The sequence below is a fragment of the Panthera uncia genome, assembly GCF_023721935.1.
Source record: "Panthera uncia isolate 11264 chromosome A3 unlocalized genomic scaffold, Puncia_PCG_1.0 HiC_scaffold_11, whole genome shotgun sequence".
Classification (NCBI taxonomy): domain Eukaryota; kingdom Metazoa; phylum Chordata; class Mammalia; order Carnivora; family Felidae; genus Panthera; species Panthera uncia.
The window spans coordinates 79,881,303-80,025,481 of record NW_026057578.1 but is presented as its reverse complement, the minus strand read 5'-3'; the positions used below and the strand labels follow the sequence as shown (position 1 = coordinate 80,025,481).

The 144,179-nt window shown below is 41.6% G+C and overlaps 2 protein-coding genes and 1 long non-coding RNA gene across 9 annotated transcripts in view; 1 reads left to right on the top strand and 2 right to left on the bottom strand.

Moving 5' to 3' along the window:
• Positions 1-27,668: 27,668 nt before the first annotated feature.
• Positions 27,669-94,848, bottom strand: AFTPH (aftiphilin). 7 transcript variants are annotated; one of them, XM_049650312.1, is made up of 11 exons: positions 94,399-94,484; positions 86,234-86,336; positions 66,093-68,050; positions 54,292-54,443; positions 51,835-51,961; positions 51,374-51,430; positions 47,554-47,676; positions 41,214-41,274; positions 39,598-39,681; positions 35,584-35,707; positions 27,669-28,816 (listed from the first exon to the last, which is right to left on the bottom strand). In XM_049650312.1, the coding sequence occupies exons 3-11, from the start codon at positions 68,016-68,018 to the stop codon at positions 28,672-28,674; spliced, it is 2,799 nt and encodes a 932-aa protein (XP_049506269.1). In that variant the 5' UTR covers positions 68,019-68,050; positions 86,234-86,336; positions 94,399-94,484; the 3' UTR covers positions 27,669-28,671. The 7 variants fall into 7 exon arrangements, with proteins under 7 accessions (XP_049506269.1, XP_049506271.1, XP_049506268.1 ...); XM_049650314.1 differs by lacking the exons at positions 86,234-86,336; positions 94,399-94,484 and adding an exon at positions 94,826-94,848; XM_049650311.1 differs by lacking the exon at positions 86,234-86,336 and having other exon boundaries at positions 94,399-94,475.
• Positions 94,849-96,107, top strand: LOC125936280 (uncharacterized). Its single transcript, XR_007461983.1, has 2 exons — positions 94,849-95,026; positions 95,522-96,107. It is a non-coding gene; the product is annotated as an uncharacterized LOC125936280 (long non-coding RNA).
• Positions 96,108-141,100: 44,993 nt separating this feature from the next.
• LGALSL (galectin like) overlaps positions 141,101-144,179 on the bottom strand; it is a 7,492-nt gene continuing 4,413 nt past the window's right edge. Inside the window, exon 5 of the mRNA XM_049650333.1 lies at positions 141,101-144,179. This exon is cut by the window's right edge and continues 73 nt beyond it. Within this exon, the coding sequence (XP_049506290.1) occupies positions 144,109-144,179 (71 nt within the window). The 3' untranslated portion in view covers positions 141,101-144,108.

Here is a 144,179-nt window from a genome sequence, read left to right as displayed (position 1 = left end):
GCTCTGACTGGGCTGGGCACAGCCGGCCTGCAGGCAGGGAGGGAGATTCTAAGCAGGGGGAAGGCTGGCTGAGCTGGTGGGGAGTCAGTGCCGGGCGAGGTGGACTCTGCGCAGAGGCGAGGCGTCTGCCTGAGGGAGACAGAAGCCAGCGGTGCCGGCGGGGAATGGACATTGGAAGACTCCTGGGTCATTCTGTTCTAAGTGGTCTGCAAACAGACTGTACAGTGTGGGCCGAGGCTGCGCGGGACCCCAAGGGAGGCCTGATGGGTCGGGCTGAGGGCCTGTGCCCTTAGGGAGATAAGGAAGGCGAGACCACCTTCTTTAAAGCAATTTCATTCTGCTGGACACTGGCGTGGGCCTCTCTCTGGCCACCCTTTCACGGATCCATTCAGGGAAACCGGGGCCCAGAAAAGTTAGGCAAGTTGTCCAAGGTGGCACAGCTGGTAACTGGGGTCTTGGGGCGGGGGGGGGGGTGGTCAGTGGGAGAAGAGCTCCCACCCAGTGAGACTGATCCCTGTGGGTCATAACAACCGGGGGACAGACCCCTTTTCAGCTGGAAACAACCCGGGAGCTTATGTGATGGCCGGTAGCAGCAGGAAGACCGACGGGGGCAGACCAGGTCAGGGAGCCCTCGTGGCGTCTCATTTGTTCTTTCATTCAATTAGCCTTTGTTGGCTCACCCCCCGCCCCCCCCCCCCATCCCCAGGACGGCAGATGGCACCACCACTCACCTAACCGATGAGGCCAAAATCCCTGGGGTCCTTCCTGACCTTCCCCCTTTCCCCCCCACACCCCCACCATGAGCAGACCCTGTAAACTCTGCCTTCCAGATAGAGGCGGGCCCTACTGGCTCCGTCACCTTTCACCAGGATTATCACACAGCCTCCCAGCTTGTCTCCCCGCTCCCAGCCTTGTCTGCATCGTCTGTCTTCAACAGAACAGCAGAATGATCCTTCAGACATATGAATCATTGCTGTGCTCCCCAAAACATACACGTGAATCACCTGGGGATCCTGTGGAAATGCAGATCCTCACTCGGCAGGTCTGGGATGGGGCTGAGCACCTGCATTGCCAACAGGCTTCCCGGAGACTCTGGCCCACGGACCACACATCAAGTAGCCAAGTGTTGGATTATGTCACTCCCGGGCTCCAAGTGTTCCACTGGCTTTCCCAGAATGGAATCCAAAGTTCTCCTCATGGCCTTTGTGGCCCCCCGCTACTTCCCTGACCCCGCGTCTCCCCTCTCCCCACTCACTTGGACCTAGTCCCACCCGCCTTCTTATCCTTCCAGCACGCTCTGCTTCCTAATGGCATACCTTGCCGTGTTTATGTGATGACGGTGTCTCCCTCACCGAACTGTACAGCCCACGGGGGCTGGCATTGTGTTGCTGTGGCTGCATCACCGGTGCCTAGCAGAGGGAAGTGACACTCAGTAGCTACCTGCTGCTGATGGAATGGATGGACTAGATCCCGTTAGGCACCGTGGCTCCAGGACTGAGCAAAACAGATGGCACCCGTCCTTGTGCCATCAGCAGCCTTGTTCCCCGGCAGGAGGACCGGCATGGGGTTGAGTAACCCAACGGTTGTGGTCAATGAATACTTCCCGGTCTCTTCCTGTGCCTGCCCTGGGCTAAATGTTTTTCATGAAGTATCTCTTTTAACCCCACTACAGCCCAGTAAGGTAGGCTCTGTCATTGCCAACTACTTCCCATTTCAGGGCAGCCTTCTGCTTGCCCTTTAGGGATCCACTTTCTCTCCCCTGGGCCAGTGACCTGACTTCCTCACCCTATCCTCCCTCAAGGGCAAAGCTGGGGGCAACCTGCTGAGAGGAGAAGAGGCCTCCCCTGCACCCCCTCCACTCCCTTGTGCTCTTGGGCGGGGGGGGGGGGGGAGGAGGGGGACTGCACATTGGTCCCAGGCTTGTGTACAGTCTCCCCCCACCCCCCAGCATGCATTGGTGAGGGATGGGATGGTGGGGTCGCACTGGCTCCAGCCTGGAGGGAATCGCTGTGCTCAAGGGACATCATCCTAGGCCAGATAACTGATTGGGAGAAATAGTGTATGTGCTCCTCTTGCTGCCAGGTGAGAGATATTTCCCTTTCCCAACTGAGAAAGTTCTGTGCATTTAGCCATTCCCTCCCCAACCCTCCCAGGGCATTGGCTGGGGAGGGGACAGCATCTGCCGGTGGCTGCTGCTAAGGGAGAGAGAGGGCTTGCCCAGCCCTGCCCTGAAGGAGAGAGGAGTGGGTAGCAGAAATCTTTTTGAAATCACTTTTGAAGATTTTTTTTTATGAATAGACTTTTTACAGCATTTTTAGGTTTATAGAAAAAAAGTGAAAAAATACAGAGTTCCCACATATCCCTTCTCCCTGCCCCCCTAAAGTTTCCTCCATTATAACATTTTGTATTAGAGTGTTACATTTGTTACAGTTGATGAGCCAGGATCCGATGCATTATTACTACCTAAAGTCCACAGTTTACATTAGGGCTCACTTCTCCTCTTGTACATTCTATAGATTTTGACACGTATATCTATATATATGTGTCAAATCTATATTTGACACATATCTATATATTTTGACATTGCATAATGTCATGTGTCCACAATCACGGTATCATACAGAATAGCTTCTCTACCTCAAAATCCCCCGTTCATCCCTCCCCTCTCCCCCTGGGCCCCAGGCAACTCCTAATCTTTTTTCTGTCTCCAGAGTTTTGCCTCTTCCAGAATGTCATATAATTGGAATGTTAGAATATGTAGCCTTCTCAGACTGGACTCTTTCACTCAGCAATACACATTTAAGCTTCCTCCATGTCCTTTCATGGCTTGACAGCTCAATTCTTTTTATTGTTGAATAAGATTCTACTGTCTGAATGTACCACAATTTGTTTATCCATTCACCTATGAATGGTTGCTTCCAAGTTTTGGCAGTTGTGAATAAAGCTGCTATAAACATTTGTGTGCAGGCTTTTGTGCGGGCATATGATTTCGATTCCTTTGGATAAATAGCTATGCGCATGATTGCTGGATCATATGGTAAGAGTATTCCTTGTAAGAAACTGTCAAACTTGTCTTTCAAAGTGGCTGCAGTGCCAACAATGAACAAGAGTCCCTGTTGTTCCACGTCCCCATCAGCGTTTGGTGTTGTCAATGCTTTGGACTTTAGCCATTCTAATAGGTGTGTAGTGTTACCTCACTGTCGTTTTAATTTGCAATTCCCTAATGACATATGATGTTGATGATCTTTTCATATGCTTATCTGTCATCTGTATATCTTCTTTGATGTAGTTCACGTCTGTTCAGACCTTTTGCCCATTTTTAATTGGTTTGGCTCTTTTCTTATCGTTAAAAAGTTCTTTGTGTATTTGGGATACCAGTTCTTTGATCACTTTTGTGTTTTGCTAAGATTTTCTCTCAGTCTGTGGCTTCCTTTCATTCTCTTGGTAGTGTCTTTTGTAGAGCAGAAATGCTAAATTTCACTGAAGACCAACTTATTAATTTCTTTTTTACTTATTTATTTTTAATGTTTATTTATTTTTGAGAGACTGAGAGAGGCAGAGAGCGAGCAGGGGAGGGGCAGAGAGGGAGGGAGACACAGAATTGGAAACAGGCCCCAGGCTCCGAGCTGTCAGCACAGAGCCTGACACAGGGTTTGAACCCACAAGCCATGAGATCATGACCTGAGCCGAAGTCGGACGCTGAACCAACTGAGCCACCCAGGTGCCCCTAATTTTTACTTTCATGGATCATCATACTTTTGGTGTTTTATCTAAAAAGTAATTACCAAATCCAAGGTCACCTAGATATTCTCCAATGTTATCTTGTAGATGTTTTAAGTAGTTTTTCATTTTACATTTAAGCCTATGAGATTTGTTTTGAGTTAATCTTTGTGACGAGTACAAAGTCTATGTTTAGATTCATTTGGTGTGCTGTGAATGCTCAGTTGTCCCAGCACCTTTTGTCGAGAGGGCTATCATTTCTCCACTGAATTGTCTTTGCTCTTTTATCAAAGATTAGTTACTGTATTTGTGTGTGTCTGTTTCCAGGTACCCTGTTCTCTTCCATTCATCTGTATTTATTCTTCTTCCTACACTATGCTGTCTTGATCAGTATAGCTTTAAGTCATGAAGCCAGGTGGTCAGAACTTAAACTTTGTTTTTCTCCTTCAATATTGTGTTAGCTGTTCTAGGTCTTTGGCCTTTCCATATACACTTTAGAGTAGGGTACATGTGTCAGGGTACCTAACCAGACCCTGATTGGGATTGTGTTGAATCTATGGGTTAAGCTTGGAAGAATAGGCATCTGAACAATTTTGAGTCTTCCTCTCCATGAACATGGAATACCTCTCCATTTATTTCAATCTTCTTTGATTTCTTTCATCAGGATTTTTTATTCCTTCCTTATCTATATCTATTTTGCACATATATTTTGTTAGGTTTATACCTAAGTATAAAAAGTGTTAATATAAATGGTGATATGTTTTTATTTATTTTTTTAAGTTTATTTATTTTGAGAGAGACAGAGACAGCACATGTTGGGGGTGGGGGCAGAGAGAGAGGGAGACAGAGAATCCCAAGCAGGTTCCGCACTGTCAGCACAGAGCCTGATGTGGGGCTCGAACTCACAAAACCATGAGACCATGACCTGAACCGAAACCAAGAGTTAGACACTTAACCAACTGAGCCACCCAGGTGCCCCACTATTGTTTTTGATTTCAAATTCTAAAACATTCAACATCTCAACATTCCAAGCAAGAAACAAGCTACATCCTGGCCTTCCAATAACTTCCCACTGAACTTAAACTCCCAACTCCTTCCCTGACCAGTCCCCCCGTCCAACCTCATTTTTCCTGTGTTTTGACCTTGCTTAGTGCCCTACCACTCCATTAGACTTTCTGAAGTTGGACCACCACTCTAAGCTTGGGTCTGCCTCAGGACCTTTGCATTTGCTGTTCTTTTCCCCTCTAGTTTTGTATTTTGTTGAACCCTATGAAAATAGTATTTTTGTAGACCACAAAAAAGTAAATATGTGTGATTACATGGGGTTCTACCTAATATATCCCACTGTTTCTCATCCTTCAAGACTCAGCTCAAAAGCTGCATCCTCAGAGAATAGCCATCCCTGACCACCCAACCCCACCTCCAGCCAGCCAGACACATCACTCTGTTTTATTTTCTTCATAACATTTATCACCATGTGAGGTCATCTCATTCATTTATTTGCTTCCTTGTTTATTGCCCATTTATTTCCTGTAGTATATAAACCTCCTAACAGTAGGGAACTTCTTCTGGCCAGTAAATTCTTCAGAGACCAGATGGGCTGGGGACCCCAGATATTTATACCATTCTAGGGAAGGGGAAGCCTCCCCCACTCCAAAAACTTGACTAACGTCATATTTCCAACCAGTTTTCTTGTTGGGAACAGACCCTGATTTATCTGACATAGAACAATAGGGAAACATGATATTTTCCCCATAAGTGTTGAGGACCAAATTCAAAATCATGTGGTTGAACAGTAGCATGGCTTGTTCAGAAAAGAAATTCTATTGGAGGCAGAGAGCACCAGGTAAGAACCAACTCTGTCCCAGCAACACCCATTTGTTTCCTTGGCCACCACCTCTACCAGCCTATCCTCTACTCCACAACAGAAGGGCTTTCCTTACACCACCACCCTCCTCCACCCACCTACCCCCCCGAGCCCCCCACCCCCATCCCTGGCCAGTATTCCTCCAGATCTATAACTTTTGGTGGTTCCTATTGCCGGACCCTGCTCTCTCCTGCCCCGTGGATTCTTCCTGGAGTCCTTCCTCCCCTGGTACCTAACCAGACCTTGCCTGTCCTTTGGAGCTAAGAGTTAAGCCCCACCTCTTCCGAGAGCCCTTCCTGTCTGCCTGACAGTGCAGGTCTTCCATCAGTGACCTGTTATCTTGCTCAGCTCACAGGGTTTCTTTGAGGCTTGCTGGGCCCTGTTTCAGAGCTCAGGCTCCAGAAGAATAGGGACGCAGTCCAGAGACTGAGCACCAGCCTGCTGCCTCCAAGTGTGACTTGCTGGAAGGGGAAGGAGGAGAGACTGAGGGGCCTCCCATTGAGGGGGGACCTTTGTCTCCTCCTTGGTGGGGCCAGACCCCCAAGAACACCCCAGCTCAGAGAGGTGGGGCATGGTCTCCCCGCTCCCCAGAGAGGCCACGCAGCAGCCCCTCCCTCCCCCAGTGTGGAGCCGGGCTGACTCAAGTGGCAGGAAAAACGCCCCCCCCCCCTTCCAAGCTGCTGCACATCTGTGCCCAGACAAAGCCAGCTATTAATCCTAGCTTTTGTGTGAGTGTTTGGGTGTTGAATTCCACTTGGATCTGCCGGCTTTTGGAAAGGGAGATTGGAGGGGATTTAGTGACAACAAAAGGAACCCACTGAGGGGAATGGGAGGGGCCAGGGGAGCCAAGAAACCCAAGTGCATTCACTCTGAGCCTGGTGGGGGCTCCCGGGAGCCCAGCTTCAGCGAGAGTCTAGCAAGGCTCCCAAATTCCCAGGGTCTGAGTCACAAAAAGGGGCCACTCCCCAAGAGAAAAACACCAGCTTCGTGGGTCTGCCTTGCACTCCAGATGCTGCCTGGGGCTGAGGCTCCAGCTTGACAGGGCCTGGGCACTGCCCCTTTCAGAATGGGGCAGCCCATTGCCTAGGGGAGTCCAAGGGTTGGGAGACTGGAGATAGGGACCAGGCAGAAGGCTGGAGCCCCGGGAGGGGTGGGGGTGGGTCTAGATCAGGGAGAGTCTCAAAGCCACCCTAGGGAGTCAACAACACAGCAATAAGGCCAGAGGCCCTGTGGCAATAGGTTGTCTAGTGGTCTGGGTTGGATTCTCCCTAGAAGTTCTCGGGCACCTGGTCCCAGCCAGAAGCTCAACCTCCAGGGAATCCAGTCCACACAAACCCTAACTCTGGCTCAAACATCAAACACTCAGAATAGCCCAGGACAGGGTCTGAGTGTGTGGGGGGGGGGGGGGGGGGGGGGGGGTGTGTCAGGCAATTCTGAGGGGGAAGACCTACAGGCGGGCGGCTGGTATGTGATTCTTTTACTTCGCCAAAGCTCTGGTCTAGTTACTACTTTGCTGGGAGAGCAGCCTGGAGTGTGAATGGAAACCCCCTGATCTGCCCCTGCCCCTCCTCGCTTTGTTCATTTCACTTTTTGAAATGAGCTTCCCATCTGTGGGTGCTTGACTCCAAATGTTCACCGAGTTTTCAGATCCCAACCAAGTATAAGTGGTTTTGTTTTTTTTTTAATTTTTTTTTTAACGTTTATTTATTTTTGAGACAGAGAGAGAGACAGAGCATGAACGGGGGAGGGGCAGAGAGAGAGGGAGACACAGAACCGGAAACAGGCTCCAGGCTCTGAGCCGTCAGCCCAGAGCCCGACGCAGCGGGGCTCGAACTCACAGACCGCGAGATCGTGACCTGAGCTGAAGTCGGAAGCTTAACCGACTGAGCCACCCAGGCGCCCCAAGTGGTTTTAACTCTATGTGGTGTGGAGACACACTTAGAGCTTCCTCCCCTTTTCCTGACCTTCTGTGAGATGTCTGCTAAAATCATTCATTCATCCATTCGGTAGCTGACTGAACTATTGCTCTGCAGGCCAAGTTCTGGTTTAGCTGCTGAGCAGCAGATGCAAAATGTGACTCCCAACTGACACTTGTGTGCTCAACTAAGCCTCTGGGTTTACTTGACTATTTTCTAATGGTTGTGCACACTTAACATATTTTAAAAAACATTTTTGGGGTGCCTGGGTGGCTCGGTCGGTTAAGCATCTGACTGTTGGTTTTGGCTCAGGTCATGAGCTCATGATTCGTGAGATCGAGCCCTGAGTTGGGCTCTGCACTGACAGCATGGAGTCTGCTTGGGATTCTCTCTCTCCCTGTCTCTCTGCTCCTCTCTCTGCCCCTCCCCTGCTCACCCTCTCTTTCTTGCTCTCAAAAGAAAAAAAAAAAAAGAAAAAAAAAACAACCCCCCAAACCCGAGTGTTTGGGGGCACCTGGGTGGCTCAGTCTATTAAGCATGCAACGTCAGCTCAGGTCATGATTTCGCAGTTTGTGAGTTCGAGCCCCGCGTCGGGCTCTGTGCTGACAGCCCGGAGCCTGCTTCGGATTCTGTGTTTCCCTCTCTCTCTCTCTGCCCCTTCCCCACTAGTGCTCTGTCTCTCTCTCTCTCTCTCAAAAATAAACATTAAAAAACCCCCAAGCATTATTATTTGATGGTGCTACATTGGTTTCAGGTGTACAACATAGTGATTCAGCTTCTCTATACCTTATGCTGTGCTCCCCACAAGTGTAGCTGCCATCTGTCACCACACGAGACTATTACAATACCATTGACTGTATTCCCTATGTTGTATCTTTTGCTCCCATGACTTGTTTATTTCATAACTGGAAGCCTATATCTCCCACTCCCCTTCCCCAGTTTTGCTCATCCCCACCCCTCCCCCTCACCCCTCTGGCAACTGTCAGTTTGTTCTCTGTATTTATAGGTCTGATTCTGCTTTTTGTTTGTTTATTAATTTGTATTTTTTTTTTAGATTCCACATATGGTATTTGTCTTTCTCAGTCTGAGTTATTTCACTTAACATAATACTCTTCGGGTCCATCCATGTTGCTGTAAGTGGCAAGATGGCATGCTTTTTTAGGGCTGAATAATATTCCTGTGTGTGTGTATGTGTGTGTGTCACATCTTCTTTATATGAATGTTTTCTTCTATCTTAATTAACTCTGGAAATAAACTCAACTCATTCATTTATTCATCCCCTCACTCATTCAGCACAGGTGAAATCAGGCTGGCCCACCAGGTAGGTCCTTTATACTAAAAAATTTTGATTGTTCCCCCAACCCTTCCTGGTCTTCAGGGAAGAGGGCCTCACAGGTGCTCACTGTGTTGCTGTAAAGGCTCTCTCTCCCCAACACCGTTTCTGAGGACCTGGTCGCAGGCAGCCCTGCTCTGGAGGGGTTTCAGAATAGGTAGGCCGGTTGCTGCCTCCAGGGACGATGGCCTCCTCTGGGTCAGGGAGCAGGCACAGCTTCTCTAGCTCCCAGATGGAGCCTTCTAGAAGACCAGAGAACCACTCTTCCCAGTTTTGCCAGAGGGGATCTGTGCTGTCATTGGGGAAACTCCGCGAGCCTGGGTGAAGGTCCCCGCCGCTGCACTCACTGGGAACTCTGGGCCAGCGGACATGTCACTCTGTACTGAAGAGCTGGGCCACCTTGGTGGGAGCTTTCTTCTGGGTTGCTAGTGAGGGGCTTGGCAGCATGGATATGGTCGTGGGGATCGAGAGGATGGGTGAGCGGAGGTGAACGTGGGACTAACTCCTTAGTTCCACATTGCAAGGGTGGGGGGCGGCGAACAGTGGCAAGATAAGTTTGCAGGCCTTGGGTGGCCCTGAGGCGTCCCCGAATAGGCGGTGATGAACGGAGCTACTGCGAAGGAATGGTCAAGACGAGGCACCGGGCTCTGGGGGCATTTGTAGAAAGAAGGCACTGGGCATGTGGTTTAGAAGGGACTGTGGTTTAGAGCCCTTACCATGGGTGGCCTCCTAGGTCCGGCACAGAGTCTAGAAGGCCCTTCTGGAGTCTGTGGGTCAGGGCCTTGGCTTCTGTCTCCAGTTTCCTTCCGGAGATGGTCAGAAGGGCCTCTGTGAGTGTCAGGACCGTCAGAGGCTCCCTGTGCAGCTGCTTGGGCAGGGAAAGGTCGGGCTTCCCAAATCAGAAATGATCTGAAGTGCCATTTATTGAGTGCTTTGTGCCAGGTATGTGGTCAGGACTATTATTCCCATTTTATAGCTGAGTGAGCGCACACTGAGACTCAGAGAGGTTAAGGGCTTGACCCAAGGTCACATAGCTAAATAGCGGTACATCCAGGACTTCAGTCCCTGGGTTCTCCTCCACCCTGATGGGGATTCCTCAGACCTCTGGATCCTCTCTTCCCCAATTCCACCTCCCTCAGCCATTTCAGAGTTTCAGAGTTCAACAATGTGGGAAAGGCCTGGAAGGAGGGGGGGAAATCCAATTGGAGCCTCTCTTTTGGCTTCTCGGTCAAAGATGAGATGCCGAGAGGGACATGAGTGGTCAGGGGGTTATCTGGAGAGTTCATTTCTTCAAGATGTCAACCCCACCCCCCCGCAGAAAAAAACGGAGTAGCAAATTTTGCTCTGGAAAGTAAATTTTTAAATTAAAAATAATTTTTTCCTTTAGACGAAAACAAGTATGTCCTTTGTAGGGCAGAGCTAGAAAATACAGAACAGCAAAAATAAAAATGTCGCTTTTGTAAGAGGTGATGACTTCTAAAACCTTATGTATATTTTTATAAGTTCCTTTCTAAGTGCAGACACATACACACACATACACATTGTCAGACTCTTTATTTTTCTAACAAAGCAAACTGTTACCATTATTATTTGGAATCTTTTTTTCCACTCAATAATTTATCTGAACATTTTCCCAAGCAGGGACATATTTATTCATCTACTATATCATATTCATTGGCCGTGTGGCATTTCGGTTCTATGACTACACCATAATTCATTGAACTAATTTCCTAATGTTAAATATTTAGGAATTTCCCATTTTTTGTTCTTGCTATGATTAACAACTCTAGTTAAAATCTCAGTACATCCTTATCTAGAATCTCAAAGTGAAATTGATGGGGCAAAAGGTGTGCCCAAGAGCCCTCAGGCAAGACTGTAGCCATTTATTCTCATAAAACAATGTTTGGGGGTCCTCCCACCCCCCAAACACACTCGCAATACCCTGTTGCCATTCCTACAAATATTCTTTCATTTAAAAAAAAAAAGGTTGACAATTTGATACATGAAATGCTATCTCATTATTGTTTTATTTAGCGTTTCTTTAATTATTAATTGAGGTCAACAGTTTTTCATGTGCCTATTAGCCATTTTTATTTCTTCTCTGAATTACCCATTCACATCCTGCATCCATTTTTCTATTGCATAATCTTTTTAACATAGTTGTCTTATTTAAGTGAATAGTTCTCAACCCTGGCATATTAGAATCACCTGGAAGACTTTTTAAAGAAAGAAAGAAAGAAAGAAAGAAAGAGAGGAAGGGAGGGAGGAAGGAAGGGAGGGAGGGAGGGAGGGAGAGACAAAGCCTCATCCCAGAGTAAATATTTGGTGAAGCCCGGCCATCAGTATTTTTTAAAGTGCCCTCGTGCTTCTAATTTGCAGCTATGGCTGAGAACCCTCGTTATAAATTACATTTCTCCCTGTCTGGCTCCGAATGCTTTTATTGCAGAATCTATTCTCCTTTCTTTGACACCAGTTTTCTCTTGTGAAAAATGGGCAGCAGAACTGGGAAGCAACACAGCACGCCCTCCTAAATTCTATAAATCCCATCAAGGAGGCCAGGGCTTCAGGAAAAAGGGTGAGGCAGATGCTGTGGTCAGGCTCTGTGCCAGGCGGATTGGAAGAAATTAAAAATGCTCACTCAGGCCATAAGGCTTTCCCTGAAGACAGCCTGAGCTCTGAGTGGAGGGGGATGAAATTCAGTTTCTGTGCAACATGTTTGCTTCTCTGTTGCATCCACCTTCAGGCGCACAGCAATCTCGCCCTCTCTGGGGCTTCGAGGTTTAGAATTAAAGTCTTCTCTGAGGCATTCGCTCCCCTTTCAGTTGCCAGCATGAGAAAAGACTGTAGGTCCAAGGAATCGGGTCCTCTAGGAGGGAACTATCCCCCTGGCTCACAGGTCTGCCTTGAATATGGGAGGGGGTCTCCCGGGGGGTTCGAGGGCCACCTCCACTGCCTCTCATCCTCTCAAGGGGTTTATGACATTGTCAGAGCAAACTTACTAGAGTTCTGTTAAAACCCGAAGGATCGGCCCCACGCCCACTGCTCCACCCTGGTGCAGGCTGTACAGGTCCCACCTGGTGCATAGGATGGGATGAAAGGGTCTTTCTGGTGATTCACTCAGGAAGTTCCCTGGAAACCCCCAGGCTGGCGGGGTGCCAATCCAGGTCGTGCGGCTGAAGCCTTGCAGTGGACAGCAAACTTGGGTCTTCTAGGTGTTACTGCCCCAGAGGAAGGTGGAAGCCATGCATGAATCCTACTCCACCTTGTGCTGGTACGTAACCCTGAACCTCAGTTTCTTCATCTGTAAAATGGAAGTAGAGTTGCCAAGAGGACCAAAAAAGCAGTATGTAGCGCACTGTGGATCCCGAGTAAATGCCAGGGGTGCTCCGTGTACGTCCCTCCACATCCTTTCTCTACCTTCACCAGTCAAACCTGAAGCCTTCGAGTCCAGCTTGAATTCCCACCCTCTTTCTTATCCCCGTGTCCCCCACTTATTCCTTTGTTGCGAGGCAAAGGAGGCAGCACCGACCCCCGCCTACACCAGAAGCTGTACCCCTCCACCTGCATTGAGCCCCCTGCCTCATCTTCTCCCCTCTCCCTGAGAACCCCACACTCCCCAAAGCCCCGGCGCCTTCCCACCCAGGCCTGACTAAAGTATTTACAGTAAATACTAATTTTTGTTGAGTTTATTTTGTGCCTGGGACCATGCTTCATCTGCATTATCTGGGTAACTATTCACAGGAATCTTTTGCCATCCCATTTGACAGGGGAGGAAAGTTAGACTAGTTCTGCATAGCTTGCCTAAAATTACAGGGCAATAGGGAACAGAGCCGAATTCTCACGCCACCATGCTCTGTGCTCTGTATTATATACACTGACCTTCTCCTGTGTGCCTGGCCCCAAGGAGCTTAAACTCCAGTAGGTGTTCTCCACCCCCCCACTCCCCCACGCCCCCTGCACCCTGCTCATCTCTTTAGGATTTAGCCTACTCTGCCTTGAATTGGTATTTTCTCTTATCTCCTTGGACCATGAGTTCCCCCAGGGCAGAAAATACGCTTTTGTTATCTTATTCATCTTCAAGTCTGGCAATGCTTAGAACGTTGTAGGTTCTTAAGTTATTTTTCTAATTCTAGAGTAAAAAGTGCTCATTCTAGAAAAAAAAGGAAAACAAAAAAAGTGAAATAGAAAACAAGTATCACCTGTGAATCCACCACCCAGAGAAAATCTTTGCAAATATTTTGGTGAATTTCCTTCTAATCACATGTATATATATAACATATATATGTAATTTAGACAAATATGTATTTTGCACAAAGTGGAACAACATACAAGACCATTTTTTTGAACATTTTAATTTATTTTTGAGAGACAGAGACAGAGCATGAGCGGGGAGGAACAGAGAAAGAGGGAGACACAGACTCCAAAGCAGGCTCCAGGTTCTGAGCTGTCAGCACAGAGCCTGACACGGGGCTTGAACCCATGAACCATGAGATCATGACCTGAGCTGAAGGACACTTAGCCGACTGAGCCATCCAGGCGCCTCCAAGACCATTTTTAAGAAAGATTTTATTCCCAAGTAATCTCTATACCCAACATGGGGCTCAAACCCACAACCCTGAGATCCTAGAGTCAAAAGCTCCACTGACTAAGACAGCCAGGTGCCCCTACAATATTATTTTTATGCTGCTTTTCAACCTTATATCATGAGCAAATCCCAGATCATTGGAAATTCTTTGAAAATGAGATTTTTGATGGCTGTAGTTTGTTCTCTCATGTGACAGGTCCCCTTCCCGTCTAAAACACTCCCATAGTGTTGTGGTTCATTTACAGTTTCTCTGATTATTCCCATAAGAGAAATATCTGAAATGGAATTATTGGGACAAAGAGAAGAGATATTTGCAAGGCTCTTGACATATCACAGCTGGCTCTGAACAAACCCCTGCTCTCTCAAACCCTCTCTTGTCTCACCTACTCAGGTGTGCCCATTGACCAGCCAGAGGCCCCAACTCTCTAGGGCCCCCTCTCATTCCTAACCCACCTGCTCAGAAGCAGGTGGGAGGGTCACCTGGTACATGAGACTGGAGGGACCTGGCCAACCTATGCCCAAATCTCCCGCTCTCTGACTTGGACTCCATCAACAGAATTATTCCTTGGGTTAAGGGCAGTGTGGCTCAGATGCTTGTAAAATGTCTCTGGCTGGAGACCATGACTACTAAACCATGAGTACTAGGCTATCCTTCTTTGTCACTAGGTTAACAGGGCTAGAACCCACGAACCCTGAGATCATGACCTGAGCCGAAGTCGGATGCTTAACCAACTGAGCCACCCAGGCGCCCCGAGGGAGCTTTTAGATCAGAATCTTGGAATGTATCCCCAAACCCTGCTTGGATGGATTTTCATTCTGCCTGTAAATGACCTCCATAAAGCAGTGGCCCACAGTTCTTTAGCAGGAGGCTGGGCACAGGAGCCACCCCAGGTGCTGTGAGCTCCTCAGAGGCCATGGACAAGACAGTCAGAGTGCTTTTCCAGCTCTGCTGTTAACAATTTGGGGTTAATCTAAAGAGATGCTAAGTGGATCAGTTCTTTGAGAAAATGTGTGTCAGTTTCCAAGTCACTCCTGGTCATCATCCAGGAAAGACAGTTTTCATTAAAGAACGCCAGGGCCGCCTGTAGGAACACTTCTCCCTGTGTCCCCAGGCACTCAGCAGCAGACGTGAATGGCTGCGCGGAGCGGCCGCTAACTGAGCGAACAAAGACGGGATGGGAGTCCTCCCGGGGCCCGGTGGCCTGCGGGACAGAGCCGGGCGCCCCAGAGCCGCTGCCCTCAAACTTCCGCGGACGCGGCGGTCTCGGAGGGCCTGCGGGTCTCGGAGCTTGCGGGGTGCTGAGGCTCTGATGCCGAGGGTCTGGGCTGGCCCGAGAGTCTGCGGGTCTAACAAGTCCCGGGGGGAGGGCAGGGGCGCCTCCGGGCGGCGGGACGGGCTCAGGCCGCGGGCGAGCGGGAGCGCGCGAGCGGGCGGAGGGGCAGCGGCGCCAGGGACCCGGGGCCCTCGGAGGGGGAGCGGCCGCGGCAGGCGGGCGGGCGGCTCCGGGACGGCCGGCCCGCTGACCCGTACTCGGGCGCCGCCACTGGGGGAGAGCCAGAGCCCACAGGGGCTCGCGCAGGGTAGCGGGGCGGGGAGTGGGGAGGCGAGGGCGGCAACTCAGGCTTCTCTGCTCTGCCTCCCGGCCCACCGGGCCCGGGCCTCTCGAGCCCTCCCTCTTCCCCAGCTGCCTGTGGCCCTCGGAGGAGCTTGCCCACGGGAGGAGACAGGAGGCTTCAAGGGCACTCCCGCCCCCAGACCACCGGTCTAGCGACCTGGAACCCATCTCGCGGCCATGTGGCCTTCAGCACCTCACTTCACCTCTCTGGCCTCAGTTTCTCCTTGTGTAAAGCAACCGGATTGGAGAGGCATGGTTTCTGAGGTCCCTTCCAGCTCTGGAGGGCTGGGATTGTCCATTTTGACGGTGTGAGTGGGACTAAGATAGGCAGGGAGCTATGTACGCCCTGGAGGAGGAAGGAGGATGAGTTGGGAGAGAGGCATCCTGGCCTCGAAAAGGGAAGGTCCCTGTGGGAATCCCCTCACTATCTGAGGGCCTGATTTACGGTCACGTGTTTGCTAGAGGATGAGGGAAGGAACAGGAAGGAACGTGCAGACTTGACTGGAAAATCCAGCTGGACAGGAGACAGCTCCTGGCTGCGCCTCCCACCGAGGCTGGAGGCCGGCTTGGCCCTGGCCCTGCATCACATGCCCTGCTGTCCGGTCGCCCCATCCAGGGCCGCAGCTGCCACCCGGATGGGAGCCCCTGAACACAGTGTCTAGTAAGCTTTGAGGCTTCACACGTGCTCCCAAGATCGTGTGGAAATGACCTTATCTTCAACTTAAATCCGTTTTTCCTATAGATTTACTGAATGAGTTTAAAGACACTAGTTCTTAATTTATGAGCTTGGCGGCAGCTTCCAACACATTAACCCGGAGGCCTTCAGGTCCTCCCCAGCCCACGCCTGTCCCCTTCTGCAAGAAGGGAGGCTCCCACAGGATGTCCAGATGGCTCAGAGAAGTACAGAAGATGGTCGGTTGCAAGTGGCACAAATGCCCCTGTGAGTGGCTTAAAGATCAGCGCACCTATAGAATATATAAATACGTGTGCCATTTGACACGTGCATCTGCCTCACGGATTCACCGTAAAGGTTGAATGCTAGCCAGCAGGAAGGGCAGGGGCGTGACGGGGCTTGGGTGCAGCGGGACTCCACCGGCGGTCCCAAGATCAGGGACTTGAAGTACCACAGCAGCTCTTCTCCAAACATCTAGAGCAAGGGAATCCTTAGCAAACCACACAGAGCATTGGAGGAAGGTCTGCTGAGGCCCAGACCGCTTCACCCGGGCCTCTTTGGAAGAAGTGCCAATAGGTGCCTTGTGGGTGAAAGTGGGACGGCAGGCCCTTGGGTTGGGGGCTGAGGAGGGCTGAGAGGGGACAGGCTGGGGAGGCTGCCTCGCGAATCTCTCTCTACCCAGAGAAGGCACTCCTTGGGAGAAAGACCCCATGACTTTGATGCAGAAGAGGGAGCGAGGGGGCTTGTTAACCTTGAGTCTGGGCCCCACCTCTGCGAGCCATCTCTTCCAGGCTGGGGACTCTGGACTAGGATCCCTGCTTGTCAGCCCCCAGGAGCTGTCCTTGAGGCACACACCTCTGAGTTCGATGGCCTTCCAGTGTCCCATTGCTCTGTGCTCAGCTATTCCCCTGGTCACCCCTGCCCAGAGTGACCTCTCACCTCTCTGGATTCCTCTGACTTTTGTTTTGGCTCTCAGCCCTCACAGCAGGAGGTCTGTAAAGCCCCGGGTGACGTGGGGCCTGTTGCCCAACCTCAGTGTTATTACCTGTGGAATGGAGATAATCACCGTAGATACTTCAGGGGGTGGGTGTGAGGCTCAAATGAGATTACAGAGCTCGAGAGGTACAATGGCGCCTGGACTTTAAACTCCAGCTTTAAATCCAGTCTGTCTGCTGGGGGCTTGGGGCAAGTTAACTTAAGCTTTCTGGGTCTCAGTTTTATTATCTGTGAGGGGAGATGAGAAGAATGGCACCTATTTCCTAGGACTGTTGGGAGAATAAACGAGAGAGCGCTTTGAGCTGTGCCTGGCACTTACTACGTGCCAGCTTTGTTCCTACAGAGCTGAGCATTGAGCTGTGTGGATAGGAAACCCCCATGAAATAACTTGAAAACAAACCCAAACACCCCAACCTGCCTCCTCTCATCGGGCCTTATCTCCGCAGTTAGCTAGCGCTGCATGTGGCGGGAGTTTGACACAGCTTTGTTGATTCACTATCCAAAAAGCTGCCAGATGCCGGTCTCTGTGTTTTTCTTACCCATTTTTCCCCTTTATGGTGGGGGGTGGGGGGGCGGTATCACCAACTCTGCTGGGAAACCGATGAAAGTCATGGATCCCCAGACAGGTGCTCAAGAAGCAAATATTCACAATATGTTGCACAGAATTTCAGGGGACTCCTAGACCCCCCGAGGGTGAGGGTGAGAAGCCCCTCTTTAGATGATACACCCTCCACGTCTTGTTTGTTGGTCTTACTCCAACAAAACAAAAGCTGTTTCTCCTCCACTCATCAGTGCCCGGCACCTTGGCTTCCACCCTGGCTCCAGTCCCCCGGTTACCTCTCCCCAGGGCCCCTCGCTCAGAGCCTACATCAAGCCAGGCCCTTGGCTAGGAGTTAAAAACAGCACCTGTTCAGAGTTTGAGGGTTGAAAACGGGGTGTGGGTGGGAAGTGGGGGTGGGCAGGGGGAGGGGGGAAGAAAAGAAACAGAAGAAGCAGACTCAACGTAAAAAAAAAAAAATCAGACAGAAGGAATCATCCTCCAAGCCAAACGCCGTAATTCACAGGGCTCTTATTCGCTGAGTGGGACTAAATGGTATTTATGACCAAGAGGCCCTGGGCTCACCCCAAGTTGAGCGATTCATTCAGTTGCCCAAACTCCGGCAGCAGGGAAGAGAGGCACGGGGCTGGGGAGATCAGACAGCTTGGAGGGGGGGATTTTATTGTTCACGACTCGTGTGATTCTTTATCTACTTAACGTTAAGTGTAGTTTCCGAATTTTAGTACATGTTTCTGGGAAGATGATGACCTCAAACAGTGTCTGTTCCCTTTAAGGTTAATTATGGGCTTGGAATTGGGCTCTATGCTGTGGGCCCATTCATTCATTCATTCATTCATTCATCCAAGATTTATTAGGTGCCTTCCTTACACATGAGAAGCTGTTCTAGGCACTAGAGATACAGCAGTGAACACAGCAACAAAGGTCCCTGTCCTAATGAAGTTTACAGTTTTGGCAGGAAAGACAGATAACACAAAATAAACAACAGACACATGTTGGATGGTAATGTGTACTGAGAAGAAAGACACAGCAGGCAGGGGCTAGACAGGGTGGCACGGTGCTATTCTAGCTAGTGCTTAGGAAAGGCTTCTTTGAGCAGAGGCCTAGGGGACGAGGGACAGAGCCATGCAGAGGCCTGGGAGAGGGGTCCCAGGGAGGGAGGAAGGAAGGCCATCCACCAGGTTGGGTTGGGACAGCCCAGCATGACTGAGGACCCACAGGGTCAGTTCCCACAGCTGGGGGTTTCTGGATGGCAAGGCTGGGATGTCCCCAGCCCTCTGCTGGAACCTTTCCCAGGGCTGTATAGGTCCTTCCTGGCTGCGTGCTTGGACCTCTCCTCCATGCTGAGAGCACCCCAAGGGCTGTTTCTTCCTCAGCCTTACCCCTCCCTGTTGTACCTACATTTTGCAGAGCCCAAGACTTTTGCTGAAAGCTGGATGGAGTTGGTGATATTTCAAGATGTTGACCTTAAGAAAGGCTATCCTGTTTGCTGTAGACCGAATGTGTGTGATTTGTGCCCTCTCGGAATTCGTATGTTGAAATCCTTACCCCCAGTGCAATGGTATTTGGAGGTGGGGCCTTTGGGAAGTGATTAAACCTTTGGGATGGGATTCGTGCCCCTATCAGGCACCCCAGACAGCCCCTCCGCCCCTTCTGCCATGTAAGGATGCTGTGAAAGAGAGCTGTCTATGAATCAGGACACAGGCTCTCACCAGAACCTAGCCAGGCTGGTGTCCTGACCTTGGACTTCCCAGCCTCCGGGACTGTGAGAAGTATTTTTGTTTAAGCAGCCTGAAGGGACTAAGACCCTGTTAGAGGAAACAGAGGGGATAGAGAAACAAGTCACATGACACCGGCAGGAAACAGGTACGTCCAGAATGTGGGGCATTCTGTAACACAACTGGCCTGGCCTCTTAAAGAAAACAACCACACTGTAATAAAAAATAAAAGGATGGGAGGACTGGTCTAGATTAAAAGGAACATATAGTCAAATGGGATGCATGCTCCTTGAGCAGACCTTGGTTTGAGCAGCCAAGCTATAAAAGACATTTTAGGGACACTCTGGGGAATTCAAATGGACTGGTTTTCAAATGGTATTTGTATATTATTGTTCGTTTTCTTAAGTGTGATAATAGTATTAAGGTCAGATGAGAATATCTCTGTATTTTGATATGATGTTGATGTGTGTGGCAGGGACATGTGATGATATCCATAATTTATTCTGAAATTATTCACCCAAGTAAATAAGTAAATAAAATCTAAGCTACCTAAGGTCTAGAATGGCTCAAGGGAAGGGAATGAGATGCCCCAAGGGACATGGTCCACCTTCCTGGAGTTGGCTGGGCCCTAAATACTTGACAGACCCCAATGGGTGCACTTTCTGTGTCCCGGAAGGGAATGTGCACAGCACCTGGCGTTCAGTTGCTTAATCGGAGGTGAATGAGTGGATGGTCTCTGTGGGACTGAGTACTTGCCCCTTAACACCGACACCCCACCTACCCTTGACGCTCACCACGAGACAATTAACAACATGAGCAGACTGTCAAGGGTCACGTTTTATGGAAATGCCCTGTGAGGTCTCTCTGGATGATTGCAGACGTCACTGCCGTCTGCCTGCCCCCCTCCCCGCTCCCGGAGCCCCTCCAGCATCTCCTGGCGGCCCGGGCGGGGCGCTCAGTTATTTCTGGAGCCTCACCCTTCAGGTGGAGAGTACGCTGCTCATAATCACCAGGTCATGAACAGCTGGCCTGCCGGGCCCTAATTATTTCATCGAATCAGGGGCTGCGTCCTAACAGCCTGTGTCTCAAAAGACTCCCAAGTCAGGCAAGGCACACTGTGGGCACCCAGTAGAACTTGATGCTGTTATCCTAAATAACAACAACAACAATAATCATAGTACCGAACATTTATCAAGCACTTATTATTTCCGAGTGTCACACTAAGTGTCTAACATGAGTTATGTCTTTAATTCTACTCAGAAGCCTGTTTGGGTCTTTTTCACGCTAATTCCTATCCCCATTTTGCAGACTGGTTCATGGTCTCACAGTTAGGCAGTTCCAGGATTCAAACTCTGGTTGCCTCATTCCTGCTTCTCTCCCAGGAGGGCCATGGAAGACGTGGCCCTGGAAGACTGACTCAGGATTCCTTTGTCGTGGGGCTGCTGAATGCCTGAAGAAGCTTCCTAGGAAAACCGTGAGCCACCAGGGCCCCAGGGACTCTAGTTACATTCTTCGTCCCCTACTGAGCTCCGTATTGAAGCAATTAGCTAAAACAATAGCTCGTGCCCCTTCTTTCACAGCCCTGCAGTAAGTAGCACACCACAGGGCAATGAAAAGTCAAAAAGTCAGGCAGACCGACAAGTGTCACCTTTTACGGAAGTGCCAGAGAGGACCCTCTCCCCAGAAGTCTGCCCGTGAAGATTTGTGCCACCAGACGCTGCCGCTCCCCTTCAGCTGGGAAAACAACCCTGTTTTCAAGCGCCTTGGGCTTTCTTGTCAGTCATTAGGGAAAGGCATTCCTGGCGGGTCCTCACTAGCATCTGAGCTGGGACCGACCACCGGTTTTCACCTTTGCTCCTCTCCCGGGACCCATGGCCCATCCATCTCCTGGTTGGCTGCAGCTGATATTAGATAAATACCGGTTGTCACCAGTGGGCTCTGCCCAGATTTTCCACCCCTGAATGCATCCTTTCAATAGGTGTTCGGTGACACAGGGCCCATGAGGTCCTGCCTGCCTCACAGATGTTAGGTTCCAGCCACAAAACCAAAAAAAATCTGGGGTGGGAAAGAAGAGTCCAGATTTCACTGAACATGAAGCTTTCCAGAGCTGCTGACTAAGGACTTCTCTTTCCAAACATCTGAAACAGCAAACAGATTGTAAATTAAGAAGGAGTTACAAGATAGTAGCTGCAGGGAAGCTCGTCCCTGTTTTCTGGGTTGTAGCTGCTGCTACAGAGCCGAGTCTGGACCCGGGCAGCAGAGAAAGGTGATTACACAGGGCAGGGGGTCTGAGCGTTGGAGGGCCCGCCACAAGTAAGAGGTGGCTGCCCAAAGAGTTCTGGCCTCTTCTCTGAGCCAAGGGAGAGCAGTTTATTCTGACGAGAGGTGGAACACTGGTCTGGGTCGTTCTCTGGAGCCAATGAATTAGTGACTCCCACCCAGATCAGAGTTCAGACTCCCGAGGCAACTCAGCAAAAATAAAGTGAAACAAATGGTAACCCCATCAAGATGATGCTTCCCTGGACCAGAGCATGAAGGGAGGAGTTACACAGTCTTTGGGCCACACTTCTCTCCTCCCACAGAGTAAAAATACTGATTTTGGGAAAATGTCTGCATTCAGTGGAGGCTTGAATCTATAATGACGGGAGAGCCCCTGGGATAGCTTGATCTGGCAGCGGTCTTGCTGGATGTGGGGTCCTGGGGCCAGATGGGAGCCTGGGCCCAGAACCACAGAGTCAGGAGCCAGTCTCCCCACCATGCCCGAACGGCCGCCAGCTCTGGCACGGAAGTCCTGCCTCGGATAACCGGAAAGAAGAAAAGGGGTGGGGTAAAGGGGGTGTGGAAAGCTGATGGAGGCTGGGCAGGTTTCAACCTGGAGCATGCCTTCAGGCATCCTCGCCTTGTCACTGGAGTGTAATGACTGTCAGGGTGACACCCCCTTTCCGGATATCCAGCTTTATCTGAGGATCCAACAGTCTGGTCATCTGAGTGCCTCTGAGCCACGTCGAGCCTTGCTCAGGGACCGAGAGGCATTTTACTGATTCCCCATAACCATCTGCACAGGGCACCCTCTGGGAAACGGTCAGGGTGATTCTAGGCTTGGGAGTCTCCTATAGAGCCATGTACTTTTCAGCCAGGAGCTGCTGGTGGTGTAGGCTACAGAGTTGTGCCCTAGGAGTGGCCGAGTTCCCCGTATGTCCAGCCCCTACTTGCTGCTTGCCCAAGGCAGGGAGTGAGGCAAAAACAAACCAAAACAAATAGCTTTTGGCAAAATGGAAGCCCTGTGGGGTTGGTGTTGATGTTTGGGGGTTGTTTCAGAGCCTGGAGGATTGAGTCAGTGATCAATAGAATAGGGTTTGTTTTGGAAAAAGTCAGATGGGGCTAGAGGTGGGGTTCACAGTATTTGCAGGCAAAGGCAAAACACAGATTCTGGAAGGATCCCTATCCATTTCACTGGGAGGCTTATGCATAAACTGGTTTAGGAAGCAAACAAGGTGACAGTTTGCCTATGTGTCAGGCGCTGTGACAGGGAACAGGGGGACAAATCTGGGCCAGACCCTGTCCCTGCCCTCAAGATGCTTGCAGCCTGAGGGAGAAAGAGGAGCAAATCTGTCGTCATAAAGCAAGGCGACAGGTTCTGTAACAACCCTCATCGTGCCAAGAGGCTGATACTCTTCGGGTGAGCATTCAGACTCGGGGATCAGATAGACTTGGGTTCTAGACTCTTCTGCTTCCTGGCTGAGTGACCTTGGGGAAGCCACATCATGTTCCAAGTCTTGGTTTCCTCACCAGTAAATTGGAGCAGACTATAGTTCAGGTACTTCTCAGGGTTACCGGGAGGATTCAGGGAGGGAATGTGTGCGAAGCCCCATGTCTGGCATTCAGGAATGCTCTTAATCAATGTAAACTAGCTTTATTACGAGTGTGGTAGTATTATCAGAGAGGCTTGCCAAACACTCTGCAAGGCTGGAGAGCGGCAGTGTCTGGGGAGGCGGGGCCTGGGGGCATCCAGAGGAGCTCCCGGAGGAAGGGGTGCTGGCCGGCTAGTGAGAAAGAGCATTCCTGGGATCCAGGTGCTGTGCCACATTCACACATATTATGTGAAGATTTGCAATACTCTCCTCAGCGGTGGCCCAGGCCAAAAGGTTAGACTGAAACAGTGGATACTGAAACATAACGCCCTGGAGGTCAGGCTGACTCTGACTTACAGTCAGGAGCACAACCAGGGGAGGCTATGGGGACTTAGGTTTTCGCTCAGTAGTAGTCTTAACAGTCAGTGCTGGCCGTCAAAGCAAGCGTGTTCGAGGGCTGTCTTGTGAGACTGAGCTCACTTGAGGTCCTTGCACATCTTCCGGCAAAGGCCGGACTGGCCACCCCTTCAGAGGGGAGCTGCAGGAGGGTATAATGAAAAGGCCCAGAGTTAGGAAAACTGGCTTCATTCCGGTCCTGCCTCTAGTTATAGATGGATAATGTTGTGCAAGTCAGTTTCCTTGTGTGGACTTAGCACTTCCTCAGCTCAGAGAATTGAATCATCCTTGGCTTTTTCAACTTGTGAAATCTTCTGCAACACCTCCCCCCTGCCCTCAGTACATAGGTCCGATGAGCTACTAATGGACATCCCTGTCACCACAGAGGCTAGCCCTCCTGGGGCGCTGCGGGGCTCCTGGGAGTGGTTTACAGGGGCTGGACTGGCTGATCTTCCAGCCCTAAAATTCTATCATTCTCTACGGTTTCTTCCTACCTTACTTTTCAAGTCTGTAGACTCCAATCCCTCATTTTATGCAAGAAGTACCTGAGTCTTAGAAAAGGGATTTATCCAAGATCTTACAGCTGATTAGTGGAGAACTGTATTTAGAACACACAACTCCTGGCCTAATCCCTTCTACCTCTGCAGGCGGCTCCCTACTGCCATCCATGATTTGTCTTAGCATTTGTTCCTCCCAAGGTCCCAGTACACCTGTGCTGCCCTCTGTAGATTTCTTTGCCTCTTAGAAAAACAGATCCAGTCCGACACATTGCTGCAGCCCGAGACAATACCCTAGGATTCGTTTCTCTAGGTAGTACTTTAGCTCAATGAAATGGGAAGTGAAAAATAAGGCCCAGACTTCCAGTTGTCCCACAGTATCTGTTCTCTCCTTCTTACTTCCAGAACCCCATTTAGATGGCTGCCCAAAATAAAGGTATTTCCCACTCTCTTTTGTAGCTCGATATGGCGCAACTAGGTTCTGCCCTAAAGATAGTACTGTAATTAGAACTATCTTGTGTACATCATGGAAAGGGTTCTTTTTTTTTTTTTTTTTTAATTTTTTTTTTTTTTTTTAACATTTTATTTACTTTTGAGACAGGGAGAGACAGAGCATGAACGGGGGAGGGGCAGAGAGAGAGGGAGACACAGACTGAAACAGGCTCCAGGCTCTGAGCTGTCAGCACAGAGCCCGACGCGGGGCTCGAACTCACGGACTGTGAGATCATGACCTGAGCCGAAGTCGGCCGCTTAACCGACTGAGCCACCCAGGCGCCCCATCATGGAAAGGGTTCTTAACGAGAGGGAGGATGCCCTTCTTCACTCTTCCTTTATCGATGGCTGGAACGTAGGCATAGTGCCCGTACCATCAATAGTCACCTTGGACCATAAGGTAGACACCATTGGAATGGTGTCGGAAATGGTGAAACAACAACACAGTTGAGAGCTTAAGTCTCTGATGATCTCATGAAGTCTCTTCACCAGCCCCTGACAGCTTTCCTTGTGTTTTACAGGCAAGAGAAAGAAACTTCTATTGTTTAAGCCACCATTACCATTTTTCATCAACTCTTGTCATTGATTTTAAGACGGCATTATTTTGTAGATCATGAAAAGAAACCACTGCCAATGAAATGGACACCCCTTCCAACGGTAGGACACGTCCCAATTTCAGATAAGTTCAGATGTGACAGAAGTATGAATCTTATTACATGAAATGCAGTATTTTGGGTTTTTGCTACTCACAGCCAAGCCTAATCCTGATTCAAGAAACATGAGGGAAGGAAAAGATGACAAGATCTAAATAAAGAACACGATAATCATGTGGAGGGAAGAACAAGTTTCTATATAAAAGAATGACTCACAAAAATAGTAGTGACATGACTCAGTTTAGGGGCATTCCTCCTATACTTCCCACTCTGGCTCGGATTAAATGGGAGCTTATGTATGGCTACTTGCATTTGGCCATCAAGTGAAACGAGATGCTAGGGGAGGAGTTGAGCTGGCTTTAAGGTGTTGAGAATGCAAAGCTGATGGTTAAATCAGTCTCCACTCTGTGTGATTTGGCTTTTAGGGGATCTGCCTCCTTGGTTTCTTCTCCCCAACTCTGCAGGGTTCTCCTGCTTAACTTTGAGAAAGACCGATGGTCAGCTGCCGTTTGCAGCCAACGAGCCCTCCCTTAGCTGAGACCCGTAGAGACGCTTTGGGCTCTTTCCACACCGGCCACCGCTACTGCCTTCTGGCACAACTTAAGTCCTGGTTTGGTGCAAGTACTTCTGGTCAAGGCGAGACTTTAACCTATGATAATCCAGTACGGATGTGCCTGTTGTGATTAAAGCATCGAAGGCCAATGGGACAAACAAAAGGGAAAACTGGTTTACCAACAAGTGGTTCTAAGATGAAATATCCATTCCGTGTGTCATTAAAGCAGAGTCACTTTCATGAGGAAGGTTCACTTGACCGTTTCTATTTCTGTTTTATTTTAAATGTTTATTTTTGAGAGACAGAAAGAGCGTGCTGTGCACAAGCAGGGGAGGGACAGAGACGGGGGGGATAGAAGATCCAAAGCAGGCTTCACGCTGACAGCAGACAGCCCGAAGCAGGGCTTGAACTCACAAACTGAGATCATGACCTGAGCTGAGAAAGGATGCCTGACTGACTGAGCCACCCAGGCAACCCTTGACTTTTTTTTTTTAATATTTATTTTTGGGAGAGACAGACGATGAGCCGAGGAGGGGCAGAGAGAGAAGACACAGAATCCGAAGCAAGCTCCAGGCTCTGAGCTGTCAGCACAGAGCCCAATGCAGGGCTCGAACTCACGAACCTAACTGCGAGATCATGACCTGAGTTGAAGTCAGATGCCCAACCGACTGAGCCACCCAGGGGCCCCTGCCCCTTGACTTTTTCTAAATTATGCAATAACTTGTTATTTTCCATGATCCTTTCTCCTGTGATTGCTTCTTGAATCTATGGGGACTCCAGCCATCACAGGTTTTGCTAACTCTACATTCACTTACTGATTCTATCCTCATGTGACACATTTTGCTTACTATTTAATACAACAACCCCACAGGAAGGTAGTATAATTCCTATTAAAAAAATACATTTTTAAAAAATTTTTTTCATTTTTGAGAGAGAGCATGAGGAGAAGGGCAGAAAGAGAGGGAGACAGAGAATCCCAAGCAGGCTCTAGGCTGTCAGCCAAAGCCTGACACAGGGCTCGAACCCACAAACCATGAGATCATGACCTGAGCTGAACTTGAACACTGGACCGACTGAGGCACCCAGGCACCCCTATCATTCCCATTTTTATTTTTTTTTTTTATTTTTTTTTTCAACGTTTTTTATTTATTTTTGGGACAGAGAGAGACAGAGCATGAACGGGGGAGGGGCAGAGAGAGAGGGAGACACAGAATCGGAAACAGGCTCCAGGCTCCGAGCCATCAGCCCAGAGCCTGACGCGGGGCTCGAACTCACGGACCGCGAGATCGTGACCTGGCTGAAGTCAGACGCTTAACCGACTGCACCACCCAGGCGCCCCTATCATTCCCATTTTTAAATGAAGGCTAAGACAAGTCAATTGACTCTCACAGTAGCGCAGCTAATAAATGGGCCGTGAACTTAACGTTGGTGAAGGTTGCCAGTACAGGGTAGTTGCAATGTGCTGTAGAAGCGGCCCTTTAGGGCTTTTAGGCTTCAATCACTGACACATACGAAGTTCTGCTGAGGAATATTGTTACCCTTCCATTCAGAAGGGCCACCGGGCAAAAGACTTGTGCCTATTCTGAAACAAAGGCTTCTTCGAAAAGACAGACAAAACAAAAACAAAACACAAAGAAACCCCAAGGTTGGATGCATGGTGGGAGATGGTCTGGATAGGCACGGCTACCCCAGGCCACACTTCCGTCATACTCACCGACGGTTCTGACGGCCTTTGTGATAAACTGGCAGCACCCGAGTCTGTCATCGAGGGAGGGGCACAGGGTCCCACAGAACATTCCCACAGCACATGAGGTACAATTGGGGTCGGGCTGCCTGCCTGTTTCTAATGAAATAAGTCATGTGACTCTGTGGGAGCAATATCTAATAACAGTATTTAAAAATAACGTTTTAGGAATTTTCTGCTCACATCATCATCAAGCATGTATTTCCTAGAAAAGAAAAAAATTCCCTATAAATCCTTATTTAACCTTGCCAATTCTGTTGAAGATATATTATAGTGAATCATGGGAATTTCTTTTATGATCTCATGTTCTACATAAAAACAGCTCAGCTTAGTACTGACCCAGTTCCTGTGGGCCAGATTCTAATTCCTTCTGGTTTCAAAAAGCGGAAGCCCTACCAAATGATTTCCTCTGGATTGAAATACATTAACATGGAATAAAATTTCATATCCAAACTCATTACATTTTCCCTCAGATACCAAAGTACAAAAACACAATGCTAAATTTCTTTTAAATTATTTTATTTTTGTGTAAGCTAAAAGGAAATTTACACACTGAAATCTCAAAAGACCTGGGCATGCACATTCACCTTGTTAGAGGTTCCTCTACATGTCTTTCTTTTTTCCATAGGAATTTCCCCAAACATTTAAAACCCATAGTTTTTACTGTATATACAGCCTAAACCATAGCAATCTATGATTATGTCATTTTACACTGTGCAAAATCCTCAAAAAATAGTGGTACGATAAAACAAAATCATTAAAACAAGTAAATTTCATTGTAAGACATTCATATAATTTGGTCCTTCTCCAACCAAACTGATTTAAAACAGACACAATCTCTTTAAACCCCTCCAATCAAGTTCTGACAATGATCCATACCCTACAACAAAACAGCAGTCAATTAAGTACCTCGCAAAAGGTCAAATAGCAATATGCCAGATTGAAAAGATTAAAAAAAAAAAAAAAAAAAAAAAAAAGCACAAAAATGTTAAAAAAAGCCAGATCTGAAACAAACCCACCACACGTAAAATTGGAAAAAAAAAAAAAAATTAAATGGACACTTTGGAGCTTATTTATGATAGCAAAAGTAATTCAACATATGATATGAAAAATTAATAGAACATTCAATGCAATCTGAAAAGACTGAAGGGGATTTCACAGACAGTGGAGATTTGAGTTTTTAATTTTTTTTTATTTCAAAAGTTTTGTAAGAAGGACACCACCAGTGTATTTCACAAAGACATAAATGTATACACCCCAGCAACACAAAAAGAATAAATCTTCAAAAATGTTCACCCCCGATTATTTACATTTTTTCTAATATAAATTTAGGACTTCAGTATGTAAATAAATATACATTACTATGTATACCTTTCTAGTGCGGCTTACCAACAAATCAGCTGAATTTTTTTTTTTTTTTTTAATTAGAGCAGGTATGCTTTTGATAGTAGGGAAGGGCTGGAGGAAAGGAAAAGCAATTGAAAGTGTCCAATTCACATCGGTTATCAGTCTGCTTTCTCTTGGGACCTTGTGGAAGGTGTTAACGTGGCTGGGAACATCAACACCTTGGCATGCATGAACGTTAAGTCAGGAAGGCTAGCGATCACCTTGATGGCTTCTTCACTTAGGTGCTCTTCTCTTTTCGGTTTCCTATTGACAAATGAAAACAGAGAAGTGTGTTGATGCGACTTTGCTGTAGGTCAAATGGGAGAAAATCCACTCCCAAGGCAGACAGCGATCTGTGGGGACTTCCTCTATCAGGTCCCGAACCTCCTAACAGCTTTGTGCTGTGTGCTTCCTCCGCCAGCTGCTGAGTCGCTCACAAAGACGGACGCCCCTCTTATGTATGCCCATTGCAGCCAGGCACGTCCCTGTAGATATTCACACGGACCTACGCACGGCCCACAGATTTGCTTAAGGCTGGAAGCATCTACTGCCCAGGCACCCTTTTAAGATGTTACTAAGCTGAAATATAATGCCAGAGCCCTAATAAAACTTCACCCAACTGGATTTCCCCCTGACCCCCTGCGAAACTACCAAAATTACTTCAACATAAAACAAAGTATGTCTGGCACAAGACCTTGTAAGTCATTTTAACCTCAGGCTTTCTTAATCCCCCATGGGGAATTCCAGGAGAGAAAGCCTTCACCTCAAAAACACCCAGTTTCAGCCCCACCGGGACAGACAGAGCAGGTCCCAAAGCAGCACGGGAGCCAGTTGTGGACATGGACAATGGACATACTCCACAGACGTGGAGAATGGCAGGACATACTTGGGGAGAGGGGGAATCTCCAAATCCTATGGGTACTGTAGATGGAGGACATTTTATTACACTGACCCCTGCTACTAGAGGTGAGAGGGTTAGTGCCTAACACAGGAAGAACTCTTTTTGACCCGGGGCCTCCCAGCTGGTGAGGTGCAGAAACGCAAGTGAGCCTCAAACGTGGCTCAAATTGAGCACGTGATTCTAAGCCAACCTTTATTTTTTCCAGGACATTAAATATATTGAAAGAATAGTTGTAGTCATACAGATATTAATTTTAGGCCAAAGTTCATTTTTAAATTGTTGACTCTAAAAAGCCCAATTTTCTTTTATGGTAAAGGATAGTTGGTACTATATTAGGTGTGACAAGTTATTTCTTCCACCTAAATATGTTCTTTGGGACGGGGAACAGAAGTCAGGAGATGAAGCAAGACAAGAAAGATACAGGCCTTTATTTCATACCTAGACTTTTCTGTTAATCACTTTTGAAATCAGGCTGAAATTAAAAGACTTAATAGAATGACTGAAAAATCAAACATCAGAATTTTAGGACCAAAGTTCTTCAATAGGGGGTCGAGCTTCAAGCACACTGAAACCATCAGATCAACCAATACTCAGTTCTAGGGTTTCTCAGAAGAATGGAATAGCAATCTAGTATTTTCTGATTAAAATCTACACTTTTAAAAAATGTCTATTTTTGAAGGAGAGAAAGGGTATGAGCGGGAGAGGTGCTGAGAGGGAGGGAGACACAGCACAAACTGGGTTCCAGGCTCTGAGCTGTCAGCAGAGAGCCCAATGTGGGGCTTGAACTCACCGATGGTGAGATCATGACATGAGCCAAAATCTGATGCTTAACTGACTGAACCACCCAGGTGCCCCAAAATCTACATTTTTAATTGCATTTAAATGACAGCAAAATTCTTAGGTGGATATCTGGTGAAGAAAAACCAGATAGTTCATCTTTTTTAAATGTTAATTTATTTTGAGTGTGTGTGTATGAGTGGGAGTGGCAGAGAGAGGGAGAGAGAGAATCCCAAACAGGCTCTACACCCAGTGCAGAGCCTGACATGGGGCTCGATCCCACAACTGTGAGATCATGATCTGAACTGAAATCAAGAGTTGGATGCTCAACTGAGCACCCAGGTGCACCTCACCCCCCGGATAGTTCATTTTTAGTCTCAAAGTGAAAGACTGGAAGTGCATAATGGAAAAGGCCAGCCTCTCACCAACACTCAATCTTAGCATCACTAATGATGGAGTCAACTAGATATTACGCATCTTCTGATGTGGTTCAACACCTGTGCCGTTTACCAGTCAAAACGCTTTACCTGAGTTCATATAGTATAATATAGTAATTTGTGGATATCATTTCTAAAGCTTACAGGAAATAAGGGGAATAGAGAAAAATATTAAATACTACTTGAAGGAAGCCAACAGATAAAATGCAGAAGTTGAGACATTCTACAGGACACCTAGACTGATCTTTTTAATAAGCTAGTGTTAAAACTGAAAACAAACAAAAGGGATGGTGGTAGATAAACCATATTAAAGGAGATTTGGGAGCCATAATGGCCAGGTACAATCATTCTCTGCTTTGTTAAAACCAATATTCAATTGAGGGGATATCTGAATATAGCCTTGGTATCACATGGAATAAAAATATGAAGTGGACAGATGGAGATCAGAGACTGCAAGGGTAGGTTCAATTCAGTATGGACCAGAAAACCTCACTTTTGGTTAAAACACCACACATACGTATATGTTTCCATAGAAAATTATCTGAAAGAATACACTATCTGAAAGAAGGAGTTATACCGACGACCTGAGTGGTAAGAATGTGAAACTAAGTTTTAACTTTTTGTATGCATTTTCTAACTTTCTATATAATCTACCTTACCTTACTGCTTCTGTAACGATAAATGGTTGTCAAAAACAGGAACAGACAAAATTATACCTAAACGGACTTTCTCCTTCGTGGAGTGCAGTTGGGGAGTGGGAAAGGAAAGCAAAGTAGAAGCTTCCACCCAAGAAATGGTTGGTAAAGATGACTCCAGGCTTTTTACCAATAGCCTTACTTCAGAGGCACTCCTCGGAGGCAACAGGAAATTGAACAAAGTTTACAGAGTTCATAGTCTGTGTATTCATCTGTACTCAATGTGCACTGATGTGATCTAGTTTTATTTTTTAGCATATAGGAAGAAAATGCTTGAGAATTTGAAAATAAAAGTTGTATCACGAACTTTTTTCAAGTCCAAAAGCAGTGACCTAATTTTGATTTATATTCTTTAGCTAAGATTTACCCTTTTGTCAGTGGAATGCAACTGAGAGTCTAGAAACAAACTCAACAAGGGTGCCAAGACCATCAATAGGGTGAAAAACAGTCTTCTCATCAGTATGGGCTATCCACATGTAAAAGAATGAAGCTGGACTCCTATCTCACACCACATTCAAATATTAAATCAAAATGAATCAAAGGCCCAAATGTTAAGAGTTGAAGGTACAAAACTCAGAAAAAACCCTAGGTATAAATCTTTCTGACCTTGAAGTAGGCAATGGTTTCTGGGATGGCTATCATCACAAAGTCAGTGAGAATGCAGCGAAACTAGAATTCTTATATATTACCGGAAGGAATGTAAGATGGTGCCACTACTACGGAAAATAGTTCGGCAGTTCCTCAAAAAGTTAAACATATGACTCGGCAGTTCCACTCCCAAGAAAATTGAAAACATCTGTCCACACTAGAACTTGGACACAAATGCTCACAGCAGCATTACTCAGAATAGTTGAAAAGTGAAACAGCCCAAGTATCTATCAATTGATTAATGGATAAAGAAAATGTGGTGTAATCACACAAAGGAATATTATGCAGCTATAAAAAAGGAATGAAAAGTACTGATACACACAACAGCATGGCTGAACTTGAAAACATGTTCAATGAAAGCAACCAGATACAAAATGTCACATACTCTAGGAGTCCATTTATACGAAAGAATCAGAATAGGCAAATTCCTGGAGACAGAAGGCAGATTAGTGGATGTCAGGGACTGGGAAAAGTGGCAGATAGGGAGTAACTGCTAATGAGTATGGAGTTTCTCTCTGGGGTGAAAAATATGTTCTGGAATTAGACAGTGGCAACGGTTGTGCCATGCTGTGAACACACTAAAAACCAATGGATTTTATGGTATGTGGCTATCTCAATTAAAAGATTAAAAAGAAAAAAGATGTATGTACCCCTTTTGGCAACTAGTTTGGCTTCTATAAACCTGAGTTAGAGGTCTGTGGCTACTAGCTAGGTGGCCACCCACTGATTCAGATAAGGGAGAAATTTTTCTCTATATTAGAAAAGGTGAGCAAGAAGATGGAACTGTTTTAAAACTAAGAACTCGTATTTCTTTAAAAAGTGAAAAGTCACTTTTTTCTTACATATGCAAAACCACTTAAAAAAGAGAATGCTGTTTGTTACACATCAAATTCCTCTACATGTACCACAGTTTCTTAACCCTCTCGTGCCTTATAGTCACTCTATCTTCTGTGTACTGTCAATAGCCAAGAAGGTTTTGCTGAGCTTTACTTCCTGTAGTTTATTTTATTAAAAAACAAAAAGAAAAAATGTAAAACAACAAAGACTCCGAAATTTTCTGAAATGATACCTGCCATCCCCTTTTCTTTTCCCTGTACGAATGGGAATCATTCATGAGGACATCTTAGAGGATTACCTTCTAATTGTAAGACTTGTCAATATTTGCATTTCTTACCATTTTCAAATAACTAAATCCTCAAAGTTGAGGAATACAAAGCTGGCAACTCCTTTTCTTCTCAATTTGCTGAATTTTTTTTTTTTTTAATGTTTATTTATTTTTGAGAGACGGACAGCAAGCGGGGAAGGGGCAGAGAGAGAGGGAGACATAGAATCTGAAGCAGGCTCCAGGCTCTGAGCTGTCAGTACAGATGGGGTGGAGGGGGGACGGGACTCGAACCTATGAACCACAAAATCATGACCTGAGCCAAAATTGGATGCTTAACTGACTGAGCCACCCAGGCACCCCTCAATTTGTTGTGTATTAAACATGAAGCTGGATAGATACTAGAGAGCAATTCAATGCTCTCAATGTTACAACACTAACCTTAGGATACACATGATAGTTTTAGTTCATTCCATAATGGTACAGAATAAGGGAAATAATGAAAATAACTTCTTAAAAGTAATAAGAGTTAAAAAAGTTCCCTGGTGTACAAGGGATGTTTCAAGGATGAGTTAAAAAGAAGAGCAAGCAAGTTAAAAATGTGGTTTAGAGCTCCTCCTAATGGCACAAAGACAGAATTCTGATCACTGGGACTCTACTATAGTTCATTGAGATTGCAGAGAAAAAAAGGTAAGGAAACAGTAGGACTGTCCTTAGAAAAGACTGTCCTAAAAATAAGCAGGGGAAAGCCCAAACAATAAAAGCATTAGTATTTTTTTTTTTTTTTAAGTCAAAGGTAGCATTTGGCTAACATATATAGAAGAAATAATGGACGAGATTTGTATGAGAAGAATTTTGACTTGTAAATATGCTTTGAGAAAAGAAAAAATTAGAAAGCAAGCAAAAAGAATCCAGAGAGGCTTCATTTACAAGTAGGTTCACTTAACAGGAGGCTTTAACAGTGTCAGGAGGCATTACTACAAAGAAATAGGAACAATGAGAATAGAGAAAATCTGTGGATGAAAGGAAACGTGCGTGCATGCTGTAAGTTTATTTTAGGGAAAAGCTAAGGGTATCCACAATTACAATAATGCTCTTATATAATTATAAATATCAGTAATAAAAAATATCTATTTGAATGAATGGATATTTAAGCACAAAATACAGTTTGAAAGGCAATGTGATAAACTCAAGCCAAAGTTTTAAGACAGGTAAGCATTTATTATTCACAAGAAAAAAAGGAGATATATATATACACACGCACCCATATGTGTATATATATATACCTATATATAGGTGTGTGTGTGTGTGTGTGTGTGTGTGTGTGTGTGTATATATATATATATATATATATTTTTTTTTTTTTTTTAGAGTAAGCAGTAGAGAGAAGGAGACAGACAGAGAGAATCTCCATGCTGGGTGGGGAGCCTGATGCAAGGCTGAATCTCATGACCTTGAGATCATGACCTGAGCTGAAATCAAGAGTCAGATGCTTAACAGACTGAGCCACCCAAGAACCCCCCAAAAAGGCTTTTTAAATGGATGCTTTTCTATAGAAGAACTGATTCAAAAGATAAATCTGAACCTGACAAGAGGAACGTTTTTATTTAGGACTAAGGGTTATAATACTTCTGCCAAAGTGGGCAGCTAACAGAAGATTTCCACTTGAAGATGCTGATGAAGAATGGATTTGGGACAGCAGAGTCAGTATGCCTATCAACCAGAATTTGCTCTTGCAGTAGTGATTTCCTGGTTCGCAATGACTACTTCTTATTAGGAACTGGCCTATTCTTACGGCTCACATGTCGAAGCAATGGCTTATTATTCCAGCGCTAAATTGTGTAAACCTAAAGGTTTCCTGAATCCTAAACACAAGGCCCAAGCGACAATCCTTCTATCTGGTTCCGACACTGAGAGAGAACTGCTTTTCTAAAGGCCACGCCCCTGGCCTCCCAGAAAGCCTGGCAAAGCAAGCCTTCACATCCCAAATCAGAGGTGCTGCATATCAGCAAAAATGAAGAAAATAAAATAGTAGCATCCCCTACTCCATCTTAAGCCAGGACTCAAAAGATGAACCTAAATGACTCTGGGAGTGTGAAAGTGGGTTCCCACAGACGATCATCTCAATGGTTATGAAGAGAAAGAGGGACTATTTCTACAATGGCTTATGGTCTCAATACTTAATTAGAATTCTCCTCTCTGAAGTTTGGAGGGTGGAATAAAAAAGAGAAAAACATATCTGTCAGCCCTTTCCAGGCTCTTATGAAATAGCTCTGCTCTAATAAAGTTCATATTAAACATAGCTTGATAACTGTTTTCTGGAATTAGGCATCTATTGATTTTTATAAATACAACACGAATTTTAATACACATTTAATATTGAAATACTGTCAACTTATTCGCTTTCCCATTTAGGCAGTTTTGTTAAACACAGAATTCAAAATAGGGTGTAATGAACCCTAGCTGTTTACCTGGTAGATGTGCTTGTCTTCTCTACTGTGGACATGAGTCTTGCAAATGCATCAGTCACTCTGAGGCTTGAGGTGGAGATTTCCAGCTTAGAAGTTGTTAACTCATACAACTCTGGATCCACACCTTATAGTATAAAATGATAGTCAGTGATGGCAAGCTGCAATAGGTTACTCAATTAGCTACAGTCCAAGATGCAAAAGGCAATTATTCTGTAAACATCTGAGTCTTTTCCAAGCATAGCACATCTTTAGACTACTGTAGTATTGAATTTATTTTTTACATTAGAGATTCCATGTTTCAGAGTTTTTATGAAGTAGGAAAGTACTTTAGCCTTAATCTAACATTTAGGTAGTGGCTATCACGCAATTATTTCTAAAATTTCTATCTGCTATGGAAAACTCCCTCAATTTTAGATTAGTTAGCGATAAAAGTTATCCATGTTTCATAGAGTTCACGTTTGTTACATGACATTTCAATGTTCAAATGTACCGATTAACCTCATTTTGGAACTTCCCTCTCCCTCTCCAACCATCTTTTCTCCATTACTTTACTCCTCACCAAAAGATTTGGAAGCTAACAGGAAGTCTCAAACATGGTAAATGACTCAGTTAAATATATTCTGACCATGAGGACATGAAGCATTACTCAAAGCATCAAATTATTACTAATGATAAATTATATACCACATTGTTTTTTCTTCAGGTAAGAAGGAGGGTTAATATTCCCAGAAAAATATAATAAAAGCACAACTTTTAGACAAAATGAAAACTGTCTCAAGGGTTAATTATATTTCTATGGTCTCATATCTGATCTTGTTTAAATAATTTAAAATAAAGATGAGGTCAGAGAGATTATAAAAGTCTATAAAAATTCTCCATCTGACTTCAGTAAAATATGCACATATATTTTTATATTTCCCTTGAATATAGATTTATATTAAATAACAATGACTATAAAAACACTGAAAAGAACAATTAGATATTTTTGATTCAGGCTAAATGTTGGATAATAAAGACTCAAATAAAAAACCTATTAATCCTATACTCTCTTTGGTACCAGCAAGTTACTGGAGATAAAAAGTTTAGTAGTTTCAGAATAAGAGAAAAGCAGATTGTAAGGAAGAATATCTTACAGTTTCATCAATTTTTACTTATTATTCCTAAAAAGTTCTGAAGATCAGCAGATAAAGTTACATAAATACTGATGTTATAAGTTTCCTCCTTTTAAGATATTTTAAGGGTAAGAAAAAAAAAATCAGGAACTGCCTTCTATTAACCACCTTTGCAGATGACTAGCAGATGTAAAAACAGATCTCAGATGTTTACAGAAATCAAACAAGCAAAAGCAGCTTCCACAGTTATGTCCAACAAGGGAGGAAGGCTATAGAAAATGTTTGTTGACTCTCCCAAGTTCTTAGTATTTCATTAAGGTACAGTTTCAAAATATACTTAACAAGGCCTTTTATTAGTATTTCTAGAAGTATGTAGGTTTCAATTAAAATCTAAATAATTGTAGATGCCTGTAAGGGACCAAATGAACCCAAAGTACCTCCTTCCTCCACTGTGAAAGGTTGGATTCCAAGTAACCACAAAATTTAAGCTGATGTCTAATATATAATGCAGAGTAAACAACTGCATTTCGACTGGCAACAGGAAAGTGGTAGTAAAAATTTGGTTGGGTTTATAAAATACTGGCCATTTGGCTGTCAAAGAATAAAGTGGGAAATAAAAGAGAGAGAGAGAGAGACACAGAGAGAGAGAGAGAGAGACAGACAACACCCACCGCCCCAGCCCAAAACAATGACCATCACAAAAAAAAAAAGGAAAAGTACCAGGACTATGTATTTTTCAAAAACAAGATAACTATTCTACACTAAAAATTGGAGTAACTTTTTTTAATGGAAGAGTTTGCTTGTTTTTTCTTTTTGTTTTCTTCTTTTTTTACTTTACAGAACCTTAATGAGGCATAGTATAAATAACTATAAAGCTAGCCAACCAAGTTCTATGCCAACCTCCTAATTCTCACACACAAAATAATTAAATAATCGCAAGCTAAGTAAGACAAAATGACTTTCCCAGAAACAAGTCAGAAAAAGTGCAAGCAAGTGGTGAAATGGAATACTGAGAAAGGTGCTGATACCTGTAGCTTGATGGTAAGTTTTAACAAAACCCAATAGCAATAAAAAGAAGCCAAAGCAAATTTATAGTAATCAAGTTTACACAGCAACTAGAGCATACTAATGAAAATATGGAACAAAATTATTTAAAAGGTTCCAAAGTAATGAGGACCGCATTTGAGCATGCTAATTTCACTTCTATTACAGCTCTAAGCTTCTGAAACCACTTGCTCTTCTCAAAGTTGTGTATACTGAGCCTGGTTATCAGGTGATTTCTGTACTTCTTTATATGGTGAGATTATTTGTGTTATGAATGGTTTTCAACTGAGTTTGAAATGTAACGAAGAATTAAGTTTAAACCAGGTTTTAGGTGTCCAAAAATAGCGACCTCATGTAAATTACAGTATGGTTCATGACAAAACAAATCTGAGAGCAAATTAAAAATGGGAGCTTGGTATTTCATTCTTAGGAACACAGTAATGAGGAAACTGATACACAAGTTTTTGGTTGTCTTTTCTTCCCCCAATTAAGTATTAAAAACAGCTAATTAGGCTCACCCACGTCATTTGATAGCTCAAATGTATTTAGAAGTAACTTGAGTAAACAGTAAAATATCATTTGGAAGTCAAAACCAGACACAGATTGGTTTTTCATATGCTTACAAAATCTCAGAAATAACGAAAATGATAACCAGGGGCTTAGGTTTGAGAAATCCAGTCATTCTACCAAATGGCCTTAGAACTTCCTTACAGTAGGATCAGTTTTCCATAACCAGATTTTGGAGAAGGATGTTCTGGCTTCCAGGCTCACCCTTATCTGACTTGTATGGTCTCCCCCATTTCCCACCATGGTTCCTAAACTGCTGGAAGAGGGTGGTATATTCAAGTGGAATAGAACAAAACCAGCAAATTCTCAGGACACAGGCTGGCTGTGTAACTGACTGCTAGTGGGGATGGAGAGGGATCCTCGCTATGCATTCTGGGCATCAGCATCTATATAGCACCCCAACAGCTGTCTGGTGATCAATGGGCATGATTACCAGATCACAAAGTGGGATGACAGGGACTCATTAAAATTATATTGAATAAAATGTAAACATAAAAATGCCATTATATTTTAATCTTTTATTCAGTTAGAAAATGACAAAGTACATTAGTCCTTTGGTCAATAAACTGAACTTCGCAGGGCTGAACATTAATTTAACAGGCACTCCAGTAAGTTTTAATTTCTAGCTTTTAATATCTCATAGCAGTTATTTTCTACTATTAGCTTCTGTAACATTTTTTTCTTCATGGAAAACTAACAGAATACTTTCTATGTAAGAGCTACATGAAAACTACAGAATAGTTCTATGTGGGGCCTATATATAACTAAGTGCTAGACTAACATTTTGGAATCTAATTATACACTTAGCAGTAATAAACAACTAACTGAATGCTAGAACTTGTAAAGGTTCTATTATCACAGGCACTACAACGTAAAGTCATCTTTGTATACTAAAATATTCTTATATCTCTAAACCTGTATTTTCTCAAATGGCTTTATAGAATATGCTTGTAAAAATAAGCATATAAAATATCACATTTTCCATTTACAGGAAAAAAAAAAACCCCCACAAACCCCGCTTTTAACTAAGGACATTAGGGCCATTTTACTCCTAGAAATTACTTTCAGCTCTGAATATTACACTTAGAAAGCTTTCTTTAAGACACATTTCACAGAAGTCAGTTGTTATAATCAGATACTAGGAAATAACAATAGACAGATAAAAGAAAAGTATCAGAAAGATATTAGAGAGAATACAATCTACTCGTTTCCTTGTTTATAGGAAAGTCACGTGGTGTGGTCATGCTTTTTAGTAATTAAACTAGAATTGTGGTTTGAACACTCTGCTGACCTGGGATTGTGGTGCTGCTGCTAGAGCTACTGTCATCCACGGGCCCAAAGAAATCAAGGTTCAGAAGAGTGGAACCTCCACTAGCTTGAAATTCAGTGACCGTGTTGGTGGGCAGCCACACAGAAGGTAAGCCAAGGGAGGAGGGGTTATGTGTAAAAAGGGGTAAGACACACACTTGAACATGCAGGTTATAATTAGTAGTCATTACACATTTTAAAATCAACATTAAAACAATGTGTACAGTATTAGTTTTTCATTACTAAGGACATTTCTAAAGTAACAGTTTAATCCAATGTACATTTTCTCATGTACAAAGTAAATAATTTAACACTTAGTAAGGTTTTAGTTAGGAGTTCAGTTCTTTCAATCAAAACTCGAAGCCATACCAGAAAGACCAAGGGGAAAGTGTACCCGTTAAAGGGAAACAATACTTTAATCTCAACCCAACATTAAGTCACTGTACATGCCCAAATCAATCTTCCATGTTAGTAATGTTGGTTTCTAATTAATGATTTTTAAAAAGTGACAAAGTTGTCAGTTTCAGGACACACACCAATACATTAACTTGGTCTAAATTAAAATTAAGAAGGAATGTCATAACTGCCCTACCCTGATGTGCAACCTCAAGCTGTACTGTTCCCCTTTAACTCTGAAACAGTAATCAGAAATAGTATACATTTTTAAAGAAGTTGTTTGTTAATAAAAAGCATGATGATTTGACTGAATAAGACACCAGACAACAGCAAAAGGTGCATCCAGGCTTTCCTTCAGCACTGTATTCAATTGGATGCTTTCCATGTCCTAGGACCCCCAGCCTAAGGTAAAGCTGATAGAGTGACAGGTGTATTAGACAATGGCTCAAATAACTTATGAAGTGTAAGGAATAAGGGTAATTGTATCTTAAGATCCAATTAAAATTTGTGGTGTCAACACACTGGAAAAGTAGCATTTGAAAGACCCACATTACTAGAATAAGTTATTCCTTTTTTAGGATTTTCTCTTAAAGCCATGAGAGAAACCAATTATTTCTACAACTACCTACTAGTACGTTGAGATAAATTTTAGAAAAAGATCATGAAAATCATTCATTTTCCATTTGCATAATAAGTGCTCTATAAAATATTATTAAATCTGAAAACTACTTTGAGTCAATAAATATGGATCTATTTGCACATTGTTTTTGGTTATATAATTGTGCTTTGTGCTTTTTTTAAGCAGCCTCTAGCCACAAGACTTTGCATCCAAGAAAATTCCACAAATTAAAACTACAGAAACAGATTTCAAGTGAACTGGTCCTACCTAAAATATCATTTAAACCACTTAGATATTGTAAAAAATAAAGAAGCTTTTTACGTAAGATAAAGAAATCAAAATTTTACCTAGCTACTGCTACCTGAATTTGGACATTAATAATACTGTTAATAACAGTAACAGCTGTTTTTTTGGTTTTTTGTTTTTTGAGCAATTACTATTCAGAAAGAAAGCCTGAATTTCCAAAGATAAGAATAAGAAGTTATGTTCAAACAAAAAAGGAAATCAGCAGAGAGAAGTTTGTCTGAACTTTGTAGCTTTCTTAACTCTAGCTCTGGTGCTAGAGGCTCTACGGAGAGACGTACCATCTAAAGGGTTAGTAAGGCCACTGCTACTCCAGTCAAACTGGACGGGTGGTAGAGACTCCTAGAGTTGAAAACCAAAAAATCAAAATTAATCAGTACAGGCTGTAGCAACGTAAAGAATCCTTAAAACAAAACAAAAAACTATTATAGCAAGATCATTAGGCAATGAAGAACCTAAAGACAAAACTGGGATAATTTACAGTTTCGGAAGATTATCTAAAAATATGAACACAAACAAATTGAAAAACTGACAAACAGTAGAGCTTATTGATATTAAGAAAAACTGAGAAATGGAATTACTTTTATATTTTCAAACATACTTATGGACTGATTCTATGTCAAGATTTCAATCTATTCTCAAGTTACAGTTGAAAACTACTGGCTAGATTATAATACAAATATTAAAAAAAAAATCACTGACTTTTTTCACTGGAGTGATCTACTTAATATTAAATGACTGGCCACTTAAAATTTCTCAGTAGATGGTCTAATGCAATAGAGAAGGTACCATACTGAAAAGGAGGAGATTTGCATCATCCAAGACCGAGTAACTGCTAATTAACTAGTTGTATGATCACGTGTGGTTTAATTTAACTGGTCTCTTTATATATAAAATGAGAAAGTTTAGAGTCCAAGAGCTCTGGTTCTTTACAATTGCCCAAACTACAAAGAAAATTATGGGCCAGTAAATAGGAACTACGTTTAAAATAAAAAAAATTAAATCAACTTCTCTAACTTAGAAATCACTTATAATCAGTATCAGAATTTAATTTTAAAAATAATGTACTTAAAAGTATACTCAGAGCTCGTTTGCATATTCTAGGTTTTAAGATTTTGTTAATTGTCAAACACATAAATTGAGCAAATAGTACATGTGAGATGGAAGGTGGCACAAAATATTTTAAAAATGATCATTGCTTTAAGAATAGTCTTAACAAGAAAAAAATTGGGATTCTTAATTTTCTTTCTTCTTTTATTTTTGGGGTGGTATTGACAACGGTTACTGAAATAACCTGTGTTCTAGAAGACTCTTGATACCAACATGTTGCTGTCTCTTTTTTTGGTAGTGCTTACCACTATGCTTTATTGTAAGGTAGATATTATTACAACTTTATACTCATTTTTTTTTTTTTTTTCTGTGTAAAGACTTGTTCCCTGTAGGAAAGGAGCATGAATTGGTTATTTTTGAAAGTCTAATTCCATGATATTATAATACAATTGTCTTGATAATTGGGATACCAATGATAAGCATGTTACTATAAGCATTTAGTCTTCCCTAAAGCAGGTCTGGAGATTTAGGAGGGAGGTATAAACAAAGCAAAATGCTAATATTAGTAGTTGCCAGGGGTTAGGGATAGTTGGGGGTGGGGAGGGCTATTAAAGAATTCTTTATGGTGACAGAAGAGTTCTGTATCTTGATTGCAGTGGTGGTTACACGTATCTATCCATGTGATAAAATGGCACAGAACTATACACACACATTGAAATCAAGTCATTCCTGGTTTTGATATTATACTATAATTAGTAAGATGTAATTAGGGGGAGAAACTGGTGAAGGGTACAAAGCATCTCCTCTATACTATCTTTGCAACTTCTTGTGAATCTTTAATTCTTTCAAATAAAATTAATAATGCTGGTGAAAATCTAGTTTATAACCTACCTGCAAGAGTGAAACATTTAGAAAAGATCTTTAGCTGATCTCAGAAACCATCAAAAAGCTGTAAGTATTCCAACAGATTCAACTATTATTTTACTTAGAGATCATTGAAACCTTTAGTCCTATTGAATAGTGACTGGATGGACAATACTCAAGTTTATGCAATAACAAAATTTCTGGTTAAATGGAGCAAAGCTCTTTCATCAACATGTTTTATCTAAATGATGTCAAGTAACTGGTTGCTTAGAAATATTTCAATGATTTGCTAGGCATTTTAGATTCTCATCCAGATATAGGTCATTTTGAAGACACAGCCAATATTATAACAATGAGGTGCTAAAACATGGCTCAACATTTAGTGGAAATAAGACAGAAGTAAAACAGGACACGTTGGCAATTATAAGCTAACTAATGGCATTGCCAAGGAAGACTTCTTAAAGAGAAAGCACTGAATGAAGCATTTTAAAACAAACTTAAGCAATGAGGTATGATTACTGTAGACACTAAACACTAAGAAAGGTAATAAAAAGAGCAAAAACATTATATGTTAACTAAATGGAACTTAAGTAAAAACTTCAAATTAAACAAAAAAAATTAAGTACCTTTAGATTTATCCTTATTTCATGGTTTTGTTGCTTTGGTAATAGCATGTTTTTTTATTTCTGTTCCTAATCACTTGTTTTTAGTATATATAGAAATATAGTTCATTTCTATATATTGATCTTACAGCCTGAAATTTTGCTAAATTCACTTATTGGTATTACTATGTTTTTATAAATTCATTGGGATTTTCTATGTAGATGGATGTCATTCGTTAATAAAGACAAAGAATACTGATTAAGAAAAAAAGAGCAACCCCCCCGCCACCCCCCCCAAAGAAAAAAAAAAAAAGGGAAAAAAAAAACAAAAACTTGGGTTTTTGTCCCATCCTGCTCAATTGATGTTTGGGAAAATCATTTTGCCTTTCCAAATATATTCTCTTAATGTAAAAAGAGCACAGTGCTACACAATTTTTTTTTTTCTTTCTTCTAACTTTAAAATTCTGATTCACAGTGCACCTGGATGGCTCAGTCGGTTAAGCGTCTGACTCTTGATCTCGCAGTTCATGAGTTCAAGCCCCATATTGGGCTCTGTGCTGACAGTGCACAGCCTGCTTGGGATTCTCTTTCCTTCTCTCCCGCCCCTCCCCTGTTTGTACTCTCTCTTAAAAAATAAACTTAAAAAAAATTAAAAAAATAAAATTCTAATTCATAAATGAAATAGCCACATCCAGAAGCCTAAGAGGAAATTTTCTAGTAGTGACTAGCTAGATAACTGCTAGCCAGAGAGCTGACTCGAATTAGCAGTGGATAAAGTGTGGTTAATGTACTGATCTTGCTAAGTAATAGGGGAATTAGTAATGGCACCATGAATGATGTGACCTTGACATTCACTGAATAAAGATTTAAAAAAAAAACAAAACAACAAAAGTATCATTATTGCCTTTTGCCCACAAGCTGTTTTTTTCAGGTAAAAGTATCCTAGAAAAAAACACCAGGAACAGTTGTTAAATAAGTCATTAACCTCCTAAACAAGAGATACAATGGTATAAACTAATTTGGAAGAAACAATAAAAATCCAATGGGTACCCAGATTGACCCAGATCAGAAAGCAGGCAGTCGTAATGAGAATTATACAATGTTGGTAAGTTTGGAAGTCACTGTTAGTGATGATGCCAATAAAAAAACATAAAAGGAAGGTATGGTGTATAGTTGACCAAAAAAAAAAAAAAAAAAAGGTATTAAACAGATCTTTCCTGACACATTTTGTTGAACTTCTAGTACTAAAGGCTATGGCTGTTTCCTCTGGATATCATGACTAGTGGAAAGATGTAACAGTATTACAGCATGGCCAAAATGTAAAGTAAAAATAATACACACACTGCCTGCCAGAGAATATTGGTAAGAAATATTGTTTTATACAAAGAGAATCTTACAATGTACTTTAGATGTTTCTAAAATATTTAAAATATTCAGGAGTATGGAGCCAAGCAAAGATCATATAATTTAGTGAAGAAGGTGTGCTGAGGTGCCTTCTGATACGTGTATGAAGTCTTCAGTTTGAGTGTCTGTATGCTGACATGCTTCATGTAGAATGAAGGCCTACAGAGGCTTAATTCAGGCTTGATTCAGAAACAAATTTGAGGGGCAACTGGATGGCTCAGTCGGTTAAGCATCTGACTTCAGCTCAGGTCATGATCTCGCGGTTCGTGGGTTTGAGCCCCACACTGGGCTCTGTGCTGACAGCTCAGAGCCTTACAGCCTGCTTCAGATTGTGTCTCCATCTCTCTCAAAAATAAGCATTAAAAAAAAAAAAAAAAAAAGAAAGAAATTTGAACAACTTCGATTGGGAGATGATATTTTCATTGGCTCCCAAAAAGCCTAAAAACTTAAGCTAATGAGGATCACAAACCCCAAAAAAGGTACTTAATATTTATGTGTATTTTTTAAATAAAGAGATGTATGCACTAAACAGAGTAAAAGCATGTGATTAAAAAAAGTTTTTTTTTTTTTTTTTTTTTTTTTTACATAATTAGCAAGAGACCAAGTTCCATCTTCTAGCAAAGAAGTTAGATGTGCTTAAATGCTGCTGAGAACTTCTATACTTGACTAGAAAGGGGGACAGCAGTCCTTGGATTATAAATATATATATGGGTGTATGCATATGTATAGACACAGCAGCAGCTAAACACCCATCATGGAGCCCTGATTAACCTCCATTAAATTAATACACTTTAGTTTCCATTAAAAGTTCCATTAAATTAACATACATGTTTTTTATTAAGTCATCTAAGACTTATAGTCTTAGATTTATAATTGAATTCTACAAGAAAGATGGTAAGTATGAGGGGTGACTAGAATATAATATGTAAGATCAACTAAACCAACTAGGGGCAAAAATGACAAGTGACAGCTAACTCTGATAAAATAAGCAATAGTTTATGGGGTGCAACACAGAGAAGTGGCTGGATGGAGAAGAGGAGGAGGAGGAGGCAGCAGGCAAAACGAGCAACAAGTGGCCTCAAGTAAGAATGGCTTCATTTTCAGTAAATGTGCCACGTAGTCTGAACCAGGTAGTTCAAGTTAGTTTCCTAATACCTCACATTGTAGGAATAAAAATGTTGCCTTAAGGCAGAAGTGGGAATGTGCTATGGGAGAAGTAATTTTGGGATCTGCTTATGTAGGGCAGGCCTGAGAAGGAAGCTAAGAGCCAGAGAACAACGTAAGGACAATTAAAGGAAGAGAACTAAGGACAGATTCTACCTACGGAGACAAATTTGCCCAAACCACTTTGCCTGTTGCCAACCATCAATAAGGCCAGGCATTTTATGTTTCAGGCCTCCTTGCCCACTATTTCAGTGCTAGTAATGAAGTGGCTTCAAAGGGATGTTTAAGCTATGCTAAGTATAAACCACAGTGGTACACAGCCATAATATCAGATGTTCCTTGAAACACAGCTGAAAGGGTAGGACTTTGCTTTATGTTACTGTTTTCTACAGTATATTCTTCAAAATTCTAGTTCAATGGGTGTTATGACTCCTTTTCCCTTGGTCCCTGTGGCCAAGTAAATTTAAGAAATAATTAAAATTAAATAGGGTTATTTACTGCAGGATACTCCAGAGACCTTAATATGTGTGTTGAGAATCTTCAAGGGTGGTTATTGGGTATGTATGAAAAATTTTCCAAACTTACTTCCCCCTGGAACTCTTCTTTAGTAGAGCATCTCTGGGGGTTAGTGTTCAACGAAACACACACTTTGGGAAAAGCTGTCCAAATACACTTTTGTGTTAGATATAACACAAAGATGTTATTTAAGGTAAAAGATGATATTTAAGGTTAAAAAAAAAAAAAACAAAAACATGGCAAGAATGTTTTAGAAATGGTAATGTTCACTTAAAAATATTAATCTTCTAAAAAAAAAAAAAATGTTTAACCAGCACTCAGTTTCTAACGATGTGGGAGGAGTAAGCAAATTTTTCCACAGATAAAAAAGTGAGGGGGAAGGCTCTGATATTAACTATATTAGACTGAAAAAAATTTGTGCTTAATGATGCCAAGGAGGTAAAGGATAAGAAAGACTGCTTTCTTTTCTTCTGAATCTGGAATGTTTTGTAAAAGGCCACATTATTTTCAACTTAAATAACTTTTATTCAAACTCTCAAAACAACAGTTTTTGATGCAATAAACACTTAATTTTATTACTTAATAAAATTTGCAGGTTTCAGGAAAAACACACAATAGCAGATTTGAAGAGTCGGTGTCAATGTAGCATTTCCCAATTTTTTTGAAAATCAGCACTTACCAGATTGGTATGTCAGTAATTATGATCATACAATGTTCAAGCTGTAAGGGGTTTTTAGAGATGCCTGCTTCACAAAGTCTTCATTTTATAGGTAAAGAAACTAGGGCCTAGATAGGTTTAAAGGACTTACACATAACCAGCTAGTGCTCAAGTGTGCCTTTTTTAAAAATTAAAGATAGTTTGTTAATTGTATTCCAAGGGATGTTAATAAGTACTCAAAATCATGTCCATCATGAAGTCAAAATTTTTACATATTTTAAACTAAAATTTATACTTAAGGGAAACACTCTGGACGTATGTGTGTATACATGCATAAATGTATCAATACACAGATATTTTTACCTGAAATTGGTCAGATGTACATGTGTTCATTTCTGGTGACATGGTGTTTGTCTGACCAATGGAAGCGATTTTTTCTGCAGCAGATAGTGGTTTCAATGGTTCCTTGGTGGGTTCTAACATACCCTGAAAAAGGCATATTAGCCATTAATGGGGAGGGGGAGGAATCAACTCAAACTTCATGAGAAAAATCAATGTAGCACAAAGTAAAAACCCAAGTCATTTGGAAAGTGCTAAAGACAAAAAGGAACTACTGTTAAATTTTGTTTAGAGAAAATTTTATAGCACTGTAGTGGAAAATGTTTTACAATAGTACCTTTGGAATCCAAACTTTTGAACCAAGACCTTGTCTTTTAAATCAGATTTGTTTTAAAGTGCCTAGTTATCACTGTTACACAAAAGCATAAGCAATTTGGAATGCCAGGGGTGGGGAAGAGGCAAGCACAACAGTATATAGTATGCAGGCCCTAAGAATCCAACACTTTTGTGACGTTTCAGACACTGAAACAGAAAAGGACATCCTTTGTACCCATTACACCATGGTGGTGCTTCGAGAAGTGAGAATTCTAAAACACACCATCTAGAGAGTGGCACTCTTGGAAGGGCCAAGATGATGGAGCAGCATAGAAGTTCTCTGCTTCTCTCGTCCCTGAAATGCAGCTAGATTAGAATCGAACCATTTTGCACACCTAAAACACATCATCTAATGTGATGGGGTCTACATGCTTCAATGTATGTTTAGTATTTGAGCCTATCACCACTAGAGGATGGGAGCTTTCATACTTAGTTCCTTGAATTGGCATAGTAGAGAAACAGCCATTTCAGAGGGGAAAACATCTTACATGTTCCACTACGTGTGTTAAAAATCTAACACACTTTTTGAGTAAGAAACGAAGGCACTGAGGATGGAGGCAGAAATAAAGAAGGAAAAAAAAATCAGCAGTTTGCATCAATACTCTACCAAACACTACTAATAATGGGTAATCATCCAGGTTAATGGCCTGCCAAAAAGTTTTAACACATTTTAAAATAACACTTGATAAACTCTTAATATTTATCAACCAGACCACACAAAAGTCCCCCTTTACTGGGGGAAAAATATCAAAACTGCTAAGACAGCTTTGTAAGGCTAGAATCTGTAAAATCCAACCCCCCCTCTTTTTTTATAAGAATTTGTAAATTTCTAAAAACAAGTTTTCAGGACAATCTCTCCTCTTTTCGTGTAACAGGGTATATGCTGGGGCACCTGGGTGGCTTAGCTGGTTAAGTGTCTGACTCTTGGTTTTGGCTCAGATCATGATCTCACGGTTCCTGAGTTTGAGCCCTGTGCTGCGCTCTGAGCTGACAGTGCAGAGCCTGCTTGGGATTCTCTCTCCCCACCTCTCTTCTCTGACACTCTCCTGCTCGTTCTCTCTCACGCTTTCTCAAAATAAACTTAAAAAAAGATAGGGTACATGCTAAAGCAATTTACAGATGCAATCTTTTTTTTTTTTTTAAAGTTTATTTTGTGTGTGTGTGTGTGTGTGTGTGTGTGTGTGTCTGTGTGTGTGTGTGTGAGAGAGAGAGAGAGAGAGAGAGAGAGAGAGAGAATGAGAATATATATCCCAAGCAGGTTCCATGCTGTCAGAGCAGAGCCCCACCAAGGGCTCAATCCTGAGAACCATGAATTCATGACCTGAGCCGAAATTAAGAGTCAGACGCTAACCACCCAAGTGCCCCACACAAATTCCATTCTTAACGATGATATTTTATAAAAGGCTTTCCTCCAAAGCTTGAATGAAAATAAATTCGTGGTCTGACTCATCAGCATATACATTCTGCACACTTTCTAGTGTGCCCTTATGTAAAGAGACCATGCATTCAGCAAACAATTACCAACCTTAGCCAACTTTTCTAATGTCAACTATCACTTAAATCAGTGGTCCTCAAAGTGGTCCCCAATCAGTAGTTTTTGCATCACCTGGGAACTCGTCAGATACGTAACCCCACCCCTACTGAATAAGAAACTCAGTGGTGCCCAGCATTGTTTTAACACATCTTCCAAGCAATTCTGATGCATGTTTTTTATAAAGTATTTTTTTAATGTTTTATTTTTGAGAGAGTGAGAGCAGGGGAGGGGCAGAAAGAGAGGGGGGCAGAGGATCTGAAGGAATCCAAAAACACAAACACATCCTTGGGCTGAGGATCCAAAGTGGGCTCAGGCTCTGCACTGACAGCAGTGAGCCCGATACACAGCTCAAAGTCACAAACTGTGAGATTATACCCACCCTGAAGTTGGATGCTCAACCGACAGAGCCACCCAGGTGCCCCAATTCTGATGCATATTAAGGTCTGAGAACCAGTGACTTAACTGACCACTTAAGGTACTATTGCTTCCAATGAGACCAAAAGATACTGAACACCTTATCTGTGTAAAGCACCAGGGGAAAAATTCAGGTATTAAAATCTGAAATCAGATATGAAAAAGAATGTTTCTAAACATAAGGCATCATAAAGATGGAGGAGGAAAGATGTATTCACTAAATCAGCTTTGGTATTAAAAGCTTATAAAAATGGTAGCATTATTGCTAATAAAGATTGTAATTAAGGCATAAAAATAAAGCAAGAATATCCCTAATTCCTCACAAAATTTAAAGAACTGGCTCATGCCTGAGCCTACACATAAGGATTAAGTAGGTTACCGCCCCCAATGTGCTGAATGAAAACTCCTACAAATTAAATTCATAGTTTCTACCTCAGTATGTGACAGTAACACCAACCACCTCTAGAATGCTACTCCTTGAGGAAAAAAGAAATGCAAATAACCAAAGGTTAGAGTATGTCCTGGATTGTATTTACCCACAACAGCAAACAGTATAGGGATAATCAAGGTGTTTTGAAAATACAAGGCAAGTTACATTTGTAAAGGAGAGAAACTGATAAAAAGATTCAAGCACAGGTTTTTGTCTAATTCCACAAAACTACAAAAACAAAACGAAGTAAAACATTCTAATTCAAATCCATAATTAGGCCTTATTCATGGAAAAGTTTTGTAGATTAAAAAGTCAAATTTCACAGCAAATTCATTTTTGCATGCACATAAGGTTGTATAAATTCCATACCAAGCTATATTTTTCTTAAACATTTTTCCTTGTTTTCAAAAGTTATTGGTGAAAGAATTTAATTCACCAATAACTCAAAGACACACCAAAAAACACAAACACATCAAACTTCAAAGTGTGACTGAGTCTTGAGAAGGTACAGAAAGAAAATTCCTCAGTTATCCTGGACTACCTGGCATATCTGAAAAAACAAAATTCAACATATTTAAAAAAATTAATGGAAAAACCGAGGACCGATTATGGGTCCTGGCCCATTTTCAATTACTATCATTTGGTATTCCCAAGGTTTTAGACACATCCATCCATAGCTTCAATAGTGCATGATTTAAAACTGATCACAACTGGGTTACAACAAATGCTATCTACGCCTTCAAATACTTCAGCTTCCACTTTTTAAAAGCAAATTTAGGAAGAAAAACAAAAAGGAAAGAAGAAAAAGCAAGACCTCTAAAGGTACATTTTACAAAGAGTTATGAGCACTATATTACTAGGATAAAGATAATCTTCAACCTAAAACAAAACAGTGTCTTTAATTAATACAGCAAGATGTCCTTAAATCAAGACTTGAAGGGATGAGATGAAAAAGGATATTAATACTTATTCCCTTAATGTTCCCACACTAAACACCCCTTAAAATATACTTTCCACATCATGCCACGTAAGATAATTTTATAGAATGAATGCAGCAATGATAAATAGGTACAGGGACATTTTGTACTTACCAATCCTGCTGCATACATGGGCACTATAACAGGCTGCTTCTTGTTACCCGTGAAGAGCTACACATGTGTGTTAGAGAAAAAGAATGTATATTCAGAGAATGAGATGTCATACACCGAAACAGTTAACATGTTATTGCATACATTGTGAAATATAAATAGAAGAAATTGTTAAGTTGCCCATATGGGCTTGTATTTTGGATCTGTTACTACAATTCCTTTATTTTATAGTTAATGAAAACATTACAAACAACCTTTTCTAAAAGTAAGAAATATTGACTGGAGAAAAATTTAGATGCATTTATGTTTAAGAGCTGGCATATTCAAAATACATGAGCATTTAAGCCAACTAACATTTATTTTTCTGAGGAACTAGCTTATCACAGCTTGAACAAAAGTGTAACAGAATTTAAAAACACCCATAGGTCCACTAACGGATTTTCCAAGGTACTAACAAAACTCACAATGTTTCGGGTGTCTATTCCCAAGGAGCACAAAAGCTTCTTGTTGCTATGGGAGCCACCCCACTGATATCTCAAGCCATGTGCATCGTGGATGTCCTGTAGCTCGGTCCACACATCCAGCAGTTCCCTGCAAAGGTTATGATGAAGCCATCAACAATGGGTTACTCAATAGCTTTCACCATGAATCCTAGTTTTAATGTGACTGTGAAACATTATACATTCCAGTTAATCTTGTGTTTAACATGAGTATACAGCTATTTTCTGAATAAAATCAAGGGCCACCACTTATAGTCATTAAAGTAGCTAGTAGCTAAGCTAAACTCATTTGAAACAATATGTCAGTAATCAACCAAAATTTAGCCTGTATGTTTTTTCAATTGTAAAAAATTTTTTTTAATTTTATGTTTTTTTTTAACATTTATTTATTTTTGAAAGACAGAGAGCACAAGTGGGGGAGGAGCAGAGAGAAAGGGAGATACAGAATCCGAAGCCAGCTCCAGGCTCTGAGCTGTCAGCACAGAGCCCGACATGGGGCTTTAACTCACAAACTGTGAGATCATGACTTGAGCTGAAGTCTGATGCTTAACTGACTGAGCCACCCAGGAGCACCAAACTTTTTTTTTTTTTTTAACGTTTATTTATTTTTGAGAGACAGAGCACGAGCAGGAGAGGGGCAGAGGGAGAGGGAGACAGAGAATCTAAAGCCGGCTCCAGGCTGTGAGCTGTCAGCACAGTGCCTGACATGGGGCTCAAACTCACAAACTATGACATCATGAGCGGAAGTCAGACGCTTAACTGACTGAGCCAACCGGGCACCCCTTAAAACAAAAATATTTAATATTTAAGAGGAGGAAAGAAATCATTCAGCATTCCACCATATTACTATAGCTATTTAATATGCTTTCTCTTTGAGTCTTGATCCACAAACACATAATTGCAATTACAGCAAATACATAATTTTGTATTCTTTTTTCAGATTTTAAGCATTTCCTCATCTACATGTATACCTTTTCCAATGGTCATGTAACATTCTGTTAGACACATGCATCATTATTTGACCACAACCTTATAGTTTAAATAAGTTATTTTCACTGTTCATCTCCTATTGTTAGTAAGGCAAATTATCTTCCTGTATTTTACAGTGTATTTTGTTGTAGAGTTGTGTTATTTCCCAAAATGAATCTCTTGGAGAGATTTCTGGGTCTAAGAGTATGAACTATCTGTACAACTAGCGTATTTTTAAATAACACATCTAAACAGTTTTAAGATGGTAAAGCATAAACCTTTTTGTCCCGTTCTCAGAAATCACCCCCAAAAAACCAAGAAGCAAATCATAATCTCCATATTTAAAAAAAAATTAAGAGATAACTAAAACTTTGCACCACAAACTTTGAGGTCACAAAGAGGGATGAAGGAGGGACTTGTAGAGGGAGAGAGTATGTTCAGAGGTGGAGTAATGAGATGCAAAAGTCCAGTATAATAACTTTGAAATTAAAATTAGATAATCAATCTAGCTCCTCTAACATCTAATAATTAATAGGAGTTCCAGAAAGAAAACAATGGAGGGAAAGTAACTGTATTGGTATTATATTGGTAATTGTCAATTCAAGAGAACTGCCCAATACTGAAGGACAGAAGCCTCCAGATTGAAAGGTCATATACCTAGTGTTCAGTCCAATTAATAAAGACTCATATCAAGATACTTCATTGTGAAATTTCAGAATACCCACAACAAAAAAATCCTAAATTATAAATTTAACATAAGGGTAGAATAAAAATTTTACTACCCATGTACCTTTATTTCTCAGGAGGCTATCAGAGGATGTGCCCCACCAATATGGGCTCTAAGTGAATGGCAATCCCAAGATACCATGTTTAAGAAGCCTAGATTGAATCCATCCCAAATTGGGATAGAATGGTGGAAGGCTCAGGGGAAAAAAAAAAAAAAATGGAATGGCTAGCCTGACAGGTTTGATCATAACCTGGAGGGTAGGAAAAGACTGAGTAAATGAAAAAGAGAGACAACTATTAAGTCCAAGAAGAAGCTTACTATAATGGAAACAGTGGCTTAGCAGTGAACACTATTCACATGATTAAAATAATGAAAATACCAAATATCAACTTAACAAAAAACTATGATGTAAGTCATACAGGGAAGATGAAGGGAGGAGAAGAGCACATGTAAAGTCTAAATTCACACTTATCATACTCAGAAGTCAAAAGATAATACATAAAATCGACTGAGGAGAGTAAGGATTTAGAAATATTTGAAAAAGCGTTCAAAAATGGAATAGGGAGGTTTTTTTGTTTTGTTTCAGCACAATATGATTTTTTAAACTTCAACACAATGTTACAAGAACATTTTAGAACCCTGATGTTTTAAGGTAACTGTTGTTCTAATTTATAAGGTTAAAACTAAGGAACATACATGCTATCTAAAAACTGTCTACTACTTACCCACTTTCAGCTAAGGCCTCTCTTGTTTTTATTGGGAAGGTGCTTGTTTCCAGCAAGTGCTTCAGGGAAGTAACTTCTTCTTCAGTATCAGGGATAAATATTGAAGGAAAACATGCTTCGAAAATTCGCTCCAGGCGGTTTAGTAAAGCTGTCTGCATCAAAACAACCCCCCCAAAAGTTTAATTTCTCTAATTTTAATGATCTTAGTTTTATCATCATCAACACACATACACACACACACACCTCTGACCCCACACCCTGTCCACTACTACAGGAGAGGGAGGTTCACTATCAGTCAGGTACAGGAAGCACTAAGTCAAAGGAGCATAACTACTTGCAGAACAGATGCTCTAAATGATCACTTTAAATACTCATGGTGATACAGTGGCGACAAGTAAATGTAGTTATATGCCAAGCAACATAGCTGGTACTTTGCAAACATTACCTTATTTATTAGCCTATTAAAAAATTCACAAAGAAGAAATTAACTACTCAATTGTATAATGAGAAAGCAATCGCAAAGTGTGAATTATCTACCCAAAGCAAAACCAAAACCAAACAGCAACATTCATAAAAGCAGGCGGCATTCATATTCTATCACGGGATGTTCCCTACTACCACCCATGTACTCTAGATTTAGGAACAATTAAATTGAAGGTTTGTGAAAAGTATTATGCTATCATAGTTGAAGAGAACTTTTTTCTTGAACATAAAAACATTTGAATTTTAAAACACTTTTAGAAATATCTCTGCTAAAAGAACAAAGTAGGAAAGAATGTCTTATTTTTACTAAAAAAGCAATAGCTCATTTTTCATTTTGATGATCTGTGTTATCTTTTAAAAATCCCACTTCTTTACTCTTCTATGGTGTATACAGGTGTATTTTTGAATAGAACACTGCCTTTCTTCCAAGAATGGATATTCCCTAGAGTATTTTTACTGAGAACACTGGCATTTTGAAGTATTTTCTTTAATTAAAATTTGCTGAATTTATATTAACTTACACTTTTTAGGGGTACTACTAGGTTATTCTACATGTGCAGCCCACAGTAACTAACATTTATCCCCACTATCCTAAGTGTAACTCAGACACATGTAAAATATTTTCAACTTAACTCAATTTACCGCTTAAACATCAAATAGGAACACAAACTGTTAAAGACTGTCGGGAGTGTACTACTGAAATGCTATCGAGTATACAAGAAAGTGCCACATCATGGTGGTATTTCCTGCCAAGTAACAAAGACAAGTTAACGCTTGATTTCTGTTGTTTAGCACAGTCAGCAAACAGGAAAATGAAAAACAAACGGAAAATATCTTCCAAACAGATTTTCCAATCCAAAAATCTCTTTTGGAAGCAGTATCAGAGCAAAAACTTAACAATGCATAATTAGTCTCAGGGTACTCTTCTGCTATCTCTACAAAAGTTATTCTAACACCTTCATTATATTCATGTGTGTGATATGGGAAAAGGTTCTCAGTATCAATTATGAAACCTACAGTAAAGAGTAGACTCAAGATCCCAAGGCTCGTGAAACTTGAGTGTGTCAAGGGGACCGGCACTTACTTGCTTCAACAGAGGGAATGGACAGACATTACTTTTAAAGGGATCAGATAACCATCTAATTGGAAACATGATGAGCACAGGCTCCTTCTGGGCAGACAAGGTAAACAAAAACTCACATATGACCACATTTTACTTCTCTGTAAGTTAAAATTGAATCTCTCTCGTATCCTCTTTGTTATCCTTTTCATGGGAAAGAAAAAATATTTGTCAAAAGAAGCAATGACCCCAAAATACATTCAGTCATTTGGGCAATATTACATCTAACTACCAAGTCTTAGGTACAACAGTGAGCAAATTCTTAAAATGAGTGGAATGTATGTGAACATTACATTCAAGTTTTTACATCTTCCCCCTCTCATACAGAGTATAAATTACATGGGAAATTTAAAAGACAGTTCCATTTGTCTTTAAGGTTAGATATTACATTCGATTGCTTCAAATATTTTGTTGAATGAAGTAGAGCAAGGGTCAGAATTTTTTTCTATACAGGGCCAGATAGTAAATAGTTTCAGCTTTGCACCAGCCATAAACAAGTAAGTGTGGTGTGTTCCAATGAAACTTTATTTACCAGAACAGGCGGCCAGATAGAACAGGCCATAGTTTGCAGATACCTGTGGTATGGCAGTAAATAACAAAGATTCAAATAATCAGAACCCACTAATTGAAAAGCACCACCCACCACAAGGAGGAACTCTAACAATTTAACAAGAAAGCAGCTAACAGAATTAAAGATTCTGACGAAAATTGAATTTCCTCTGACATTTTGCTTTAAAAGTACATCGATTTCCAACTATCAGACTATTTCCAACTATGAGACTAGTCAGGAGGGAATCCTCTAGAAAGAGTTCCGTACGAATATTTTGTTCACAGTAATAAATGCCAAATTTCATTTGCTACTAGTCAATTCCAGTAAGTAAATGGCTGATGTAACTATAATACTTTAGTGGAGGACTGTGGACGCAAGGGGCTGAGACTCCGCTTCTGGATTTATAAACTGGAGATATCAGGGGCAACCTCACAGGGTGGGTGACAAGTTACAGGATTAAATACTTGGTACCCAGTGTGTGGTCAAGAAGTGGTAACTTTTTCTTACTACTATTGTTATTGTACAGATGATATCCAGAAACAGAGTGCCTACCAAGGAATAAAGTAAATATCAAAACTAGATTCAAAGCTCACTAGCGATGTTGCTCTACCACTACTTGGCATTCTAAATCATTAAGAAAATATTTGTCTTAGACTATCAATTTCTACATTATAACAAGAAAATACAAATTTTTGCACCTTCTCCAAGATCCTCCAACTTAATTGGAAAATAAGTACCAATTTAAAAACGTCTATCATTAAGAACCACTTTTATAAATAGAACGTGTTACTGCTACTCCTTGTGGATTTTAAACTTTGGAAATTGGTAAACATTTTGCTTGACATTTTGGCATTTGTGACTCAAATCTTGATCACACTATAAAATGCAAAGTGTGCAAATCACACGTTGGGGGTGTTTGAGTGTTTTACTTCCCAAGAAGCACAATAAAGTTACAAATTCAAAATGTAATGGAACATAGTCCAAGGAACTTGGTAAGTAGAACAGGTTTAAGAACATAGCTAACATAATGCTCGAAAGAGAAATTAAACAACCCACCACAACAGTCTCTCTTGTGACCAAACAGAAAGGTTTCTTTCAAGAAACAGATTTTCTAAAAGACTGTAATCACACAGTAAATTAAAAAAAAAAAATTGTTTGAGATATTTGAGACATATGAGCACAAGATAAAAGTTATATATGAAAACTGTGATATTGGTAAAAGTTTTTGTTTTAATTATTAATTTTAACTGTTGTAATATCTATATAAATTTTTTCCTCAATACTATTAGCCATGGATAGTTTAATACATACAATAGCCTTAAACCAAATCAGTAATAAAATTAATATCAAATCAACACTAGGGTCACTAAAGTGAAATATTATTTAACTTGGATTTATTCTACTGTGTAAGAGTAAAAAATAACTTTATATTACTCTACCTAATAAGAATTCTTGTTTCTATATAGATTGTATCCAGCCATAAGAGGCAAGCTACTCCTAGTTTTGATTAAATGGGGATACTACACAGTTTTGAACTCCTTGGAGCAGACTGACTCAAAAAAAGATGTGAATGTAACAGTAATGTTTATTAACACATTACAGTACATGTGGACTTGTATTAGATGTAAAATTCTAAAATATTATATTTTATTATTTGGAATTAGTGGTAAAGTCAGACTGGCTATGCTCTAGTTTCCCTCAGCAGATAAGGCAGCATATGGAAAGCAAACAATATCAGTACAGCCTAGTTCAAGAAAGTGAAAGATCAAAAGATGTCCTCTGAAACCGTCACAAACAGCAAAACCTTGATACAGTGTGTTTTTTCATTTAATGCTGATGCAGTGCTTATCACATGCCAGGCGTTATTCTAAATGCTTTATGAATATTAGCTCACAGAAGAACAGATGAACCATCAGAGGGAAGTAACAGTAATCTTATCCCCATTGTCTAGATGAGAAAAACGGAGCACTAAGAGGTTAATTTGCCCACAGTCAGATGAATATTACATGCTGAATCCTAATCTAGGAGGTACAGTTTCAGAGTCTGTGCTCTTAAACACTAGACTATGTTGCCATCAAAGCAGTTCGAAGTTCAATTTCTAAAAATTATAGGAGCTTTGAGGGGGGGGACTATGTCTCATTTCGAATCTCCAGTACTTAGGTTCGTGCATATAGTGGATATAAAAATGTTAGCTAAGTCAGTGTGCACTTAAAAATAAAAAAAAAAAAAAAAGCACTTCACCCTTATTTAAGACTGCAGGGGGCATGTTTGTTCTACTTATGAAAGTAGATATTATAAGCCATCTAAATCATTTTTGTACATACATTGGATATATTTATATAATTGTAACAAGTATAAATAACCAAATGCCTTTATGTTCTAGGTACTATGTTTAATACTTACATGTTACTTTACTAATCTTTAAAAAAACAAAAAACAAATCCTGAAAGGTAAGTATTACGGTTTCCACATTATAGATGAAACTAAAGCTCATGGAGATTAATTAACCACAGTCTCATGTTGGTATGGTACACAGCAAGGATTTGATCCCAAGTCTGACTCCAAAGTCTCTTTTCACCAAATCATGCTTTTACCCACTTTTTGTGGTCTTTCAAACGTTTGTAGCCATTAGGTAAGAGATTCAACTGTTAACTGCTGAGGTGATGACCACACTTAAAGCAATTATTTCATCTATATAATTCATAGTTTTTAATAAAGCAAATTATAAATTTTTGCTAAAGAGTGATGCACTGTAAATTAATGAGAAGGTAACAAGTGCCCACACATTTAGCATACTAGTTAGCTGAGGTTACAATAGTAGCTGTATAGCAAACTAAATAAAATAACATTCACATCAATTACCTGACTTTTATCTTTTTAAGAAGTTGGGATTAAAAAATGTTCATTGGGGCACCTGGGTGGCTCAGTCAATTAAGCGTCCAACTTTGGCTTAAGTCACCATCTCCTGGTTCATGAGTTCGAGCCCCATGTTGGGCTCTGGGCTGACAGCTCAGAGCCTGGAGCCTGCTTCAGATTCTGTCTCCCTTTCTCCCCCTCTCCCGCTCAAGCTATGTCTCTCTCTCTTAAAAATAAACACCTTTTTTTTTCCAATTTTTATTTGAGTGATCGAGCGAGTGGGGGAGGAGCCGACAGAAAAAGGGAGAGAGAATCCCAAGCAAGCTCCACACTTAAGTTCAAGCCCCACGTCAGGCTCCACATTACGACTGTGAGATCATGACCTGAGCCGAAATCAAGAGATGGACACTTAACAGACTGAGCCACACAAGCGACCCTCAATTATTGCCTTTTAAATGCTTTTAACTTCAAAGCCAAAGAGGAAAAACAGTCATCAGTTCTCTCTTGAATGTGGAATTAGAAAACTGGTGGTTAGCTGAATACGCATGCCTCTCAACTCACACATGTAGCAAACTCTCAGCCTGGTGAACAGCCTCATGTCTGGCCATTACACGTTTTAAGAACTGGGGGCTCTGATAAATGTAGGGTTGAAAGTCAAATGCTATTCAAGGCAGGTGCCAGAGTCCATTTTATTTTCTCTATTCATGTCCAGCACTAAGACAAAGGAGAAGAGCATGGTGCTCAGAAGAGTTCCTAATCTGTCAAAACTATTCTGAGAACAGAAACTAGCCCCCAAGCAGCAGCCAGAACTAGAGATACTCTCACACAAATTCTCATTTGCCTCCAATACTTTCTGCCATTCACCAAAAAATGCAGTTGGCATCACTATCTCTTGCACCTTTACAGACCATTTTCCAAGAAGTTCATTTCTGAGATTTTTCAGTAACAATATTTATTGAACACTTATGTGCAAGACAACGTGGTAAACACATTGACATGTACAATTTTATTTTACTTTCAGAGTAAGGCATTTTAAATAAGTACTATTATTATTCTCTAAATCTAAGGTTCAAGAAAGTGACTAATACAAATTAGTGTTGAAACCTAGATCTGAATCTGGCAGTATAACCCCAGAGCATTGCTTTTAAGCACTCACTGTATGTACCCAGGGCCAAGGCCTAAGGCCCACAATAACTTTAGGGATTCATGAAAATGTTTTAATAGCTAATATTAATATATTCATCTTTATACCAAGTTATAAAATAGAATTTTAAATATCTTTTATGGGTAAGTCATATAAAAGTCATATGTGGCCCTGGCTATATTGCTCTCAAAAGGTACACTGGCTTTTATCTTTCCCAATTTTCTCCTTTTCATATATTTGTTTTCCTATCAGGGTCCTTTATTACCTTGAATGTCTCTATAGTAACAATTATTACTTTTTCAAACCAGGTATGATTTCTGGGAAAGCACAAATGCTCAGCTATCCAATGGTTTAATTCATCAATGGGGGCAAAGCATTATGTATGAATTCACTTATACTCATTCTCAGGTCTGTCGTATCTCCATGTTTAGGGTAAAGGTATATAAGTAGCCGTTGCATTTTATTCACTGATGCAAACAAGTCACATTATTAAATGCAGAGTTTACCAACTGGTAGGTCCCAGTCACAAATATGTTATAAATCTCCCCTAAATCCTGAATGCTACACAGGGACAAATGGCACTCCCTCTTATTAATGTTATGTGTCAACTTGACTGGGCCATGTGCCCAGACAACTGGTCAAACACTGTTCTGGGTATGTGTGTGCAGGTGTTTCTGGATGAGATTAACATCTGAATTGGTAACCTGGGTAAGGCAGATTGTCTTCTCTAATATGAATGGGCCTCATGCAATCAAATGAAGACAGCTTGAGGACTGTAGTTGGTACTTCTCTGCCTCCATAAACACAAGAGCCAATCCCTTATTAGTCTCTTTCTCTCTCCCTCCCCCAAGCCCATCCATCTGTCTGTCCATCCAGCCATCCATCCTCCTGGTTCTGTTTTTCTGGAGAGCCCCAAATACACCCCTATTTTATAAACAACTCTACTGGAGTATAAGAAGTATATTGAAAATATTCAGTTTTCCAAAGGGTAAGACCAGCACCTAGGATCCTAGACTCTGGGTCTTATGCCATTCACATGCAGACCTTCTTAAAAGCATCTTGTATTTAAGGTTAATTCCTAAAGTTCCTTCAACATATTTCTAGTTAGTTTTCTTCCTTAGGAACAAAAGTTGATTAATATTAACAGTTTTAACGTTGATAAGCATTAGATCTTGCTCTGAAGTTGAAGTTTAAATTTTTTTTTTTTTAATGTTGGTTTTTGAGAGAGAGATAGAATGCAAGTGGGTTGGGGCAGAGAGAGGGAGGCACAGAATCTGAAGCAGGCTTCAGGCTCTGAGCTGTCTGCGGACAGCCTGACGCGGGGCTCGAACTCACGAGCTGTGAGATCATGACCTGAGCCGAAGTTGGACGCTCAACCGACTGAGCCACCCAGGCGCCCCTGAAGTGGAAGTTTGGAAGAAACATAAAATCCACTGGGTAATTTAATCTTCCATTTAAGAGGTCACCTTATGCCTTGCCATTATTAAATATTAAGTAAGATATCAAGTACAATCGACACTTGTACACTTTATCAATTCCCAATTTCAAGCTATATAAGAAGAGTGAACAACTGTAATATTCACCATGCTCTAAAAAGATGGTTTGGCCTTTCTGCACAATTTGTGCATAAATCTAACCAAGTATTTCCACCTATTTTGGAATTAAACACCAGAATGTCAATTTTTCTGAGGGAAAAATAACACAAGAAATATTAGTTTCAGGTGTATGACATGATACGAAATGTATATATTGCAAAATGATCACCACAATAAGTCTAGTTAATAGCCATCCCATACAGTTACAAATTTTTCTTTTCTTGTGAGAACTGTTACAATCAATTTTCTTAGAGATTTTCAAATATACAATACAGTATTATTAACTATAGTCACCCTGCTGTACATTACATCCCCAGGACTTATTTTGTAACTGGAAGTTTGTACCTTTTGACCACTTAATTTATTTGGTTGCTTACTTCTGTTTTCAGTAATAAGTTCAGGTGTTCATCTACAGAAAGGAAAACCTGCACAAATCTTAGGCAGATGATTAAATAAACAAAGGTGAAAATGTAGAATTAGAGTCAGTTTGAGAATGCTGACTTCCCAGCAAACAAACGGTTTATTTATTATTTAGCAGGTTTTTTTTTTTTTTTTTTTTTTTTTTAGTTTTTAAAGAGCAAGCGAGTAAGCAGGGGATGGGGACAGGGACAGAGAGAGAGGGAGAGAATCCCAAGCAGGCTCCACACTCAGCATGGAACCTGATGTGGAGCTCGATCCCATGACCCTACTAGGATCATTACCTGAGCCAAAATCAAGAGTCGGGTGCTCAACCAACTGTGCCACCCAGGCACCCCACCAACAATTTGGCTTATTTTACTTTAAAAGTATTCATAATTATCTTCCTTCTTTTTGTGACACTTAATTTTTAAGCCTCTCAGAAGAAATCATCTAGTAACATTTTCCCAGTAGCATAATCAAGTAGATGGCTAATAAGAAACAATTAATCATAATTTCCTTTTCTATAGCTACTTAATATAGAAATTATCAATTACCTAAATTCTCAAGTAACATCCACAGCAATATTTTAAAAATTTTACCAAAACCTCAGAGTTAAATGTTGTACTTATAATATTACCTCCTTTACCATACATCTAAGAGAAAGTAATCTTGGCTATTTCAATCAACTTTCCTTTCTGGAACATTAACAGGTTAAAAAAAAAAAAACTGTTAGAACAATATATGAGATGGTCTTTTGGAAAAAAAGGACTGCTTTGAAAGTAAGGAGGACTTTTTTTTTTTTTTTTTTTAATCATCATTTTGTTTTGTTTTGAATTTTAGCCCAGAAAGCAAATAATAGTTTGGACCTCTTTCCAATTTGTACAACAGAGATACCACTACTTGTTTTCCTCTACGATGTGTAAGAATGTTAACAAGAAAATGAAATATACTGAGCTCTGGGTTCTCAGAAAAAAATAGTCACTGAAAGGGAAGAATAATTCTCAGTAAATAGTCATGCATGACTTTACATCAAGGCTTCAATCCTCTGAGGCGACCAGATCCACATTTGAGAATTAGTTTGACTAAGAACATTTTATAAGTTTGAAAGATTTCTTCTTGGTTGACTTTTCCCTAAGTAGCAAATTATTACAATAAAGCTGTAACAACTGATGGTCTCTTGACTCAAGGAAGATATATTTTATCAGAATATGAAGATATCCTTTTGGTAGCCCAAAAAAAGGAAAGTATTAAAAAACAGAGACCCAGACAATGTCACAGTGAAAAGAAGAAATCTGAAATGACAACTACACCATTCGTCTCATTTCTCAAAACCAAGAATTGTTCCCCATGTTTCTTTAATTGAATTAACCGAGCTATGAATCCTAAAAGACTCACAACATTCTGTCAAAGCAGAATTTGGACAAAACCACTTGAAGGCACTCTGTTTAAGGCAGAATTGTTGCATCCATGTTAAGACTGAACAGGAATAAATCATTTTAAGTTTAACCACTAAAACCCTAATGTTCACTGTCATTAATATGTGAAGATTTCTGTGCTGTCCCCAACACTTAACAAGTAGGAGAAACATTTTAAGAAAAATATCAGTAAATCTAATCCTCTCCTAGGGGGCTTAATGTACTTTTCCCAGCAGATTCTGCAAAAGGAAGAAACTGCGGGCCACAAGCCTGGATCACAACAGCAGGATAAGAATAAAAATCATTTCCAACTCAGTCACTTACTCAGCATGCCTTACCCATTTCCTTACCTCAACTTCCTTCTAAAACTTATCTTTTAGCCCCTTTCAACAATTTCTTCTTTCCAAAATCCATCTCCAAGTTCTGCTCATTTTCCAAACCCATTCAGCAAAAATAAAAGTCTGAGGACCAAGCCAAACAAATCTCAGGAAGTCTTAATGTATCTTGCCACATCCACATGGTTTTTGCTCTATTTTCACAAAATAGAATCATACTATAGAATTCTTATTTTTCAGTGGATTTTTTCACTCACTTTAAAATTTATTGTCATTTTATCTTCACAGAAGTCCAATGAAGTAGGTATGATCTTTTTATAAACAACTGAACTCAGAAGTAACTTGTCCAAAATCATAAAGCTTATAAGAGGCCGAGTCAAGATTCAAACTCAGATCTGTAAGATTATATAAAGCTCATATACTTTACTACCTCTTATGTCCAGTTGTCAAATTACAAATAACTTCAATCAACTTGTGTAACAAAAAGGTCCTTTTTGAACTGGTCATACTTTAAAATTCATTATCTGATGATGTTAAAAGTTCTAAGGCTATAAATTAAAGATCATTCAATACCAGTGTCACCTTACAGTAAGATGAAACTCAACAGGGAAAGGATTAGGTCAAAATCAACAGTCTTGGCTTTGCATTATATAATTAGTTCACTCCTTGCAAGCTTCTACTTCCATAATAAATTAATCAACAGGAAAAATATACATTAGCCAAACCATATACAAACCAAATTAGCAAATTAAGCTATTCAGACACTCAAAGTCAAATGAAAAGTAATTAGCTATGCACACCACCTGGTAATACCATAACAGTATTTTCACGTATCAAAGCAATGATGTATAACCATTTCAACTGACACTCAGACTTTGGAAATATTTCCAATTGAAAATGGTTTGCTTGGCAAAAGATAACTGGAAGAGTTTGGGGAATTTTATTCTCAGGATCTCTAAAAGAAGCTGGTAGGACAAGTGTTCCCTGAAACAGTTGTCAATATAAAGCAGTGATTTTCTGGGGAGTTTTCTTTCCGATACCTCCGGGATTGAGGAAAGGTTAGGTTTAGCACAGGGTACAACTCAGGACCGGGGAATAACCTGGATATTAAGCTGCGTCTCTAGGGGCTACTTTAGGTCAAGATAAATCTCAGTGAATCTTCTCTGAAGGAGTCTGGAACAGAAAAGGATAAAGTACAGGCCCTGGCGGGTAAAAATATTCTCCCTGACACACTTATTCCCCAATAAGTGTAAACGTAAATGTACATTTGCAAGAAATTATAAGCAACTAAATACAGTTCTAGTCTTCTCGTACCCTCATCCCAGGTCTTTAGTGGCTGTCAAATTATGAAGTCCAAATCTGCTTTGCTCAAATTCTTTTTCTATCCTTCAGTTCCCTATAGCCTTCAGCTCAGGTTGAGGTTTCAAATTCTGCTTGCTCTCTGCCACACTCAAAACTGTACTTCAATTTCCTAGGTCTTTGATGGACAAAATTAAGAGACATTATTTTCTGAAAGTTAAAAAAACATCTACTAAATCTGAGTTTAACTTTCTTCTAAAATCACTGTAAAGGTAGAAACTGAAGGATTCACTGGACTAGTTAGCTAATTAATGAATTTTTACGTAAGTGATATTTATGTTAATCAAAAAATCAAGCTGCTGAGTTTCTGTAAATATTAAACTCATTGAAATAAAGAAAAACCTCACCAAACATTACTTATTGTAGGACTGTCCATTTAAAGTTTACCAAAGCGTTGTGAAAAATGTAATCCACAAATCAAGCAAGCATTATGTATCATAAGAGACTCCTTCAACAGGTACCCAATTTAAAAATGCTTTTTGAAAAGCTGAATTGCCTCCACGGCAATTAGTATATTATACAAAATAGAGAAAACCAGTAAATACCTGAACTGAAGTGGCTGTTTCCTGTAAATGGCCACCAGCAACTGCTCCTTTGGAAGTTGCTAAAGGGACATTGTGCATTTTGGGGGTTCCTGGAGTATCAATCTTTTCATCTGTCCTATGTGACTGCCAGGCTTCCTTTCGATGGTGAGATTCAGCAGCCTGCTGGTCTCCAAAAGTAGCCCAAGAGCAACTATCTTTCTGTCCATCCTCAAAGGCATTCCAATCTACAACTTGGCTAGGCCCAGCTGAACTGAAGTCCGCAAAATCATCAGAGTCTTGAAAAGCACTGCGGTCCTCTCGAATATTTGGCACAGAATCAAAATCTCCAAATTCACCTTCTTGCTCAATTTCCAGTTTTGAAACAGTATCAGTGCCTGTCCCAGAAGACTTTCCCACCAACTTACATTCCTCTGATAAACTATCAGAAGTCTGTTTTAGGTCGGACTCAGTAAATAGAATTTCATCTTGGCAAGAAACAGCATTTGTATCCCCAAATTCTCCAAAGTCATCACCTGGTTCACTAAAATGTGGAAAGTGCTCTGAGGACTCTTCGAAAGTGATATCGCTCATTGAATCTTGGGTACCAGTAACAAAAGGTGGAGTTGTGCCACTGGCTGTGCCGAAGTCACCAAAATCATCCTCGTTAGTATCATTGCAAGTCACAAAGTCATTACTACTGTCACCATTTTTTACACTTAAAGAATCATCCAGAACATTTTCTTCTGTAGGATCAATGCTGGGGCTTTGGGAATCGGTAAACTTTTTACTTTCTTCTTTGGAAGAACCAACTTCATCATCAGCATCAGAAGTTTTAATAGAATCCATGCATAGGTCAGCACACTTAGAAGTAAACAAATCAAGTTTTTCCTCAGTTTTACATTCTCTCATACTGGCTTCTGAATTATCAGCTGAGTCTGCCAAACTCCAAGGCTTTGATTGAACTGATTTTAAAAATTCATCCTGTTGCAATGTTGGAAGGCCTTGTTTTTCAGTACTGAAACCTCTGGTACTCATTATGCTTATTTCTGAAACACAAACCTGATCCTCTCCATCAATGTCTCCTTTATCGTCAAAGCTTCTACCCAAAGACAGTGCTTTTACAGAACTCAGTTCACTGACTCTATTAATTTTATTATTTTCCTGAATGGTTAATGCTTCTCTATCATTTAAAACTGCACATCCTGTATCTTCTAGTTGTATCCTTTCCTTTTTGGAAAATGTAGCAAAATCTGCAAATTCCTCAGCAGGACTAGGTGCACAGTCTAAGTTATAGTCAGTACTATGAGTGCTAAGAGGCTTTCGTCCTTTTGAATCGGCTTCGGTGTCCAGATCATCTGTTCCCTGAGGATTTACAGTTTCCAATACTGCAAACCCGTTTGTTAGAATCTCCAGACATGGAGGCTTTTCACCATTGCAGCTCTCTAACTGCTTGTTTTGATGAACAACATTCATATCAGTTCTAAAATCTCCTGGAGAGAAACTTTCAGGTGTTCCAACATTCTGTCTCTGCTTCACTATAGTATTTAAATCTCCTGGACTTTCTATGCCATCAATGGAAGTATCTAAAGTTTTAGATGAAATTATTTCTTTGCTGGTGGTAGAAAGTAAAACGTCAGACTGTCCTTTCACAGGAGAAGAAAGTTCAGCAGTGATGTCTTTATCATTACCATTCTTAATGGATTTAAAGCTAGTAAGGCTATCTACATTTTCTGAGAAATCATGAATTGGCATAAAATGGTTTGAAGGTACAAACTCTTCCTTGGGACGAGTATAATCTGGTGTATCAAAGTCAACAAATCCTACACCAGAAGGGCTAACTTCTGAAAACCCACCAAATTCCCCAAATTCATCATCATCATCATCCTCGGCTCCATTGTCTAGTGGTGGTGGGGATGAAGAGTACATTCGAATGATGTCTGGCTCCATTGTTCAATTGCTTTCAAATAATTAATTTGCACCTGAAAAAACAAAACAACAGGGGTTTTTTTTTTTTTTCTTGGAGGGGACAGATTACGTATACAACGTCTTTCAAAACTCTCTCAAAGCTATTTCAAACCAGTGAAAATTTACAGTGCTTTGTTTTGGACCTTTTAAATTCTTTTTCTCTTAGGTAAGATGACTTTACACAGCTATAACGGCAAAAAATTTTTCTCTTTTCTAGTGTAGGTTTCTAAGAACATTGGTGTTACATTACTGAATTTGGGGATTCCAGGAAATTTTGAATAAACACAAAAGTATATCTACAAAATTCTCTCGGAGCACTTGCTTATTCTCTTAAGCTTGCTTTGCTTTCTAGTCCACTGGAGATTCAGGGCCTGCCCTTATGGATTTGTGAGTTCTTTATAAATAAGACATGAACATTTTCTTTAATAATTGCTATTCAGTTCAACGTTTATTTCTTACCCAAGTTAAATTTTAACAGACTTTATTTTTAGAGCAATTTTAGGTTCATTGAGATGGTAAGTGAATTCCTAGATCTTCCCCACCCCCATTCATCCACAGCCTCATTTATTACAGACATCCTCCAGCAGAGTAGTATATTTGTTACAACTGATGAACCTACATTGACATACATCGTTATTACCCAAAGTCCAAATTTATATTAGGGTTTGCTCTGTGTTGTACATTCTATGTGTTAGGACAAATGCATTAATTACAGTATCACAGAGTAATTTCAATGCTCCAAAAACCCTCAGTTCCATTATACATCCCTCTCTCCCCTGTGCCTGGCAACCACTGATCTTTTTACTGTCTCCACAGTTTTGCCTTTTTTGGGATGTCACAGAGTTGGAATCATACAGTACGTAGACATACATGTCACACAATATGTAGCCTGTACATACTGTATGATTAGCTTCTTTCATTTAATAACATGCATCTAAGCTTCCTCCAGGTCTTTTCATGGTTGATGGCTCATTTCTTTTCAGCACTGAATAATATTCCATTGTCTGGATGTACTGCATTTTCATTTTGTTTTATAACTTTTCACTACTGAAGTCATTTAAGTTGCAAAAACAGTACAGAGCTCTCATGTATACTCCAACCAGTTTCCCACACTGATAATGTGGTAAATAACTGTAGTACCTGTTCAAACCAGAAAACTGACATCAGTACACTATTAACTCAGTTACACACTTTAGATTTGACCATTTTTCTGTGTGTGTGTAATTCTATGAAATTTTATCACATATGCAGATTAGATTCAAGTAACCAACACTACAATTAGGATAAGAACTGTTGCAAAAATAGTTCTGTAATATTCATCAATATAAAGAAACTCCCTTGAGGTGCCTGGGTGGCTCAGTCAGCTAACCATCTGACTCTTGATTTTAGCTCAGGTCCTATCTCGAGGTTTGTGGGTTTAAGCCCCATATGGGGCTCAGAGCTGACAGTGCAGAGCCTGCTGGGGATTCCCCCCCCCCCCCGCCCCCAATCTCTCTGCCCCTCCTCCATGCTCTAATTCTCAAAATAAACTTAAAAAAAAAAAACAAAACCAAAAACCTCATTCGTGTTACCTCTCAATACACCCTCCCCTAAACCCTAACTCCTGTCAACCACTGATCTGTTCCCCATAATTTTGCTACTTCATAAGTACTTATTATGTAAATGGAATTACACAATATGTAATTCTTTGGAGGTGTTTTTTTCCCCCCACTCAGCTTAATGCCCTTGAAATCCATCCATGTTGTTGCATGTCAAGAATTCATTCTTTTTTATTGCCAAGTTGTATTCCGTTATATAGCTGCACCACAGATTATTTGCCAGTTCATTCAATTTAGGACCCGTTGGTTGTTTCTTGTATTTTACAATTACAAATAAAGCTGCTATGAATATTTGTGTACAGACTGTTGTCTGACAAGTTTTTATTTCTCTAATATGAATTCCCAGGAGTGCAAATGCTTGGTCACATTAAGTTTACAAGAAACTGTAAAACTGTTTTCCAAAGTTAATTTTTATGGGACCAAATCAACTGTTCATTAGTAATTTTCATTAATTTGGTTTCATATAAGCTTGAGATTTAATATTTTTTTTTCTAATTTTACACAGTTTTCTTTGCATTTAGTTTTTAATACATCTAGAATTTTGGTATATGATCTAAAGCAAAGGTCTAATTTTTGTTTTCTAAATAGCCAAGCAATTATCCTAATCCCATTTATTGAATAATCTTTCCCATATCTATTAGTTTATATCTTCTTCACCTAACTTCTCTTTTAAATATTTATTTATTTAATCTCTACACCCAACATGGGGCTCAAACTCATGGATTCGAGATCAAGAGTCACATGCTTTTTGGACTGAACCAGCCAGGTGCCCCTCTCTATATATTTAACTCTTAAATGGAATCTATGTCTGAGTTACCCTGTTCCTCTATGCTAAATCGTCAAAAATGCCATAAGACAGATTTACATTAAAAGCAAAGGGAAAATTAACAACAAAAGTCCTAGAACAAAACGAGCCTATAAATTGATACTTCCAGTGAACTAAACTGAAGCCCAATGAATTGGTATTTTCTGCCACTCACGGTTGCCAAGTTAGATACGTGAATACCATAAAACTTCGTAAGCTCAAAAAACAGAACAACCACTTCCTTCTAATTCTCAAAATAAAGTTTCATAAAATCTTCCAACTTTAGGGAGAAGGTACCATACAAACCACTTAATTTAATTAGATATGAGGAAAATGAGGCCTACTGATGAGCAACTTTCTCAAAGGTCATACAGCTGGTTAGCAGAGAATGGTTTCAGAATTTTGAAAATGATCTTTGAGGTCAATGGTCACTGAGAGTTATTTGAAAGAAAGTGAGCAAATCATAAAAGTAAAAGACTCCATTGTAACAGATCTATTTTAAACTGTCTTCCTCACAAAATCAGCATCATAAAGAAGGAAATGATGGCTTTACTTCCTGAGATACCTTCTTTTTTGCTCTTTAAATGAGAAAAGGAAAAAAAACAGTAAAAGATACATATAAGCCCTTAATTTTCTCCTTTGTCTAGAATCCCGATAACCCATTTCAATGCTTAAGTATACAGGGTTATTTGACCTCTAACAGTTTCTCTGTGATTATGAAGTTCCTATTATTCAAAAATACTCTGATTGTTAATGAGTGTGTGGAGAAAAGGACATTTGCACACACATACTGCAGGTGGGTGTGTAAATTGTTAGAAGGCTTATAGAAGGCAATATGACTATACCACACAAACTTTCTTTTCCTTAAAAATAAAACAAAATGCTCCAAAAGGGATTATTTAAGCAAATTATGCTTTGTCCTTCCAATAACATACTATGTAGCCATTCGTATCATGATTCCTTTTTTTTTTTTTTTAATTTAAAAGCATTCACTTGGGGCGCCTGGGTGGCTCAGTCGGTTAAGCGGCCGACTTCGGCTCAGGTCATGATCTCGCGGTCCGTGAGTTCAAGCCCTGCGTCGGGCTCTGTGCTGACCGCTCAGAGCCTGGAGCCTGTTTCAGATTCTGTGTCTCCCTCTCTCTCTGACCCTCCCCCGTTCATGCTCTGTCTCTGTCTCAAAAATAAATAAATGTTAAGAAAAAAAAAATTAAAAATAAAAATAAAAATAAAAGCATTCACAATAGTGGCAGCATGTCAAAAGGACACAAAAGGCAGCCTGAAGTGATTCTTACTGGTAAAATCAGTGATAAGCATCAAAATAACGACAGTAACAGATTATAATCCACTGAATAACCAACTATCAGTCCTCAAATATAAACATGTTAAGATACTGCAGTTTCAAAATAGCTCCCCACAACATACTCAATTATAAGAGAAAGCAGTGTAACTTTACAGCGGAGCTGACACTTCATCAAATGATCAAAGTGAACATCATTAGCAACGGGAATATCAAAATCCCACATCACCTGACAAGACACAATAAGAACACAGGATCACTTCTGGAATATTCCTGCCCAGAATATACAACCTGAACCGATTCATGAGATAACGTCAGACAAATTCAAACTGAGAGACAGGCTGCAAAACAGCTGGTCTGTAATCTTCAAAAGTATCACTATCATGAAACTTAAGGAAAAACTTAAGAACTGTTCCAGGTTGAAGACAACTAAAGAGACAAGTAAATTTAACACTTGATTTTTAACTAGCTTCCCTTTCTATACAGGTCATTATTGGGACCACTGTGAAACTTGAATAGTGTCCAAGGACTAGATAGCAGAAATGTATTGATGCTTATTTCTTGGTTTTGAGAGTGGTATTGTGCTTATGTAAGAGAATGTCCTTGGTTGTAGGAAACGCACACTAAAATACTTGGGAGAGATGGTACATCAGGTTGGCAACAGTCCCAAATTATTCCAGATAAAGACTTATTTGTACTGCACTTCCAACTTTTTATATGATTGTGATCACCAATCACCTCAAGATGAAAATGAAAAAAGTTAAAAGAATTCAAGATTTATGTTTGCATTTAAATATGTACACTGTATAATAAACGTGTTGCTTACATAGCATTTAAAAAATTGTGACAATACATAAAATTTACTATTAAATTTTTTAAATGGACTATTTTAACAATTTTTAAGTGTATATTTCAGTGACATTAAGTACATTCACATTGTTGTGCAACCATCACCACCACTCATCTTTACAACTCTATCTTCCAAAATATTAAAATGTTTCCTGTACTCATTAAACAATAGCTTCCCATTCTCCCTCCTCCCAGCTCCTGCGACCACCATTCTATTTTGTCTCCACGAATTTGGTCAGTCTAGGTATCTCATGTAAGTGAAATTGCACACTATTTGTCCTTTTGTGACTGGCTTATTGCACTTAGCATCAAGTCCTCAAGGTACCTGTTGTAGGGCCAGTGTCAGAAGTTCATCCTTTTAAAGGCTGAATATTATTCCACTGTATGCATCTACTATCATCTGTTGGTTGGGTTGCTTCCACCTTCTGGCCACTGAATAATGCTGCTATGAACACAGCTGTACATCTTACTTTAATTTTTAATTTTGAAATAGACTAACAAAGTTGCAAACACAGTAGACACTTGCACACTCTTCACCTAGCCCCCCCAATGGTGAATCTTACATAGCTCCAGTATAGGAGAAAACTGAAAACTGACCCTGTTGGTCCATTACTATTAATTAGACTACGGACGTTATTCAGTCTTGACCATTAAAGAAACCAAAAACTTGCATCCACTTGTGTTCGTGTGTAATTCTGTTCAATTTTATCCCATGTATAGATCTGTGTAACTATCACAACTATCAAGATACAGAACTACTCCCTCTCCCCCCCACCCCCATCCCTGGCAACCACTGATCTGCTGTCTCCATGGTTTTGTCATTTCAAAAGTGTTACGTAAATGAAATTATACACTACATAACCTTTTGAAGTTGACTTTTTCCACTAAGTATAATGCCCTTAAGCTCTGTCCTGGTTACTGCGTGTATCAATAGGTCAGTTTTTGCTAGGTAGTATTCTATGGTACAGATATACCACTTTGTTCAACAACTCAACAACTGAATGCGATGAGTTATTTCCTATATTTTATTGTAAACAGTACACATAATACGTTAGTAATATATATAACAGCATCTTTAAGTAGTATACATAATAAAGATGTTAACAACTTTTATGTACAGGTTTTGTTGTGAATAGAAGTTCTTATTTTCTGGGATAAATGCCCAAGAGTGTGATTACTAGGTTTTACGGTAAGTGCATGTTTAGTTTTAAAAAAGGCTGCCAAACTCTTTTTCAGAGTGCTGTACCACTTCACCTTCCCACAGTATTTTTTTTTTTTTTTAAAGAACCACCTGTGATGTTTCTTATTAGTAGAATCTGTTCACAGTTAACCTACTGCTCTTCCTAAAACTTTTCATTGTTTGAAAAATGAAACATTTGATTGGTTTAGGCCCATTTCAAACTCAGGTGTTAAGGAAATAAATACCAAGATCTGAATAAGAGTTTGTAACCAAACAAACCAACATAGAAAATAGTTTTTCTTCCTGTCATAAAAGTACTCTCTCCTACATGCAACAGGCTGTCAGTCTCCCACACTATGAATATTTCCATATTTCTCAAAACCGTGTCACCTACTGATGGGAAGAACTTGGGCTGCATATTCCCCTTCAGTAGGTCTTGGTTCTGGCCCACCTCATCCTTCAAAAATCTAAAAGAATGCCACTCTCAAGTTTCAATCAAGAACGCCAACCAGCCAGTGTGGAGGAGGAGTGAAATTTTCCAAAAAAATTCTTCCATGTCCAGGCCAACTCAGTAAAATTTGTTAGTTGAAGTATTATTTGTTGTTAATTGAAGTATTATTTGTATGATGAATTAGCATATGAAGTTTGACTTAATTAAAAAGTGTGTCTATTTTGAGAGAGAGAGCACGTGCACACACACATGCAAGCAGAAGGAGGGACAGAGAGAATCTCAAGCAGGCTCCATGCTATCAGCACAGAGTCTGATGCAGGGACTCTATCCCACAACCATGGGAACATGACCTGAGATGAAATCAAGAGTCGGACACTTAACCGCCTGAGCCACCCAGGTGCCCCCCCTTTTCTTTTACACAGAAAATACGGATTTTAGCTATTCCTAACAGGAAAAAGAAAAAGAGATAGATGAGCTACTTTATTTTTTTAATTTTTTTTTTTAATGTTTATTTTTGAGACAGAGAGAGACAGAGCATGAGCGGGGGAGGGTCAGAGACAGGGAGACACAGAATCCGAAACGGGCTCCAGGCTGTCAGCACAGAGCCCGACGCGGGGCTCGAACTCACGGACCGCGAGATCGTGACCTGAGCCGAAGTCGGACGCTTAGCCAACTGAGCCACCCAGGTGCCCCTAGATGAGCTACTTTAATACCGTGCCTGGCACACAGCAACCTTAATAAATGTTTCTTCATCCTGCTTAATAGACAACTTACTCCTTACTCCACACCACAAGGATTTCAAAACACTTGTCTAATTTCTTTATAATCCAAACAAGCATATTCACACGTGTGTGTATGTGTAGAAGGATGTGTTCAACTCCCCATTTTTATGCCTGCTTATTTCAAGACCTCTTACAGTGAAATAAACAAGTAATGGGGGTATCGAGGAAAGATTCAAGCCATAGTATACACAAAAAGTAGACATGGAGCTTTCACGTCTGGGTAAATGGGGGATCCTAAAGTTAGAGCATGAGGCAGAGAATTCGGGCAGACCTCTGCACTTTGTAGAGATCTATGGGAAATCACATCCTTATACAGAGACTAGGAGACAACATAAGTGAAAAATAGTAAACATAAATGCGAGCCAAAAAAAGACCTTCAGGGCTACACACCACGAAAATCAAAGGATCTTAGCTTTGGGAATTCTAATATAAAAGGTCCAATGAGAGGAGTCAGGGGAACAATCCAGTAGTAGCAATCAGCAGTGGAATACTGAGTCCTGAGCCAGATGAGCAGCCAGGGTAGCAAGGCGTACAATAGGTGAGAGTGATTCAATATTAATCTCTCACAAGAAAAGAAGCTGCACCTGCTCAAGGAGTTCTAGCCTCATATCTGAAATGGTCATGGAAAAGAAGAGATGGGGAGTCTCTAAGTGGAAAGCTGTGGGGTCAAGTGGAAAGGTGGGCCTGGGAAGGCAGAGGACTCAAAGGATGAATAGGGCTAACTATCACCTAAGATTAAAAAAATTTTTTTTTAACATTTATTTATTTATAAGACAGAGACAGAGCACGAACGGGGGAGGGTCAGAGAGAGGGAGACACAGAATCTGAAATAGGCTCCAGGCTCTGAGCGGTCAGCACAGAGCCCGACATGGGGCTTGAACTCACAGACCGCAAGATCATGACCTGAGCCGAAGTCGGCCGCTTAACCGACTGAGCCACCCAGGCGCCCCTAAGATTATCAGGCAATTAAAAAAAGTTTCCCAAGAGGAACAAAGTTGGAAGACTTCAACCACCAGATACCAAGACTCAGTTTAAAGCTACATCATCATGTAATAATAAAGACAGCACTGCAGTGGGGTGGGGAAAGGACAGCCTTGTTTTACAAGTGGTGCTTAGATCAAGTGAATATCCACACAAGGGGAATCAATCTTTGATTCTACCTAATATCTCACACAAAAATCAGCTCCAGACAGATTGTAGACCTAAATGTGAAAGGTAAAAAACAATCAACCTTCTAAGAAGGTAACTTAAGAGATTATTTTCATGACCTGAGGGAAGGCAAGGTGTTTTAAATAAGACATAGAAAGCAGTAATCATAAAAGAGAAAATGATACATTGGACTTCATGAAGGTTTAAAACCTATGTCCACCTAAAGAACAGCATTAAGAGAGTGGAAAGGCAAGCCATTGCCCAGAAGATATTTGTGGTTACATGTAACTGTCAAAGAACTCATATCCAAAATATATAAGGAATTCCTACAAATCAATGGGAGACAACCCAACAGAAAAATGGCCGAAATATATGAACAGGTAAATCACAAAAGAGGATATCCAAATGGCCAATAAGCATGTGAAAAGTCATCAGAGAAATGCACATTAAAACCATGGTATCAACACTATTATACACCCACTAGAACAGCTAAAATTAAAACAAAATAACATTAACCACAGCTACTGATGGCAACAGCATGAAACAAGTGGTATTCTCATACTTCAAAGGCTGGAATGTAAGTTGGTATACCCATTTGGAGAACTGTTTGGCAGTATTTACTAAAACCGTACCTGGTATATACTCCACAAAGGTGAGTACATACATGCACTGAAAGACATGTACAAGACTGCTCAGGACCACTTTATTCTTAACTGAAAATAACCCAAATAACAGATGCTTAAAACAAACCATGGTATATACATACAGTGGGGTACATGGCAATGAAATGAATTACTTACTACATGCAACATGGATGACTATCACAGACGTGTGAAAGAAACCAGATACACACACACAAAATATATATTATGTGATTCAACTTCTGGGCAGTTCAAAACAGGCAAAACTAATGTACGGTGATAATTCAGAATAGGAGTTACTACAGCAGGTATAGTATTGACTGGAAGAGAACATAAAAGAGCCTGGTGAATGCTAAAATTGCTATTATCTCTTGATCAAAATACTACACACGTATATGTATTTGTAAAAGTTCATCCCGTTGTACACTTAAGACTTGTGTACTCTGCTCTCTCTATATGCATCAAAAACAAAAAAAATGCTTCTCAGAAAATCAACATACTTCAATTAAGGGACTCCATTACAAGTGAATGTATGTGACCATAATAAACATATCATTCCATTAAAAAAAAAGTTTTGCTTACTTATACTTTGCCTGTCTCTGGGATTTAAGGTAATATATGTATGTCTCAAGAGGTAGTATGGTACAGGAGAAATATCTTGGACTTGGAATGAGATCCTAGGTTCAGATTCCAGCTTCCTCACTTACGAATTATGTGAGTTTGCCCTGAGCTTCGGTTTCCTATCCAGAAAAAGGGGCTAGCAGCTCCTCCCTTTCAATGCTGTTTTGAGGATTACAGATAACAGACCTTCAGTATGTGGCACATGCTGTGCCTCAGCCAGTTATCAACTATCATCACATTTTAACTTCACTGAGTCTGTGGTTCAAATCATAATCTACCCTTAACAAAAATCTAAGTCAATGTTTGCTTAGTCGGCACAAACATTCACATGACTCTGCATATAGTTTAGGTCACTGAGAGAGTAAATCATGGAAGAAAAATTTACTAACCACACTAAAGATCCATGACACTGACTTTATTGCCAATTTCTATAACCCATCCCTGGAAAATATAAAACAATATCCAAGGTTGAAGGACTGAGAACACAGACTCTAAAGGGACCCAACCAACTCAACAGACTCGATTAAAAGATGGAGGTTTTATAAGTCAGAGAAAGTCAAATACCATATGATTTCACTCATATGCGGAATTTAAAAACCAGATGAACACAGGGGAAAGGAGGGGGAAAAAAGAGAGGGAAGCAAACCATAAGAGACTCTTAGCTACAGAGAACAAACTGAAGGCTGATGGAAGGAGGTGGGGGGGGGGGATGGGCTAAATGGGTGAGGAGTATTTTTTTTAAGTTTATTGAGCGAGAGAGAGAGAGTGCGTGAGGGAGGGACAGAGGGAGAGAGAAAATCCCAAGCAGGCTCTGCACTGTCAGCACAGAGCCCAAAGTGGGGCTTGAACTCATGAACCGTGAGATCATGACCTGAGCCCAAATCAAGAGTCTGATGCTTAACTGACTAAACCACCCAGGTACCCCGGGTGATGGGTATTAGGGAAGGCGCTTGTTGTGATGAGCACTTGGTGTTATGCGTAAGTGATGAATCACTAAATTCGACACCTGAAACCAATCATACGTATTAGCTAACTAGTATTTAAGTAAAAACTTGGGGGGGAGAAAAGATGTTTTGATGAGCAACAGCACAATACAACCCAGTTAATTTGAAATAAACTAGCTGTAGATACTATCCATTTAGAGAAAGACCACAAGAATAAAGGCTTCTAAGAAGGTGCCTAGTTGGAATGGAAAGGATTCTACATGTTCCTCTAAGAAAGAGTTAATCCTTGACCACTCCTCTATCCTCCATCATCCACCCAATGTGAGCCCAAGGACCCGCAGGATGGTGTTAATACATTGGGTGGTAGTGGTGAGGTCTAAGAGGTCTTTCAGGAATTTCCCAGATTCAAACACTGAGATAACTTTCCAGACAAGCTAAAAACTCACCGGAGAGAGAGACTCCCACGTTTTATAGGGCACCAAACTGCATCGATGCGTATATCAACTTTCAAGGCCAGATAAGCGCATCTAGGTTATACAATCCTCAGCTTTACTGAGGACCTTTCACTCCAAACTTATTGTTATAGGGACTGGAACAGGGGTGAGGGTGAAGGAGAACACAAGCCGGAAGGATGGTGGTAAGAAAAGACAAACACTGTATCTGAAGTTGTGCTACGGACTTTACATAGTACAAACTACACTAGCAAGGTTTAGTTAATGGATCACACACAAAAAAAACTGCTACCTTTTTACCATAATGTCTGAGATTTTTAATGAGTCACTTGTTAAATCATTTGGGTGAGTGATGGGGAAAAAACGGTGTATTTTCTTTAGAAAAATGATTATATAAGCAACAACATTGATTTGCATTACAAATGTTGCCTGCTATTGCAGTAGTTCAAATTATTCAAATCTTCACTGTAATATCCTTGCTGGAGTTTTAAGATACTATCAAAATGTAGTGTCAATGAATCTGTCCAGCCTACATTTCTGCTTAAGAGTCATAGTATCATAAAGAAACCAAAGAAAGAGCCCTTCCTCTGAGCCATATGAAGATAGGGATTTTAGTTAACTTTCTGGTTTTTGATACATCTAGAGATGACTGGACCATGTATGATGTCACAAAAGTTTTCAAGCTTCTAAAATTTAAGATCTACAAAATTGATAATTTTCATTTTCTTTTTGAGTGGCTTGTCCTCAGCATATTATATTGCTCAATGGCAGCTAACAAAACAAGGACAGTCCCTAAAAATAGATGCTTTTTAGTAAAAAAACTGAGAAAAGTTTTATGTTTCTAGGACTCCCTTTTTAACACAGGCTGCAAACTTCAAGGCTATTTAATCAAACTTCCATAATTCCAAAGCTGAACATTGTTAAGATCTTATAATTCCTTCAAACTTGCTGATTTAAAAACAAAAACCCAAGGGGCACCTGGGTGGCTCAGTCGGTTGGGCATCCAATTCTTGATTTTTGGCTCAAGTCATGATCCCACGGTTTGTGGGTTAGAGTCCCACATCAGGCTCCACGCTGATAGTGCAGAGGCTACTTAGGATTGTCTCTCCCCCTCCCTCTCTGCCCCTCCCAGGTGTTCTCTCTCAAATTAAAAAAAAAAAAAACAAACCCAAGACATCAGAGACATCAACTGTATCAACAGGTCAATGTTATCAACTACACAACACGCAGTATTATTTAAAACACTTGTTGAATAGTATATTCCATGTGCTTTCATCTTCTGCTTACACCAATGTCAAGTTAATATTTATTCAACACTATGTGTTGATACTATGTGAAAAGTATTCATGAATTATCTCATTTAGTCCTTATACTATGCAATGAGGTAGGAATTACTATCTTCATTTTACAGATGAATAAATAAAAGCTTAAAAGTTAAATAATCCCTCACAGTAGTGTCACTTGTAAGTGGTGAATCAGTTACAAGCTAATAAAATACTTGAAAAATGTCTTACTGCAGAAACAACTGACAGCAAATATTAGAATTACAGGAATCATCCCTTAAAGTTTTCTGAGTTGTTCAGAAAAAGGTTTCTGAAACTTCTACAATAATTTGGAAGGAGAAAATAAGATGCTTACAAACTAATTACCAACGAAAACACCAAGAGGTGAATGTCTTCTTTTAATCTTAATGTACACAAATTAAGTGGTAAAAATGTGGTAAAGAATGAAACAAGCAGCAAAATATCTTTATAAGTAGGTTGATCACCCTCAAAAGGCCAGACTGCCAAAAGTGATAACCAAATTTTCTGTCTTCCTGATTTTGACGTCAGTAAGGATGATTCACAAGAGTACAAATATACACGATGTAAATGACAACATGAGCAGCGATGCATTCATTCTTCAATGAATGTTGCTAAATAGCAGTAAGAGTTATTTTACAGAAGGTAGTTTTCAAAAGTTCCTAAGAGCTTTCCCTTCACTGTGTTTTAAATTTCTATGTAAACCCATAAGGCACTTGTGTTTATATAGCTGTATAGTAAAAATTAAACAAGACAGATAAAAACATTTGAAATTGTTTTACCTTTAACTCATATCAACTGGCCATATTTGAGAGATTACTGTTATTCCCAAAAAGGTACTTCAACTTGAAACAGAATAAATGATATGGATAACTGTTGGTAACAAAGACAACAAAACAGAAGCAGCAATGAGGATAGATGCATTAGCCCTTGGAAACAGTTTTTTCCCTAGTACTCTTTGCTCTTATTACACAGTTGCAGAATAAATGAGCCACTCTAATTTGCCACCCTAATATCTCAGAAACTTTACAATGAAAACAGAATCTAAAAGCAGGAACTACTTCAGTTTCATTTCCTTTCACTAAAATCTTGCTTACACTTACAATAGTGTCTACAGATAACCCCTGGACCTTCTGTTCTCTTTCTGAATTGCTCGCTCAGGGGACCCTTTGAATTTCTCCACTACTACTGATGCTTTCTCATCAGCCTGTAAGTGTTCAAGAGTCTTCCAACCCTCAAATCGGAGCAAAACAAAACTCTTCCCTTCAGTATCCTCCTAGCTTTCCTCCTCCTCACCAAACTTCTTCAAAGGGCCATATCTATTTGCTATCTCTACTTCCTAACCTCCCACTCACTCCTCAAGCCAGCACAATCTGGCTTCCATCCTACCACTCCACTGAAACTGCTCTTGCAAGAGGTACTTTACTTGAGCTCAAAAGACTGGAAATGTTGTGCAGGCACAGGCCTCCGTTGTTGACCACTGCATGCTCAGGGCCTGCCGCATGGGAGGAACTGAATACATGGTTATTGTTCTTGCTGGGGCATGTATTCCCCTGACCACTCTCGAACTGTTTGCCCCTCCACCTCCCACTAGGTTTCTATAACCCTAGCTGTGATGTTCCACCAAGTCAGTTAGGAAACATCTGAGTTCAGTCAAGGTAAGTAAGCGTGATCTGAGAAAGGCGGGCCTGAAATGTAGCACATGCAAAAGAAAACAAATCCAATCCTCTGTGAACCTGTCTGAAAAAAAAGTTGAAAGGGGGAGCACTTATACAAGCTAAGCGAAACAAAACAGCTCAAGTACAAAAATTTGTTCACGGTTTTTAACAGACCAGCTAGTATCACTATCTGCTTTGATTTGAAGAGTTTCTCACCGTAAGTGGAGGCATCAGCCAGGATCTCCAGAGTGTGACGTGATTCTGGATGGCCCAACTAACTTCCCCTGCTCTTGTTCTCCACTCCTAGCAACTTTCTTTAGTACTTCATGTAAAATTTCCCGCAGATTTGCAATCAACTGACATGAATAGCTGACATGTTTTGAAAGAAATTTCTTGCTATAAAGCTTTAGATTTAAATTCCGGTCAAGACTGATGAATTAAACCAAGATCCCATGGTATTCTGAAAACAAAAGAGCCCCATGGAAACCTACTTTGTGGATTTCCAAAACGAAAGACCCCTAGTCTGTAACTAAAATATGTAGATCTCGGCAGGCTCTTGGCAGCTGCCCTTCCTGACAGTGTTACTATGTTATAAATGCCTACCATGAGAACTCACCTTTTAGAGAGAAAAAGCACCTAGTAAAAGGTCTAAAGCTGCAACCAAATGCAGTTAGAATTCAATTATCTGAGCTAATGAGAAAGGATGCAGACAGCATCCTAGATAATCTATAACTCACAAATTTGGCCTTAAAATATGACCTATGTAACAGCACATTTACCTTACAAATTGTCTTTGCTAAGCGCTATTTGTTCCTTTAAATTTTCCTCTGACCACCTATCAATTGAGAAGATAACCTAGAAATGTGTGAGGCAACAGAAGGAAACCAGACAATGAACCAGGCTTAAAAATAGTCATATCATCCACAGATAACATAATGACATCCTTGGGGGGAATTATTATAAAACAGAAGGTACATATGTGAAAAACCAAATATAAACACGTTCCAAAACAGTGCTCAAGAGTGTACATGTGTGTAATATACACAGGTAATGCCACAAGTAGGTCTACCTGTACTGATAACCTTCATGGAAACTATGGGAGGAATTCCCATAGCAAACAAATTCTAGGTAGTTGACCTTTTAATGGTGTTGTTTCTTGGTTTAAAGTTTTACTTTCTCATTAAAGGTAGAAAGGCTAAAGGGTAAAAATTAAAAAAAAAAAAATTATTATTTTGGTTAGAAATGATTTGAGAATAAGCCTGTCCTATAAAGCAGAATTTTAAACTTTCCCTCACATAACCCACAAAAGCAATACATTTTGCATGATGACCCAACACATACACATTAAGGGAAAAAAAACCAAAACCAAAAACAAACTTCACCAAACAGTACCTTCCCCTTACTCTCTGGGTACTCTTGATATTTTTAGTTCTATTCCATTTTATCGTAAAAGCTGGTCATGATTCCCTAACTTGATTTTACAAACCTAAATTTATAAACCAGAAATAGGTCATAACTTTAAGTAAAAACAAAAAAACCCAAAAACACCCAAAACGGACACTGAAGAGTTTAGAGAGAATGACCAAAACCAACAATTTCCCCTAAATACTATTAGTACCACTGGGGTTAGGAAAAGCTAAGTCCTTCCATACAGACGTTATGAACGATGTCAAGTAACAAAAAAAAATTTGAAATCTGAAGTTTTTTTTATCGTTGGAGCATGTAAGCAATATAATTTAAGGTGACTTAAAACTTCTGCAGTATTTCTATTCTGCATATTTAAGACATCAATTCTCCTCTGATGAGTTTGATAGAAATAACCCATTTTACATTATTTGAATGAACCACATAATTTGATAAAATGAAAGTGTTCCTTTCCTATTCGCAGAATTTTGCATTAAATAAAAAAATACTATTTTTCAAATTCATAATACCCTCAATCTAGGAAGCAAGCCACTTTAAGGATAAAATTAAAGATACTATTGGTCAGAGTACATGTTGGTTTATACTCCAGGCAACTCTACAATACACCACAAATTTTAATGCACATTTTTTGGACTAAATAATTTCATCCACGAGAATGTATCCTACAGAAGCATTCATGTAAGTACACAAAGATCATTCCATACAAATGTTAATTCCTGCATTGTTTTAAAAAGCAACTGAAAGTAACTTAAATATTTATCAATGAGGAATAGGGTAAATAAAAAGTATAGCCATAAAAAAAAAGATAAGGCTACATTACTAATAGGAAAAGGTGCCTAAAACACATTTTTAAGTGAAAAAAGTTTCTGAAAGGCATTTTCTCTGGATTTCCCTCTTGCCTATGATATCCTTTCTCCTCCAACAGATCTGCCTTCTGCTTGCCTCTTAAATTTCAGTGTTTCCCATATTTCCTTATCCCAGAGAGAGATCTCATCCAATTTTTTTTTTTTTTTTAATATATGTTCATAATGCTGAAACCCCTATCTATGGGCTGCGCAACCTCTGGATCTATGTACCCAAATGCCTTTCTGAATATCTTTATTTGACTGTCCCAAAGATATCTCATATTCTCCAATTCCAAACTGAAATCAACCTGTACTTCAAGAACAGAAACTACTTGTTCCTATACAACGTTCTGAATTCTAAGTCCTGAAATCTGAGTGATAGCCCTGACTGCCCCCTACTTTGCCATTCCCCCTCCCACAAATTAAATCTTCGATATATTTAACATCCTGTGACCTATAGGGTCTCATTTCAGGGTCTCATTATTTTTGGCCAAGATTACTACAGTCCACTTGATATTCCTATCTTATCCATGGCTAAGATACTATCTCTTTACTCCATCTAGACAAAACTACCCCCCTGGTTCCTCCACTGGCACTATGTCACAAGTCATTTCTTCTAATTTCCTATTCTTACTTGCTTAGAGAACTCATTTACTACACCTTCAAAACCCATTCAGGCATGAAGTTTCCTGTGAAGCGAGATCATCAATACTTATCAAGTTATGATGTCATAGGTACTATGAGAGGTGCTATTCATACACTAATTTAACCTCAACCATCCATTTTACACAGGAGAAAACAGGCTCAGAGAGGTCAAATAATCTGCTCAAGGTTTCAAAGTACGGAAAGTAGGACTCTAACATTAAAGCCAGTGTTTTCATTAGGTTAGGCTGCCTTTCTGAATCAATTAATCCCTCTTTATATCTATCTCTTTTATTACATTCAAAGTAAATCAAAAATTTTTCCCCATGTTTTTCTCCTCTAGCAGCCTATTAACCAATGTTTCTCAATCTTAGCTTTGTGTTAAGTTTTCCTTTTTTTAATAGAACAGGTGGATCTAAAGACCTGTATTTTTAAAAGTTTCAAAAATGCTGCTGGTTGTTAGCAAAGGTTGAGAACCAGTGAATTAAATACCAAAGGATAAGAATGCTGCCAGACTTTATAACTTTTGGGGTGATATAAACGTCTGCAAACTTCACTGAACTGATACAGGTAAAGCAATGAAATTTGTACTTTTTCTTATAAAAAGCCTTCCCTAACTTACAATGGTTTGAGTGTACAAACATTTCTTAAAGTTCTGCCATACACATTTACCTGAGAGTATCACAAAGAAATGTCACCCTCAAGATTTAAAAAAGAGTTAAACAAAAAAACGTTCTCAACATAAAATTTTCAATACTTAAAAATGGCACTTGGAAAATTTCCTTAAAGGATCAAATTTAAGTTACTGCAATAATCCTTGAAACAGATATTAACATATAACATAAATGTTACAGAATTCTTGGAAAAAATAAAATCCTGTCTGAATAATCAGTTTCAGTTGAATGTTAAGAAATTAAAATGTAAACAGCAACAATAACCTTTTCTCTACTTCCAGAAACCAAGGTCACTGGCAATCTGATTAAAATCTGTACCTTTTATTTAGGTGGAACACTTGCCACTTGTTTCAAGTAAACTTCTGAACCCTAAGGAGACAGAAACCTAGCACCTGCTGGCTCATTAGGATATAGAGGAAGGAGTCTGAAATATGAAAGAAGAAATGATAACCACAGGTAAAAAGTATTGAATATTCATTCATTTGGGCTCCTGATAAAAGATTTGAATTTGATACTTGAAACTCTTGGTATGATTTTTAAGAAATAAATATGCCATTAAAAATATTTGGCATAAAAAGTTAACTTAATGTAGGTTTATTACTCTATAAATGGCTACTAAAAACAAAGGCCTTAAGAAATGAACGCTTCAGATTCTGAGTGTCACTGTAGCAGAAGTGTTTGTTTTACCTACAAATTCTTGAGGTCAACATTTCTGCATCCAAACAATTCTTCATTTTGCCTCTTTAAACAACTGATCTCATTAAGATATATGCAAATATTAAAGATCTTATTCCTAGAAGTCTTGCTTTGAAAAGTATCATTTAGGGGCACCTGGGTGGCTCAGTCCTATGAGCGACTGACTTCAGCTCAGGTCATAACCTACCTCAAGGTTCAGGAGTTTGAGTCCCACAATGGGCTCACTGTGCTGTCAGCCTGTCAGCGCAGAGCCTGCTTCAGATCCTCTGTCCCCCTCCCACTTGTGTTCTCTCAAAAACAAACATTAAAAAAAAAAAAAAAAAGTATCACTTAAAGTTAGTATTGAAAGAATAAGATGTGAATTGGGAATGATGTCCTCTATTACCTAAACATGCAATTGTTAAATTTAACATAAAAATTCAATGTTAGCAACATAGGATTTTCACATGTTGTTAAACTTGTCAGGTATTTACTTCTCATGTTTTTGCTTCTCATGTAAAATGGGGTCTCCACTTCTATCCTATTTTCTATTTAGGAAATTGGAAGCTCTTGCTACTTGTAAATCATATCATAGGCAAACTGGAGCATCTGACCGACCATTTCCTTTCCAATTCTTAGGTCTCTGTTTTTCCTTATTGACTGTGCTTGCTTAATACCCCTAATACCAAATCCAATAGTAGTGGTGAGAGCAGGCATTAATATTCCCCCTAAATTAAGATACTGATCTTTGGTTTGAGGTTACATACATTTTGTCATATTACAGAATTATCCAATTCTTAAGTTGCTTTGTTAAAAAATTTTTTAAAAAGGAGTTTCCAAATGCCTTTTCAGTATTTATGGAGAGAAGTACATAATTTTTCCTTAGATCTATTAAGATAACAAAAATACCAGTATTTATTCATAATTGTTTTCAGGCTGTTCAATAGTCAGGGAAGCCCAATTTGTTTTCTGCTACAGGAAAAGGTATGTTTCAAAGTAATCAAATAAGCATTGTTAGATTATGTGCTCGATTACACACATGTCAAACAAATATTTAACTTATTTAATACAATTTACTCCTTACTTTCACTTTTACAAGTAGGCCTCAAAACAAACTGAAATTTTCTCGTAAGTATGAAACATTCAAATTAGTAGTATAAGTCCTTTCAGGTTTCATCTAGGCTCTTTTCTTATTCAACTCCTCCTCAAGCAATCTCATCCACCTAAGGCTTTAATTTCCATATCCTAGGACTCCTACTTTATTCCTACAGCCCAGCCCTCAAACTTGAGCTCCAGACCAGCCAGGCCAACTCTCTACAAGTTCTCTCCTCTTGAATTCCTCAACTCAAACTAAGCTTAACAAGAGAACTCAAGCTTTTCTTTCTCAAACCTGGTCCTCTTCCAGGGCTCTGTAACTTAGTAACTAAGTGGGTGGAGGGGCCATCCCCTAAGTAGGAAACGTAAGAGCCACCCTTGACAAAGCTCCTCACCCTCCTCTACCTTCTAAAGAAGGACTTTTATCTCATAAATCCCTCAATTCTAGAATATCTATCTGTACCTCCTTTCAGCTCCCCAGACACCCTTCTGGTTCTGGTCTAAAAGCTGCCATCACCATTTAAATGGTCTCTCCCTGACCAGTATTCAATCATGCCCAACCCAAGAAATCTCTTTAAAAGTCAATCTGATCACATGGATCTCCTACTTGTGATAAGGATTTTTTAAAAGTATATATTATTTATTTTGGAGTGCCTGGGTGGCTCAGTAGGTTAAGTATCAGACTCTCGGTTTCAGCTCAGGTTATGATCTCACAGTTTCATGGGTTCAAGCCCCACATTGGGCTGCGCTGGCAGCTTGGAGACTGCTTAGGTCTCTCAAATAAATAAATAAACTTAAAGTATATTTATTTTGGGAAAGAGCACAAGCATGCACATGAGAGCCTGAGTAGGGGGAGGGTGGGGGAGAGAATCCCAAGCAGGCTCTGCACCCCCAGCATGGAGTTTGAAACAAGGCTCGAACTCATAAACTGTATCTTGACCTGGGCAAAATCAAGAGTTAGTTGTTTAACCTTCTGAGCCACCCAAGCACCCTGTGATAAAGATTAAAAAAAAAAAAAAAGAATCTTTAATAAAGTCTATATAAGCCATTCCCATCTTTCCAGTCACCACCTTCTCCTTCCTTCCCCTATCGTTTCTAATGCTCCACACCAGGCTTTCTTTCAGTTTTCGAAAGGCAGATAACATTCTTTTATGCCACAGGGCCTTTGCACCTGTGGTACCATTGCCTAAAACATTCCCACACATCCTTCAATTCTTAGAAAATTTACCTGAGGCATTGATCCCTCGTCTAACACCTTTTCCCAAGTCCTCCTACATGTATTTCTTTCAGAGCATAAGAACTGCAGTATAGTTTGTAATAAAACACTTACAATTTTAAAGATGACTGTACAAACTGTACCCCATGAAAAACACTGACAACCTGAAATGTATGATTTTTAAAAACCCATTTGCTGCTTTCCAGAATAGTGAAGTTAATCTTATAGTTCTTTTCCATAGATAAAAATAAGTCAGTGTCATGCTCCTGAGCAGCACTGTCCAACTAAAATATAGTATGAGCCACATAATTATTTTTCCAGTAGCCTATTAAAAAAAGCATATGAAATTAATTATAATATACTTTGCTTAACCCAAAGTGCCCAAAATATTATTTTAACATGTAATCAGTCTAAACTATGTATCTTAACATTAGTTTTGAGATCTGGTTTTTTTTTTTGTTTTTTTTTGTTTTTTTACACTTAGAGTACATCTACTTTGGACTAGTTTTATTAAAAGTGCCACATGTGGCCAGTGGTTACTATACTGAACATAGTTCCAGAATATTGTATTTCTTTCACTTAAATAGCTAACAGAATCAGTTATTTTAAGAAGAGCACATTATCAAGCAATTTTAATCTCATATCAAACAAGGACACATCTCCCATTTAAACCCTTCAAAAAATGTTTAAATTATGCAAATATTCCATACTGCTGAAAAGCCTAAATCCAAAATAAAAATCTAGGTAAACACTTTAAAAACTGCATATTTACTGATCATTTGAGGAGATTAAAGGAAGACAGGTACTCTCAGCCACTGCTTGAAGGACTGATTTTATTACAACCTCTTGAAAAGCCATTGGTTTCCCTTTGATTTAGTAACTACACTTCTAGGACTCAATCCTATGGAAATAACCCAAAACAAAGTCCAAGATTACAAACCTGTTCACCAAGATACAATAGGATTCATACATACATGTGTGTAGGACACTCGAACTCACGGGGGCGGGGGGGGGGGGGGGGGAAACTGAATGTAATCCAAAATGTTTAGTTATCTCTTTGTCGTGTGATGACTAATATTTTAATACATATTATTCCTTTTAACATGTTTACTGAGTGCTGCTCTGTGCCAGGCATTAATAACAGATGGGTCCCTGCCATCGAGGGGCATACCAGTTTTCTTTACACTTTTCTACAGTTTCCAAATATTCTACAATATTCTATAATAAACATTTTCCTTTCATAACTTTAATAACCAGAAAAACATAATATGGAGTGGATGCTGATTTGGGCAAATCAGCTGTAAAGGGACATTGAGCCACCTGGAGAAGAATTTGAATATAGCCTCGTATAGTGGCTTAGATGAAAATTTTCTGAAATGGTAAGGGAAGTTTAATTAATGCAAAACAACCTACAAAGTAGTCTGTGCAATAAGACTCTGTTTTGGTATAAAGTGCATGTTTATATATGTAAAAAATAGGTGGAAAGATATGCATTAAATTGTTAACAGTGGGGATTTCTGAGTAGTAGGAGTGGTTTTTTTTTTTGGCTTGCCAATTTTCTACAATGCCCCTGTAACAAAAGACTACTTTAAAAAATTAAATAGATACATACCCACTACTTACTGAGCATTTACGACATACAAAACTGTGCTAGATTCTATAAGGGGTAGAAGTGAGTAAAAGGAGTCGCAATCTTAAAGAAAATTACAGTTAATTAGGGGGAACATAAGAAACAAAATGCAAGCCAGAATATAAACAGCAAAGTAAAATGTAGTTATAAGGAATCTAAGAAAAGATCTTACCTGATTGGGAAGAGGAAGAAAGAATGGTGAAAACAAGAAAAAGCTTCATGGAGACAGAATTTGAAATGAAAGGGTTTTAACTGATCCGATCCAAGTAACAGTGGGCACTAAAAATAAAGTATGGGGCAAGTATCAAAGAACAGGAAGTCACATAATAGAGTTTGGTTAGAATGTAGGATATATGAAGGAAGTAGGCAGTATGCTGGAAAAGTAGGCTGTGGAGGGCCTTGAATTTTCAGAAGGGAGTATCTCTAGAAGTATTTTTGAATTTAGCAATGGTGAAATTACTATAGGTTCCAATTCCAGAGACTGACTGTATCACTGTAGCCACCTCCTAATGGAATCTTCCTGCTTCCACTCCTGAACTCCTATAGTCTATTTTCTGTACAGCAGCCAGCCAGATCCTCTCCCCCCAACCCCAGCCAGATCCTTTTAAAACATAGATTATGTCACATCTCTACTCATAAGCCCTGCAGTGGCTTCCCATCTCACACAGTAAAAAGCCAAAGTCATTAGAATTTCTACAAAGCCCTGCAACACTGCTCTCTCACCCTCTAGCTCTCTGATCACATATACTACTATTCCCCTTGCAATTCTTTGAATATTCCAGGCATACTTCTGCTTCTACCACTCTTCCCCTTATTCTCCTCACCTCCTTCAGGTCTTAAGCTTTCTCTGACCCTATCCTATATAAAACAGCAAGCTCCAACAACCTCTCCCTCCTAGCTCTAAGTCAAAAAGTCTGAACTCCCGTATCCCTCCAAATGGACGTTTTTCTCTAGGATACTTATCTGCCATTTTTTTTTTAATCCCCCTACATCTACACAAACGTGTATACACACACACACACACACACACACACACACACACGTGAAGTTCAATGAGGGTTGTTTTTCTTAGTTGATTTTAGTATCCTTAGCACCTAGAACAGGGCTTCACATGTTGCCATAAGAATGAAATGAAGAGAATATCATGGTGTTAGGTATTTAGTTGAAATGGTTTATGGCATATTTTAAGTATTTACATAAATGGAACCTACACTGTATTCTAGTTTACCAGTTTATTTTCCCCTGAGAACTATTCACCAAAACAGTGCTTATAAGTTTTGAGCATACAGCTGAACTTTAATTTATTAGCAATTTATCTCTGCAAGGTTTATTGAAGTATTTGAAATAAGGATGGTGGTGGTTGAAGAAGAAAGAGTATAAACCTATGTTCCTTTTTTCATTTCTCCCGAACTAATGAGCAGTGGCTCCCCACCTCTGCTTCCTCCCCAGTGTATAGTTTCTGACTTTTTCCTTTTCCTAGGGAAGGGGTCTAATCCAGACCTATGAGCCCCCACCCCAGGGTAAGGTCAGCAATAAAACTAGGAGTGTGATACAGGGCTGTGCAGCTGGTTGGCAGGAAAAAGAGGAGAGCCCAGGCAAGGGAGGTTACTGCAGAAGAAACTCAGGAGGGGAACAATTTCTTGACTTAAATATTTTCAAGTTAGAACTCCCTTATATTTTAAAAGGAAGTCAAAACAAAATAACATTCAACCTAATTCCCTACCTTCGTTTTAAATATACAATGCTGAAAGAGTGATACTTTTAAAATGAAAAACCTGACCTTTTATTATGATTTCAAGCATACAAAGTTTAGAAAAAAATATAATGAATGATCAAGTACCCACTACCTAGCTGTGTTAAATCTTTTACCAAATCTGCTTCAGATTTATTTAAAAGACAGTAAAGCTACGGTTGAAAAACCACAGGCCCTTCCTAGATCCTTTATCCCTCTTCTGTTCTGCAGAGCTAACTTTAATTCTCATTTGGTATTTATCATTCTGATGAATGTTTTTATACTTTTGTCATATATCTCATGATTCCCAAAAAATATATTGTATACTTTTACATATTTTAAAAACTGTATTAAAACTACAGGAGTATGATAAGTAAAACTATCATATCCTGGCTCTGTTACCAGCTGTCTGACCTTAGGTAAGCTGCTTAACATTTGTGCCTGTTTCTTCTCTGAAAAATGGAGATAATACCACCTGAGTTTGTAGGGTTGTTAGGAGGATCAAATGAGTTAATATATTCTATATAAATCACTAAGACAAGTATCTCACTCATAGCAAATAGTGTATATCAGAGTTAGCATTTATATAAAGTTGCAAAATGACCTGTGATTGTATTATACACACACTCTGTGAAAAAAACTATCAAATTGATATATATATATATATATCACCCATGTAATGCCAGATATTTTTACGAATTGTGTAAAAACTATAAATACTTATGAAGCTCAGGCTGGAAAGGTTCACTAGCCTAACCACTAAGAAAAAAAGTCCTTATTTTTTAACTTACTAATTGTAGATAACATTAACAGTATAAACATCTAAGTAATTTATGACAGTTTAAAAATACCTACTTAATGGCCTCCTTTTATGAGTTTTGGGGGACAGGGTCAGGAGAGAAGGGGTAATTCCTCAATGAGATGCTATTCCAAGAATTTAGACTCTTAATGGAAGCACTTTAGATTTCACACAAAAATAAAACATTTGGTACTCAAATTTCACTTGCTTTCTGAACTTTTAATTGTAAGTAAAATAAATTAAAAATTTAAATGATACTTTATGATAGGATTTATCTAGATGACAAAATTTTCATAAGGACAGCTGGATTCTGCAAAATTTATCGATGCAATTAAGGACACTGTATCCAGTTATGGACACATTTGATATAGGGTTATTTTTATAATAATCTCTAGGTCAAAATCAGAAAACAGAAAAAATGCCCCACATCTTATGTGAATTCTAGTTAATTTCTTACAAGAGCTTTCTAAAGGTTGTGAAATATATTAATTGATCAAGTGTAGATATATCTAATTAGTATATAGTGGAATTCGATCTAATGAGCATTTACTAGGTATCATTTACTGGGCTAAAGGTTTTATACAAGATCTTTTAATCCATGTGCAACATCTTCATGCACAAAATTTACAAGACCACAAATACTCGGCGTAAACACATACTTCTGCGAAGTTAAAAATGACTACTACAAAAGTCAGCCATTAAGCTGGCAAAGCATATAAAATGTAGATAAACTGTGCAAATTATATCAACAGAACAGTGTTGACATATTTGTTTCCCCTAGTTTGGCATATATTTCAATGTTTAAAAGGTTCACTGAGAGTAACAATTAAATGTAAACATTAAGGATGAAACGTCTCCCCCTCCTATCTCCAAAGGAAAAAAAAAAACCCGAAATCAAAAACCCAATTTGGAGTGGGAGAAATACTCCGTGGAAGCTAGTGAAGAGGAAAGACTAAAGTTCAAAAGTTTTACTTTTCGCCTAGTGAGAACTTTGAAACGGAACCAGTGCTTTTATTTGTCCCCCTTGTCATACCCCCACTAAAATATTTACAAGTATGAGTCCTTTCCTCAACCGAAGATTCAGTGAGAAACAAAGTTATAACTCGCATTAACCAGTAAGAAAAATCTAGCCATTCTCAGTAACTTCCTAATGGAGAAAAGACCCTACTACCGTTCATCCTATAGTCTTGTCCTCTGCCCAAGCAAGACACTGCACCTGCCAAATCGGGAGTTTAAAGAATAATGGTCTAACTTTGCGAACGCGATCTGGGGAGGAAACGCAGATTATTTCTTGAGGAATGCAAGAAAGGAGCAAAAAAGATCCTTTCAGGAAAGGATTCATGGGCTTTGGGGCTTTCCTCTGCCAGTTGGAGGATTCAAAATCCACTTGCTTCAGAGACCTTCGGAAGCAGCCACACTCCGGTCGCAGCCGGCCTCGGGCCTGGGAGAAGCAGGCAGTGTTTACACCTGTCACGAGGAAGGGGGAGGGAAAAAGAGGAAGCCCCAGCAAAGCCCCAAACTTCTCGACAGCTCCAGAGAGGGAGCGGCCGGCCGGAGCTGTGGGCAGGTGGAAGCGGAGGCGCAGAGCGACCCGGCAGCGGCCGGAGAGGTGGGAACAGCTCACACTTCCCCCGGCCGGTGCCCGGGTTGGCGGGGAGGGATCCTTGAGCTTTGGGCGCCGCCGCCGCCGCCGGCGTCCCCGCACCCGCCGCGGAAGAGGGCAAAGCCCAAGTCCGGAGCCCGCAGGCCCGCAGAGCCGGCACCGTCCCCGTACCCGCAGTTCCCGGCCCCGCGGCAGACAGGTGCTCCCGGCCCGGGCAAGGGTCCGGCCGGTGGGCTGGGCCAGGTCCCCGCACCCTGTTCCCCCCGCACGGCTGGAGAAGCGAAGCGGTGGCGCTTACCTGGCTCGTTCGGGGCGGCCGCGATGGGCATGGCTCAGGGGCCCGGGGAGGAACTGGCTCCCCGGGGAAGGACCGGCTAGTCCGACACGGAGCTAGTGAGAGCGGAAGGCAGACTGCTCACAGCCCCGTCAGCGAAGCAGCGCCATGGCCGCCCACCCGGAGTTTCAGCGCTGTCGCGGGACCCCCATCCCATTACCCTCCGCCCTCTTCCGCCGCCGCCGCCGCCTCCACCTCCTCCTCCGCCGAGACCCCCCGCCCACTCCACACACTCTCCCATCATGCAGCGGGGAACCGCTGCTGCCGACACGTCACTTCCGGGCGCAGGTGGCTAGGTCGGGGCCGGGCGCTGTTGGGTGCAGGGAGGTAGGGGGAAGGGGAAGGGGGGGGGGGGGACACTCCAGGGGAATTAGTGTCACAGAACGCTTACCCCTGCGCAGGCGCGGTCACGCTAAGCGCCGGCCGCCATTTTGGGTGAGGGCAAGCTGCCCTTTTCCTTTACTTCCTTGCGAGTCATCGAGCTGTTGCGGGGAAAGACGTCCTCCTGCGTTCCGCCTCCCTCGGAAACAGAGCTCCCGCCGAGGGACAGGTGCTCCTCAGCCGGTTAACTATAACGTTCAGTCAGGACCGAGTTAAGTCTCTTGCTCTCTAAATAAAACTGCAATACAGAACCATTATCTTCTCTACCGAAAGCCTATTAGGAGAGCCCTTATCAGCTTGCCCTTTTCGCCCCTGAAAACGACTTTTTCATTCAGTCTAAGTCCCTTCCTCTTTTTAATTTAAACTGACAAGAGGAAGCTGGTAGTTAATAACAAAGAAGAGATTGTTGTATATAAAATCAACCTTAACAGGATGGAAACAGAGGGAAAGCACCCGCTGAAGACTGACAAATCAATCGGCTTTGAGACCAATAACAAAAAAATTGGGAATTTTGCTAACAAATGGAGACGGTGGTAATTTTTCATACCTGCTGCGGGAGAATATCCAATGAAGCAAAAGAAATAAAATCAATTTATGCATTTCTCTAGCAGGGGTCATAATGGATTCTTTTTCTATCATCAGTGTTGAGCAGTTGATTATTTGCATTTTTATAACCTTTTCCTCTCTTATCATAAATATCTCTTAGAACACCGACCACTGTGGCTTCAAGGATTATTGTTATCGTTCGAGATGATGATCCCGGGGAAGCTACCCTGCAAATCATGAGCCCTGCTGAGTGCCCATTCTCCTCACTTTTGCCAAACCTGCACCGGTAATTTGAGTAATTTAAAATAGTCCAAAAACAGTAAAGCTCAGCAGCTACGCAAAGAAACAGGATGGAAAACACTCCCTCAGCCAGAGAGAAGTGTCCACCCCCTTGAGTGGAGAAATTATACAAATCGGGAAGATAAGGACAAAAGCAGTTCATCACGGTTTATCCCGCCTCTGCAATATTCTACACAAATTAACTTGAAGCGCTAAAATAGACCCGCATTTGTCTTTTTACAGCTCAATTGCCGTAAAAAATACGGAGACTGCATCACTTTAAATTGGAGTACCAATTGTTTTGTGGTGGTACTGGATTTTTTTGTTATTGCTCAGTCACTAAAGAAAAATCTATATGGCTTGTCAAATTCCTATTGTATTTCGCCCCCTGCTGGTGTAGCTTGCGTGCAAGCTTGAAAAAAATATGTCTAGGTCACTATAAATGTTTATTGACCAAGAAAGAAAAATGTGTGTGTGTGTAGAGATTGTAAATTGATTTTAGATGAACACGTTTTAGTTTGATAGCTCTACTAAACGAATATTGGAATAAGAGCATATGACAAAATCCTAAAGCAGACCCTACACCAATAAAATGTTTAAATTGAAATGAATTTAAACATCAAAACGTTAAAAAGAAAACCCTGCTTCGGAAAAATATCTCCCTGATCCATACATAACATAGGATTACAAAGTGATGATTTTTGTCAGGTAAACGCAGAAGCCAGTTCTGTTCACTTAAGTACAATTTAGAAATCAGTGTCCAACTTTGAATATGGAAATTGAGTAGCTACTTGGTCAGCTGACTTGTGAGTGCAATCAACCAACTTGTAGTTTCACACAGGATTCTGAAGACAGTATTCCAAAGCCTGTGAAAATGTACTAAAGGACAGTCTGATTCTGAATGTTTTTAAGTTGATGCATCTGTAGGAAACAATTAAAATGCATTGCATTTGGAAGAAAATTCAGTGCATTTGAATCTAGTGATAATTTTTAAAAAGTAAACAAAAACACTATGACCATTAATTACCTAAGACTTTGCATCAAGTGACCATCGTGTGTCTTCTAGTTTTTCCTCCTGTGCAGTTTTTTTTTTTTTTTACAAAGTTGTAATCATAATGTAAATCAATTTTGTATCCCCATTTCCACTTAATATCATGTTGTAAGCATTTCCTTCTATCGTTTCACATTTTATAAAAACTAAATTTTAATCATCTACATAGTATTCAACGGAGTGGACACAGTGAATTGTCCATTATCCTATTAGTAGATATTTTCCACTATTACAAATAATACTCTGATGAACATTGTGTGCATGTGGCTTTGTCCAATTTTAGGATTTTTTCCCCTCAATATAAAAATGATTAATAGCCTTTTGGCCCTTTGTCATCTTATATTGTTTTCCAAAAGACTATACCAATTCACAATGCCACCACTAATACAGAAATGTATCAACTTTACCCTCCTTACCAACAGATAATAATTAAAGAAGATTGAATTATACTTTATGGACTAAAAGTTGAAAGGACCTTAACTGTATAATTATATAAGAAATCAACAAACACAAAACCCCAGCAATGTGGTTGAAAGGACCTTAGCTGATAATTGTGTAAGAAATAAACACAAAACCCCAGCAACGTGATGTTCTGGAAAAGCAATAACATAGATCTGGGTCTGTGAACAGGGTCTATTATCATTATGATTTTATATAAATTACTTAATCTCTCCGGACTTCAGTCTTATCTGTCAAATGAGAGAGTGAAACTAGACCACAGGTTCTTAACTCTTAAGTAGCACGTGTGTCTTTTTGAGGATATGACAAGTCTTTGGTGCTTTCTGCAGAAAATGCTCATCCCAAATTTCAGATTTCTTAGAGCTCCTTCATGGAAGAGGGTCTATGAATTGCAGCTTAAGACACCCTGTGCCAGATGGATTTCCAAGGTTCTTTTCATCTACACATTTTCCTAGGATTTCATTTTATAATCCATTAAACACTTTAAGACTAAGTTATACTTTTTAGTGGATAGTGATATATTCATATATTACTTTTCAGCACTTAAATTAGAGCTATAGGTATCAATATGGTTAGATTATAAAAACAAGTGAATGAAGTTTAAGAATGGGTAAAATATGAATTTTATAATGTGAGTTTTTAAAACCAATACTTTATTATAAAAAAATGTATATCCTAAAGTATAAAAATATGGACTGGAATGACATATGCAAAATTCTATTAGGGGCTAGTATGGGTCAGGAAACACTAAAGTGGACTTATCTGTAATTGCAATGTGTTATATATAAGAAAATATGAAGCAAATGTGACAAGCCATTTACATTTTTTCTTTTCCCAGCTTTGAGATAAATGACAAATAGAAATTATACTTAGGATGTACAACTAGATGTTTTGATCAATCCATTTACATTAATTCTAAATAGAGGGTACATGGATATTGGTCATAATTCTGACATGTTTTGTATTCATTTTTTCATGGTTAAAAACAGCTTTTCCAGAACCAGTTGTTTAAAAAACCATGAATTGTGAACAGCATCCTAGAGAGTTCCTGACGTATTGTACTAATGCTAATATTTTAGATTTGTACAACTTTCCGAAGTATTTTTAAGTATATTATCTCTCCTGATTCTCACACAGTCCTTGTAGAGCCTCTGTAGGGTCTCTCAGTTGTCTGCCACTGTTTCCCCAAACTTAAAATCACTCCAGGAGCCACACTGCCCCACTGGTTTTCTGGAGAACTTCCTACTGGCATTTTGGGCTTCTACTGGTATGTTAGAGCTGACAGGAACAATAAGTCAGGTGTCCTGGCTTCTGGGTCTATATTAAGTATGCCAGACCCTACATTTTTTTTTTAACGTTTATTTATTTTTGAGACCGAGAGAGACAGAGCATGAACGGGGGAGGGGCAGAGAGAGAGGGAGACACAGAATTGGAAGCAGGCTCCAGGCTCTGAACCATCAGCCCAGAGCCCGACGCGGGGCTCCAACTCACCGACTGAGATCGTGACCTGAGCTGAAGTCAGACGCTTAACCGACTGAGCCACCCAGGCGCCCCCAGACCCTACATTTTTGTTTTAAGTTTTATTCATTTATTTTGAGAGAGAGCATACATGCATGCATATGTGCATACATGGGGGAGGGGCGGAGAGGGAAAGAGAATCCCAAACAGGCTTGCAGCGGTCAGCTCAGAGCCTGATGGGGCCTGAACCTAAATCAAGAGTCAGACACTCAACAGAGCCACCCAGGCGCCCCTGCACCCTAAATTCTTACAGCTCTGTAGACCCCATGAAGTAAATGTTGCTGTGGTGCTTTTGTGAAGAGGAAATCAGGCCAGACATCTCCCAGAACAGGACGAGAGAGACTTGAACAGGGGCTATGCTAGGACCTTACTCTTCCGTGAGGTAGAGGACTTGTTCTCAGACTCCATGCAGGATGTTTGCCTTCCTTCATTAGTGCCATCATGATGAGCCTCTCTCTTCTCAGGTAATTAAGTCAGCCAAAGCTGAGGGCTAAGAAGTAGACAGCATCCCCAGGGGGCTGGCTATCCCTTCTCTCCACACCTTTGGCCCTTTTTTAATCCTTAGGCTATTTTGTCTCACCCAAACTGTGTACATTATCTTTGTTCCTCCCTCCCCAAACCGAAAGACAAAGGCAATTGGACACAGTGAGCCCCCTGATGTGATGCAGTGTGAAATTCACGGATCACAGAAGTATGGAGATGGAAGTACACAGTATTCCTGCCAAATATATTTAATCTGAATCTTATTAAACCTTTAAAACTACCTTCCAGTTCACAGGAAATACTGGAGGAACGAGTTAAACAGGGCTACTAGGAAACAATGGCACCAATCCCTCATGTGGATTATTCTACAAATAACTTCTCTTCAAAAGGGATAATCTAGGTTAAAAGGGACATAAGAGAAATAACCAAATGCAATTTGTGGTTTTCAATAGAACCATTTGAATAAACCATTCATAAAAGCCTTTTTGGGATACTTGAGAAAATCTGTGTCCTGGCATTAAATGTTCTTGAGGAACTTTTTTTTTTTTTTTTTTTTTTTAGATATAGTGATGAAATTACAGATATGTAGGAGAACATCCTTACTCTCTGGAGATGCCCGAAATGTAATGATGTGTAATTTTTTTTAAAAAAAAAAATGGTTCAGAAAAAACTCATGTACATAAAGTATGACAAAATGCTAGAAATCATTAAGTTGAAACTAGGTGGTGAATGTGTGTGTGTGTGTTGTTTTTTTTTTTAACTTATTATGAAATACTCAAAATAGCAGATGAGAAGCAAAAGACTATTAAAAAATGCAGGGCGCCTGGGTGGCTCAGTCAATTAACTGTCCAACTCTTGATTTCAGCTCAGGTCATAATCTCTCGGGTTCCTGAGTTTGAGCCCTGCATCAGGCTCTGTGCTGACAGCTCCCAGCCTACTTGGGATTCTACCTCTCTGCCCCTCCTGCGTGCATGTGTGCACTCTCTCGCTCAAAAAGAGGAGGTCTGGATTTTAATTTTTCCTAAAGTACTGCATTCCCTAGGCAATCATTGTCAAATACACATTTCTGATTCTGGAGCAAATCGCACAAACAGTGATCTTGTGAAGGGTTTTAAAGATGTGGAAAGGAGGGGAAAAAAAAACCAAGGACTGAAACCCAAATCAATTGTAATTAGTTTAAATCCTCTAATATGTACAAATTCAGTAGAATTACGGCTCTGGCTCAGCAAGGAGTTCTAATGCAGTGTTAGCAAGAGAGAACAGCGGGAATTATATTATCAAGAGTAGTGCACTATTTAAGCGGCAGTAGTAGCTGAAGCCCTCTGTGACTTTCTAGTACTGTTTCCTTCTGCTTGAAATGTCCTTCTCCCTGCTTCTTACAGTGGATAATTGCTTTTTTGTTTTGTTTTGTTTTTTTTAAGAGCTCAGTATTGGAACCCCTCTCCCATGCATGGGAAAATCACCAACTCGTGAGTCTCAGTGGGAGACAAACCCCTCCCGCCTAGTATAAAGGCTGAGAGGGTCAGTGTAGGGAATTAAAGACAGCTGCAGATTCTTACCATGCTGCAGTTTTGAGATGGAGTTTCTCTCTCGTCTTCAGTGTGTGCTAGCCTGTGGCTTAATTTGACCAACAACATGGGTGGAAGTGGGGCTGTGTAACTTTTCAGGCTGAGCACTAAGAGATCTGAAGGTTCTGACTTTGCTGCTTGGTGTGCTCCTCCTGGGAAGAGAGACCCCATGTAAAATGTACAACTTCCCTGAGTGAAGCATGCTGAGGGAAGCCCAACCTACGTGTAGGAGTGACCTGCTCTGACTGCGCTCTCAGCCAACAGCCAGCCATAGACGTGACCCATCTTGGACATTCCAGGCGGAGCAGCCTTCCCATGATTTTTAGACCCTGCAGGTAGCGCTTAGAGCACAAGAACTGATCAGCTGATCCCAGTCATTCCACACAATCTGCAGATCTAATAACGGCCGTTGATGTTTTAAGCCACTAAGTTCTGGAGTGGGCAATGAAAAACAGGAGGAGACTTTCTCCGCTTCCTTTGTTGCTAGGTGCCACACATGCCACCCAGGCTTTTCTGAACAGAGGCCCCTCCCCAGACTTTGAATGAGGAGGTAATTAGTAGAAGAACCAGAGAAATTTTTCTGATGGTGATGGTAGCAGTTCTAGCAAGACTGAGCTCTGTTGGGGCTGGTTGTTGTTTAATGTCCAGGGACAGTGGCACTGACAATACCAGTTCCAGCATCATCCTCCCTGGACCAGATCTCTGGCAGGATTTTGGAAGATGCTTCTGTTTGTGAGCTATGTAACATTTTAATAAATTTTCACTTTATCAGCCAATATCAATTTCTGTTGCTGGTGACTGAGAACTCTGATACGGCCTTAAACTGTTTGGCTTCTATTTGTTCCTTAAAATTCAAACCATAAGAACTCCTCCTGGAAAGCTTCACTGACATCTTCTCTGTACTCCCTGCCCCCTCAAATTTGTTTCTGCTAAGTCCCTGCAGTGCCTCATGTGTATCTATAAGTATTGCTCTTATCACATCCTTGCTAACTGCCAATTCCTTTTCAAAAAGATTTTAACATCTATTTTTGAGAGAGCATGAGTGGGGGAGGGGCAGAGAGAGAGGGAGACCCAGAATCCAAAGCAGGCTCCAGGCTCTGAGCTGTCAGCACAGAGCCCGATGCGGGGCTAAAACTCACAGACCTCGAGATCATGACCTGAGCTGAAGTCGGACACTTAACTGAGCCACCCCCAGGTGCCCTGAAACTTCCAATTTCCTAAACGGTCTCCCCACTAAACTCATAACTCTAAAGGAAAAAAAACTTTACCTCTATCTCTAGTGCCTAATATGGTGTTTTTCTAACATTTGTTGGACGAATGAGTAATTGAACGAATGAAATGGATGGTTTGAAATTTAGTATGTTTATAACTCTGGACATCCATAGTTATTTCTAAGTTTGTGTGTGTGTGTGTGTGTGTGTGTGTGTGTGTTTACCATTCACATTCTTGTCATAATAGAACATTGACAAGGTTCTCCTGACAAGAAAAATAGAGCAAATTTTAGAGTATTGCTTTTATAAAATACCACTGTAAATTCTTTGGATACTACCGATATCCATAATATTAATGGATTCCTTCTTAACCTAGTAACTATTTCCCTTTAATGCACTGCCAGAGACATTTTCATCGTTATTCCAATGATTACTTTTATTCATTTTTGATGTAAAAGTGTTGAAAGTGTAGGTTAAAAGAATCCTTTTAGTGATATTCCCTAGAGTACTTTAAGCATTTGAAGAGTTGTGTAAAAAAAATCATCTTAGAAGAAATGACAGGTACACATCATGAAGCTTTCAGCCATATCATTTAGTGAAGTCATGGCAAAAGTTCTCATGACTTCTCTTTGAGAACAGCATAGGGTTAAAGGTTAATGAAAATATTTGTATGGCCCCAAATCCAGCTATGGAATCAGTATTTTCTCACTGCATCAAGATCACCAGGCTTGGGGCATGGGCAACCGTATCTTTGAAAGTTCCACAGGTGACAGTGACATGCACCTGAAGTTGAGAACAATTAAGACAAGGGACATTCACTTTTGGCTATTAGATTTAACCTCGTAACAATGCGTTAAGCCTCTATCCCAGGTGCTGTGAAGACAAACACGAGCAAGATACTCCTCGTCCCCCGGGAGTTTGCAACCTGGTATCAGGTACATGCAAAGATTTTACATCTTTTGTGCACTTTTATGTATGTTTTATACTTCAATAAAAATTAGTAGTTTCTGCCTCGTGGACCCATAGGAGGTCTAAATAAGGTGCTATAAATAAGGTACTGAACACAGGGCTTGGGACAAAGTACCAGCAACTGTTAGTTGTCACTGATGTGGTTATTCCATGAGTGTTGTATCCCTACTGACTAGGAGATAGTACTGATCTCTTCCCACTGTATCAGCTGTATGGAGTTTAAGATGGACTCCTGGGGACTCCTGAGCATGGGTTCAAATGCATCACTGTTCCAGGTGTCCCAAGACCTTTCTCCTTGTTTTCAAAGCACTTCCTGGACTGGGATGAAACAGGGTTGAATCTTGGATTGTACTCAGGTATAAAAGAGAATCTGTAAAGTAACATACACTAAGGAAATGGTGTTGGTGTTTCCCAAGCCTTGGGAGCTTTTATGAGCTTACCATGGTGCTTTTATCCTTCCATCAGTATTATGCACATATGATGCTCAAATGTTTACTGAATGAGCACATAGGTCTTGAATGCATCAGAGTGTTGTTAAGTCTTCTACAGAAACGTGCCCATCCTGAATACTGGAGCACTGATCAGCTCCTGCTGACAGAATCCCAATTATCCATATCTTGTAACACCCAACCTGGGAAAATGTTGAAGCTCACTGCTGCCAGCTTCATCACAGATCAGGAATCTAGATCTGTAGTTACACAAATTATAAGTCTTTTGGCATGTAGGGCAACCACTTTCTGGTGGGGTATTTCTCAAGACTCCCTTTACTAAAGACATGATTGTTTACATTGAAAACTTTAATATTTTTTTAATGTTTACCTATTTTTGAGGAAAGAGACACAGAATGAGAGACTGCAAGCAGGGGAGGGGCAGAAGGGAGACACAGAATCAGAGCTATCAGCACAGAGCTTGACCACCTGGGGCTCGAACTTACGAACCGTGAGATCATGACCTGAGCCAAAGGCGGATGCTTAACCAACCGAGCCACCCAGGCATCCCTACACTGAAAACTCGAAGTCTATGGGAAAAAAAATACTAACGCTGAAAAGTGAACTTAAGGACGTTGCATGTTACAAGGTTAGTATACAAAAATAAACTTTGTATATGCTATGAACAATTGAAAAAGCGAACTTTAAAATACCACTTACAATAGCATTCAAAAACAAAATATTTGGGAATCAAACTTGATAAAAATCTGTAAGACACTTATTCTGTCAATAATAAATCACTGAGAAACTTTAACAAAGACCTAAGTGAATCGAAATATATAATGTTCATGCGGTAGAAAACTTGACATTAAGGTGGCAGTTTCCTCCAATTTAACCTACAGATTCAACATAATCCTAATCAAAATCCCAAGCATTTTCTCTAAGAATTTCCTTTTAATGGAGGTATAATTGACACACAATTCACATATTAGTTTCAGGTATACAGTGAAATGATTTGATATTTGTAAAATGATCACAATAAGTCTAGTTAACACCCGTGACTGTATTTAAGTTTGAAACAAGGGACATCTGGGTGACTCAGTCAGTTGAGCATCTGACTTCAGCTCAGGTCATGATCTCGCAATCCTTGAATTCCAGCCCCGAGTCTGGCTCTGTGCTGACAGCTTGGAGCCTGAAGCCTGCTTCAGATTCTCTCTCCCTCCCTCTCTGCTCCTCCCCTAACTTGTGCTCTGTCTCTAAAATGAACATTAAAATTTAATTTGAAACAAAAAACCAGAAGTATATTTTCCCTTAGGAGAATCAGTTTTATTCAATGGAATCTAGGAAACAAGTTACTTGGATCTAAAATATTTTGTTTATTCCATGTTGTGTTGAAAATGCCCTGTTCATGGCTGATGAGGAAGCTAAAATGAGGACCTAATGAACTACACAAAAAGCCTTTGTTAGCTGGCTACTAGGGTAACGAGGAGGGTCTCAAATTAGCATGGATTTGTGCACTGATATCCATCAAACTACAGCTTTCTCTGTTGATTAAAAAGGGATAAAATCACCATCGCTGTCAAATGGTTTTTCCACAGAGCCTTATCCATGTCAAATACAAACCTATTACATCTATATGGACAGAAAGGCTTGTGATAAAGGCTCATACAGTCATGGAAGGTAGTAAATTATAGGGAACGATGGGTCACAAATTACCTTAGTATTAGTCACATGGAGATATATACATGAAATTCCATTAAATTCAAAGTGTTTCTTTTCCTTTCTCACCTTTCTCTGACTTTTCCTTAAGAACAGTGTGATTTCTGGTGTTTGGGGCAGCAAATACCAATTCCATTATCTTCCCTCTGCAGTGGTTTAAAAATAAAAGTTCTTATGACAACTTATAAACCTAAAACTCAAGGAGTTTTGTTGCTTCCATAATGTGCTTTAAAAAAATTTTGGGATCTGAGCAATTGGCTCTGGAAAGTAGCTATCACACCACAACCCCACAGGACTTACAGAGTAGCAGCCAGGACATCTGCAAAGTAGTTCTTCTATGGGAGTGCTCTCACCCTCTTTTCTCCTGCCCATCCTTCTCCCAAACCTGCCTCCTCCTAGCCTCCTTGCAGAACTGGCTTTGGTTTTCTAGCACCTTCACTACTAGATGTACTCAGGGTGTGCACATTCAACCCAACCCAGCAAGGCGAGAGTTGTGGGCCTTAGCCAAGCAGATCACCTGTTGGCTGTTCCTCAGTCATACCCTTGGGATCTCAAGACATCTATTTAGTTTTGTTTCATTTATTCTACAAAGATGGAATCATCTTACTCTGCATGTAGTTTGGGTAGTTTTTTTTTTTTTTTTTTTTTTAACATTGTGGACACTTCCCCATTAGTTCATACAGCACTTTTATTTTTTATGGCTGCATAGTACTCCATGATGTGGCCAAATATGTATTTAAAATTCCACAAAAACCTAATTCTCTACTATGTTTTGCAGTGACAAATAAGGTCATGATTTCTTAATCTGGGGAGTGGGGTATAAAGTGGAAGGAAAGGAGAGAAGTTTGGAGCATGTCAAAGGGCTGCAAGACTGGTTTTGGGTATGACGGTAACTACAGCAAGTCCAAAGTCACCTCCAGAATGCAACTGGATGCCTTGGGAATGGGGGTGTGGAGTGGAGGAAGTAGAAAGGGTAAGTAGAGGAGAGGGGACAATGCCTGGACCGATAGCCAGGTCATGTTTTTCCCAGCATCCCATTCCTTTTTAGGTGACCAGTGAATTCCATCAATTACCAACATGGTGTTAGCCCAGCGTTAACTCATCTTTCCTCAACCTAATGCTCTGACAACTGTCTTTTCTATGCCTTATTTTGGGAAGGCAGGCTGAGACCAATTTGTGGAGGGTTTTAAATTCTGCACCAAGGAGTTACAGCAATCGGAAGCTGTTAATGGATTGTACTTGAGTTGAGACTTCAGATCTTAACTCGGAAGTTTGCTTTGCAACCACTCAAGTGTTCTTAGGAGATAAACACAGCACAATTAAAGAATAGCCAACCTGGAAGAACAGCCAACTGTGTGAAAGAACACAATATATCAACTGTCTGGTTTTTCAACTTGTTTACTTTTATCTCCAGGGGTAGCCCCATTCTATCCATCTAACCTCACATTATTTGTACTTTTCCTGTCCATAACTATGTTCCCATGGTGTCCCCCATTCTCATAGCCCTGTTGGTTGCTTCTCTTTTTGACTATTGGTAGATTTATAAGGCACAGTTGCAGCATTTTCTAGCATAACTTCTAAAGGTAAATACAACTTGGCCCCAAGCCTGACTTTTCTAAAGCATTTGACTTTACAGTTACTCCCCTGCACCCCGCCCACAGAACATTTTCAGTCATCACTTATTTGGGGAGATGGTCATTTCTTATAAAGCATATTTTGCAAAGATCAAGGTAACTATTATACCAATATGTAATATATGATCTGTATATGCTAAACTACACCTCTAACTGCAATCTAACACAAGCCCCCAAATAACAAAATACTGCCAGTTTTCTATTTTGTTGACTATATTTGAGTCTTAACGCTACTTTTTTTTAACTCTTAATTTTCTATGCAGGCATAACCGCACAGGAGAATCCCACTCTTTCCATCTGTTGATCACCTTTTGGTTGAAGCATGGCTCTACTTCCTAAACCTCCTCAGACCTCCACGCTGTTCTTGGGGCTTCTGTTCGATCTGGTGCTTCCGAGGCTGCGCCACTCAGCTTTTTCTTCTTCTCAGGACCAAATGAGGACAACTCTCCTCACCACTTGGGGCAAGCTGCCTTTTGCTCACAGCTAGAACCCACAAAGAACCCCTTTAGGGCTTGGAGGAAGGTGCTGTCACAACACTTAGTACTTTGCTTCTGGCATTAGCCCCTTACATCTTTTTCTCCACCAATCTTTTCCTACCCCTCTCTGGAGAACGGTCTCCTTCCCTTCCAGGGCTTTCAGCCTTCATTTCCCCAGGAAAGGATTTTCTCAGTGTTTCCACAAAAGCTCAGGAGGAAAGAAACTGGCCTTTCGTTCATAATTGGCCACTGTGTGGTATGGGGGGCAGTAAGAGGAGGAGTAAATGTTCTCCGTATTTGACATAAATGCATCTTCCAACAAAAACCAGCTGTTGCTGTTAACTGGAGTGAGTAGAAAGCTTACTGTGTTTGGAATGATCAATGACGAGATTACCAGAAAGTCAATGTGTCAAGGAGTGACTTAGAGTATCTTACTGGATGAGGAAATGAAGATTGATTTATTTTATTCATGGTGTGTATGAATGGGTACTTGTGTGTGCGTGTGATTTCCTTCCTTTGTAAAGGAGCTAGTTTCTGAAATCAAGAGGGCCAGACTCCGAGGGGATAATGAGGATTTTAACAGCTTACTGTGAGTGGAAAATTTCATTTCTCTAAGTATTGAGAAGTGCATGCTAATAGTTATTCCAGCCATTAGTCTGCCAAAGATTCCTATCAGACTTAGACATTCAGATAGATGACCCAGCAAACACTACAATCAGCAGAGACCTGTAAAGACTTTTCTGGAGAAAATCGATCTGTACCCAATGCATTATCCAGGCATGTTTATTTTTCAGAATCAGAAGTCATTTTGTTGTCAGAGCAGCCTTTTTATTCCTAACCTTCTATTAAAGTCTTTGAGGCAGCTGTTCCAGATTCATTTCACTCTTCTTAAAGAACTTTGGATGTTCCCCCATTCCCACAGGTGGCCTCTACACCTGATGCACTGAGAAGGTCAAGGCCTCAGTTCTTCTCTCTACTCCCTCAATTTTGTCTGCATCATCATCCATCCTTTGCTTTTCTCCCCTTCATTCTATTTCTAGAGAAGCCACATCTTATTAGTTCCTGGGGTTCTTTTACTAGTGATTCTCTACTTCCATCCCCATTATCTCCTTTCTGGTATCTTCAAGTTCTTGTTCTCCTCTAGCTTCTCGAAAGCATGCCCTGAGGTCTTGACTGCAAAAACCTGTACCACAACTATGCTTCCCTGTCTTTCTGGAAAATGTAGGCTATAGTCCATTTATCTGGAACGATCATAGTTTAAAATTTTTTTTTTTTAACGTTTATTATTGACAGAGCAAGACAGAGCATGAGCATGGGAAGGGCAGAGAGGAGGAGACAGAATCCAAAGCAGGCTCCAGGCTCTGAGGTGTCAGCACAGAGCCCGACGTGGGGCTCAAACTGACGAACTGTGAGATCATGACCTGAGCCGAAGTTGGATGCTTAACCGACTGAGCCACTCAGGCACCCCTGTAACTATCATAGCCTTTATTAATACTGGCCTCTCAAATCATCAATGCACTGCTTAAACACCATATCCAATGACCTCATGCTGCTGATTTCTGTAATCCTTGATACTCCTGACCGTGGGCTATGCTTAGGAAAAGGGGACAGTGGAGGCTGGAGAGTAAGAAGGTAAAGGAGATCCCAGAAGGGAAGCGCAGTTTTTTCCGCAAGCAGCCGTTAACAAGGTACAGCAGAGTCAGACACACAGGACCTTGGGCTTGGTTCCTTTCTTGTGGAAGCAAGCTGGAGGGGGCAGAGTAGCCTCCCCAGGCTCTATTGTCAGAGCCAGGACTGCAGGCCCTGGACATCCTTGTGCACTGGAGCACAGCGTTGCTTGGGCAGAGGAATGGCTGTGTGACTTCTCTTTTAGGGAAAGGAGTTGGACAGACACCCCAGGGTCCACGGGGGGCGGGGGGGGGGGGTTCCCCTTTATGGAGTCCGGCATATTGAAAATGTTCAACCCAAGTTTTTCTAACCTAAAGCACACAAGTTACTCCAAATCAAGACTATACTCAGGAGTGCAAGATATCCTTTCTTGCTTTGTCTTTCTTCAGATTTTTGCCATGGTTTCCATAACACCATGTTATTCCTCCCTCTCTGGTCTCTCTCTCACTGGCTCATCTGTTGCAGGAGCTGTAAAAGTCACACCACAAGGTTCTCCTTCAGATGTATTCCTCTTCTCTCAATATGTCCAACCCTTGATTTCTCTCTCATTCCCATGCTCTCCGAAAGCCTGGTGAAACTCCCTCCTGCTTTGATGTGACCAAGAATATATTAGGTCCTAGGAAGTGCAGTTTTATTTTGGATGATTTGAAAGATGGGCAAACATGCACCAGGTCACCCGTGCCCTGATTCACCAGTTTGGAAGGCTGTGGCCACATTCATTCGTGTTGGAAATTATAAGTTCCTATAGAAACAATAGTGCTCATTCCACGAGTCCATTGATGTTGCCGCATTCTTTCACTGTTCGTGAGGTTTAATTTAATGGCAGCTCTCCTAGTCTCCTACCAGAGGGCCCATTCTTTTGAGAGGCTCAAGATGCATGGATATGTAATAACTAGTGAGGAAACGTAGGAATGATGGCATTAGAAAGTTACCATTTGGCCACCATCACAGTAATAATTGCTTTAAGATTCATCAAGAAAAGCTAAAATTAATGGGCAAAAAGGAGGAGGAGAAACAGGATATTTATACAATCTCAAAGTATCTCCCAATAAAATGCTTACTGAAAAGATAAATTTAGTAAGTATACAGCGGGGGGAAAAACCTGGCAGATACCGTTTTATCCAAGTGATCAGAGGGGACACCATTAATGGGACAAAAAGGCATCATGTGCTTAACATGAAGCACTGAAAAGGCTACTACATGGTTTCTGGAATATTACTGACAAAAATGCATAACCTCAATCTAATCATGAAGAAACAGACAAACCCAAACAGAGGAATATTGTGCAAAAGCAGCAGCCCATATTTTTAAAATATATCAAGGTCATGAAAGAACAGTTTCAAATTGAAAGGGATTAAAGAAACATGACAAGGAAACACTACATATGGTTCAGAATCTAACCCTGGACCAGAAGGAGGACATCAGTAGGGCACCTGGAAAAATCTGGATAAGGTTTGTAGATCACATATTGTTTCAATGCCAATTTCTTGATTTTGGCAATTATACTACGTTTAAGAAAATGGCCTTTACAGAAAATAAATATTTAGAGGTATAGGGGTATCCTATTTGTAATTTACCCTCAGTTCAGAAAGAAATCGCACACGTGTAGAGGCTGAGAAGTGTGATAACATTTGGGACTTGAAAAAACTGGAAATTTTTTGTACTACTTTTGTAACTTATCAGTCTCGAATATAAAGTTAAAAATCACAATACTAGGTAGCATTTATTGAAGACTTGGATACTTAACATCTATATAAGGTGCTTTGGAGAGTAGGATCTTTTAATCTTCACATTAACCATATTTGGCAGGTACTCTTACTACCCTGCAAGTTAAAGAGGAGAAATAGATTTAGAGAGGTTAAAAAACTTGGCCAAAGTCACACTGTTAGAAGTGATCGAGCCATAATTTACAGAGGCTGTGTGATTCCGGAGCTCATGCATTTCACCTGTGTCATGTATAATTTGCCAAAGATTGCTTAGATAAATCAGCCATCTGGCTGGCTAACTCAGCTCTCTGGAAAATTCTCAATGACCTCACATGTATATGTAACCAGGTGGCTGTGGCTGGGACTATATGCAGAGTTTCTAAACAGGAGTAGGGAAGAGACCAATCCTTTTTACTTCTATCCAGTTCTTTCTCGTTCCCTAGATTCTAAAGACTATACTTCCCAGCTTTCCCGCAGTTAGGCAAGGCCATGCGACTAGTTCTAGCCAATAAAGTGTGAGGGGTGATACGTATTTCCAATGTGAAGTGTTTAAGGGCAAGTGAGTCCTTCTACACTCTTTCCTGTCCATGGTGACTGAAGCCAAGTTGAAATGGTGGACCCATAAGATGGAAACAATCTGGATCCTGGAGTCACTGCACGAAGGACAGAAGCCTACAAGAATTACCCCCACCATTGTTGGATTTTGTGTGAAGAAATAAATCTGTTAAGTTGAACCACTGAGCTGTCAGGGTTTACTTAGGACTATAGCTTAGCCTGGTCTAATATGCTGACTACAAGGCCTAAATGCCTGCAGGAGCTTGACTAGCAGGCAATTAAAATGAAAAAAGTAGCTATCAATGAGTGGGAGGAGAACTATGTTGGATTGGAGGCACTTGTCCCATTATAGGAGAAAAGCAAGGCTCAGATCTAGCTTATTCTTTCACAAGATAATTTGGGGCCGGCATTGTTGGGTTTTAAGATTTTTTTTTCAAGAAAAGCTGGAAATTGGGGTGTTGATGTGAAATCTCCCATTTTTTAATGTTGGCAGCTCACATGGATTCAAAACAAAATGAAGTTGAAACCGAAAACCAGACATCCTTGCTATTTTCTAAACATAGGAATGCCTCTGCCTCAAGGTTTTGGCACTTGCTGGTCCCTTCTGCCTGGAATGCCCTTCCTCTTAGACACCTGCAACACAGGGTCCTCTCTCTGCTTCTCAGCCAAGCCTTTCCTGACCACCCTCTTTAAAACTGCAACACTCTCTCCCCTTTCCCTGTTTTTCCCCTCCCCCAATGCTATTTATCACCTTCTAAATAACTTAAACCTGATCGGCCTGCCCATTTCCTACCACGACAAACTATGAGGGCAGAAATTGTCTTGTTAGGTTTTGTAAGTCAAGTGCCTGGAATAGTGCCTGACAAACAGTGCTCAAAATTTAAGTAAATGATTTAAAAACAAACACCCCACCTGTGTGAGTCAGACCCAGCACACTCAAGTTTGATTTGATTCAAGGCCAGTTTGCAGCTTCAGTTTTAGAGCCTCATTGAGCAGTCCTGGAAAAATGTGCCATTTCGAGTTGCTAACAGTTCTCGGCTTCCTTCAGAGTAGTGGTTAATTTGGTTCCAGGAAATAGACCACAATGCGTTTGGAGAAAAGTCTTGTAAGTTCCGGGGAGCCCCACGCCTGCCTTGGTCTTCACAGAATACCGTGACAGTCCACTTTTCATCTCATCTCTTGTAAATCTCGGGTTTGTTCATTCCTAAACTGGTCTAGAGTCCTGGTCTTCAGTTTTGCGAAGCCAGTCGGTGCCCTTTTGCTTATTCGTTTGGTCCGAGTTGGGTTTCTGTCACTGAATCACAGTTCTAACAAGTTGAATGTGACTTTGGGCAAGTTGTTTGGTGTTTGAGTTTCCGTTCCTTCACTTGTAAAAAAAAGGAGCGGGTTACCTACGTTAGATAAGCACTATAGCTTTTTCCAGGATTTCAGCATTCTAGCACAATTAAGCCCTCAATCTATGGAGCCCAAGCAGTTTTGACCGGATGTGAATTTGCTTCCTCAGAGCCACACGTCTATCACACCAGCCCCTCTGACTCAGGCTATCTATCCACCCTGCTGGCAGAGCCACTTGTACACCACTTCTGGGAATCACTAGATAGGTCTTTCAACATGATCCTTGTTGGCATTTTCTTCTTTTGGACCCACTCTCGCCTCCCCTACTTTTGTCCCATGCCTCCTTGAAGTCCTATTCATTTACTAAACTTCAAATAAAATGAGATTTCAGGTCTTCCATCCTAGGACTCTATCGTGGACTTAGACGACTCTTCCCTTCCCTGCCTCCTTCCATTTTTTTTCTCCAGGATGGGCAGGAATCTATCAACTCCAGTTATAAAGCTATTACTTTGTTTTCTTTCAGTCATCATAGAGTCTGCCCCCTGAGTTCTCACTTGGCAGGGCTGGTGGGGAATTCAGCCTTAGTCATTAGTAAGGATTCCTCCTCTCATCCCAGGGTTGGACGAAGGTCCTGAAGTCTTAGCCTGAACAAAACGTTTGGAGGGGTCCCCCAGGACACTGCAAATATGTTCATTTTCTCCATCCACCATGGTACCCTTTGTGTCTGGGAGGTTCCAGACCATATTTGGGCATGAAAATAATGTTCATAGAATGTTAAAGTGCCAGGGATTTACATAAATGATTTCATAGGAGGCAACTACTCTTTGGTCTAGAACATACTTTTCCCAAACTCCCAGTTCTCCCTCATTATCTCCCAGTCTTTTTTTTTTTTTTTTTTACATTTATTTTTGAGACAGAGAGCATGAACAGGGGAGGGGCAGAGAGAGAGAGGGAGACACAGAATCGGAAGCAGGCTCCAGGCTCTGAGCCATCAGCCCAGAGCCCGACTCGGGGCTCGAACTCACGGACCATGAGTTCGTGACCTGAGCTGAAGTCGGACGCTTAACCGACTGAGCCACCCAGGCGCCCCTCCCAGTCTTTGCCCAATTACCTTTCCATGAGGCTGATTGTGACTACCTGCACCTGTGCCTCACCTCCCTCACCCCACAGCTACCCCTCCCTTTTCCTTGTACTTTTGTTCCCATAGAACCTTCTTCTAACATACACGTTATGATTTACATACTAGTAGTGTTTTCTGTCTGCCTCCCTTACTAGAACATAAGCTCCGAAAAGTAGGTTTTTTTTTTTTTTTTTTTTTTACTTCGGTCGCTCAAACCCCTGGAACAGCACCTAGCATATAGTTCAAGAAATACTTGTGGAATACTTTTCTTTTTACAGGTGAGAAGACAGACACAAAGGAAAGTAGTGGTCCCAGGTCACATAACCTACAAAGTCGCAGAACTTGGGTTCAAACCCAGGCCACCTGATTTCTTTCAACCACTACGCTATCTGTGTGAACTGGGTATTTCCCCAGACCTAGATCTAGCGTCCCTGCTATATCCCTGGGACACAGAGCAGAGAGAGTGGGTCGCAATCCTTAATAACCACCCCCCCCCCCACAGCTAACCTCCCATCCATTCCCCAAACGCTGCCCACTTCCAGAATATATAGTATCCTCAAGGAGATTAAACTTCCATTTAGGCCAGGGAATGAGTCCTTCTTCTGGAAACATCAGCTTTCCACTTAGGAAGTGCTCCTGAGTTTAAATCTAAGGATTGGCCATTTTCTTGGAACGAGGTGGGCTATCCAGAAAACAAAACCAAATCAGCGGTAAGTGGGTGGGGGCGGGGGGGGGGAGGGGGGGAGAGAGAGAGAGAGAGAGAGAGAGAGAGAGAGAGAAAACGAGATGGGCAAGGTTTTTATACCTGGAGTTCCCCCTCCCACACCAGCTGCAAGGTCTTCTCCCTCTGTTCATTCTAGTCCCAAAGTCCAACCAGACTACCACTACCTGCTGAAACGCCTCTGAATGGAACAAGGTTTTGTGCAAAGCCCACCTCCCAAGATGACTGCAAGTGGGGAAAAAAGGACTGTCCCTGTTACTGATTTCCCCAGTGCTTCCCTGAGACTTCAAGCTACAGCACTTGATTAGAGCCTGTTTTCCCAGGAAAACGACTCCTCCACACTTGGTGAAAAATAGTTTTCCTTTTGTATAAAGTCCCCTCTGCTCCCTGCCTTGCCCACTGGGCAAGAGACAGCAGCGTATCTGTGTTCTGCATAAAGGAACATGGGACCTATTGCAAAGGCTGTAACAGGTGGAGGTACAGAAAGGCCGGCTGTGACTGAGTGTAGCACAATGCAGACAGTGCTTAGAAAAGGGGGCTGATTTTTTCCGCTTTGAGAGAAAGCAGTCTTTCAAAAAAATTTTTAAGACTTATTTTGAGAGACAGAGACAGCACCAGCAGGAGAACAGAAAGAGAGGGAGACAGAATCGAAAGCAGGCTCCAGGCTCTGTGCTTTTGGCACAGAGCCCGATGCAGGGCTCAAACTTGCAAACCGGGAGATGGAGATTTGAGCCACAATTGGACGCTCAACCGACTGAGCCATCCAGGCACCCCGAGAAAGAGCTGTGTCTTAAAAGCACAACCATGATCTAATGCTTCTGATGATACTAACAAAGATGCTAATGCTAGTAAAGATGCTATTCTTTTCTCTTTCTCCTCCCCCCACTGCCCTTCTAGAAAATCAACACTTGTGAATCTTTGGGGAGAGGGAGCCAAAGCATTCTCCTCATGCCAGCCTGCCAAAAAGACCCTAGCACTTACTTGAGAAGACATCCATGCCATATAGACGCCGTTTCCTGTCTTGCCGCAAACTAGGAGTCTGGAGGTGTCGCTTAGACAGCAAGAGAGCAGACAGCAGAAGTAAATACGAGAGAGACTAACATCCTGGAGGAGACAAGGAAAGCGAACAGGGCGCTCGTCTGCGTATTTATTGAGCTCACAAGATATTACCCACGTGGTGAACGTGAAGAAAACAAGATCTTACACACGTGAACGTGGAGAAAACACTCAGACGGTAATTATTAACTTGTGTGTGTAAGCAAAGTGTCGGGGGAGGGGGGCAGGGGCAAGTGGAGCTTGTGATATTGGCATCAGATGGAAAGTAATTTCCTGCAGGTGATATAACAAGTTACTTGTGATCCTATTACAATATCTCGCTACTTAACCTCGGGCGCTTTTGCCCCATGGCGGCGGCTTTCTGCCCGAAGTTTTTTTTTAACCCATTTATGCAAGCAGAACCTATTTCCCCACACTGTCTTTCTAGTGACTTCCTATGATGACCGACAAGTAGTTTTAGCTGCTGGAGATTGATAAAAACGAGACCAAGTCCTGGTGTGATTTTTTCACAGCTGGGCCCTTGTGTTTGTCTTGGAGCGAGCGGCAGTCAGGACCAGTGTGATCAGAGAGGAGAAAGCTGGCTGCAACATCACCCCAGAGGAGAGGAGAGGTGGATAAGGTGGGGTCCCACGTAGCCTGTGCTTGGGCCCAGGGCTCCCAGATACCCAGCAAGGCCTGGGAGAGGTAGGCCACCGTGAGAGGCTGTGTACTGTGTGCAGCCCTGAAAACCAGAGCAGTTAGGTCTGGGGAACCCTGGATAGTCACTTTTACTGGCCTCCCTTTTCCTCTCCTGTAATTTGGGAGGCATGGGGGAAGATTCCCTGTACACGATGGCCTCAGGCAAACTACACGTCCTTGCAACCTCACTGTTCCTATTTCTTAAGGGAAGGATAGTGGTAGGTACCTCTGAAATGTGGTTCTGAGGCTGATTGGAGGCAGACAGGGCCAAGTCTCATGAAGCCAAGCTACCAAGCAGGGCTCCTAGAGGTGGCCATGCCAGTGGTCCTCGAATATGAGAGTTCATCAGAATCCCCTGGACGGACTGCTGGCCCCAGCCCCCCTGAGTTGCCTTTCAGTAAGACTGGAGTGGGGCCTCAGAATTTACATTGCTAACAAGGTCCCAAATGCTGCTGCTGGTGCTAGGCTGGGGGTCGCAAGTTGAGAAGCACTGCTCTAGACCCCCCGCCACCCAGGGCAGGAAGCCCTCTGAGATGAAGATCAACCGGGCGAGGCACAGCACCGCCCCCCCCCCCCTTCCCCCATCCTCCCAGGGTTTCAGCCTTGAGGACGCTTGCCTTTCCCTCCCACCTGTAGGGGGCAGCCTGGTTCTGCCTCAGCCTACAGGAAGGAGCCGGATAACCTCCAAGTTAACTGTTGATAAAATACTCCTATTTCCTAAAAGTCCCAGACAGATGCCCTTGGCTGGGGACCCCCTTCAGTCTGAGTGTTCTCAACGTGGGCTGGCTAGGGTTTTAGTACAGAAAGAGGGCTGCTAACAAAGCACTGGCTCAGCGTCAGGGCCTAATAAATGTTCCACAAACGAACAAATTAAGACCCTGAATATTTGTGCAAGAGCCAGTGAAAGAGAAGGGCAGAAAGGGATGGGATGAATTTTAAACATGGTCCGTCTACCAGGGACACCGACCGCTGTTTGTGAAAGCGAGAGTGTCTTCTGTCGCTGGCCGACTCCTTCTCCCCTGTGAGGAGAGACACAGGACTTCACCAAGGCTAACGCGTTCAGGCAGAGGGCTGCAGGAGCAAAACTAGCCAGCAGGGGGAGCCTCTACATTTGCTCCCTAAGCTCTTAGCCCCATGCAAGGTATCCCCCCAGTCCTTCTGTTCTTATTTGAAAAACAAAACAAAACAAAACTATTATATTGCAAGATGCCTCAAACCTTTATTTAAAACCAGGTGAGAATAAATAAGCAATCCACAAAGAATTCCCAAGCTGAACGACAGTATTCTGTTCATACTGCAAACAAATAGCCTATCAAATCCAGAGGTAGGCTGCTCGCACAGATAACAATCCCACTCAGGAAGCTGCTGGCCAGTAGACTTGCCCAGTGTGGAAACAGAAGGCATTCTGGGGACATGGAAGGAGCAATCAAGGTTCTGAGGTGGAAAGAAGGTGTTTGGGGCAAAAGAGAGAAAACTAGACTAATTTGAAAAGACTCCTCTCTCCTGTCCATCCCTCAGGCTAGGAGGTCAGATTTGGGTGGAGACTCAAGGGAGGGCTTGAGAAAAATCACAACAGTCACATTATCTACCCTCCTGTACTCGTTCTTGCACTACAGGCAGATTTCCGTCCAGTCTCCAAACACTTACCTGTGGTACCACGTGGTGCCCACTCAGTAGGAGAGGATTTCTGGCTGGGTCTGTGAGGGCAGCCCTAGGCTTGTACTACCATTCCATTCCCACACTCCCTCAAAGTTCCTCTGGTGACCATAGTGATCACTCCGTGGGACACAATCAGTATGTAAGACAAGCCTGCAGATGTAGGACAGAGTAGCTCCAGTGAGGCAGCTGGAGATCAACCCACAACAGACCACTGGAACAATGCCTGACCCTCATTAACAACATTATCTGTCTCCTATACCAGTAAGGGAGATGTCATTTTGTGGCATTTTGCACTAAAGCGGTTCCTTGAGCTTTTCATCACCCCTTCTCCAAAGCTGGTCCTCCACCTGTGTGGTCAAGCTGCTTTAGTGCTGTCGTCATTCACAGTCCTCTAAACAAGAAACTCTCTAGTTCTCTCTCTCTGCTACCCATCCACATTGAGCCAGCAAAGAAATCCTGATTATTCTACCTCTTAAATAATCTCTATCCTCTCCCCTCCACAGCCACCAGTAAGGACTCATGTGGATGGCTACTAGCGTTTGTCTTCTCTAATTCCATTCTCGACATGGATTCCAGATGATCTAAAAGCCATATTCGATGATGGAGTGCCCTTGTTTAAAGACCATTGTTCGCTCCCCAGTGCCTACAGTGGATGAGGTGGCATGGCTTTCAGGAACCAGGCAGGGCATGAACAAATGAATGAGTGAATGAATAGAAACAGATGGGGAAGAGGAATTGGGGGTAAGAGACTTTTACTGTACTCCTGTTGTGGGACAGGAGACCACCCACTGCAATCCTGTAAGCCCTACCGTGTCCTAAAGTTAAGTTCCCATTAATGAAGGGGAATAAAAATTGTAATCAATATCTTTTACTCCATTATTTATGGCACCCCAGCCAGACATGCTTCTCATTTCCTCCCCTACTGTCCTTAGATTCCAAAAGCACTTTGTACTACTTCTAAGATTGGCACTAGTGAGAAATAAGGTGTCACCTGGTCAGACCCATGTAGCATAAGCAGACTGTCATCCAGAGGGCCTTTCTGTATGCAGTTGGGTGGGTGCTTCGAACAAAATTTCCCTCCTAGCCCTCTCCAGCCTCTAGTTGGAGAAAAGAATATGGTCTCACAAGTAGGGAAATGGGGACACCTGGGTGGCTTGGTCAGTTGAGTGCCTGACTCTTGATTTCAGCTCAGGGCGTGATCTCATGGGTTCGTGGGATCGAGCCCAGCGGGATCTGCACACTGTCAGTGCAGAGCCTGCTTGGGATTCTCTGTCGCTCTCTCTACCTGCTTCTCCCCCATGTGCACAAGAGCACATGTATGCTCTCTCTCAAAATAAACTAAAAAAAAAAATAGACAAATGTTTGCTTTTTTAACACAGACCCTTGTCTTATACTCACCTTAGAAAAATATTACACACACACACACACACACACACAGTATTTAGCTTTTTGATAAAAGCTACTATTACTGTGTTTTTGTCCTTAATATCTGCATTTTGGGGGTAGTTAGCCTTTGTTGCTGCGCTTGACAAGAGCTGACAAGTAACCACTTGTGGGTGTCACCGATGCTGTGACTGGAGTGTCTCAGGGATGAGGCGATGGGACGCTGGTTCTGTGTTTATGCATCCGGGCAACCGTCGTGTTTACTCACTGTCTCTTTGGTCCGCTTCCAAACCAGGAGCACCGCACCCGTTAACACTGGGCTCCACACTGGTTACTGATGGGCTGGCCTCTTAGTTGTAGGGAATTGTGACTTTTAACTTGAGCAATTGGTGGTTTCATTTGAGAAGCACTTTTACAAACACGCATCAGAGTTTCGCCTGACAAAAACCCTTCATGCCCAATGAGGCGGTGAACCCAGAAGGTGTGGCCATGAACCAATCAGCCTGTTTGTCCCTCTTCTTGAGAGGCTCATTGTGTCTATCACTCCGTTTGGATTTGTTGAGCTCCTACTGTGTGTTTGGCATCGATCTAGGCTTCAGGAACCCAAAGATAACTAAGATATCATCTGCCAGGAGTGATAAATATGTGAGCAGGGAAATGAACCTACGAAATACCATCATTGTTCCAGTTTCTGAATGCCCTAAGCTTTCCTTCTGAGACTTTCCCTTCCAGTTCTGTCTTCCTCCCTGCCTGGAGTATCCTTTTTTTCTTCAAGCCTCTTCTTATTTTCCCATTCTCCACGCTTTTATAAGAGCCAGCAGGAAAGAGAGAGGAACAGGGAAGATAAATATGTTAAGAAACTAGCAATAATGAGGGCCTACTATGTGTCAAGCACTTTTCAGGCCTTTTCCATGATTGATCTGATTTAGTCATTCCCCCCAAACCCTGTTATTGTTGTTGTTAGTTCTCTTCTACAGATGAGAGAATTGAAGACTGGAGACCCAACAGGACTTACTCCAGATCACTTAGGGGGGTAAGCGGCAGTGCTGAGACACGAGCAACGCATGTTCACCCCACGCAGCATGCTGCCTCCTGGCATGCATGGAATTTTTTTTTTTAATGTTTATTTATTTTTGAGACAGAGAATGAGCAGGGAAGGGGCAGAGAGAGAGGGAGGCACAGAAGCTGAAGCAGGCTCCAGGCTCTGAACTGTCAGCACAGAGCCCAATGCGGGGCTCGAACTCACAAACAGTGAGATCATGACCTGAGCCGAAGTCGGACGCTTAACCGACTGAGCCACCCAGGCGCCTCTGCATGGAATTGTTTTTATCCAGTGACAGGTCCACTTGTTCCTGCTGATGGGGCTCGGGGCTGACTCCAACATCCGGCCTTCGCTCCGAGAGGGCTGACCAGTTTAATTGGACAGCTTTCACAGAATCTGTCCTTTTCTTTCTGTGCCAACAGGTAAATTTCTAATCAGCCTTGCTGCCAGGTGAACACATTCCCCTGGGAGAGAATCCCATCTTCCCTCTCCAAGTCAAATTGTTTCTGTGTTAAATCAAAGCCTGAGCATGCCAGGGAGGGCACAGTGCCACCTGCTCCCACAGGGGCCTCTGACAGCCCTTGTTTACTGGGGACACAGGCCCACCCTGGCAGGAAAGGTGAACCAGGAATTTCAGGGCCCGGAGAGGATGTCCCAGGTCTCCACACCACGAAGTGGGAAACCTCAGCCTTGGCTTCTCCTTCCACACCAAATGGAGACAGGTGATAGAGTGGAGCAGTCCTGTTTGCAGACATAACTCTGATTCCATCACTGAGACGGCACCAGGAAGCCCCAGCAGCCGAGCAAGAGAAACCCACAACAGCAACTAGACCATAAGCCTGGTTTCAAAGGCAGAGAAAAATAATTCCTCTGAAATGCTTTTCTATGCTGTATGAGTCATGGCTGAACTGCCAAGGGAAGCATTTTTAGAACACCACAGAGGGGGACAGTCATAGGTCTAAACCTTTAAAGGACTACATTTTTGAAAAGTCAACTGCTTTTTCCCTGGAGGGGGTGCTCCTAATAGGGACTATAGAGACGGAAAATTAATAATTGTGATGTTGGGAGAGTGACAGGGAAAAGGAAAAAATTACTTGGAACCAGCTCCTCCCACCTCCTTGCATTGCTCTGACCTAGAGATGCAGCGAAGCTCTCTCTCTCGGCTGGGGTTTCCAGACTGTGGCTCTCACTGACAGACTTGCAATTGTGTTGCATATCCAGTTCATAGAGCCGGGAATCACTGTTCAGCAGAGTCTGCTACCGCAGAAATGCGCCGTGAATTCCTTTTCCTCCATTTGTATTTTCAATATTCTGTGTTAATTGCTGTAACTGTTTCTTCATGATGAACGTGTGGTGTATTTGTGCACATGCCAATATTAAGCACATACCCGGTGTGTACTCGTAGCCAAATTAAAAAAGTGGAGGAAGGAATTGGACATATGAGGTTTGAAGGCTGAACTGACTTCCCATTTCTGCCTGGGACAAGCCACTCATTTTCAATTTCTAGCCTCCCTGTTAAGGATTTCTCTGTGCCTAGTCCTCAATCCCTACGGCCCCTGAATTCAAGCTTTGTTTCCCTGCTCCTTGGGCTGTTCTGCTCCCTCCTATCAGATTCTCCAAGGCTCCCTCTCTGTTGGGACTCTGACCTGCTGAGTTCACATCCTCCCCATGCTGTAGCTGGCCCTGAAATGGATTAGCTACTTTTTTGCCTACTTCCTGCAGCTGAGGTTGTTCTGGAAGGCTCGAACGGTCTCTGAGAATTGTTAATAATGAGCACCCTTCCTGAGCACTCTGTATATGCCAGGCCTGTGCTAAGCTCTTTATGTGTGTTGTTCTCATTAATCCTCACAAGAAGCTTGCTCTCCTTGTCACCTGCTCTACAAATGAGGACGCTGATGGACAGAGAGGCTGAATAACATGCACAGAATTACAAACCTAGTAGTGGTCCCGGAATTTGAATTCCATGACCTTGGCTCCAGTGTTTGTGTTCTTCACCGTGATGCCATTATTGGCTCGTTCCAGATCTTAGCCCATTTCCTGCAGGGTCCTCGTTATTGGCAGGCAGCCAATATAGGTGCAGCTATATCATGAGAGTAAGACAGGTATTCAATAAATTCTATTCAAAAATCACGTATCGGGTGCAAAGCACTACTAAGTCGCAAACCTTCAGTGTAACTTTTGGTGTGGAGATGAACCACGCTCATCTTTCACTGAATGATTGGGAAGAGAATCCTTTTGCTTGTAAGAATAGCAGATGTAACTTTAGGCAAAATTGTGAGGTTTCTGTGTCCCGTTGGGTGGCACTTCTTGCACCCTGTTCTGTTCTTTCTTCACCTTAGGAAGCTTCTCCTCCTCCTCTGCCAGGATCTGCGCTCTGTGCTTCTGCACCCAGCATTGCACCCAGAAATAGGTCGTACGCACCTCAGTGCATTGTTGATGTGAGTTTTATCTCCTGATTATCCAGGAGTGCACTTCAACACATTTATTTGTTTGCTTGGCTCTGGAGAGGGCACGACAAGTCATGGTGTCCCCAGCCTCACTGAGCTTATACTTTGGTAGGTAAAGGCAGACAGGAGTCCCTATATAAAGGGTAGAGTGAAATAAGAACTCTAACAGGGAATATGTAAAGTGAGGACTAATTGTTGGCTAATAAAGAGCATTATTTCTTTTCGGGGGTGATGGAAATGTTACAATTCTCGATTGGAGTTTTGGTTGCATAGGGAATATATTTTTCAAACCTCACCAAATTGTGCACCAAAGACCTCACATTTTGCTGTGTATCAAGTTGGCCTAAATAAAATCTTTTTTTGTCTAAAAAAATAAAAAGCATAGATCTAAAGAAACATTAGGAAGTAGACACAGAGTCACCCCAAGTGTCCTATGAGTAAATGTCTAAGAGCCATTCATTCAACAAATATTTATTGAGCACCTAATGTGTACCGGGCTGTTCTAGGATCCATCCATGAAGGGCCCTGTGTTCATGGAGCTTACATTCTAGCAGGACCCTCTAGGGGGCGAAGGAAGGGGAGATGTCAGCAGGAGGTGGGGCAGATTTCAGGCTATTGAGATGGCCTGGATGATCCACAAAAGGGGAGATTAGTGAAAAAGCCCTAGAAAGCAGAAAGCCAAAGGTCCTTAGATACTTTGCAGACTATAGCAGCTCTTTCAGGTGGGGCCATTAAATCTTTAAATCTTCCACCCTCAACCCCACCCAGCTTGGGAGGGCAGGGTCCACACCACCTCCCCACCAGCAATTCCAGAGGATGAGAGGACAGTGCCTCTGCCAGAGGACCCAGCCTCCCTTCCGGCACTCCTGCAAACAAGGGAACGGGGCTTGGGCTCTGGCCAAAGCCAGCAAGCCAGGAGGTTGGAAACTTATTTTCTGAGTGCTGGGAGAGGCAGGGAGGTGTCGGTGCTTTTTGAAATCAAACCTATGTCCTTAGAAACACCGCAGAAGGGCTTGGCAGAGCCCCTGGGAGTGGGATGGTGCTGCTGTGAATCACAGGAACCCCGGGCGAGAAGAGGCCATCCATTTGAGCAGGATGAAACTTCTTTTGAAGTCTCCAAATCTTTATTAAATAAAGGATCCAGGAAGCCTTGATCATACAGCACAGTTTAATAACATTATATATATATATATATAAATTTTATATATATATATAATAAATTTTATATATATTTTATATATATTTATATAAAATATATATATAAAGGACAATGAAGCAACATATAGTCATTGTTAACTAAAAATGATTGCAGTGACATATAATCTCTGAGTTTACAAAGACAGCGCAATTACACAATGCATCGTATTCTACAGTTGGTCTTTTTCGAACAATTAGAAGATTGGTGTTGCAGTCTGTGATCTCTACCCACTTTTTGCCCTTCCTATAACCCATTTTATTTTATTTTTTAATTTTTAAAAAATGTTTATTTTTGAGAGAGAGACAGAGCACAAGTTGGGGAGGGGCAGAGAGAGAGGGGGAGACACAGAATCTGAAGCAGGCTCCAGGCACTGAGCTGTCAGCACAGAGCCGGGTACGGGGCTCCAACTCACGGGCCATGAGACCATGACCTGAGCCAAAGTCAGATGCTCAACCGACTGAGCCACCCAGGCACCCCTTCCTGTAACCCATTTTTTGTCCTTGAGTTGATTGCACTCAGATTGTTTACTTTTTGTTCGATTAGTTGAGAATATATACAAAACTTCCAGGTGACAGGAGAACTTCTTTTGGAGGGTGCATACGAGAAAGGAATTAAATTCAGGAAGAATTTCCTTAAGTCTAAAAAACACGAAAAACTTCACCCATGTTACAAGACAACCACAACACCCCAATGAGCCCTGAAAGCGAACAAGCATCCCAGTCCTTCTCCAGCACATTGGAGCTCTTCCCTAGAGGTGGTCCCATTCTGTGGTTTGCCCAGTGTACCGTGCTGATCCCCAAGGGGAAAGAAATAGAAGAAACGGCGCAGTTGAGAGAGATCAACACACTCTTGGAATTTGGAAAGCCGATGCGTTTATGCACATGTTGTCAAATTTTTTCTGTAAAGGTCCAGGTTGCAAATAGTTTAGGCTTTGTGAGCTACCTGGTTCTGTGTCAAAACGATACGACTCTGCCATTAGAGCATGAAAGTGGCCAGAGACAGTAAGTAAACAAACAGGTATGGCCGTGTTCCAACAACACTTTATTTACAAAAACAGCCATGGATTGGATATGGTCCACAGGCCATTCATTGTTTGCCAACAATGATGGTTACATGACGACAGGCCAGAGACAGCTAGAAACAAAAGTGGGGGAAATAGGGCTGGAAAATGGAGTCAAGGACAGATATGCATTCACCGAGCCCCATTTTTGTACAGACATGTGTTAGCTTGTGTTTTCCCAGCCTCCCTCAGAGTCAGGTGGGACTGTGGGACCGAACGCTGAATAGCAAAATATAGGCAGAGATACGTTATGCCCCTTTCTGGCCTGGTGTTTCTGGTGTTCTCACTGGCTCTTCCTCTACCTGCTGGCTGGTACAGCAGGAGCAGGTAGAGGACTCTGAGGCCCCAGAAATTGCAGGCCCGGGGTTAATGGAACTTGGGTTCCCAGATGGCGGCATGGAGCACAGCTTCCCTGCCAACACCAGCAGACTTTGACATGAAGCAGCCATTAACTTTTTATTTTGCAAGCTGGCTGAGAACTGGGGGGTTTGTCTGTTACAGCAGCCAGGTTACTTATTGTAACCAATACAGAATCTAAGGATCATGTTACTCTGTGCCACAGACCCCCAGAAAGCCCAGGAATTGGATACAACATATACTTTTGAATGTGGGGTGGGGGTGGGGTCGGAATCAGCATAATTGTTTGAATTTTCAGATTAAAAAAACCAGTCAGAGGCTGAGATCCCACCTTAACTTTGCAAAGTCAGGGGATGCCTTTCTAAAGGAGTTTTCGTTTTTTAAAAAATTTTTTATGTTTATTTATTTTTGAGAGAGAGAGAGACACACACACACACACAGTGTTAGCAGGGGGAGGGGCAGAGAGAGGAGACACAGAATCTGAAGCAGGCTCCAGGCTCTGAGCTGTCAGCATAGAGCCCAAGGTGGTTCGTGAACCTACAAACTGAGCTGAAGTCTGATGATGCTTAACTGACTGAACCACCCAGGCGCCCCTCTAAAGGAGTTTTCAAATCTTTCATATAAAATGAGTCTATTTGATTCTCACAGAAGCTTTGTGAGCAAGGTTATTGGTTAGAACCCGTCAGTTTCCAGAAACAGAGACCATTTAAGCTAGTTTCATCAAAATTGGGGGAATTTATGATCAAACTGTAGGGGCATTTCCACAGATTTGAAGATAGGCCTCAGGCCAGCCTCAGGTCAGGTCAGGTCAGGGTTCTGGAACTGGAAATCCATCAGGACCGTCTCTCCACTCTGCCTCTCAGCAAGCTGCGTGTTGTTCTGTAACCCAGCTTCCTCTGTCAAAGATGGCCAAACTCAGAAGCTGAGGTTTTTATTTCTCCCTCTCAAAAAACCAGCCCAGACTGAACCTGGGGTTCTTGGTACCCATTCTAAGATCCCAGGAAGGGAAGTCTGATTGATACTGCGTGAGGCTGGTTTCCACTCCTGGTCCAGTTAGCTGTGCCCACAGGGTACAGACATGCTGCTGAGGCCCATCCTGGCCAGATAACACGGTATGTAGAATAAAATCCTATTTTTATAAAAATGCATGAAGGACACATTTCAAGAGGTAGTAGTGGGATTACATGAGAATCTCATTTCTTATGCTGCTCAGTACTTCCCAGTTTTTCTGCAAGAAACCGGTTTGTTCAGAGGGTCAGTGTGAGCTGAGCTGACTCCCCATAAATGTTTTCCCCCTCATTTCATGCAGGGAGTGACATAGGCGGTGCAGACGTTCTTGTGCCCACTGTCCCCACAAAGTGTGGCACGGAGACGTTAATGAATTTCTGAAAGCCAACCAGACCCTTGAGCAGGACTTCTGCCACAGCCAGCCTTGCTCCCCTGCAGCTGCTCTATTCCTTGCCACAGGTATCTGGCTGCTTCCCACATAAATCAGTAGCTGTCTTTGGATATTTAGCAAAAGGATAGCCTTCCTTAAAAGCAGATCTGGTTTTCCCTACCACCCTTCTAAAGATTTTGCCTGATCTTGCCATGGCAAGCAGGAGTGGAGTGTGAAAGGAAGAGCCGGGAGAACCATGGGTTTTTAGCGCTCCTAAGCTGGTTTGAAGACTAGAACTATTTGACAGCCTTTGATATAACTTACTTCCTGGACTCTAGCCTGAAAAATAACTAAATAATATGATTTCTACCATTAGTACTGTAGTTCTGAATAGTCTGATTAAAAAATAATTTAAGGGGCACCTGGGTGGCTGTTGGTTGAGCATCTTTCTCTTGATTTTGGCTCAGGTCATGTACCCAGGATCGTGGGATCAAGCCCTGTGTCGGGCTCCATGCTGAGTGTAGAGCCTGCTTAAGATTCTCTCTCTCCCTCTCTCCCTGCTTGGGCTCTCTCTCTCTCTAAAATAATGATAATGATAACAATAATAATAATTTTTTTTTAATTGCACAAGTAGCATTATACCAAAAAATTCTGGCGGACAGGGATCTTATCTGTGAGTTTCAACTTAGCACTGCCCTTGATACTGAGTAACTCAATAAACATTTGTTGAAAGACTGAACGAACTTGTTTCTTGCAGAAAAACTGGGAAGTACTGAGCAGCATAAGGAAGAAATGAGATTCTCACGTAATCCCACTACTACCTCTTGAAATGTGTCCTTCATGCATTTTTATAAAAATAGGATTTTATTCTACATACTGTGTTATCTTCTTCCTCCCTCCCTCCCTTCCTTTCGTTTCTCTTCCTGTCACATTATGGTATTTTGGGACATTGTAGTGGCCGTGTAGGATTTCATCCTATGGTCACATTTATTTACTGAAGACACTCTTTAGGTTGTTTCCAGGTATTTCCCTACACGAAACAGGCTATAACGAATCCCCTGGCATCTCAGTCTTCAGGCATATCTTAGACTGTTTCCTTGGGGTAAGTTCCTAGACGTGGTATTTCTGGCTCAAAGGGCAGATGCACCTTGGATGCTTTTTGCTAAATGGCCTGCCAACAAGTCTGTTCCAGGGTGTGTTTGAAAATGCCTATTTTCAAAGGTCTGATCTTTACAAAATGTTCTCTTTTGCTTTATCAAATGTTTTTAGAAAGCCTGTTGGAGGTGCGCCTGGGTGGCTCAGTCGGTCAAACGTCCGACTTCGGCTCATGTCACGATCTCATGGTTTGTGACTTCGAGCCCTGCGTGGGGCTCTGTGCTGACAGCTCAGAGCCTAGAGCCTGCTTCGGATTCTGTGTGTCTCTCTCTGTCTGTTCCTCTCCCGTTTGCTCTCCCTCTCTCAAAAATAAAAAAGATTAAAAAAAATTTTTTGAGGGGCGCCTGGGTGGCGCAGTCGGTTAAGCGTCCGACTTCAGCCAGGTCACGATCTCGCGGTCCGTGAGTTCGAGCCCCGCGTCAGGCTCTGGGCTGATGGCTCGGAGCCTGGAGCCTGTTTCCGATTCTGTGTCTCCCTCTCTCTCTGCCCCTCCCCCGTTCATGCTCTGTCTCTCTCTGTCCCAAAAATAAATAAAAACGTTGAAAAAAAAAATTTAAAAAAAAATAAAAAAAATAAAAATAAAAAATAAAAAAGATTAAAAAAATTTTTTTGAGAAAGCCTATTGGTTCTTCTTGTCCAGGTGAGGCTCCTGACAGGAAAAGTTGGCTTGGGCGTCTTTAGGAGGTGGTGTGCAGGCATGTACCTGGGCTGCCATCAGCAGTGGGGATTTGACCTGGAGCAGCCTCTTGGCCCATAAGCTGCTCTTTGCAGTTCAAAAAAGGAGCAGAAAAAAGAGCCTCAGTGTTCACACACTCTGAAGCTCATAAAGTGTTGAAAGAAGAGGAGAGAGACTTCTTTTTACAATGCTTTCACCAGAAACTGAGCCCTTTTGAGACTAGGGGCCATAGGAAAGGCTGGCTGCCGGGACGTGACATCTACTAAGTGCCGTGTGAGTCCAAGGACCACACAAGGCCGCTCCTGGTTCCTTCACATCTGGGAGTGGAGATGGGTCTGAGCCCTGCTTGCGCCAAAGCCCTAGATGATGAGGCTCGTTGTCAATGACCTGAGGACCATCAGTGACTTGAGAACCAAAATGTATTATCCACGATGGTAAAACCTACATCTTAAAGCATATTCACATGTGGATAATTTAATCATCTCGGTGACCAAAATCAAGGCCACAGAAACCGTTCATAGCACATATGAATTGCTCTAGGTCACACAGCTGATAACCGGCAGTTTTAAAATTGAGAATAAGTTTTCTGAACCTGTACGTTTTGGCCTTTCCACTCTCCTGTGGTGAATATTCTTATCCTGTGCATCCCGGGTTATATCATTTTCAACAGAGCCATCCTGAGGCCGGCGGTGGGGGTGGGAGGTGGGGTGGGGGGGGTGGGGAAACAGACTCTAGAGTGAAAACACGAGGCCCATTTATTAAGTGCTTCCTGCCTGGGTGACTGGAGGCTCCGTCAGCCTGGATCTTTGAGCGAGGATGATGTGGATGCCAATGCCATCCACGGACCTGAGTTAGATACATAGCATCAGGCAAGAAATAAACCTTTGTTGTTTTCAGTCACTAAAATTCCAGGACTGTTTATGACTGCAGCACACTACCTAAAGGGAAGGGAGATAGGGAGGCTGGTGGAACATGAGGGAGAGAAAGTTACCCAGCAACAGAGCTGGCCATTCTTAACACCTTCTCCCTCAAGACCCACCTTACACTTGGTCACTGCCACCTGCAGTTCCTGCATGAAGTTATGGGTCAGTTATTGGAAGGAGAAGCGAAAAGCTCATCTTTTGGGGAGCGTGGGTAGTAAAGAGAAGCCCAGAACCTGGAGGGTCTGGCTGTGAGGACAAACGTCTACCTCCCAGAACCACAGATAGCCCAGTGGAAGGTGTGTGGAACTACAGAATTCAGTGCCCTCTCTGTTCTCAGCCTCAGCGACACATGCAGGTGCAGTGGGCACTGCAATTCAGCCTCCTGTCCACCAGGGGGCCATGCACTGCTCCTCAGGCACATGGACTACTCAGGACTCTTTCAGGTTATGAGTGGGGCTTCAATACCCTTATTAAGGTCTAGCCATCCTTCTTATTGTCCCCACCTTATGTCCTCTTGGCATTCATAGCCCCATTTTCTGACCCAGTTGAAAATCCTCTCAGGAATGCTTGCTCTCCCTCATTTCATAGGGTTGAATAGTCCTCCCCAAGGTGGAGAATCCCAGGACCCAAGAGTGAGCCATCTCTACAAACCAGTGCCTGTTCGGAGTGTGGGCAGTGGGCATGCCTGGCAAAGGTGGCCCTTGGCACCCGTCTTTGGATAACTATGTCATTCTTAGGTACCACAGATGATAAATTTATCTGTGTTCTCTTTCAACAGACTTTGTGCTAGAAGTATCTCTATAGAGCTGAACCATCTACAATGCCTCCAGGAGACTACTGTACTTTCATACAGCTTCCCAAGTTCACCGGGCAGTGCTTCATCTCAGCCCTTCTCTTTGGTAGGGCATCTCACTAAACTGACTAGGCCCTTCTCTCTTTCTGTATCTGCTTTCCTTACCCTTGAAGCCAAATTCATTTTCTTGGAGGGCCACCTTCATTACTCTCTAAGCCGGGATAATCCTTGGAAAGCACGTGAAGTATTTGGAGTACACAACTCCTTGCCTTCCAGTGCCTCTCCGGCAGCCCTGGGTCTCCTGTCTCACCTCTGCTTTACACACTGCCTCCTCCTGCTCCTGACGTTGCTCCTGCAAAGACTCCTAGGCAGAAGGATACCTGCGTTTCATCTCCACGTCTGCCTTTGAATTTTTTTTTTAACGTTTATTCATTTTTGAGAGACAGAGAGAAAGACAGAGTGCGAGTAGGGGAGGGGCAGAGAGAGAGGGGTGATGCAGAATCCAGAGTAGGCTTCAGGCTCTGAACTGTGAGCACAGAGCCCGACATTGGGCTTGAACCCACGCCCATGAGATTCAACCTGAGCCGAAGTCGGACGCTTAACTGACTGAGCCATCCAGACTCCCCTCCACATTTACCTTTGGCAAACTGTAATTTTAAGCAGTTGACTTCATCTCCCTAAGGCTCTGTTTTCTCATCTGGAAACTGGCAATATTGGATCACCTCAAGAATGAGTTCTATGCCTTCTGTCAATTCCCTCTCTCACTTTATTTATTTAATGTTTATTTTTGAGAGAGAGAGAGAGAGAGAGAGAGAGAGAGAGAGAATGCATGAGCAGGGGAGGAGCAGAGAGAGATGGGGACAGAGGATCCCAACCGGGCTCTGCGTTGACAGCAGAGAGCCTGACATGGGGCTCAAACTCACAAACCATGAGATGGTGATCTGAGCTGAAGTCAGATGCTTAACCAACTGAGCCACCCAGATGTCCCCCTCTCTCACTTTAGACCTAGCCTTCCAAGTCTCAGTCCTGCAGGACAACATCTGTGCTTCCAGATATTTTCTTTGAATTCTTCCCAGGTGCCTTCTAGAGGTGGGGCCTCATCTGTGGAGTGTGACTCTGCTGGTGGGAACACCACAGCCTGCATCAGGTGGGTGAGTGGAATTCTGGAACATGATTTTGTGGTTTCTACCACCCGTTGCAAACAATCAGCCATGCAGAACTTGGTTGTCTAAGTGGTACTCTGGATTGCGCCCAGACACTTCACTTGCACCAAACTTCGGGCATAAGTAGGAGTTTTCTCTCTCATAGGCTGTGGGTGGGGGAGGGTGTTCCTTTTAAGTATTGTAGTGTGAATACAGATTGACTTCACGGTTCACTTTCATGGTGATGCCTCAGACAGAGTGTTTTGGTTTTTTTTTTTCATAAAAGCCTGTGCAGGGCATGACATCCTACCCTCCTGACCTAAAAAGGGCTGGGTGCTTTGTTCATTGCTTAACCAGGGAGTTACTTTTTGTGGAAACGAGAAAATATGATCCTTTTCTCCTCTAGAGCCCTGGGTAGTTGTGGCAGCTTTCTAGAATGGATTAAAAAAAGAAGTATGTGCCCTTTGGGGGTGAAGATGGAAGCCATCTGGGTGACTTGAAGAGAGCTTGAGACCAGGCAAATACAAACCCAGTGTCATGACCTCACATTATTTGCAAATGACTAAAAATTTGCCCAGAAAGCGTGGATGACTAATCCACGCAGGAGCCTTCCCAGTGAGGAAACTTTAAACAAGAAACAAACAAACAAAAAAAACCTATAACAAAAAAACAAAACAAGGCCCAAAAACCCCAAACAACAACAAAAAGATGGGATAATTAGTAAGGCTCTTAGGACTCCCCAGAATTACAGCCGAGCAAGCTCGTTAAGGCCTAAGTGGTTGTTTTCCGTCTGGCTATAGCTGCTGGATGCACTCGGGTGGCTTACCAGAATAAGGATGCCCTGTCACTGCTGTTTTACCAGACGCTAATTAATCCCTTCAAACTGTCGCCGGGAGGTGGGTCAGGCACATAAGCCTCCCCTGAAGAATCGACCAAGACAGCAACCGGGTCCCCAGCTCACCCCAGAATGGCCCCAGGGAGCCATTCTATCTCAGGTCACTCATCACCCTTCCTCAGCTGCTTTTCACTGTGTCTCCACAGAAAGCCCTGCCCAGGATCCCAAAAAGCAGTGAGGAGCAAAGTCGCACCACGGACAAGTCACTTAAGCTCTCTGGACTTGTTTCTCTCCTCTGCCATATGAGAACCTAGCAAGCCCTGCTATTCAGGTAGCCTCAGTAGCCTCAGAACTGCTAAGTTGAGGTCGGTCCAGAATATAAAGTATCAGATGAGAGAGTCTGATTTCTCGTGTAGTTCTTTTTTTTTTTTTTTTTTAATGTTGCTTATTTTTGAGAGAGACAGAGAATGAGTGGAGGAGGGGCAGAGAGAGGCAGACACAGAATCCGAAGCAGGGTCCAGGCTCTGAGTTGTCAGCACAGGACGTGGGGCTTGAACTCATGGACTGTGAGATCATGACCTGAGCCAAAGCCAGACACTTAACCAATTGAGCCACCCAGGCGCCCATCTGACATAGTTCTCACAGAAACTGTTTGTTGAGCTCTCGTTACATTCCAGGCACTATTCTAAGTGCCACAGGGATAGTCTTTTGCTTAATCCTTATAATAATCTTGCAAAGATTTTTGCAGTCCCATATTACAGAAGAAAAAACTGAGGCTCAGATTTGTCAAAACTTATACAGGGAGATCACAGAGCTGGCAAGCAGCAAGATTTGAACCCCAATCTGTCTGTCCTAATGCTCTTTTCCTTTGCACAGTATTTCTTTTTTAAAGTTTGTTTGTTTGTTTATTTATTTAGAGAGCACGAGCAGGGGAGGGGCAGAGAGAGAGGGAGACAGAGAATCTGAAGCAGGCTTCACACTGTCAGCGCAGAGCTTGATGTGGGGCTTGAACTCATGAACAGTGAGATCATGACTTGAGTCAAAACCAAGAGTCGGGCACTCAACTGACTGAGCCACCAGGTGCCCCTCTTTTTTTTTTTTTATTAACTTAAAGGGGCGCCTGGGTGGCTCAGTCGGTTAGGCGTCCGACTTCAGCTCAGGTCACGATCTCGCGGTCCGCAAGTTCGAGCCCCGCATCGGGCTCTGGGCTGATGGCTCAGAGCCTGGAGCTTGCTTCCAATTCTGTGTCTCCCTCTCTCTCTGCCTCTCCCCCGTTCATGCTGTGTCTCTCTCTGTCTCAAAAATAAATAAACGTTAAAAAAAAATTAAAAAAAAAAATTCCCGTATAGTTAACATACGGTGTTATAATAGTGTCAAATGTACAATATAGTGACTCAACAATTCTATACATTTTTCAGTGCTCATCATAAATGTACTCTTAATCCCCTTTACCTATTTCACCCATCCCCGCGCTCAGCTCACCTCTGGTAACCACCAGTCTGTTTCCTGGTCTCTCTCTCTGTTTCTCTCATTCCTTTGTTCATTTGTTTTGTTTCTTAAATTCTACACAGGAGTGAAATCATATGATATTTGTCTTTCTCTGACTGGCTTATTTCACTCAGCATTATACTCTCTCGCTCCATCCATGTTGTTGCAAATGGCAGGATTTCATTTTTTCTAATGGCTGAGTACGATTCCATTATGTGTGTGTATGCGTGCGTGTGTGTGTGTGTGTGTGTGTGTGTTGATGGACACTTAGGCTGCATCCATAGTTTGACTTATTGTAAATAATGCTGCAATAAACATAGGAATGCATGTATCCCTTTGAATTAGTGTTTTTGTATTAAAAATTTTTTTTAATGCTTATTTATTTTTGAGACAGAGACAGAGTGTGAGTGGGGGAGCAGAGAAAGAGGGAGACAGAGAATCTGAAGCAGGTTCCAGGCTCCAAACTATCAGCACAGAGCCCGATGCAGGGCTCGAACTCACAAACTTTGAGATCATGACCTGAGCTGAAGTCAGACACTTAACCGCCTGAGCCACCCAGGTGCCCCTAGTGTTTTTGTATTTTGTGGGTAAATACCCAGCAGTGTGATTATTGGATCATAGGGTAGTTCCATTTTTAACTTTTTTTTTAATGTTTGTTTATTTTTGAGAGAGAGAGAGAGAGAAAGAGACAGAGTGCAAGTGGGGGAGGGGCAGATGGAGGGAGACACAGAATCCAAAGCAGGCTCCAGGCTCTGTGCTATCAGCACAGAACCCAACACGGGCCTCGAACCCATGAACCATGAGATCATGACCTGAGCCGAAGTCTGTCGCTTAACCAACTGAGCCACCCAAGTGCCCCAAGAGGCAACTTCTTTACAATTATTAGGGAAGTCGAAGAGGAGACATTAAGCCTGAGTCTTGAGGACAGAAAGAACCAGGAGGTTCTGGCATTTTCCTCCCCACCTGTTTTGATGTCCTCACTCTTCGCTTCCTTGAGTTGTTTTGGAAATGAGGCAAAGTGTTAAAGAAACTAGGAAATGGCATGATAGAGAATTCTCAGTTTTCATGGGGCCTGAATTTCCCCTGTGGAGAAAATTGCCTTTTAAAAGCCCCTTTTGGAGAGCTGGTACAGGCCAAATAGCTCTCTGCATAAGGCAGGCAATTGGGGAGATACAGAAACTGCCTCGGAGAGCGTTGGAGAGGGCTAGAAGTTAAAGAGGGACTTGGGGAGAAAAAAATGTCTACTAAGGGTTTTTATTCCATTGTTTTTTTGAGTGGTGTGTGATAAAAGACTCATCTTCCCACAAAATGACCCATAAAATTTCTTGTTCCCAAACGCTTTCTGGAGTAGGTTGGCTTTTTGAGGATATGAAAAAGTGTTGGGTCCTCCTCCAATCGTGGCTTTAGATCAACCCAAGACTGTTCACAGGAGGCCAACCACTTATGGGTTAGACAAACACGTAAACACGATGGCGTGAGTCATAAAAATAAATAAAGGCTTCTGACCACCATTGCGATTCTGAGATGGACGGCTATGCTCCTGACGCTGCTCGGTGGCATCTGTCGTACTGCTGACAGCTGTGCAGAGGCTGCTGAAGACTCAGGCCCAGGCAGGTGCCACGGCAGCTGCCCACATGGCTGCCAGCATCTAGCACCATGCCTGGAACGCACGAGGTGCATGGGAAACGTCGGTGGGTACACGACTACATGTCGCCCGTGCTGCCGCTACCTCACTCTTCAGCTCTCTGAGGGGTGGGGTTCACACGGAAGCAGGGTGTTTATTGCAGCCCCTTGTTCTAGGATTCAAGTATAGCTCCACTGACTTGGGCCTGGGACGGCGTGAGGGACAACACAGAAGTGACTGCAAAGTTATCACTTTCTCTGGAAGCTTGCCTGCCTTCCTGGAACAAACTGCCTTGTGGACTCTCTCTTCCTCTGCATTGTGTTCTTCCCCAGAGGCACCTTGGTCTGTCATATGAATATGCCTTCAGAAAGTGCCTAGACTTTCCTGAATTTGCGGGTGAGTGCGGCTTAGGTTCAAACAGGAAGTTCTGCCGCCTACAAAATTCCCTGAGGGTCTAGACCGAGCATAAGCTCAGCACAGTCTGATGTTCTAGACGGGCGCTGTCCAGTATGGTAGGCACTAGCCACATTCTAAGTGCTGAACAGCCACGTGTAGATGGTGGCTACTGTATTGGACAATGCAGATTGCAGAATCTCTCCAATGCCCCAGAAAGTTTACTGGACATCCCTGTCTAGATCCAGAGCTCAGAAAATGGATTCTGCTATCAAGAAGCTGGCTATCATGTATAAACAAGAAAACTGTTTACTTGGGCTAAACGGTGGAAATCTGTCACATGTGGTTAGGTACAAAAGTCAGCATGGAAAGCTCAGGGACAAAATTTCCCTTGGAAAAAATCCCTTAAGAAGGGGTCACTTTGGAGGCTAGTTCTCAGTAAATTCAACAATGCAGTTCTTCATTCAGTGATGGAGAAGGTCTTTGTTCCTCTGGTGGAGCACCAGAAGGAGAATCTGGTTGGTGGTTAGGAGCGAGGCACAGGAAAGATCAATGGTATCTTTAGACGTGGGTCCAGGGACCTTAGAGGACCTTTGAGGGCTCAGCTGTGAGGCCCAGGAAGCTCAATCACGGAAGGCACATCTGAGTCACATCCCCACTCTCAGGCCCTTTGCTCTTCCAGTGGGATGACAGGTGGAGTATTTAATGGTTCCTTTCTATACAAGGTGGTTTTTTTTTTTTTTTTTTTTGCTTTGTTTTGTATTTTGGTGCCAAATGGTGGGGCTGAAGTTGAGTACTTGAAATGCATCTATGATATGATTTCTCCATAGATATTCTGTGAAGGAGCCCTTTCTTTGCTGGAGGCTTCTGAAAGGAAGGTCTTCTCTCTACCAGAGACCCATGTGTTTTGTAATTTAAAAATAGCAAATTCCTCCTTGAACTTGCTTTGGGAGGCCAGAATTTCAACTACATCACTGAACTTTTGGAGACCTAACACTGGCCCCTCAGCTCAAACCCAAAGTTGGTATGTACGGGGGAGGGGGGGTTGGTGTAGCACGAAGGTGCAAAGGGCATTCGGGCCCTTGGAAGCCCAGCTGAAGTCTTCCGGACCCAGACGCTGCCCCTGGGTCACCCTAGCAAGCCCTGTCCCCTGGAACTCCTAGAGCATGTAATGTTCTGCCCACTCAGACTGGCTCTATTTGTTGACGTGTATCTTTATGTGTATTTTATATGTCCATGACCTGTCTTTCCAGTTAGATCATAAACTCTTCCAGGTAGATGACATATGTCCTTTATCTCTTTTTATAACCCGTGGTGTCCAACACGGAGCCTTCATATAAAAGTGCTCCGTTTAATCCCAGCTTCACTACATTAGCATCCAGTTATGAGTGATTCCATTACGAGAGAGAAGAACTATGGGCATGAATAACTATACAGACATGCTTTAAGAGCGTGAACTGTATAAAAGTATTTGCCCTTTCAATTGAACAAGCTGAATTTTTAAAAAGCATTTACGTAATTTCAAAGTTACTGAGGATTGCCAGGGGGAATCCCAAGTCAGGAATTTACACTGCTTACAAAAGCAAAGAGAATGAAGGTTAGTTGCCTTCTACCCCAAACTGTGAGGTAACCCCAATATTGGATTTTAATCAGAGTCTTATGAGAACAGGTCTCTTTCCAACCTCCTCAGATAAAGACAGTGGACTTGTCCATAATGTGTGGGTTTTTTGTTTATTTAAAGATTTAAAAAATGTAGGATAAGGGTGCCAGGGTGGCTCAGTTGGCTGAGCATCCAACTCTTGATTTCAGCTCAGGTCATGATTCCAGGGTCATGGGGCTCCAAGCTGAGCATGGAGCCTGCTTGGGATTCTCTCTCTCTCTCTCTCTCTCTCTCTCTCTCTCTCTCTTTCTCCCCCTCTGCCCCTCCTCCCCACTTGTGTGCATGTGCTCTCTCTCTCTAAAGTTAAAAAAAAATGTAGGATGGGGCACCTGGGTGGCTCAGTCGGTTGAGTGCCTGACTGCGGCTCAGGTCATGATCTCATGGTTTGTGGGTTCAAGCCACGCATCGGGCTGTGTGCTGACAGCTCAGAGCCTGGAGCCTGCTTCAGATTCTGTGTCTCCCTCTCTCTCTGCCTCTCCCCTGCTCACACTCTGTCTCTCCCTCTCTCTCAAAAATAAATAAACATAAAAAAATTTTTTTTTAAATGTAGGATAAATGAATGGTGAATTAGCATCTTAGAGTAACAGACCACACTACTCCATGAAGATTCTCATTAAAAGAACTGTTTTCAGTAGTTCCTTATCTTTTTTGTGCATGTCTTCCTTATTCACTTTTTAATGTAACATGAAAAATCATTTTATGTTGAACTAAAGATTATTTTTACTGCATTAGGAGAAACCCATGCTTCTCATATTGGAACAAATGTAATAATTCAGCATAAAAAATCTCTAATTGTATTTTACAAACATCATTTTAAATATTGCCTAACACACTGCTAACTTTGGCTAGATTTTAAATAAAATAGACTTCCATGAGACAATATTAAAAGCGTATTCCAAGGGATTAGACACAGCCTCAAACACTGGCGCTTTTCTTACTGTTTTACAACCTTGTGGAGAACTGCTACAGGAGTTGGTATCATGATTATTTTCACTCTGGCTTTATCAATCGTGACAAATGTTTTACTCCTGCCCCAACTGCTATTACCTCTGGCTCTCCAAACATGATGATACAATGATGATACAGTGTCATGATTTCCGTTTCTCACAGGAGGCAAAGTGAAGCAGGAAGTTTAAAGTGCCCACTTGAACTGGTGACTGATGGTTAGTGTGATATTTGGAAAGTTCTTAATGTGATGGTAACTGCATCTAGCACTTAGTGCTGCAATGCAGATTACTCAATTTACTAATGTATTTCAACAATTAAAACATTTTTCCCCCTCTTTCAAAAGAAGTAAATAAATAAAGTGCCTACCTAAGCTTCCACAAGGAATCCCTGAGGCAGGGGTGCCCCATTCTCACCTCTCACCACAGACTCACTGCTTCTCCCTCCTGTTCCCAGACCAGCTGTTTAGGTGAGCTTTGATTATTTTCATCTATCGGTTTAGAATTAATGACAGAAGACTTACAGAGAGGGAGTTGCTGGGGTCATTAGCAAACATTTGTTATCATTCTTACTCATGAAACCTTGGAAGGCCCCCCAAACCTCGTATCGTCCCCAAGGCTCATGGCTGGCTTGGGGCTTCCCAGGGCCTATTATTTAGGGACAGTCTGTTGCCCTTTCAAAGAACGATGTCTCCTTACTTCTGTAAGACTTTGCTCACCTGGTCACCATCTTTCCCTGGGAGATGGAAGGTGTATCAAAGCAAGAGAAAGCGTCAGTGGCTATTTCTTCCCCTTCTGTCTTGGTTGAGTATTGTTTTGGCATCTGTATACACCCATTTTAATTAATTATTTAGTGTTTGTCTTGCAAGGCAGTTCTTGGCCTTGTGCAGGAGGCTTTTTTTTTTTTTTTTTTAAGGGAAGAATCATTGTGAAATTAACATGGTGGTTAGTAAGCAAGGCATGCACGCAGTGTTGCAGCCTTTTCTTGTGAAAGGAAGACTCTAAATTCATTTCCAAAATGCCAGGAACAGCTCATTTGGGCCATTACTACTTGCCCTCTGACCTCTTTACAAGTTATACATCACTCTGTGTTATTTGTCTCAGAGTAACGATTGGGTCCCACCCTGACAATTCTCCAATGAGTAACTGATTGAAATAGTTACCAATAAGGAAGGCAGGCTTCCCCCAGAACCTCAATCTTTCTCAGAGCATCCACTGTTTAAAACAGGTGTCAGGTCCTCCTGAGGTCCAAAGTAAATCCAAATAAGGAAGATTTCTATAAAACTTGGTTGAAAGGCACTTTCTTTTACTTCAGTGTCTTATATTTGAGGTAGGGATAGAATGAGGAGAGGAGGAGGTTAAATCAGGGATGTTGGCACACAGCTATAGAGCTGTAATGACAGTTGCATGATTTTTTGGGGGAGTGCAAGGATGTCCCTGCGTCGAAATGCAATTTTCACAGGAAGATATGCACAGATCAGAGTATCACAGCCCCATAGAATCCAACAGTTTGATTAGGTGAATGTGTATGGAATTCACCAAGGTAGAGCTCCTTAATTTGGGATCCAGGATGTTTCCCAAAAATACAAACTCTTGGGACCAACTCCACATCTTTTGAAACAATCTCCCGGAATGAGGCTGGGCTTGCGCCTTTAAGCGGGCTTTCTGGGTGATTCTTAAGCACACTAAAGTTTAAACCCACCAGAGACCTTCGTCAGTCTTACTCATTGATGTATTGTCTGAGTGCCTAGAACAGCAACTGGCACAGCTCAATAAATACCTGTTGCATGAGTGAAGACCTTCAGTGTTTGAGGCACTTGGAGGCTCCAATTATAGCTGTCTTCCACACCATCTAATCCACAATGCTGTCACAAAGCAAGTATAATGTCATATTTCAAAAGGGATCTCTCTAGCAAGGCTGTGGGGCACGGAAGTTCCCCCATCTCTGTCCAATAGTGTCAGCAAACTGTCCCCACCTTAACAGGTGCGCATATAGGTGCCTCCCTGCCTATACTTAACTGCAAAAGCTGTGACAGAATCATGCCTCATAACTTTGCATCTTTGAAAAATAAAAATGGAAAAAAGGGATTAATAAAAACATTTAAGGCGTTAAGTAGGACCCTAGAACCAGCATGTGAGTAAATATCTCTGCTTACCTCCCGAACTGAAGCTAGGCAAACTTCTATAAGCTATAGTTTTATTTGTAGGCAGAATAGCCAAGGAATCAAGTTTTCTTCCTAATCATTCAAACCACAGGAAAGAGAAGACATGGATATTCAGTCTTGCTTTTGTATATATACTGTGCTAAGATTATATGTAATGATTTATTAAGAACCCACTGCATCCTTAACAGGTAGATGGATAAAGAAATTGGTACATCTATACAATAGAACACTACTGAGCGATAAAAACTATTGATACACACACCACATGAATCTCAAATGCATTACGCAAATGGGAAAAAACCGACCTCAAAAGATTACGTACTGCATGATTTTCTTTCTAGGACACTCAGGAAAAGGCAAAACTATAGAGAGGGGACAGGGAACAGTGGTTGCCTGATTAGGGGTTAGGAGTGAGGGGCAAATTTAACTATAAAAGGATAGCACAAGGGAATTTTGGGGGGTGATGGAACAATTCTGTATCCCGGTTGAGGTGGTGGTTAACAGGAATCTATGCATGCGTTAGAACCCGTGGAATTGTACATCAAAGTGAATTTACTGTATATAAATTATACTTAAAAAGAAAACCCATTGTACACACAACATAAACTCATTAGGTCTCCGAGGCACCTTCCTTCCCTTGATCAGTTTATCAAAGTGGGAAACATGTGAACAAGTGGTTTTGGAGCATATATTAAAGTGAGGGAACACTGTTAATACCGTTTGGTTTATACTAAGTACATCATATCTGGTGCCAAATTTAGCATGTTACAAACCAGAAACCGCTTTGTAGAAAATTCCTTTATTATAGTGCAAATAACTTTTAGCAGTGACATAATAATGTAAGAACACATTTAGCAACATTTTACACCACGCAGTAAATAAGAAAGTGTTTCCTTGAAAATATGTCATCATAAGAACATTATTTCTACATTAATGCCGGAAAATGCCAAGGCTGTTTCTCTCAAGGCCACAGGGCTCCCTCCCTCTTTTTGGATATATATTTTTTTAGTACAAATGAAAGGATTTGCCATTTTAACAAGTCACCATCAATTCCAAGAGTGATCTCTTAGGGGTTTTGAACTGAGGTTGGCAAGATTTGAAACGGGGTTTCAAATTTTAAAAAAATAGTATTTTTCAGACAATTCTGGGACAGCCCAAAAAGCAGAAGTCACTTCTATTAATTTTTAAGTAGATATACACATTCAATTCAATTTTGATGCAGAAATGGACAGATTGTCTAAAGCCTGCCTTTCGTTCCCCCAGAGCCTGACTGTTATTTATATTCCTTGGTTTTGGTCATATTGCAAAATTAGGCTCTGGTCAGAAATAACTCCTTACATACCCAAATGCTCTCCTGTGAAGCTTTAAATTGCACTTTCCACCCTGAATTCCCACCTTATACCTCACATGCCAATGAGAGGCAAGAACACTGTTTCCAGTTTCCAGCTAATGATTAACACAGCCCCCCTGCTAATTTCGTTATACCTGAATCAAACCATCACATCATTTAGATTAATTCCAACAGGCTTAACCAAGAGGTTCCCACTGGCCTCCCAGAGAAAGGAAGGGTTAACAGTGTATCTTCACACTAAGCTGCGTAAGGGCTCGGCCGATAAGCAGTTAGCCGATAGGTAGAGAGAACAGTGTCATTTCCAATCAACACACCCAGCTCCTCTGGTTTCTGCTGAATTATGCAGTGCGTGGGGATGGACAGCCACTCAAAGGAAACCTCCCGTGGGGGTCTTCCACCAAAACCCCCACAAATATAGTTCAGGGTGCCCTCTAAATGCCTGTACAAACACTCCTCAAAATCTAGTGGCTTGAGAAGCCACGAGAAGTTAATCACAGGCTTGAAAATACCTGGAGCCACAGAACAGCCCTCTTGGCTGAACATGGCTGATTAAGTCAGCTGGTACATAAAGCTTTTCAATGCTCAGCCAGTCTCGTTGGATAAAGTATCTTCTTCTATAACACAGTGGAACTGTGCTAAACAGTTTCAAAGTTGAGAAGAACCCAAATACATCACCTATAAAAAATTCACAATTTTAGGTTGCTTTTTCTTAAGACTTTGGTACTGAAACACTGTCTACATTCTCGACACGTGAAAATGACGTGGCCACTTCCGTGTCTCTGCATGTTGTGTAAAAAATACTCCAAAGCAAAGCAGGGCAAGGACGTGTCATAACATGATGCAGTATGCTGTACAAACAAAACCTAAATTATATATAAATACACCCCCACCCCAGCATCCCTCAGTCCTCCCCACTACCTGACCAAAGCAATGCCAGGGGTCCTTCTCTCCAGGGCCAATGCACTTTGTGACGTCCAGTGCCCAGGACTCCGACCATCCCTTGCCGCGTGGTGACATTTACAGTACTGCAGGCTCCTCCCGATGACGCTCTGCTGTCGGATGGATCAGTTCCACAAGTGCACGGAAACTCTTCCAGCTTAAGTGGAAGCATTCATACTATTGGCTGGGCTCAAGAGACCTGGAGTTCTGGGAGTTAACCTTCCAGATAAACTAACTGGATCATTTCCTAATCCGGATCCCCTCTTATCCTAATGTCTCAGCACAGCCAACACAGCGGGAAGCATCCTCTCCTCTGAAGCTCCAAAGGCATTGCTTAGGGACATTGGCGAGGGTCACATAATAAAAGTAATACAATGAGCTAACAGCTTAAGTTGATATAAATTACTTCCAAGTAAGTTATTTGGGGCCACTTGCTTCTGCTTTACATTGCATTCCAGAATCATTTTCATAGTATACTTTTAAAAGTTTATATAACAGTTATTTTAAAAATTGTCTATGCAATCATCTGTTATATGTTTTCAATCAGTTTAATAACAACTTAATGAGCTGTTATAAAGACCTAGGAAAAAGTAGTTAATTAGTCTTAAGAAAGCCAATACTGTGCTAATTCACAGTAAGGAGAAAAAGTCATGTAAATAGAATTCATGTAATCGTCTATTACTTGAAAAGCAGTTTTATCGAAATGTTGCCAAGTTTTCCCAAAAGCACTTACAGCAATTTATATCAAGAGATCCTAAGTTTAGGGGTATGGAAGATACAATTCTTTCATGATTGTAATAAGTAATTTTCCCCTTTGGACCTAAGATATTTGTACATTCAAAAGTTCATAACTTGTTTTTGAGACATTAATCATTCCCTAATACATACACTGAGTATAAATAAATAACTCCGAGAAAGCTTTCAAAATCTGAATTAACATTATGTTGTGCAAAAACAAACAAAAAAAAAAAAAAAAAAAAAGAAGAAACCAGAAAAACAAAACCAACCAAACCTCGAACAACCTACATTCTATGTAAATACCCTGACTAAAATGTTGGTTGTGCTACACGATCCCACTTCAGTGCAGAAATGAGTTGATTTCGGTGTACCGTCTTTGTTGTTGGTGGTGTTGTTTTAGGTCTTTAGCACTTTTGTTTCTAAGTATCACCTTGTTTTGAAAAGATGAATAACTTGCTACCAAATCACAAATTATCACAAATCCATGTCCGTTTAGTCTGAATAAAATCCAGCATAAATGTATTACTTGGTTCTGGAAATAATGGCTCGGTGTCTTTGTTCTGACGGCTTCCTAAGGGCAAACCACAGTCTGAAGTTGCCATTTTGGGTCTAAACTGCACAGAAAGAAGAGACAGGGAAGCTTGCTTTTTTGTTTTTGTTTTCTTTTTAAGTCTCCAGATCTTGCTAGGACACTTCTTCCAGACCGACAGTCAGATAGTCGTGGCACCTGATCCTATTTGAAACGGAGGTGGTTTAAACAGTGTCAGCCAAGCTTAGTGATCTGGAGGTCCCCGTTTATCTTTATGGTGTCGATTGCAGATAACGTTTGAATGC

What these genes read in the sequence shown, in the direction of transcription:
- AFTPH (XM_049650314.1), bottom strand. Translation starts at nt 68,018, where the DNA reads ATGGAGCCAGACATCATTCGAATGTACTCTTCATCCCCACCACCACTA. An exon ending in AAACAGCCACTTCAGTTCAG is followed by an intron (nt 54,444 to 66,092) that starts GTATTTACTGGT and finishes GTTTTGATGCAG; the next exon opens with ACAGCTTTACTAAACCGCCT. An exon ending in AAGACAAGCACATCTACCAG is followed by an intron (nt 28,817 to 35,583) that starts GTAAACAGCTAG and finishes ATTTGTCAATAG; the next exon opens with GAAACCGAAAAGAGAAGAGC.